The 124,176-nt window shown below is 42.0% G+C and overlaps 1 protein-coding gene and 1 non-coding gene across 2 annotated transcripts; both read right to left on the reverse strand.

Moving 5' to 3' along the window:
* Window positions 1-61,032: 61,032 nt before the first annotated feature.
* LOC112068075 (WD repeat-containing protein 43) lies at window positions 61,033-116,673 on the reverse strand. The gene is made up of 17 exons (XM_024135085.2): window positions 116,421-116,673; window positions 115,087-115,221; window positions 113,934-114,055; window positions 113,156-113,276; window positions 106,284-106,402; window positions 102,340-102,442; window positions 101,907-101,971; window positions 96,246-96,405; window positions 94,089-94,175; window positions 93,244-93,366; window positions 90,909-91,049; window positions 86,798-86,916; window positions 86,293-86,356; window positions 85,920-86,033; window positions 79,240-79,303; window positions 65,363-65,421; window positions 61,033-65,149 (listed from the first exon to the last, which is right to left on the reverse strand). The coding sequence occupies exons 1-17, from the start codon at window positions 116,625-116,627 to the stop codon at window positions 65,009-65,011; spliced, it is 1,944 nt and encodes a 647-aa protein (XP_023990853.1). The 5' UTR covers window positions 116,628-116,673; the 3' UTR covers window positions 61,033-65,008.
* On the reverse strand, window positions 91,178-91,314 carry LOC112068123 (small nucleolar RNA SNORA15). The gene has a single exon (XR_002893517.1). It is a non-coding gene; the product is annotated as a small nucleolar RNA SNORA15 (small nucleolar RNA).
* Window positions 116,674-124,176: the final 7,503 nt, after the last annotated feature.

A 124,176-nucleotide genomic window follows, 5' to 3' on the forward strand; every position in this document is an offset into this window, starting at 1 on the left:
GTTGAATACCTCTGGTCTATATGGTCAAAGCAACACATGCCTACCCTCAAATGTTTATCTAATAAGCAGGCATTCAATTATTACTAGATGATGGTATAGCACAGTGCTACAGTTGACATAACTCTCATAATTACAACTGAAGTGAAAAGAAATATCAGATTTAAAATGTTCTTTACTGAGGGAACACTGACGAATCCTCTCCATCACACTCTGTTCTGGGTAGTTCTCTCGTCTGTTCCACCCAATGCCACTTTTTAAAGTGTCTACCTCAAGCTCTCGCCTCCAGGTGTACCATTGTGTACTTTCCTAAAAAATAAACCACAGACCTTAGACCTAGGATGTATCCCAAATGGCACCCTATTGTAACGTTGTTCGTCTGAGGAAGAAGGAGTAGACCAAAGCGCAGCGTGGTACGTGATGTTTTAATATAGCCTGAACACTGAAACAAAAAAACAAAAGTGGAACAAAACGCAACAGTTCTGTCAGGCACTCACACAACAGAAAACAACTACCCACAACACACAGGTGGAAAAAGGCTACCTAAGTATGGTTCTCAATCAGAGACAACGATAGACAGCTGCCTCTGATTGAGAACCACACCCGGCCAAACACACAGAAAAGAAAACATAGAACACCAGACATAGAATGCCCACCCCAACTCACGCCCTGACCAAACCAAAATAAAGACATAAAAAGGATCTCTAAGGTCAGGGCGTGACACCTATTCCCTTTATAGTACACTACTTTTGACCAGAGCACTATGGGGCTATAGCAAACGAATACATTGGGGATGGTTCCAAATGGTAACCAACATATATCACAGCTCACAGTCAGAAAGCATCGCCCTGCCGTCCAACACCAGCCTTGCCCAGTATAGTCTCTTCTTACTACTTCTCAGGGCACTTGCCATTTGGCCGGTGTTGCCCGAAGTTCGTTCGCCAGGGGAGTTATCTCTTTCCTCTCCTCCTCCATCTGAAAGTGGAGTCGAAGGAGCATGCCAATCAACAATGGTCACGTCACGAGCCGTGGAAGCCGAAGACAGTGGCCTCCCGCAAAGCAGGCTACACTCCTAACGAGAGGCCAGGAGCGGATACAAACAGCAAATAGTTTTGCCTCCCTGGAATCTGATCTCTCTACACCTACACCTTTGTCGCTGGGGGTACCTGTGGCTACGGTCGCTGTACCTACTTCTGGACCTTAGAGAGCCTTTTTATGTCTCTATTTGGTTTGGTCAGGGTGTGATTTGGGGTGGGCATTCTATGTTTTGTTTTCTATGTTTCTTTATTTCTATGTTTTGGCCGGGTATGGTTCTCAATCAGGGACAGCTGTCTATCGTTGTCTCTGATTGGGAACCATACTTAGGTAGCCCTTTTTCCCTCCTTTCAGTGTGGGTAGTTAACTTTGTTTGTGGCACTAATGCCCTGTAAGCTTAACGGTTGATTCTTTCGTTTGTTGTTTTGTTGGCGACATTTCTAAAATAAAAGGAAAATGTACGCTCACCACGCTGCACCTTGGTCTTCTTCCAGCATCGGCCGTGACATCTTTGCTGCCCTTGAGTCTTCGCCTCACTGTGCGTGCAGATGCACTGACACCTGCCTGCTGCCATTCCTGAGCATGCTCTGTACTGGTGGTGCCCCGATACCGCAGCTGAATCAACTTTAGGAGATGGTCCTTGCTGGACTTTCTTGGGCGCCCTGAAGCCCTGAAGCCTTCTTCACAACAATTGAACCGCTCTCCTTGAAGTTCTTGATGATCCGATAAATGGATGATTTAGGTGCAATCTTACTGGCAGCAATATCCTTGCCTGTGAAGCCCTTTTTGTGCAAAGCAATGATGACGGCACATGTTTCCTTGCAGGTAACCATGTTTGACAGAGGAGAACAATGATTCCAAGCACCACCATCCTTTTGAAGCTTCCAGTCTGTTATTCAAACTCAATCAGCATGACAGAGTGATCTCCAGCCTTGTACTTGTCAACACTCACACCTGTGTCAACGAGAGAATCACTGACATGATGTCAGCTGGTCCTTTTGTGGCAGGGCTGAAATGCAGTGGAAATGTTTTTTGGGGGATTCAGTTCATTTGCATGGCAAAAAGGGACTTTGCAATGAATTGCAATTCATCTGATCAGTCTTCATAACATTCTGGAGTATATGCAAATTGCCATCATACAAACTGAGGCAGCAGACTTTGTGAAAATTAATATTTGTGTCATTCTCAAAACTTTTGGCCACGACTGTAGTGTCATTTTGTTAGATAAAATCCTTCTTTATACCCCCAAAAGTCTGTTTAGTTGGCGCCATCGATTTGAGTAATCCACTCGTTCAACATGCAGAGAAAGGAATCCAAAAAGCTACTGCTAAACTTTGTTAAAACAAGTCAAAATATTTAATCCTCAGATACCCTGAAATGTAATTAAACTATAATATTTCATACGGAAAGAAGTATGTTCAATAGGAAAACGATATTAGCAGGTGCGTGTCCTGTTCGTCGCACGCGCATACACGAATTTCTAAGTCTGTGTCCCTGTAGAAAACTAAAACTAATTTCTTCCTCGTTTTGGAAGAAACAAGCCTGAAACCTTGAACAAAGACTACTGACACCCATTGGAAGCCATAGGAATTGCATACTGGGAGCTAGATTACATTTTTTCCCTATACTGAGAGCATGGGCTCTCAAAAAAAAAGATTTCTGGTTGTTTTCTCCTACCATATCTATTGTGTTATAGTCTCCTACATTATTTTTACATTTCTACAAACTTCAGTGTTTTCTTTCCAATGGTACCAATTACATGCATATCCTGACTTCAGGGCCTGAACAACAGGCAGTTTACTTTGGGCATGTCAGTCAGGCAGAAATTTAGAAAAATAGACCCTAGCCGTATGAGTGTCAGCCATTGTTGCCATTAATGCTAGTTAGACCACCAGAGGGCATCTTTGAGAAGCTAAGTTATTGAAATTATATGGATCTGTAGGCCTAAGAGTCCTGTTTACTGGAGCTGTTTTAGCATAACTTACTTACTGGCATACAGGCCTACCTCAATATACAGTATATCATTCATTCATGATTTCATTTGTGCAAGTAATCACACAGCATACTATCATGTCCGCTCCCGCTCTTCCCCCCCTGGCGCTCGAGGGCGCCAGGCTGCCCTGCATCACGCACTCCTGCCATCATCAATTACGCACACCTGCCTTCCCTCGTCACACGCATTAGCAATATTGGATTCACCTGGACTCACTCATCACCTGTTTATTACCTCCCCAATATTTGTCAGTTCCCCTGCTCTGTTTCCTGCTGATGCATTAATTGTTTGTCTGTATTACTCGTTTGCTGATGCTGTTCCTGTCTCGTTCCATGTCCGTTCCTTATTAAATGTTTGACTCCCCGTACGTGTTTTGTCTCTCCAGCGTCAATTCATGTGACACATCCATGTCTTCAAATACTGTCATGGAAAATCAGTACTGAAAGAGACTTTGTCATATCTTCAAACAATCATTGTTATTTAATATCGATTAATTATTGCAATAATGAAACAGTCAACTGTTGGGCTGAGAGCCTAACTGAAAATGAAAAAACAGATATTATATAAGACCTAAAAATGCTTAGTCAGACTGGTTCCAACTCCCATAAGCCACCTTGGTTATCTACACAGGATGGTGTTTACCCCCAACCCGGCTTAGTTTCCAAGATGCCAGGAAGATGACACAATGAGGCATTGTTCTAAACTCTACCAGGCTATCTCTATCTTGGTGACACCCACCACATCTTATCTATGGAATGCCAGCTGTAGGTTTCAAAGCTTCAAAAGACTCCTCTCAGTTAACTTTGAAAGGGCGAGAGAGTCCTAAGAACCTTACTCTATTTCATAAAACAAACTTTTGGTGCATAAACATAACAATATTGTAATTATGCTACCACAATGCATACATTCAAGCCTTGAATATTTAAACAATGAATAAACCTCAACATGCCATCTAAAGCGATTGAATTCAGGAATTAATTTGACTGTTTTTAATATAAGGAAAATATGGCGCTGTACAACATTGACCGGTCGGGAGTAGGCCTAGGTGACTGCAAGTGAAGAGCAAAATAATCCTAACATTTCCACACCCTAATTGTAGGCTAACAAATACACAAAAGGAGATTAATCGAAAATAAAAATCTCATTGATTTATCAAGACCAGTCCCCATGCTTGTCTCAGAGCAGCACAAAAAGGTGCTGAAATAGTTGACCACACACGGGTAGGCTATTGTTTCAAATCCTATTATAACAATTGGATGACTTTGGGAGTTTCATTAAGCAACAATTTGTTGCTTTCATTAGCCTACTTTATTCCAAACTTTCTGTCATTCAGTGATATTTATTCCTCTAGTAATTCGCTATGGATCCATCCAGATGTGGTTAGAAAACAATGCATGTGGTGGGCTATGCAAAAGAGATGGCAGAAGTGACATGCCTCCCAAACACCCATGAATACATTTAAAGTCCCTAAACTCGGCGGCTTCTTTTGTATTCTTAAAAGAACTCCAGCACAGAGAAGAGAAAGGAGCCTTAAAAATTCAACAATGAATAAAGCGCAAAATGTCAGCTAAAACGATTGAATTCACGAATGCATTTGACTGTTTTTAATATTGGCCATCAACCAAAAACACAGCATCTACCGTGGTAGAAACATGTTATTGAATTTGATTTTGTTTTATACTATTTCAAAATGCATATGTTTATTAGACTACTGTGCAGTGAAAAGACAATGCTCCCCCTACCCTCCTTTCCTATTGTCCTGCTAATAGCCCATCATGGGTGGATGGCTTCTTTTGTATTTTAATGTATTGAATTAATGTATTAATTACAGTCATTTACCATTCTCGGAGTGGAAACGTTCACAGTCTACTACACTTGTGAAAACACGTTTTCAAAATGCCTCCAGCTGTCTATCACTACTGTAAACCGAGAACCGTATTCTAAAAATAAAAACAGAGCATTTACAGTGGTACAAATATATTATTGAATTGGATTTTTTACAACGGTTTTAAATGTATATGTTTATTATTGCGCAGTCTGACATAACCAACAGGACAATGATAAGAGGCAACAGAAGCTGGAACAGTATAGGGCTGAGTGACTTACTCATTCCTGGCTTTCGTTCAAAATAAGTTATATTATTTAAACGGAGTCTGGGGCTCTCTAATGTGTGGATAGGCCACTGGGAGTAAACAGATACCGGACTGCACTCTGGTCAAAAAGTGATGGCAGACACAGAAGCCCAGTCTAGGAGTTTAATGATGATCCAGAGTATACAGTTGAAGTCGGAAGTTTACATAAACTTAGGTTGGAATCATTAAAACTCGTTTTTCAACCACTCCACAAATTTCTAGTTAATTAACAAACTATAGTTTGGGCAAGTCGGTTAGGACATCTACTTTGTGCATGACACAAGTAATTTTTCCAAAACTTGTTTACAGACAGATTATTTCACTTATAATTCACTGTATCACAATTCCAGTGGGTCAGAAGTTTACATACACCAGTTGACTGTGCCTTTAAACAGCTTGGAAAATTCCAGAAAATGATGTCATGCCTTTAGAAGTGTCACGTTCCTGACCTATTTCTGTTAGTTTGTTGTATGTGTTAGTTGGTCAGGACGTGAGTTTGGGTGGGCATTCTATGTTGTCTGTTTCTATGTTGGTTTAAGGGTTGCCTGGTATGGCTCTCAATTAGAGGCAGGTGTTTGGCGTTCCTCTAATTGAGAGTCTATTTAGGTAGGTTGTTTCACAGTGTTCGTTGTGGGTGGTTGTCTCCTGTGTCTGTATGTATGTTCGTTGCCACACGGGACTGTAGCGTTTGTTTGTAGTCGTGTACCTGTTCGTGAGTTCTGCGTTTTATGTAAGTTCGCATGTCCAGGTTTGTCTACTCCGTTTTGTTGTTTTGTGAGTTTATAGTCAAGTTCGTGTTTTCGTCTTTTCTGTAAATAAATATGTCATCACAACCCGCTGCGCCTTGGTTCAATCACTACTCCTCCTCTTCGGTTGAAGAGGAGGAGGACTACCGTTACAAGAAGCTTCTGATAGGCTAATTGACATAATTTGAGTCAATTGGAGGTGTACCTGTGGATGTTTCAAGGCCTACCTTCAAACTCAGTTCCTCTTTGCTTGACATCATGGGAAAATCAAAAGATATCAGCCAAGACCTCAGAAAAATAATTGTAGACCTCCACATGTCTGGTTCATGCTTGGGAGCAAATTCCAATGCCTGAAGGTACCACGTTCATCTGCACAAACAATAGTACGCAAGTATAAACGCCATGGGACCACACAGCCGCAATACCGCTCAGGAATAAGACGCATTCTGTCTCCTAGAGATGAACATACTTTGGTGCGAAGAGTGCAAATCAATTCCAGAACAACAGCAAAGGACCTTGTGAAGATGCTAGAGGAAACAGGTACAAAAGTAGTATCTATATCCACAGTAAATGAGTCCTATATCGACATACCTGAAAGGCCGCTCAGCAAGGAAGAGACACTGCTCCAAAACAGCTATAAAAAAGCCAGACTACGGTTTGCAACTGCACATGGGGACAAAGATCGTACTTTTTGGAGAAATGTCCTCTGGTCTGATGAAACAAAAAATAGATATGTTTGGCCATAATGACCATCGTTATGTTGGAGGAAAAGGGGGATGCTTGCAAGCCGAAGAACACCATCCCAACCGTGAAGCACGGGGTGCAGCATCATGTTGGGGGTGCTTTGCGGCAGGATGGACTGGTGCACTTCACAAATAGATGGCATCATGAGCAAGGAAAATTATGTGGATATATTGAAGCAACATCTCAAGACATCAGTCAGGAAGTTAAAGCTTGGTCGCAAATGGGTCATCCAAATGGACAATGACCCCAAGCATACTTCCAAAGTTGTGGCAAAATGGCTTAAGGACAACAAAGTCAAGGTATTGGAGTGGCCATAACAAAGCCCTGACATCAATCCTATAGAACATTTGTGGGCAGAACTAAAGAAGTGTGTGCGAGCAAGGAGGCCTACAAACCTGACTCAGTTACACCAGCTCTGTCAGGAGGAATGGGACAAAATTCACCCAACTTATTGTGGGAAGCTTGTGGAAGGCTATCCGAAACATTTGACCCAAGTTAAACAATTTAAAGGCAATGCTACCAAATACTAATTGAGTGTATGTAAACTTCTGAACCATTGGGAATGTGATGAAAGAAATAAAAGCTGAAATAAATCATTCTCTCTAGTATTATTCTGACATTTCACATTCTTAAAATAAAGTGGTTATCCTAACTGACCTAAGACAGGGAATTTGTATTGGGATTAAATGTCAGGAATTGTGAAACTGAGTTTAAATGTATTTGGCTAAGGTGTATGTAAACCTCCGACTTCAACTGCACATGTGGTCTGTGTACAGAGGGAAACAGGATAAAAGGAATAGAAGAATAGAATAAAAGAAATGACTATAATGTAAATCCAATAGACAATATTACATTAAACAATAATGTCAACAATCTCTATACCCAATTGACAATAAGAGAAAAATAACACACCATAATTCCTCTCAAGAGAATCACAGTTACACCAACTGGTAGGCTAATCACACAATTGTACAAAATGGTAAGAGAACTGGTGTAGAAAGTTACCTCTCTACATACACATTTATTTTATTTACATATAACAATAGCAACAGTAATATTATAAAAGTTAAATAAGTATTTGTTCTGACTTACATTTGGTCAAAAACACACACACATTTCCCTGTAAATGAAAACGGTCTGATCTCCACTAAAGCCAACCTAACTAAGAAATACATTTCATTGGTTGCCATGGTGAATAATCCAATAATAATTGGTGGGACACATAAAAGAATACATCAAAGAGTTTACTGGAATCTCTAAATTAAAATACTGGCAGATCAATAAAATGTCCTTGTAGAGCTAATACAATTTAAGGGGATTCTAAATCAATATCTAAGGGGCTTTTATACAATTATAATGCAGGGTTAATAATAAATTAATATATTTGTTGGGGTTGATGCATTTTTTGGTTCGGGCAAATCTGGTTTTAGAGTACTTAAGCATTGAATACATTGCAAGTTTGCCCATTTTGGCCTTTAGGCTACACTTTACAATGGGATTCAACTCTGACTGACCAGTAGTCAGTAGTCTAAATTGTGGCACAAATTTGGGGATTTTCCACACCTAGCCGAGCTATTAGAGTATCCTTTTGTGAATATATTTTTTTCTCGTAATGCCTCCAGCTGTCCATCACTACTGTCTACATCTACAGTGATACAATTATATTATTGAATTTGATTTTTTTTTAAATACAAATGCACATAATTTTCAATGTTATACTAACAAGTGGTTGCCATGGTGAATCATCCAATAATAATTGGTATGACACGGCTCTCGGAACTCATTAAGAGGTGGCGTCTAAATGAAAATACTAGCAGATCAATAACATGTCCCTGTAGATCTAATTAAATTTAGAGGATTGGAGGATTCTAAATTAATATCTGAGCGTCTTTTATACAATTATAATGCAAGGTTAATAATAAATGAATATATTTGTAGGGGGTTGATGCATCGTTAGCTGCATGCGTGACATAACTCCACCAGTCCTATTTATGATATAATTTACAAAGATGATACTTTTTGTATAATTTTTTTGTTTTAATTTTTTTTAAAGAAAGCTTTAACTACAATATTTGTTGCATTATTTGTTCTGTCTTTTCTGGTGGATTAAACTGACATTGCAACCAACTTTCTATGGCTTGTTTAAAAAATAATGATATTTTGGAGATTATTTCATTTTCAAACAACCGAAAGTGTCACGCCTGCTCCCGCTCTCCTTCTCTGGCGCTCAAGGGCACCAGGCTGCCCTTCCTTACGCACACCTGTCACCATCATTATGCGCATTAGCGCTCACTGGACTCACCTGGACTCCTTCACTTTGTTGATTGCATTCCCTATTTCTGTCTGCTACCCCGTTTGTTCCCGGTGTCAGCATTAATGTCGTTATGTGTCCAGACACTGTCCTGTCCTGTTTCATGTCTGTTGTTTCATTAAATGTTCACTCCCTGTAGCTGCTTCTCGTCTCCAGCGTTGATCCTTACAGAATGCTGACACCACTAAAAGAAGCATCAGGGAGTTTTTGTTTTTGGTTGGTGACGTCGGATCCGGGTGCCATCGCTGAGGGAACCGGGGGTGCCTCAAATAGCTTGTCGGGTTTCCATGCCTTAGCTGGCTCGAGAGGTCTTCTTGCCTCAGTGTGCTCGGCAGGCGCCCACCCCATGTCATGCTTCAGCCGGCCCGTCAGGCTCCCATGCCACAGCCGGTTCGTCAGGCTTTCACGCCTCAGCCGGCTCGCCAGGCTCCCACGCCTCTGCGCTTGTCCAGCGCCCATGCCTCGTCAGGCTCGCCCAGGTGGGACGCCGGGTGCGCCCCTAGAGGGGGGGTACTGTCATGCCTGCTCCCGCTCTCCCTCTCTGGCGATCGAAGGCGCCAGGCTGCCCTTCATTACGCACACCTGTCACCATAATTACACGCATTAGCGCTCACTGGACTCACCTACACTCGTTCACTTTGTTGATTGCCTTCCCTATTTCTGTCTGCTCCCCCGTTTGTTCCCGGTGTCAGCATTAATGTCATTATGTGTTCATGTCCAAGCGCTGTCCTGTCCTGTTTCATGTCCGTTGTTTCATTAAATGTTCACTCCCTGTACCTGCTTCTCATCTCCAGCGTTGATCCTTACAGAAAGTGAGTGGTTGTAATCTGAATAATGGTGAAAAGGCCATTCTTGAACATGGGGTGAGACATTCTTACCAATTTGCTAGAGAACCAGTTCGGATTTAAGTATAACTTTTGTATGACTGACGCCTTTAGTGAGAGGTCTAATGCTTTAATATTTAATCATTTCTGCACCCCAAATTCAAATTCATTATATAAATAGGCCCTTTTAATTTGGTCTGCCTTGCCATTCCAAATAAAATGTAAGATTTTTTGCTCATATAATTTAAACAGGTCGCTAGGTGTAGGCAAAACCATAAGCAAATAGGTCAACTGGGATCTGACTAAAGAGTTAATCAGGGTGATTTTTCCACAAATAGACCTGTATTTTCCTTTCCATGGTAGCAAGATCTTAGATTACTTGATGCTTTTTTCATTGGCAAGATTAGCAAATTTAGGCATGACATGCCAGCAACAAACGCTGACACCACACATTCACGTAAATTATGAAAGACAAGCATTGTAATTATGAATTCCATAAAGTGAGTGTCGAAGAGGTGAAAAAAGTATTGTTGTCTATCAACAATGACAAGCCACAGGGGTCTGACAACTTGGATGGAAAATTACTGAGGATAATAGCAAACGATATTGCCACTCCTATTTGCCACAGTGTGTGCCCTCAGGCCTGGAGGGAAGCAATAGTAATTCCGCTACCCAAGAATAGTAAAACCCCCTTTACTGGCTCAAATAGCCGACCAATCAGCCTGTTACCAACCCTTAGTAAACTTTTGGAAAAAACTGTGTTTGACCAGATACAATGCTATTTTGCTGTAAACAATTTGACAACACACTTTCAGCACGCTTATAGGAAAGGACATTCAACAAGCACAGCACTTACACAAATGACTGATGATAGGTTGAGAGAAATTGATGATAAAAAGGTTGTGGGGGCTGTTTTGTTAGACTTCAATGCAGCTTTTGACATTATTCGTCATAGTCTGCAGCTGGAAAAACTTGTCTTATGGCTTTACACCCCCTGCTATATAGTGGATAAAGAGTTACCTGTCTAACAGAACACAGAGGGTGTTCTTTAGTGGAAGCTTCTCCAACATAATCCAGGTAGAATCAGGAATTCCCCAGGGCAACTGTCTAGGCCCTTTACTTTTTTCAATCTTTACTAATGACTTGCCACTGGCTTTGAAGCGGATGACTCAACACTACACACGTCAGCTACTATAGCGAGTGAAATCACTGTAACACTTAACAAAGAGCTGCAGTTAGTTTCAGAATGAGTGGCAAGGAATAAATTAAATAATTAATCCTAAATAATTCAAAAGCTAAAAGCATTGTATTTCGAACAAATCATTCACTAAATCCTAAACCTCAACTAAATCTTGTAATGGATAATGTGGAAATTGAGCAATTTGGTCTTGGTCAAAACATATTGATACAACAGTAGCTAAAATGGGGAGAAGTCTGTCCATAATAAAGCGCTGCTCTGCCTTCTTAACACTATCAACAAGGCAGGTCCATCAGGCCCTAGTTTTGTCGCAACCTGGACTACTGTTCAGTCGTGTGGTCATGTGCCACAAAGGGGGACCTCGGAAAACTACAATTTGCTCAGAACAGGGCAGCCCGGTTGGCCCTTAAATGTACACGGAGAGCTAACATTCCTCCTTCCCTTGGGCTATCTTGGAGCAATCCAATCTCATCTGATGTCCGGGAGGGCTCTCACCCGGTCAACCAGGTATGCGCCCAGGTGGGACGCCAGATGACACCCCTAGAGAGGGGGGGGGGGTACTGTCACACCCTGATCTGTTTCACCTGTCTTTGTGATTGCCTCCACCCCTCCAGGTGTCACTCATCTTCCCCATTAACCCCTGTGTGTTTGTCTGTTGCCAGTTTGTCTTGTTTGTCAAGTCAATCAGCATTTTTGTGTCAGTGCCTGCTTTTCCCCAGTCTCTCTTTTCTTGTTCTCCTGGTTTTTGACCCTTGCCTGTCCTGACCCTGTGCCTGCCCGCCTGACCACTCTGCCTGCCCTTGACCCTGAGCCTGCCTGCCTTCCTGTACCTTTGCCCCACCTCTGGATTACCGACCTCTGCCTGACCTGACCCTGAGCCTGCCTGTCGTCCTGTACCTTTGCACCTGTTGCTGTAATAAACATTATTACTTTGACACGGTCTGCATCTGGGTCTTACCTTGATACCTGATACACTCTGTGTGCCCCTGATTTAGCCCACTTCATTAAAAGGTTATTAAGGGGGTAAAATTATCTGTTTAAGTCATAAGGGCCCATCTTAGAGAACCATTATCCTTTCAAAGACGGTGTGAGGCTTTTTTGATTGACTGACAGAGATAAACCGGACATCCCCTGGACATACCCGGATGCCCCAAATAACTGTTTCAAACAGGTTTAAAACAGTTGTTTCAAAGAAACTAGGGGCACGCACCCCTTATATCCATATAGTGCCCTAGTGTGTAAGGGACCCCCCCCCCCCAAACAACTGTTTCCAAACAGTTGTTTAGGGGTACCCTTATGTACATATAGTGAAATACTGTGTAAGGTTTGTCAACATTTATTGACCATTCATATGGATTTGCTGAGAAGTCTTTTTCAAAGGTTGAAGGTTAGACAGCTTTATTACAGTACATCCTCGACGCCCCGGCCGGACACAACTGTTTTCAGACAGTTGTTTCAAATACTCTCCACACACGTGCACGCACACACACACACACACACACACACACACACACACTCACACACATCCCCACCCGGACCCAATCGCTCTTGTGTAGAGAGAGAGAGAGACAAACAGATCGGGGAGACATACAGAGAGAGACAGAGATTTCATTAAAAGGTAAATACAATTTTAAACCACTTTATTTTATTCTCAATCTTTAGTACAGCCATTTAAACATATTACTATTATTAAAAGTTAACTATACAATATGAAACTATAAACTTAATGATTATATATATTTTTTTACTAAACATTTATATAAATTATCCATATTATTAAACAATACTACACATTTCTACATAATACATGTTTATATGTAATAATTTTGGTGTAGGAAAGACTGTTTTTTAAATGTATTTTAAATGTATCTCTCTGAATGTAACCCTGTCTCACACACACACACATGCACAGAGAGACAGAGTAAGATATATTTCATTCAATGAGGGTAAATACATATTAAAACCTGTATTTTCCTCAAAACTGTTTAGTACATAAATGCATATACAGTGGGGAGAACAAGTATTTGATACACTGCCGATTTTGCAGGTTTTCCTACTTACAAAGCATGTAGAGGTCTGTAATTTTTATCATAGGTACACTTCAACTGTGAGAGACGGAATCTAAAACAAAAATCCAGAAAATCACATTGTATGATTTTTAAGTAATTCCTTTGCATTTTATTGCATGACATAAGTATTTGATACATCAGAAAAGCAGAACTTAATATTTGGTAGGCATGGAAGACCTTTGTTTGCAATTAGGCAGAGATCATACGTTTCCTGTAGTTCTTGACCAGGTTTGCACACACTGCAGCAGGGATTTTGGCCCACTCCTCCATACAGACCTTCTCCAGATCCTTCAGGTTTCGGGGCTGTCGCTGGGCAATACGGAATTTCAGCTCCCTCCAAAGATTTTCTATTGGATTCAAGTCTGGAGGACTGGCTAGACCACTCCAGGACCTTGAGATGCTTTCTTACGGAGCCACTCCTTAGTTCCCCTGGCTGTGTGTTTCGGGTCGTTGTCATGCTGGAAGACCCAGCCACGACCCATCTTCAATGCTCTTACTGAGGAAGGAGGTTGTTGGCCAAGATCTCGCGATACATGGCCCCATCCATCCTCCCCTCAATACGGTGCAGTCGTCCTGTCCCTTTGCAGAAAAGCAGCCCCAAAGAATGATGTTTCCACCTCATGCTTCACGTTTGGGATGGGTTTTTGGGGTTGTACTCATCCTTCTTCTTCCTCCAAACACAGCGAGTGGAGTTTAGACCAAAAGTTATATTTTTTTCTCATCAGACCACATGACCTTTCCCATTCCTCCTCTGGATCATCCAGATGGTCTTGGCAACTTCAGACGGGCCTGGACATGCGCTGGCTTGAGCAGGGGGACCTTGCGTGCGCTGCAGGATTTTAATCCATGACGGCGTAGTGTGTTACTAATGGTTTTCTTTGAGACTGTGGTCCCAGCTCTCTTCAGGTCATTGACCAGGTCCTGCCGTGTAGTTCTGGCTGATCCCTCACCTTCCTCATGATCATTGATGCCCCACGAGGTGATATCTTGCATGGAGCCCCAGACCGAGGGTGATTGACCGTCATCTTGAACTTCTCCATTTTCTAATAATTGCGCCAACAGTTGTTGCCTTCTCACAAAGCTGCTTGCCTATTGTCCCGTAGCCCATCCCACCTGCTGTGCAGGTCTACAATTTTATCCCTGATGTCTTACACAGCTCTCTGGTCTTGGCCATTGTGGAGAGGTTGGAGTCTGTTTGATTGAGCGTGTGGACAGGTGTCTTTATACAGGTACGAGTTCAAACAGGTGCAGTTAATACAGGTAATGAGTGGAGAACAGGAGGGCTTCTTAAAGAAAAACTAACAGGTCTGTGAGAGCCGGAATTCTTACTGGGTTGGTAGGTGATCAAATACTTATGTCATGCAATAAAATGCAAATTAATTACTTAAAAATCATACAATGTGATTTTCTGGATTTTTGTTTTAGATTCCGTCTCTCACAGTTGAAGTGTACCTATGATAAAAAATTACAGACCTCTACATGCTTTGTAAGTAGGAAACCTGCAAAATCGGCAGTGTATCAAACTAGCTTGTTCTCCCCACTGTATATTACAATTATTATTTTGTTGTAGGAAAGATTCTAAATGCATTTTGTTCATAGAGAGAAGGCTTTGGGGCCTGGCTCTCTCTGAATGTAACCTGACACTATGTGTCACACACACTCACACACACACACACACACACACACACAACGTTTGAGGGAGAGAGAGGAAGAGAGATTTCATTCATTGAAGGTAAATACAATTTTATTTTAAAATATTTAGTACATAAATGCATACATATTACAATTATCAAACAATACTACACTTTACTACACAATACATGTTTATATACATAATTATTTTTTAATTCCTTTCTTCCAAATCCCCATCTTCAAGCTGTGAGCGCCACAGACAATGTCTCTTCCACGTTGGATCTTCAGGGCCTTCCAGGTTTTGTATGTTTTCTTTTCCATGATAGATCAACCTTCTTGCTGTTAAGCCCAAGTTATGTCTTGAGGACAGAAGGGCCCATCTTCGTAAATGCTCACGATGGTGGAAGAACTGCTGTACTTGTTTCATCATATCAAGCACTTTCAAATAATCTCCCCACCTGAAGCTAAAGACAAGCACAAAATAGTTGACCTCTGTGCATGCTTTGGAAGATGCATACTAACTAACAGATTTGGTGGCATTTGAGCTATTGAATTCATAACGACCTAAAATTGTCTCTTTTGAGTCTGTACTACATGCGACTGAAGAGATTCTTATGGCTTTCAAATCATCTCGCCCGCAGACTTCCTCTTCCAATGCGTACCCAGGCTGGGATGTTCCACCCAGGGCCTGTTCAATCTGACATAGAGCAAGTCTTATCTTAAGCCATTCTCTCATGCGAAACGCAGGAGAAAATTGCTTAAGATGGTTTGTTATTATGTCCCAGACATGAAGTACACAATACACCTAAAATTGGTCTAGGAGCCATGTTTTCTGTAGTTTATCTGTGTTAGACTCGGCACAGGACAAGTCTAACACTTACTTATACTCAGGCAGACCTACCCCGAAAATTACTTTTTCATTATACAAGTGGTCACAAAATACACAGCAGCTCCATAAGTTCACTACAAAAATTCCCAACTGTTTCACATTTTTCAAACATATTTTCTTTCAGTTCAACAAGGTCACCACACATCAATCATCAGGCCATTACTTTTTATTGCAAACATTTGCTTTACTTCGAAGAAACAGCTGCACTATCTGCACTATCATGTTACATAAGCACACCCTAAATATCATGAGGACATCCGTACAGGATGTCCTTAAAAGGACATAAACACAGGACACAGAAATAGATCATCAATCACTTTTTGACACATACCATCTACTATATTCTCTCTTGTAATGGTATAAAACATACCTGCATAGTGAGGTCCAAATGTATTTTATATGATATAATGACTATGAGGTTAAAGTGCAGACTTAATTTGAGGGTATTTTTTGTACATAGTCCCACCATCTTACAGAACCAAAAGTCTGGACAAATTCACTTACATTATACAGCATGTGTATTGAAGTGGTCAAAAGTTTTGTATTCGGTCCCATATTCCCAGCATGCAGTAACTACATTAAGCTTGTTACTATACAAACTTGTTGGATGCAAATGGTTTTGGTTGTGTTTCAGATGAATTTGTCCCCAATAGAAAATGAATGGTAAATAATGTATTATGTCATTTTGGAGTCACTTTTTTTGTAAATAAGAACATAATATGTTTCTAAACACTACATGAATGTGGATGCTACCATGATTAAGGATAATCATGAATGAATCGTGAATAATGAATAATGATGAGTGAGACAGTTAGAGGCACAAAGATCATGGACATCAGACTGGGAAGATTGGAAGGGTTATGAAAATGTTTTTCCTGGAATCTAATTGAAAATATCCAATGATCTTGAACTCTCCACTCGAGATGTACAGTATGTCTGACAGAACACATCTCATGTTCGTCATTCACCAATTACATCTAGTATCCAAGGTAACAGCAACCTTGGATACTACAACCTTTAGTAATAGTAATTATCCGTAAGGCACTCAGAAACGGAAAACAGTAGAGGTTGTGCAGAGGCTGTGTACAGAAGCACAAGTTCAGAGCTTGCCTATACTGTAGAAACAAAACTCAACCCTCTGCCGCTCTACCAGATAACAACTCCTGTTTACTGTGGTATTGCCGCCTGCTACCGACCCCCCTCAGCTCCCAGCTGTGCCCTGGACACCATCTGTGAATTGATCGCTCCCCATCTAGCTTCAGAGTTTGTTCTGTTAGGTGACCTAAACTGGGATATGCTTAACACCCCGGCAGTCCTACAATCCAAGCTTGATGCCCTCAATCTCACACAAATCATCAAGGAACCCACCAGGTACAACCCTAAATCCGTAAACATGGGCACCCTAATAGACATTATCCTGACCAACCTGCCCTCCAAATACACCTCTGCTGTCTTCAATCAAGAATCTCAGCGATCACTGCCTCATTGCCTGTATCCGCCACGGGTCTGCGGTCAAACGACACCCCTCATCACTGTCAAACACTCCCTAAAACACTTCTGCGAGCAGGCCTTTCTAATCGACCTGGCCCGCGGTACCGCTGGAAAGGATATTTACCTCATCCCGTTCAGTTTGAGGATGCCTGGTCATTCTTTTAAATGTTACTTCCTCACCATATTAGACAAGATGCTCCGTTCAAAAAATGCAGAACCAAGAACAGATATAGCCCTTGGTTTCACTCCAGACCTGACTGCCTGCCCTCGACCAGCACAAAAACCATCCTGTGGCGAACTGCAATAGGCATCGAAGAGCCCCCGCGATATGCAACTGTTCAGGGAAAGTCAGGAACCAATACACGCAGAGTCAGTCAGGAAAGCAAAGGCCAGCTTTTTCAAGCAGAAATTCCGCATCTGTAGCTCTTAACTCCAAAAAGTTCTGGGATACTGTAAAGTCCATGGAGAACAAGAGCACCTGCTCCAGCTGCCCACTGCACTGAGGCTAGTAACACGGTCACACCGAAAATCCGTGATTAATCGAAGACTTCAACAAGCATTTCTCAATGGCTGGCCATGCCTTCTCCTGGCGACTCCAACCTTGGCCAACAGGCCCCGCCCCCCCCCGCTGCTACTTCGCCCAAGCCTCCAGCTTCTCCTTACCCAAATCCAGATGTTCTGAAAGAGCTGGAAAACCTGGACCCATACAAATCAGCTGGGCTTGACAATCTGGACCCCTATTTCTGAAACCTGTCCCGCCGCCATTGTCGCACCCCCTATTACCAGCCTGTTCACCTCTCCTTCGTATCATCTGAGATCCCCAAGGATTGGAAAGCTGCCGCGTCATTCCCCTCTTCAAAGGGGGAGACACCCTGGACCCAAACTGTTACAGAGCCTATATCCATCCTGCCTACTGCCTATCTAAGGTCTTCGAAGCCAAGTCAACAAACAGATCACTGACCATCTCGAATCCCACCGTACCTTCTCCGCTGTGCAATCCGGTTTCCGAGCCAGTCACGGATGCACCTCAGCCACGCTCAATACTAACGACATCATAACCGCCCATCGATAAAGACATTCTGTGCAGCCGTCTTCATCGACCTGGCCCAAGGCTGTTCGACTCTGTCAATCACTCCATATTCTTATTCGGCAGACTCAGTAGCCTCGGTTTTCTAATGACTGCCTTGCCTGGTCACCAACTACTTTGCAGACAGAGTTCAGTGGTTCAAATCGGAGGGCATGTTGTCCGTCTCTGGCGTCCTCTATGCGGCGGTACCACGGGTTCAATTCTCGGGCCGATCTTTTTCTCTGTATACATCAATGATGTTGCTCTTGCTGCGGGCGATTCCCTGATCCACCTCTACGCAGACGACACCATATCTATTATACTTCCGCGCCCTTCCTTCACTGTGCTATCTAACCTCCAAACAGCTTCAATGCCATACAACACTCCTTCCGTGGCTCCAACTGCTCTTAAACGCTAGTAAAACCAAATGCATGCTTTTCAACCGTTCGCTGCCTGCACCCGCACGCCCGGACTAGCATCACCACCCTGGACGGTTCCGACTAGAATATGTGACATCTATAAGTACCTAGGGTCTGGCTAGACTTGCAAACTCTCTTCCAGACTCATATGTCAAACATCTCAATCCAAAATCAAATCAAGAATCGGGTTTCTATTCCGCAACAAAGCCTCCTTCACTCACCCGCCGCCAAACTTACCCTAGTAAAACTGACTATCCTACCGATCCTCGACTTCGGCGATGTCATCTACAAAATAGCTTCCAACACTCTACTCAGCAAACTGGATGCAGTTTATCACAGTGCCATTCGTTTTGTTACTAAAGCACCTTATACGACCCACGCACGTGCGACCTGTGATGCCCTAGTCGGCTGGCCCTTCGCTTACATGTGTCGTCGTCAGGACCCACTGGCTCAGGTATCATCTACAAGGCTATGCTAGGTAAAGTGCCGCCTTATCTCAGTTCACTGGTCCACGATGGCTACACCCACCCGCAGCACGCGCTCCAGCAGTGTGTATCTCACTGATCATCCCTAAAGCTATAAAGCTCATATTGGACGCCTTTCTTCTTCAGTTTCTCTTGCTGCCTGCGACTGGAGACGAATTGAAAAAATTCTGTTGAAGTTGGAGACTTTTATCTCCCTCAACAACTTTAAAATCTGCTATCCCGAGCAGCTACCCGATCGCTGACATGCTGTACATAGTCCATCTGTGTAAACTACCCCCAATTTACCATACCTCACCCCCCATTACTTGCTTATTTATTTATTTTACTTTTTGCTTCTTTGCACACCAGTACCAATATCTCTTCTTGCACATTTATCATCTTGATGATTTATTCACTCCGAGATGGTATAATCGTGCCTAATTTGAATTATATCGATTTATTGCCTACCTCATGCCTTTTGCACACATTGTATATAGATTCTCTTTTTTTCTACCATGTTATTGACTTGTTTATTGTTTACTCCATGTGTAACTCTGTGTTGTCTGTTCACACTGCTATGCTTTATCTTGGCCAGGTCGCAGTTGCAAATGAGAACTTGTTCTCAACTAGCCTACCTGGTTAAATAAAGGTGAAATAAAATAAAAAATAAATAAATAAAATGGCTTTAAAGGGACACTTCACCCTAATTTAAAAGAATTATGTATTGGGTTTCCAAAGCAGGCAAACAAAACCAAAGCATGGATTGCTGTCTCTCACTTTCCACAGACTGCTTACAGGATATGGACATTTAATATCAACTTTTGTATTTTGGGTGAACTATCCCTATATTACTACTGAGTTAAAGTGTTAATATGCAAATACATGTGTTTCTGTGTGTCACTATGGGTAGAGCTATGGTCTAGATGGGTGTATGTTCCAGGAAGCTATTAAAATGTGTATTGACGGTTGATGAGAGATGAATGAGTGTTAATGGAGAAACCGAGCGACGGGGGTCAGGAAGGTAATCACATGGATATATCGCTCTGTTGTACAGAGAGGGGCAGTCTTATAAGTGAGATGGGGAATCCAGTATCTGTTCCAGAGGCGTTCGTGTCGGTTGAGAAGCTCTTCTCTGGCTTTCATTTTCAGCAACTGGTCTAAGAGCGCGTGCGTGCGCGCGCGTGTGTGTGTCAATTATGGAGAATTCTCCTAGACAGAGGCAACGTATCTTGTTCAGTAGCTTTCCTAACCTTGTAGAGCCGATAGGGCTCTGGTCAAAAGTAGTGCACTATGTAGGGAATGGGATACCATTTGGAATGCAGACCTAGAAAATCTGATTTTCTAGAACTATTAGCCAAGAATACAGAACTAATTGTATTGCCATTGGAAAGTGCTGGTCGTACAACACTGCTGTAAGTGCCTACTAACCATCAACATGAATGAGCTATGCTATGCAGTTTTTCCTTTTAGTGAACGAGGGGCAATTCCTAACTGGAAGCTATGCTGTGTAAGCTACTGCACTTAAACTGAGGTGCTTTCATCCAACATCCAGCTGTCAATCATAGATAAGCTTTATGAAAGTTGCTCAGTTTACCCACAAACAACATTTCATTCAGTAGCTGGCTATATGTGTAGCAGTTATACAGAATCTAGAAAGACCAACAGGGGTACTAATCTGGGTCTCATGGGCACCACATGACTGCGTTATCTCAGGGAGCTAACGCAAGTCTTCAGGTCTCAGGCAATGTTGCTCATCGTTGTGAGCATGGTTCACCGAACCACCTCCGTTACAACTGTAATTAAACAGCCATTGTTGAAACAGGCATCATCCCTTTCATTTTAAACACTTTCCTATGCAAAACATTGTCTGGCAAACAATTATTACTTGAAGCTAATGTAACTAGTGTATGACTCTACAGCGCCACTTAGTTTCAGTTTATTTAGAGCTGCATGGCCATCTTCTTCTCAAAACAGTTGGAAAGTGATTTCCGGGCAATATCCTCACCAATTTGAAGAACTTAATTCGGGTCTCTGAAGTGTCTCATTCGGCATTTATTTTTCTTCCATCTCCCTCTTATAGATAGAGCATCTGAGATCTGAATGTGAAACTCAAAGTTAATTGAAAATTAATTGCTACGTTATATTCATTAGCCCTCATTATTTCCCTGTCATTTATGTGCAACATGTTAGTGTGTACCCCTTTTTCTCCCCAAATTTCTTGGTATCCAATTGGTAGTTACAGTCTTGTCTCATCGCTGCAACTCCCGTACGGACTCGGTAGAGGCGAATGTCGACAGCCGTGCATCCTCCGAAACAAAACCAAACCAAGCCGTACTGCTTCTTGACACAATGCCCACTTAACGCGGAAGCCAGCTGCACCAATGTGTCAGAGGAAACACCGTACACCTAGCGACCGTGTCAGCTTGCACCGCACCCGGGCGGCAGAGGAGTCACTAGTGCGCGATGGGACAAGGACATCCCTGCCAGCCAAACCCTCCCCTAACCCAGACGATGCTGGGACAATTGTGCGCGGCCGGCAGCGAGAGAGCCTGGACTCAAACCCAGAATCTATAGTGGCACAGCTAGCACAACGATGCATTGCCTTAGACCACAGCGCCACTCTGGAGGCCCTGTGTGTGTCATCCTGCAGCACAGCATTTTGGGGGATGTTGAGGTCAGGTCCAATGTTGACTATGCACCCAAGAGGGAAAGAAGTTGGGCCATCCTAGAAATGTTTTAGAGTCATATAATACAAACTTTTGCAGACGCTTTTATCCAAAGCGAGGGAACAGGGAATTGAACCCACTATCATGGCGTTGCAATGCTTTACCAAGATGCATGACATAGGGCTCTAAATGCTTTGTGAAGCCTCAATTAAAGCGGTGCTTATGCCACCCTTTATAAAGCACAGGATTATGTCATATTTGAGCTAAAAAGTGGTCCTATGGACAGAAACTCCAATCTCCGCTGTGGAGCTTTACAGCTCCTTCAGGCTTATCTTTGGTCTCTTTGTTGCTTCTCTGATTAATGCCCTCCTTGCCTGGTCCGTGAGTTTTGGTGGGCGGCCCTCTCTTGGCAGGTTTGTTGTGGTGCCATATTCTTTCAAATTTTTAATAATGGATTTAACGGTGCTCCGTGGGATGTTCAAATTTCTGATATTTTTTTATAACCCAACCGTGATCTGTACTTCTCCACAACTTTGGCCCTGACCTGTTTGTAGAGCTCCTTGGTCTTCATGGTGCCGCTTGCTTGGTGGTTCCCCTTGCTTAGTGGTGTTGCAGACTCTGGGGCCTTTCAGAACAGGGGTGTATATATACTGAGATCATGTGACACTTAGATTGCACACAGGTGGACTTTATTTAACTAATAATGTGAAGGTAATTGGTTGCACCAGATTTAATTTAGGGACTTCATAGCAAAGGGGGTGATTACATATGCACGCACCACTTATCTGTTATTTTTATTTGTTTGAAACAAGTTATTCTTTTCATTTCACTTCACCAATTTGGACTATTTTGTGTGTGTCCATTACATGAAATCCAAATAAAAATCTATTTAAATGACAGGTTGTAATGCAACAAAATAGGAAAAACGCCAAGAGGGATGAATACTTTTGCAAGGCACTGTATCTCAGATAGATGGGAGTGAGGCCTAAGAGGGTTTTATAAATAAGCATCAACCGGTGGGTCTTGCGACGGGTATACAGAGATGACCAGTTTACAGAGGAGTATAGAGTTGTAACGGCTTTCTTCTTGGGATGAAGGAGAGGACCAAAATGCAGCGCAGTAAGTGTTCAACATGTTTAATTTAACGAACTGTGAACACTTACAACAATACAAAACAACAAACGTGAAAACCGAGACAGTCCTATCTGGTGCAGAACACAAACACAGAGACAGGAAACAACCACCCACAATCCCCAACACAAAACAAGCCACCTATATATGATTCTCAATCAGGGACAACGATTGACAGCTGCCTCTGATTGAGAACCATATTAGGCTGAACACAGAAACAGACAAACAAGACACACAACATAGAATGCCCACCCCAACTCACGCCCTGACCATACTAAACAAATACAAAAACAAGGGAAAACAGGTCAGGAACGTGACAAGAGTGCAGTGATTTGTCCTATAAGGAGCATTGGTCGCAAATCTGATGGCCGAATGGTAAGGAACACCTAACCGCTCGAGAGCACTCTTACCTGCCGATCTATCAATTATGTCTCCATAATCTGGCATGGGTAGGATGGTCATCTGAATCAGGGTTAGTTTAGCATCTGGGGTGAAAGAGGAGTGATTACGATAGAGGAAACCAAGTCTAGATTTAACTTTAGCCTGCCGCTTTGATATGTACTCAGAAAAGGACAGTGTACCATCTAGCCACACTCCCAAGTACTTGCATGAGGTGACTACCTCAAGCTCTAAACCCTCAGAGGTAGTAATAACACCTGTGGGAGAAGGGGCATTCTTCTTATCAAACCACATAACCTTTGTTTTGGAGGTGTTCAGAACGAGGTTAAGTAGAGAAAGCTTGTTGGACGCTAAGAAAGCTTTGTTGTAGAGCATTTAACAGAAAATCCGGGGAGGGGCCAGGTGAGTATAAAACTATCATCTGCATATAAATGGATGAGAGAGCTTCCTACTGCCTGAGCTATGTTGTTGATGTAAATTGAGAAGAGCGTGGGGCCTAGAATTGAGCCTAGGGGTACACCCTGTACCCCATGACAGGCAGTGGCTGAGACAGCAGATTTTCTGACTTTATACACTGCACTCTTTGAAAGAGGTAGTTAGCAAACCGGGCAAAAGACCCCTCAGAGACACCAACACTCCTTAGCCGGCCCACAAGAATGGAATGGTCTACTGTATCAAAAGCTTTGGCCAAGTCAATAAAAATAGCAGCACAACATTGCTTTGAATCAAGGGCAATGGTGACATCATTGAGGACCTTTAAGGTTGCAGTGACACATCCGTAACCTGAGCGGAAACCAGATTGCAAACCAGAGAGAATACTATAGACATAAAGAAAGCCAGTCAGTTGATTATTGACAAGTTTTTCCAACACTTGATAAGCAGGGCAAAATAGAAATAGGCCTATAACAGTTAGGATCAGCTTGATCTCCCCCTTTAACCTCTCTGTTATCAGTGGGACGGTAGCGTCCCACCTCGACAACAGCCAGTGAAATTGCAGGGCGCCAAATTCAAAACACAATACAAGAATTATACACCATTTTAAAGATAAACTTCTTGTTAATCAAACCACAGTGTCCGATTTCAAAAAGGCTTTACGGCGAAAGCACACCATGCGATTATGTTAGGTCAGCGCCTAGTCACAGAAAACCATACAGCCATTTTCCAGCCAAGGAGAGGGCTCACAAAAGTCAGAAATAGCGATTCAATTAATCACTAACCTTTGATGATCTTCATCAGATTGCACTCACAGGACTTCATGTTAAACAATAAATGTTTATTTTGTTCGATAAAGTCCCTCTTTATGTCCAAAAACCTCAGTTGAAATTGGCGCGTTATGTTCAGTAATCATTGTCTCAAACAAACATCCGGTGAAATTTCAGAGAGCCACATCAAATTACAAACATTGATTAAAGATACAAGTGTTATACATAGGATTAAAGGTAAACGTCTTGTTAATCCGTTTTGATGGTGCGTTTAGTTCAGTAATCCAAAGGCACAAAGCGCGCTCTCAACATCCAGACGAAAAGTCAAAAAAGTACAATAAAAGTTCGTAGAAACATGTCAAACGATGTTTAAAATCAACCCTCAGGTTGTTTTTGTCATAAATAATAAATCATATTTCAACAAAAGCTTTGTCAATAGAAAAGGAGAAACAAGAAAGGCACGCTTTTCATCCAAAATTCCGATTATGTTAGGTATGAGCCAAGTCACAGAAAAAGACAGCCATTTTTCCAGCTAAATAGAGCAGTAACAAAAAGCAGAAATAGAGATAAATAAAATTAATCACTAACCTTTGATAATCTTCATGACACTATGAGATGACACTCATAGGACTTCATGTTACACAATACATGTATGTTTTGTTCGGTAAAGTTCATATTTATATCCAAAAATCTGAGTTTAGGCAAGACGCTACTGTATCACTTGGCCAAAAGCCTGAGAAAATGCAGAGCGCCAAATTAAAATTAATTACTATAAAATCTAACTTTCATTAAATCACACATGAAAGATACCAAATTAAAGCTACACTGGTTGTGAATCCAGCCAACATGTCAGATTTCAAATAGGCTTTTCAGCGAAAGCATACGATGCTATTATCTGAGCATAGCACCATAGTAAACAAAAGAGCGAAAACATTTCAACCCTGCAGGCGCGACACAAAACGCAGAAATAAAAATATAATTAATGCCTTACCTTTGACGAGCTTCTGTTGGTGGCACTCCAATATGTCCCATAAACATCACAAATGGTCCTTTTGTTCGATTAATTCCGTCGATATATATCCAAAATGTCCATTTATTTGGCGCGTTTCATCCAGAAAAACACCGGTTCCAACTTGCTCAAACGTGACGACAAAATATCTCAAAGGTTACCTGTAAACTTTGCCAAAAAATGTCAAACTACTTATGTAATACAACTTTAGGTATTTTTTACGTTAATAATCGATACAATTGAAGACGGGATGATATGTGTTCAATACAGGATTAAGCATGCCTTCTGTTTGATTGAAGCGCATGTCCAGGACACCTGGAGTGCCTCGACTTCAAGATGGCCGTATTTCTTCATTACACAAAGGAATAACCTCAACCTATTTCTCACAACTGTTGACATCTAGTGGAAGCTGTAGGAACTGCAAGCAATTCGCTTAGAAATCTGGTTTCCCAATGAAAGCTCGTTGAAAAGACAGTGACCTCAAAAAAAAAAATCTGAATGGTTTGTCCTCGGGGTTTCGCCTGCTAAATAAGTTCTGTTATACTCACAGACATGATTCAAGCTTCAGAGTGTTTTCTATCCAAATCTACTAATAATATGCATATCTTATCTCCTGGGGATGAGTAACTGGCAGTTGAATTTGGGTATGCTTTTCATCCAAACGTGAAAATGCTGCCCCCTACCCTAGAGAAGTTAACCTCTAACGAGCCTCTACCCCGGGTCCGGGAGCACCCCCCATCCCCCCACACACTGATTAGCATAGCTAGCATAGCTTCACAAGTAGATAGTAGCATCTAAATATCATTAAATCACAAGTCCAAGACACCAGTATGAAAGATACAGATCTTGTGAATAAAGCCACCATTTCAGATTTTTAAAATGTTTTACAGGGGAAGACAAAATATGTAAAATCTATTAGCTAAACACGTTTAGCAAAATACCCACTATTCTAACTCCATCAGTTTCTTACTCCTTCAGGTGCTATCACCAATTCGGCTCAACTAAGATATTGATATCCACTAACCAAGAAAAAACCTCTTCAGATGACAGCTGATAACATATTCATGGTATAGGATAGTTTTTGTTAAAAAAGTGCATATTTCAGGTAGAAATCACAGTTTACAATTGCACCCACCATCACAAATGCGACCTAGGTGAATTACTAGATAGAAGCAACGTGTAATGACCAATTTACTCATCATTAAAACATTTCATAAAAATAGAGCTAACCATAGCAATGGAAAGACCCAGTCTTGTGATTTCAAGACCATATTTCAGATTTTCTAAGCGTTTCAGCGAAAACACATAAATCGATAAGTTAGCATACCACATGTGCAAACGTTACCAGAGCATCGATTTCCAGCCAAAGAGCGCTATAATACGTTAATCACCGCCAAAAATATATTTAATTTTTTCACTAACCTTCTCAGAATTCTTCCGATGACACTCCTGTAACATCATTTTACAATACTACAATATACAGTTTGTTCGAAAAGGTGCATATTTAGCCATACAAAACCGTGGTTACACATAAAAATACTAGGAAATCAAGCCTCAATATGTTCTGACGTCATCTATCGAGTGATCTAGTTTAATTGAAAGCTACATCATATACTTGACTTAAAAAATACAGGGTTGACAGCAATCGAAAGACAATTAGTTCTTAATGCAAACCGCTGAATTTACATTTTTTTAAAATTATCCTTACTTTTCAATACAGGGTTCCGCCAAGTGAACTATAACCAAACAAATGGCGAAATATGCGTTTAAAATATTTCGACAGAAACACGATTATCATATTAAATATTGCTTACTTGTGAGCTGTTCTTCCATCAGATTCTTGGGCAATGTATCCTGTTCTATGTTATAAACGTCTTTTGGTCGATAAGATGTCCTCTGTCCTTCGAAATATCCACTAACGATCGAACGGGACCCCAAAACGTGTCCAAACTTTAGATGTGCACAACAAAGAAATCCTTCAAAATCGCACTAAACGTATAAACTTGCTTATAAAAACGGTTCAAATTAAACTACATTATGATTGTTTTAACATACTATAACGACTGAGAAAACATGACCGGAGAAATATTGCTGGTATAGAAACGATTTGAACGAGGCAAGTCCGTGATGGCCTTCACGCTTCAGGCGCACACGAGAAAGGGCGGTCCCTAAACATTTTGTGGTTTACTATATGGCCTGTGAATGTTCCATCAGACATTTCATTCAAACACCGTATGATGACGTACCGACCCCGCGGAAGACGTAGGCAGTGTCGGTTTCTTCATAGCATTCACTGTCGCCTTAAAAAAACCCCAGATCAGGGGTAAAATTTCTGAAATCTGAACCTGTCATGAAAGTGCTGTATGGAAATTGTTCTGTACCACTCAGAGCAAAATTCCAACTTCTATAGTGAAATCTAGAGGTGTTTTCTATCAATTAAACAATAATATGCATATTGTACGATCAAGAATTTAGCACGAGGCAGTTTAATTTGGAGACACAAATATGCTAATGCGGAACAGCACCCCCTATAGTTGCAAGAAGTTAAAGAAGAAAGGGTCTAAACCATCTTCCCCAGATGTTTTTTGGGGGTCAAGATTCAGGAGCTCCTTTAGCACCTCGGACTCAGTGACTGCCTGCAGGGAAAAACTTTGTGGCGGGGCAGGGGAAAAAGAGGGGGAAGCATCGGGGATAGATAGTCGCATTAGAAGGCCCACAAGATGAGGAAATGTTGGACGGGCAAGGAGGCATGGCTGAGTCAAATAGGAATCCTGACTTAATGAAGTGGTGATTAACTTCTTGTGAATCCAACCACGGTGTCAGATTTAAAAAATGCTTTACGGCGAAAGCATACCTTACGATTATTTGAGAACATAGCCCAGCAGACAAATCATTACAAACAGTAACCAGCCAAGTAGAAGAGTTACACAAGTCAGAAATAGAGATAAAATTAATCCCTTACATTTGATGATCTTCATATGGTTGCACTCAGCAGACATTAATTTACTCAATAAATGTTCCTTTTGTTCGATAAAGTCTCTTTATATCCAAAAACCTCCGTTTTGTTTGCGCGTTTTCTTCAGTAATCCACAGGCTCAAACGCAGTCAAAACAGGCAGACAAAAAATCCAAATTGTATCCGTAAAGTTCATACAAACATGTCAAACGATGTTTATATTCAATCCTCAGGTTGTTTTAAGCCTAAATAATCGATAATATTTCAACCGGACAATAACGTCGTCAATATAAAAGGTAAACAAGAAAGGCACTTTCTCGGTCGCGCGCATGAAAAAGCTCTGTGACACTTTAGGGTCCACTCATTCAGACTGCTTTTACGTCCTCATTTTTCAGAATACAAGCCTGAAACAATTTCTAAAGACTGTTGACATCTAGTGGAAGGAATAGGAACTGCAATTTGAGTCCTAAGTCAATGGATACTGTAATGGCATTGAATAGAAAACTACAAAACCACAAAAAAAACGACTTCCCAAATTGATTTTTCTTAGGTTTTCACCTGCCAAATCAGTTCTGTTATACTCACAGACACTATTTTAACAATTTTGGAAACTTTAGAGTGTTTTCTATCCAAATCTACCAGTTATATGCATATCATATCTTCTGGGCCCGAGAAGCAGGCAGTTTAATTTGGGCATGCTTTTCATCCAAAATTCCGAATGCTGCCCCCTACCCGAGAGAAGTTAAGCATGTCCCAGTGTAGGTCACCTAGCAGGGCAAATTCAGACTTAGTCTAAGGGGCCAGGAGAGAGCTTAGGGCAAATCAAATTGTTTGGGGAGAGACTTGGTGGAGACAACCGAGCACTGAAGATGATCCTTGGTAAAGATTGCCACTCCACCGCCTTTGGAAGATCTTTCTTGACGAAAAAGGTTACCATCAGTACTCAAAACACTCTTCCTTAACCATGTCTCAATAATGACCAACACATCTGGATTGGAGCTGTGAACCCATACTTTCAATTGTTCCCTTTTAGGTAATAAACTTCTAGTGTTAATGTGCAGAAAATCCAGGCTTTTACGAGAGCAGAAATCAGTGAAGCAGATATCAGAGCACAAGTCAGAATTGGAGCTAGCAACAGTAGATGGGCCAGGGTGTACATGCACATTTCCAGATATCATCAACAGTAATACAATCAAGGCACGGCACAGTACAGGGAGAGCTCTGCAGTGTTGATTTATGACATCTGAATGTGCATCAGATGGCAACAAGATCATATTATACAGCAATTTCATCAGGTAACATGAATACAAAGCCGGCGAGAAGTGGTTATAAAGGGATGGGAGGCCTCAAGTTAGTGTAACCAATAGAAAGTCAGAGTCCCGAGTGTGGGAACAAACATAGTCTGTCCCACGGTTGGGTAAAGAAAGTTTGTAGTCAACAAAGCATGCAGGAGTCATGAGGCAAATAGCAAAATGCACAAGAAAAAATATATATATTTAACCACTCGGGGCTAGCCATTGTAAGATCAGAGTCACCCGCCCCAACAGTGCCTGTGTGCTGGAGGTGAGCAAAAGAGCTCGGAGAGGAGGGGGGTGGGGGCGGGTGTACCTGTACCAGACGGGGGGGGGGGTGTACCTGTATGAGATGGGTGGAATCCAAGCCGCAGTGCAGCAGGCAACGGGAGTAGAAGGTGAGAGAAGGTTTGATTTCTGGAGGCAGATTTCTTAGTAGAAAAATGACAGTGGATGGTCTCTGAACACAGGAGGGGGCTTCAGGCCTCTGATTTGGGTGGGGTAGCCTGCCCATTGTTGGGCTCAAAGGCTTCGACACCTCTCCCTTCACACATCAGTGCTAATTGAAGTTGTATCACTTTGTCCTAGCAAGCTTGGTAACCTTAGCATTCAGTCCTTATAATGTAAAATATATCCTTGTAATGTTTTTATTCTTCCTGTCTTTGAAAGTAAAAATAGCTTTAGACTAAGCATTACTCACTCAGTTCCAGGTTGGATGTAGTTTTCAGGTTTTCTGTTTGTTTTGCCAGAGCATTTGCTATAATGTTTGGGACAAATAAACAATCCTTGAGGTTATTCGAGCCAACACGTCGCACCAAAGAACCCACAATCGATCACGTTGTATAGCTCCTATTTTATGACAACCTAACCCCTCTTACGGCCTTGACATCTCATTTCCTATCTAACACAAATAGCCCCTCGCTCAGACCACACTATTCTCGCACACACAGCCTAACAGCAGATTCTATCAATCCCTATATTACATTTTCACCGTGGGCTGCAATGCTTCATACTTATCACCACCATACAGACATACGCTCGAACGCTGGAACCGAGAGACCGGCACATACAGTCAGCATGTACAAGCGAAATAACCAAACAGGAAACCGCTTCCCACGCTCCACGAGATGAGGCGGCGTTACAAAGCTCCCCCTATGCACCTCCATTTTGAAAATCTGACCAAAATGTCTATCTTCCTGCTTACAAGCAAAAATTAAAGCAGGAAGCACCAGGACTCGGTCTCACTAAAAAAAGTGGTCAGATGATGCAATGCATGACAAACTACAGACTCGTACTTTGCGTAGCACAGACTGAACATGTTTGGGATTCTTCCGATGGCATTGAGGAGTACACCACATCAGTCACTGGCTTTAATCAATAAGTGCATAGAGGACGTGCGTCTCCACAGTGCAACTGTGTAGGTAACTGTGGCAGACCAGGGGGTTGGGTCAAAACATTTACACAGATCAGACACGGACAGAGTAGGATTAGCTCAGTTTCAAAGGTGTTTATTAAAATAATAGTCCAAAAGAAAAGAATAGGTCTCCCTGTTGTATCCTCTGGGGATCAAAACTGAACTCCTTCCTGTTACCTCTGGTACCGTCCCCAACTATACTGGAGTCCTTTCCTCCCCCAGTCTCTCTCCTGTGTGCTGCCCTTCTGGCAGCTTTATGGGACTTGTACAGCTGGTGAGCAAACAGCCCTTGATTACTCACCAATCCCCAATCAGCCCCAATTAGTCCTGGCCTGAGATTCCTTCGGGACCTGGCACGTCCAGCAGATGGAGCAATCGCCTCATGAGGTATACTCCGTCTGTCACCAGGCCTCGACGAGTCTCCCTCTGGTAGCTGACCTGCTGTACGCCACAGTACATACCCCAACCAGAAGCCATGGATTACAGGCAACATTCGCACTGAGCTAAAGGGTAGAGCCGCCGCTTTCAAGGTGTGGGACTCTAACCCGGAAGCTTATAAGAAATCCTGCTATGCCCTCCGACGAACCATCAAACAGGCAAAGCGCCAATACAGGGCTAAGATAGAATCATACTACACCGGCTCTAACGCTTGTCTTATGTGGCAGGGCCTGCAAACTATTACAGACTACAAAGGGAAGCACAGCCGCGAGCTGCCCAGTGACACAAGCCTACCAGAAGAGCAAAATCACTTCTATGCTCGCTTTGAGGCAAGCAACACTGGCATGCATGAGAGCATCAGCTGTTCCTGACGACTGTGTGATCACGTTCTCCATAGCCGACGTGAGTAAGACCTTTAAACAGGTCAACATTCACAAGGCCGCGGGGCCAGACAGATTACCAGGACGTGTGCTCCGGGCATGTGCTGACACACTGGCAAGTGTCGTCACTGACATTTTCAACATGTCCCTGATTAAGTCTGTGATTCCAACATGTTACAAACAGACCACCATAGTCCCTGTGCCCAAGAACACTAAGGCAACCTGCCTAAATGACTACAACCCTGTAGCACTCACGTCCGTAGCCATGAAGTGCTTTGAAAGGCTGGTAATGGCTCACATCCCAGAAACTCTAGACCCACTCCAATTTGCATACCGCCCAAACAGATCCACAGATGAAGCAATCTCTGTTGCACTCCACACTGCCCTTTCCCACCTGGACAAAAGGAACACCTACGTGAGAATGCTATTCATTGACTACAGCTCAGCGTTCAACACCATAGTACCCTCAAAGCTCATCACTAAGCTAAGGATCCTGGGACTTATCACCTCTCTCTGCAACTGGATCCTGGACTTCCTTACGGGCCACCCTCAGGTGGTGAGGGTAGGTAGGAAAACATCCGCCACGCTGATCCTCAACATTGGAGCCCCTCAGGGGTACATGCTCAGTCCCCTCCTGTACTCCCTGTTCACCCACGACTGCGTGGCCAGGCACGACTCCAACACCATCATTAAGTTTGCAGACGACACAACAGTGGTAGGCCTGATCACCGACAACGACGAGACAGCTTATAGGGAGGAGGTCGGACACCTGGCCGGGTGGTGCCAGAATAACAACCTATCCCTCAACGTAATCAAGACAAAGGAGATGATTGTGAACTACAGGAAAAGGAGGACCGAGCACGCCCCCATTCTCATCGACGGGGCTGTAGTGGAGCAGGTTGAGAGCTTCAAGTTCCTTGGTGTTCACATCACCAACAAACTAGAATGGTCCAAACACACCAAGACAGTCGTGAAGAGGGCATGACAAGCCTATTCCCCCTCAGGAAACTAAAAAGATTTGGCATGGGTCCTCAGATCCTCAAAAGGTTCTACAGCTGCAACATTGAGAGCATCCTGACTGGTTGCATCACTGCCTGGTAAGGCAACTGCTCGGTCTCCGACCACAAGGCAATACAATGGGTAGTGAGTACGGCCCAGTACATCACTGGGGCTAAGCTGCCTGCCATTCAAGACCTCTACACCAGGCGGTGTCAGAGGAAGGCCCTAAAAATTGCCAAAGACCCCAGCCATTGTCTGTTCTCTCTACTACTGCATGGCAAGCGGTACCGGAATGCCAAGTCTAGGACCAAAAGGCTTCTCAACAGCTTTTACCCCCCAAGTCATAAGACTCCTGAACAGGTATCAAATAGCCCCCCCCCCCCCCCCTTACGTTGCTGCTACTCTCTGTTCATATATATGCATAGTCACTTTAACCATACCTAGATGTACATACTACTCAATTAGCCCGACTAACCGTGCCTGTATATAGCCTCGCTACTGTTATTTTTTCACTGTCTTTTTACTGTTGTTTTTATTTCTTTACTTATCTATTGTTCACCTAATACCTATTTTTTACTTAAACATTGCACTACTGGTTAGGGCCTGTGAGTAAGCATTTCACTGTTGTATTCGGCGCACGTGACAAATAAACTTTTATTTGATTTGAAATCCCTAAATTAGAACGTAATTTATTTATTTAAATGTACTGATTTCCTTCTATGCACTGTATTTTTGTTCAATATAGGTAGGGCTGTGTTCTCCCATGGCTGTAGGCTTTAGTTATGTTCATTAACACTATAAATTAGAGTGAATTAGGTTTGTGTGGGTGTTTTTTGTGGGTGTTTTTTGTGATTGATGTTTATATCATATGATGTAATGTCAGGTGGAACCTGATCTGCGATTCTTGATTTATGACCACAGATGTCAAATCTGGGATTAGGGACTGATTTCTATAGAAGGGGATTTGTAATACAAGAAGATTATGTTACACATATTAACATATTTAACCCCTACAATATTAATAGATAAAATGTGTAAGATCATTGAAGATCTCTTGCACATATAAACAACAAAGCAAACTTGAGAAAAACGTTACCGAAGTTCTGTCAACACATTGACTGTAGTACTTGTGCTGCTAAAACACTTGACCACTGCTACTCCAACTTCGGGGATGCCTACAAGGCCCTCCCCCACCCTCCCTTAGGCAAATCTGATCATGACTCCATTTTGCTCCACCCTTCCTAGAGGCAGAAACTCAAACAGGAAGTACCCGTGCTAAGGACTATTCAATGCTGGCCTGACCAATCGGAATCCACGCTTCAAGATTGTTTTGATCACGCGGACTGGGATAAGTTCCGGGTAGCCACTGAGAACAACATAGATGAATACACTGATACGGTGACTGAGTTTATCAGGAAGTGTATAGGAGATGTTGTACCCACTATGACTTTTAAAAACTACCCTAACTAGAAACCGTGGACAGATGGCAGCTTTCGCGCAAAACTGAAAGCATGAACCATTGCATTTAACCATTGTAAGGCGACTGGGAATATGGCCGAATAGATAAAAACAGTGTAGTTATTCCCTCTAAGGCAATCAAACGGGCAAAACGTCAGTATAGAGACAAAGTGTAGTTGCAATTCAACGGCTCAGACACGAGACATATGTGGCAGGGTCAACAGACAATCACGGACTACAAAGGGATAACTAGCCACGTCACGGACACCGACGTCTTGCTTCAAGGAGAAGCTAAACACCTTCTTCGCCCGCTTTGAGGATAACACAGTGCAGCTGACACGGCCCGCTACCAAGGACTGAGTGCTCTCCTTCTCCGTGGCCGACGTGAGTAAGAGATTTAAGCGTGTTAACCCTCGCAACGCTGCCGGCCCAGACGACATCCCTAGACGCGTCTTCAGAGCATGCGCAGACCAGCTTGCTGAAGTGTTTACGGGCATATTTAATCTCTCCCTATCCTAGTCTGCTGTCCCCATATGCTTGAAGATGTCCACCATTGTTCCTGGACCCAAGAAAGCAAGGGTAACTGATCTAAATGACTATCGCCCCGTAGAACTCACTTCTGTCATCCTGAAGTGCTTTGAGAGACTAGTCAAGGATCATGTCACCTCTACCTTACCTGACACCGTAGACCCACTTCAATTTGCTTACCGCCGGTTGGAACCAAAATTCACAAAGTTGGACTCATTAGACCAAAGGACAGATTTCCACTAGTCTAATGTCCATTGCTCATGTTTCTTGGCCCAAGCAAGTCTCTTCTTCTTATTGGTGACATTTAGTAGTGGTTTCTTTGCAGCAATTCGACCATGAAGGCCTGATTCACGCAGTCTCCTCTGAACAGTTGATGTTGAGATGTGCCTGTTACTTGAACTCTGGGCTGCAATCTAAGGTGCAGTTAACTCTAATGAACTTATCCTCTGCAGCAGAGGTAACTCTGGGTCTTCCTTTCCTGTGACAGTCCTCATGAGAGCCAGTTTCATCATAGCGCTTGATGGTTTTTGCAACTGCACTTGAAGAAACTTTCAAAGTTCTCGACATTTTCCCTATTGACGGATCTTCATGTCTTAACGTTAAGATAGACTGTTATTTATCTTTGTTTATTTGACCTGTTCTTGCCATACTATGGACTAGGAGCAACAATGGCTCAGCCGCGAAGTGGTAGGCCACACAAGCTCACAGACCAGGACCGCTGAGTGCTGAAGCGCGTGGCATGTAAAAATTGTCTGTCCTCGGTTGCAACACTGACTACCGAGTTCCAAACGGAACAAAAACTGTTTGTTGGTAGCTCCATGAAATGGGTTTCCATGGACGAGCAGGTGCACACGAACCTAAGCTCACCATGCACAATGCCAAGCGTGGAGTGGTGTAAAGCTCGCCGCCATTGGACTCTGGAGCAGTGGAAACACGTTCTCTGGAGTAATGAATCACGCTTCACCATCTGGCAGAACGACGGATGAATCTGGTTTTGGCAGAGGTCAGGAAAACTCTACCTGCCCCAGTGCATAGTGCCAACTGTATTTTTATTTTTATTTATTTCACCTTTATTTAACTTCTCTAGGGTAGGGGGCAGCATTGGGAATTTTGGATGAAAGCGTGCCCAAATTAAACTGCCTGCTACTCAGCCATAAAAGCTAGAATATGCATATAATTAGTATATTTGGATAGAAAACACTGAAGATTCTAACTCTGTTTGAATGATGTCTGTGAGTATAACAAAACTCATATGGCAGTCAAAAACCTGAGATAAAATCCAACCAGGAAGTGGGAAATCTGAGGTTTGGAGTTTTTCAACTCTTTGCCTATCGAATACACAGTGTCTATGGGGTCATATTGCACTTCGTAAGGCTTCCACTAGATGTCAACAGTCTTTAGAACCTTGTTTGATGCTTCTACTGTGAGGTCGGGGCGAATGAGAAGGTTTTGAGTCAGAGGTCTGCCAGAGAGCCACGAGCTGACCATGCGCGTTCACGTGATAGTTAGCTTGCGTTCCATTGCATTTCTGAAGACAAAGGAATTCTCCGGTTAGAACATTATTGAAGATTTATGTTAAAAACATCCTAAAGATTGATTCTATACATCGTTTGACATGTTTCTACGGACTGTAATGGAACTTTTTGACTTTTCGTCTGCACCTAGTTATCGCGTCTCATGAATTTTGATTACTGGGCTAAACGCGCTAACAAAAAGGAGGTATTTGGACATAAATGATGGACATTATCGAACAAAACAAACATTTATTGTGGACCTGGGATTCCTGGGAGTGCATTCTGATGAAGATCATCAAAGGTAAGTGAATATTTATAATGCTATTTCTGACTTCTGTTGACTACACAACATCTGTTTGGGTTGTTTGGGCTCTGAGCGCTGTACTCAGATTATTGCATGGTGTGCTTTTTCCGTAAAGTTTAAAAAAAATCTGACACAGCGGTTGCATTAAGGAGAAGTGGATTTAAAATTCCATGCATAACAGTTGTACTTTTAGCAATGTTTATTATGAGTATTTCTGTAAATTGATGTGGCTCTCTGCAAAATCACCGGATGTTTTGGAACTACTGAACATAATGCGCCAATGTAAACTCAGATTTTTGGATATAAATATAACTTTACCGAACAAAACATACATGTATTGTGTAACATGAAGTCCTATGAGTGTCATCTGATGAAGATCCTCAAAGGTTAGTGATTCATTTCATCTCTATTTTTGCTTTTTATGACTCCTCTCTTTGGCTGGAAAAATGGCTGTGTTTTTCTGTGACTTGGCTCTGACCTAACATAATCGTTTGGTGTGCTTTCGTCGTAAAGCCTTTTTGAAATCGGACACTGTGGCTGGATTTACAACAAGTGTATCTTTAAAATGGTGTAAAATACTTGTATGTTTGAGGAATTTTAATTATGGTATATCTGTTGTTTTGAATTTGGCGCCCTGCAGTTTCACGAGGTGGGACGCTACCGTCCCACATACCCTAGTGAGGTTAACCAGGTAAGCCAGTTGAGAACAAGTTCTCATTTACAACTGGGACCTGGCCAAGATAAAGTAAAGCAGTGCAACAAAAACAACACAGAGTTACACATGGAAAAAACAAACATACAGTCAATAACACAATAGAATAAAATCTATGTAGAGTGTGTGCAAATGTAGAAGAGTATGGAGGTAAGGCAATAAATAGGCCATAGAGGCTAAAAGATTCAAATTTAGCATTAACACTGGAGTGATAGATGTGCAGATGATGATGTGCAAGTAGAGATACTGGGGTGCAAAAGAGCAAGAAGATAAATAACAATATGGGGATGAGGTAGTTAGGTGTGCTATTTACAGATTGGCTGTGTACAGTTACAGTGATCAGTAAGCTGCTCTGGCAGCTGATGCTTAAAGTTAGTGAGGGAGATATAAGACTCCAGCTTCAGTGATTTTTGCAATTCAGTCATTGGCAGCAGAGAACTGGAAGAAAAGGCGGCCAAATGAAGTTTTGGCTTAGGGTATGACCAGTGAAATATACCTGCTGGAGCGCGTGCTACGGGTAGGTGTTGCTATGGTGACCAGTGAGCTGAGATAAGGCGGGGCTTTACCTAGCAAAGACTTATAGATGACCTGGAGCCAGTGGGTTTGGCTACGAATCTGTAGCGAGGGCCAGCCAACGAGAGCATATAGGTCACTGGGTAGTATATGGGGCTTTGGTGACAAAACGGAGGGCAGTGTGATAGACTACATCCAGTTTGCTGAGTGGAGTGTTGGAGACTATTTTGTGAATTACATCGCCGAAGTCAAGGATCGGTAGGATAGTCAGTTTTACAAGGGTATGTTTGGCAGCATGAGTGAAGGAGGCTTTGTTGCGAAATAGGAAGCCAATTCTAGATTTAATTTTGGATTGGAGATGCTTAATGTGAGTCTGGAAGGAGAGTTTAGGGTCTAACCAGACACCTAGGTATTTGTATTTGTCCACATATTCTAAGTCAGAACCGTCCTGAGTAGTGATGCTAGTCGGGCGTGCGGGTGCGGGCAGCAATCGGTTGAAGAGCATGCATTTAGTTTTACTAGCATTTAAAAGTAGTTGGAGGCCATGGAAGAAACGTTGTATGGCATTGAAGCTCATTTGGAGGTTTGTTAACACAGTGTCCAAAGAAGGGCAAGATGTATACAGAAGGGTGTCGTCTGCGCAGAGGTGGATCAGAACAGGGAGAGGAGCCACCTTCGGTGGAAGTCGTGTCACAAACAAGCTAAGCGTCAGTAAAGAGACAAAGTAGAGTTGCAATTCAAAGGCTCAGAAATGAGAGGTATGTGGCAGGGTCTACAGTCAATCACGGACTACAAAAAGAAACCAGTCCCGTCGCGGACCAGGATGTCTTGCTCCCAGACAAACTAAACAACTTATTTGCTCGCTTTGAGGACAATACAGTGCCACCAACCCAGCCCACTACCAAAACCTGCGGGATCCACTTCACTGCATGAGTACATACGTGAGTAAAACATTTAAACGTGTTAACCCTCGCAAGGCTGCTGGCCCAGACGGCATCCCTAGCCGCGTCCTCAGAGCATGCGCAGACCATCTTCCTGAGCGGGAAGATGGCTATGTGGTCCCATGGTGTTTATACTTGCGTACTATTGTTTGTACAGATGAACGTGGTACCTTCAAGCGTTTGGAAATTGCTCCCAGGGATGAACCAGACATGTGGAGGTCTACAATTCTTTCTCTGAGGTCTTGGTTGATTTCTTTTGATTTTCCCATGATGTCAAGCAAAGAGGCACTGAGTTTGAAGGTAGACCTTGAAATACATCCACAGGTACACCTCCTATTGACTCAAATTATGTTAAATAGCCTATCAGAAGCTTCTAAAGCCATGACATCATTTTATGTGATTTTCCAAGCTGTTTAAAGTCACAGTCAACTTAGTGTATGTAAACTTCTGACCCACTGGAATTGTGATACATTGAATTATCAGTGAAATAATCTGTCTGTAAACAATTGTTGGAAAATTACTTGTGTCATGCAAACAGTAGATTTTTACAGTAAATTTGTGGAGTGGTTGAAAAACGAGTTTTAATGACTCCAACCTAAGTGTATGTAAACTTCCGACATCAACTGTACATTTTACCTTTTTGAGGTTACATCATCAATCAATATCCACTTTAACATGTCACCCCCTTTTTCCCATTAACAAAGGGGTATAGAGAGGGCCTTTCTTGTCTTAACACAACAGCGAAACAACAATGTTTATACAGATTTAACAATTGCAAAGGCTTCTGGGGGTCTACCGTGTCCTGTGAGTGAAAAGACCATACAAAAAAAGTACAGCAATCTCCCCTATACTAATTACTCACAAACTGTCCCCTCCACTTCTGTTGAGTTGAGTGGTGTACTAACTTGCTTGTTAACTTGGAATTATGTTGGAGTAAGACCTGTCAATTACTGGCATGACTGAGTTCTTCACTTACTGCTATGTAACTGTCACGACTTCCACCGAAGGTGGCTCCTCTCCCTGTTCGGGCGGTGCTCGGCGGTCGTCGTCGCCGGCCTACTAGCTGCCACCGATCCATTTTTCCTTTTCATTTGTGTCTGTCTGTTGTTGTTATCAACTGTGTCTGATTAGTTAATTTCGGTGGGTTTATTAACCTCCGCTGCCTGCTAGTCTTTGTGCGGGATTATTTTGCTGTGTTAGCTCTGTTAGGGGTGCGTGTTTGCGCCACAGGGTTTTTTCCCTCACAGTTGTTGTACTGTGTTAGGAGTAGAGGTTTCTCCTCCGTGTGTTTCGTGATTTTCCCCGCCTGTTGTTGGTGGGTTGGGACTTATAATAAACGACTGTGCAAACTGGAATTCCTTGCTCTCCTGCTCCTGACTCCTGCACCTACCTCTTCTTAGGAGGCACCTAACAGTAACAGATTGCACATGTGATGGTGTACAGTATATATTTTAACATCAGAAACATTCCATCACCAATTTAAATTGTTGAAAGCTGTGAAAAGATTATCAGAGCGGACCTTGTACTAACAGCTGTCTGGGTTCAGGTCGTGGCGGACAAAATCGTTTCTTCGCTTTTCTGACAGTTCTTGAGTCTTATCTCCTTGGTATTTCATGATTGCGGGTAATCTGTAAACCACATTTGTTCCGTTGTCTTTCCTGCCTTGTTAGAGAAGCCAAATACTGCACAGAAAATGACCATGGTGATGGATCAACTAGTTTTAGGCACTGTTATCATGCAGTTTGGGGTAGCCACTCAGCTATTGTTGTCGGAAGAATTACTGTGGCGTTCTTCCAACATGGCTGCCAGAAGGCATCGTACATCAACTGGCAACCCTCTAAAGCAGGGATGGGCAACTGCCGGCCCACTTTTGAAGGCCCTCATGGCAAAATGAGTAGAACTGCATTAAATTATTTATAAAATTTATAATCTTAGGGCCTCCCGGGTGGCGCAGTGGTCTAGGGCACTGCATCGCAGCGCTAGCTGTGCCACCAGAGACTCTGGGTTCGCGCCCAGGCTCTGTCGCAGCCGGCCGCGACCGGGAGGTCCGTGGGGCGACGCACAATTGGCCTAGCGTCGTCCGGGTTAGGGAGGGTTTGGCCGGTAGGGATATCCTTGTCTCATCGTGCACCAGTGACTCCTGTGGCGGGCCAGGCACAGTGCGCGCAAACCAAGGTAGCCAGGTGCACGGTGTTTCCTCCGACACATTGGTGCGGCTGGCTTCCGGGTTGGAGGCGCGCTGTGTTAAGAAGCAGTGCGGCTTTCGTTTCGGAGGACGCATGGCTTTCGACCTTCGTTTCTCCCGAGCCCATACGGGAGTTGTAGCGATGAGACAAGATAGTAATTACTAACAATTGGATACCACGAAATTGGGGAGAAAAGGGGGTAAAATGTTAAAAAAAAAAAAAAAAATGCTAAATCTTCTGTACACCCCATGGCAAAATGTCTAGAATTGCACAAAATGTAAATCTAAAACGTAAAAATGTTTTCTCCACTGTCAAGAGGAGGGCCACTAAAATGTTTTGCTCACATGATCAGTTCAGATTTTTGGTGGCCCCATCAAAGTTGCCAATCCCTGCTCTATAGTGTTCAGAAGCATTGTACCATCTAAACCGCTGTGAAATATTGTATTTTCAGCTATTTGAAGCTGATGTACAAAACCGAAAGTAAACTGTAACCTTAACTTAAGAACGTGAAGCCTAGAAATATCGCACTTAGAACAGATCTACCGCTTCTTAGACTTGCTTTCAATGACAAGGATCTATAACTCACATTTCTATGTCAATTTGGTCGGGTCGTCCAAAAAGTGACATATTGCAGCTTTAAAGGGCAATTCCGCCACTCCAGCGCCAAACCAATGTGAAAACAGCGCGTTTCTATGAACTGTGGTTAAAAAGATAAGAAAGGTCCTAGAAAAAAAGTGATTTTCAAAACCTGCTGATGATGATGTCATGGAGTATAACTTTTTATCTTTATATGTTTTACGACAAAATGTAGAAACGCGCCATTTTCACATATGTAGACACTGGTATTGTGCTGGAGATAATGAAATTGAGGTTGAAAAGTTTCCTTTAAGAGCTGAGATGGGAAGCCAAATTGGTTAAATTATGACAGATAATTTGCCAGAATCAGTCGATGTCACTGGCTGCAGTGGGAGGCCTGCAGAACCACTTAGATAAAGCATTCAGAAGCTCCCCTTCAGCTCCCTGCTGGTCATCAGAAAACGTGGACATTCCCATGCGCTAGTCTCCAATGGAGTGTGCTACAATGTGACAGTGTAGTGCTAAGCTATACCCAGCGGGAAAAACTGGTTGAATTGGTGCAGTTTTGCCCGCTGGGTAGTCTGCAAGCAGTAGCATCAATACCCCTCTTTAGAACTCAAATACTGTGGCCTGGGGTGGTCTAGCGGTGCCAGCATGGGTTTAAATCCCATTTCTCTTTCAGCAAAAATCCTTTCTGATTTGGGGAAGTGACAATGAGACAAGAGATTCATTGAATATCACACAATTAAAAATTAGGTGTCAAATGTAAACATGCACAACGGCGAGAATATGATTATTGAGTTGGTGCCGTCTGGCACCGGTGAGGATGATGTTTTGCGACTGAGGGCCAGTCGAACAGGCATAAACACCCACCTTGGAACTTGGAGAGGAGAGTCAAACAATTTGAATGAGGGGACAGGAGGAGAAGGAGGAGGGGAAGCATGGGTGAGCGGCTTGATGATAAAACGTTCTATTTATTGGAGGGAACAGGCATTAATCACTCCCGGCCAGGGCCCAGGGGCCAATAACGCGAGAAGGCAATCCAGCGCCAAGGCACTCCAGCTCTGAATAGGAGGTGTGCGTGTTTGGTGTGGATGGGATTAAAAGCAATGATTACCATGCCGGGATTCTTATCAGCTAATTTAGAGGAGTGACACGCAAGCGTCGAGTGACTTCCTGCTCATAGATGCATTCAAGCCTGTAGCTCACGGTGGAAGTAGACAATATCACACAAGGGGAATTAGAGTGGAGATGAGAGGGTGTCAATGTCACTTCCTGTGCCATGTCCCCCATTCGTGGACCACGGTTTCCCATCTCCCATCTCTGGCTGGCTAATTACCACATTCTTCTGTTATGTTATCATCTGCAAAGGTTAAAGGCGGTATTTGAAATTTGGCCCTCCGGTTAGGATTGCCCTCAAAGTCCAGAAGTGATGCTGTGTTACGCTGGCCTAGAGACAAATCCCTAAGTAGCTGTGTAGGAAGTACAGTAAAATGTGACACTTTTTTAAATAAAAGCCCAAACAATTTTATTAATGCCCTGGGAGGGGGATTTGTCAACTTCCTGAGGCGATCAAGCTGTCTCTTCATGAATAAGGAGAGAAACAGAGTGGCTTTGCCAACACAAACATTTCTCTCCACTCCAAATCAAAAGGTGTCATCTGGCCCTAGAGCTTGATATCAGCAGTTTTAGAGGTATCACGCCGTCCCTCAGACACCCTAGATCAAGACACAGCTTTTCCTACTGAAAGGTATGCCTCGGAACGAAGGCGAGAGGGAAAGCAGTGGGAGGAGATATTTGCTATCTTAGCACAGCAGACCCTTTGATGTGAACCACAAGGTGTCTGTCTGCTTACTGAAGACTGTGATGACGTTCCTTCTCTTCCTGTTGTTGTTGTTTTGTTCCGTGTTGCACAGGCTCACTGTGGCAAGCCATCAATGTAATAAGTACTCGGATTCTTGGGGGAATGATGCGTCTTGCCATAGAGATCTGGCATTTACAAAATTACACTGATTGGCCCAAGGAGGGAGCTATAGTAATTAACCCGAGACACCCTAGACAATTCCATCCTGGCCCCAAATTGTGTTTCCTTCAGCTTGAGTGACATAGAGACAGCAACCCGGTTCCCCCGAAGCAAAATATGACTCGGCTAGAGCATAAAGAAGACTCCCGAATCGATGAGTTAACACTGTGTGTTCTCTCGTTCTCACCCCCAACCTCAGCAATTATGTCAGGAACAGAGGGAGGAGGTGGGTGCCGGGATCTTAACTAACTCCTCTGGGGGTAACCTTAAATCGCAGCAGTTAATCCTGTCAAGGTAAGCACATTTTAAAATTAATTTCAGTCCATTTAAAGAAATTTCACAATCTCTTCACGGGTTTCTGTTAAAGATACCTAACAAGAGCACCTTTGGAAATGTTTCATGTGATGATGGTGGAGATAGCTAGGGAATACTTTAGTACTTCGGTAAAATTAGCTGCACAAAAAGCAGTGCAACCGTAAAGTGAAGTGTTCTCCAGCTCCACCATTAGTCACTGAAGGTAGGCCTTGAGGCTTATCTAGAGTGGCTATCAACTCCTCTTTTTCTCTCCACTCACATGTTTTGTGCAGACCTCTGTTGGACGATAACATTTTCTCCACTTGAACACTCCGTTCTATTCTCAGTTTTTCATCTAACGCAATAATACAAGTCAAGAAACAATTGGTTCTCTTGTTGCCTCGTGAAACTGCACTGTTGTACTGTGTAGTGAATTTAACCAGAACTTTTCCTGTCAATAAGAGGAAGCATCACAAAAGTGACTTCGAAAACAGTCTAAGCAGTCTAATGTCAAGATGAGTCTCAAACCCACACTATCGGTGGTGTAGATCCAGCCTTCAGAAAGTATTCATACCCCTTGACTTATTCCACATTTTGTTGTTACAGACTGAATTCAAAATTTTCAGCGACTACAGCTGTGAGTCTTTCTGAGTAAGTCTCTAAGACACCTGGATTGTGCAACATTTGTCTTCTTGGTAAGCGACTCCAGTGTAGATTTGGCTTTGTGTTTTAGGTTATTGTCCTGCTGAAAGGTGAATTTGTCTCCCAGTGTCTGGTGGAACGCAGACTGAACCAAGTTTTCCTCTGTGATTTAGCCTGTTCTTAGTTCCACTACATTTTTTTTTATCCTGAAATACTCCCCAGTCCTTAACGATTAAAAGCATACCCACAACATGATGCAACCACCACTATGCTTGAAAATATAGAGAGTGGTACTCAGTAATGTTTTGTATTGGATTTGCCGCAAACATAACACTTTATATTGAGGACAAAAAGTGAATTGCTTTGCCAAATTGTTTGCAGTATTACTTTAGTGCCTTGTTGTCAAACAGGATGAATGTTATGGAATATTTGAATTCTGTACAGGCTTCCTTCTTTTCACTCTTTCAAATAGGTTAGTATTGTGGAGTAACTACAATGTTGTTGAGCCATCCTTAGTTTTCTCCTCTGACAGCCATTAAGCTCATTGTTTTAAAGTCACCCACCATTGGCCTCATGAAAGAAATCCCTGAGCAGTTTTCTTCCTCTCAGGCAACTGAGTTAGGAAGGACGCCTTGTCTTTGTAGTGACTGGGTGTATTGATACACCATCCAAAGTGTAATTAATAACTTCACCATGTTCAAAGGGATATTCAATGTCTGCTTTTTTTGTTTTTGCCATCAGGCAATGGAAAACCTCCTTGGTCTTTGTGGTTGAATCTATGTTTGAAATTCACTGCTCGACTGAGCGACTTTACAGACAATTGTATGTGGGGGATATAGAGATGAGGTAGTCATTCAAAAATCCATACGACTTAAGTAACTTGTTAAGCACATTTTTACTCCTGAACTTATTTAGGCATGCTATACTAAAGGGGTTGAATACTTATTGACTCAAGACATTTCAGCTTTCAATTTTCTATTCATTTAACACAAATTAGAAAAACATAATTCAGGCTGTAACACAACAAAAAGTTGAATAAGTCAAGGTGTGAATACTTTCTCAAGGCCTCATTATACAGTATATATACAAAAGTATGTGGACACCCCTTCAAATTAATGGATTTGGCTATTTCAACCACACATGTTGCTAATAGGTGTATGAAATCGAGCAAACCGCCATGCAATCTCCATAGACAAACATTGGCAGTAGAATGGCCTTACTGAAGAGCTCAGTGACTTTCAACGTGGCACCGCCATAGGATGCCACCTTTCCAACAAGTCAATTCGTAAAATGTCTGCCCTACTAGAGCTGCCCCGGTCAACTGTAAGTGCTGTTATTGTGAAGTAGAAAGACTAGGAGCAACAACGGCTCAGCCACAAAGTGGTAGGCCACACAAGCTCACAGAACGGGACCGCCGAGTGCTGAAGCGCGTAGCACGTAGAAATCGTCTGTCCTTGGTTGCAACACTCACTACTGAGTTCCAAACTGGCTCTAGAAGCAACGTCAGCACAATAACTGTTTGTTGCGAGCTTCATGAAATGGGTTTCCATGACCGAGCAGCGACACACAAGCCTAAGATCACCATGCGCAATGCCAAGCGTCGGCTGGAGTGGTGTAAAGCTTGCCACCATTGAACTCTGGAGCAGTGGAAACGTGTTCTCTGGAGTGATGAATCCCGATTCACCATCTGGCATTCGACAGACGAATCTGGGTTCGGCGGATTCCAGGAGAACACTACCTGCCCCAATGCATAGTGCCAACTGTAAAGTTGATGGAGGAGGAATAATTGACTGGGGCTGTTTTTCATGGTTCGGGCTAGGCCCCTTCGTTCCAGTGTACGCTACAGCATACATTGACATTCTAGACGATTATGTGCTTCCAATTTTGTGGCAACAGTTTGGGGAAGGCCCTTTCCTGTTTCAGCATGACAATGCCCCCGTGCACAAAGCGAAGTCCATACAGAAATTGTTTGTCAAAATCGGTGTGGAAGAACTTGACTGGCCTGCACAGAGCTCTGACCTCAACCCCATCGAACACCTTTGGGATGAATTGCAATGCCGGTTGCGAGCCAGGCCTAATCGCCCAACATCATTGCCCAATGTCACTAATGCTTGTGTGGCAGAATGGAAGCAAGTCCCCGCAGCAATGTTCCAACATCTAGGGGATAGCCTTCCCAGAAGAGTGGAAGCTGTTATAGCAGCAAAGGGGGCACCAACTCCATATTAATGCCCATGATTTTGGAATGAGATGTTTAACGAGCAGGTGTCCATATTTTTATTTTATTTCACCTTTATTTAGCCAGGTAGACCAGTTGAGAACAAGTTCTCATTTACAACTGCGATCTGGCCAAGATGAAGCAAAGCAATGCGACAGAAACAACAACACAGAGTTACACATAAACAGACGTACAGTCAAAAACACAATAGAAAAATCTATGTACATTGTGTGCAAATGTGGAAGAGTAGGGAGGTAAGGCAATAAATAGGCCATAGAGGCGAAATATACTTTTGTAATATATACTTTTGTTCATAGTGTATTTCGGACACGTCTATTTAATGTAAAGTGTTTACGAGGGTCGTTTAGATTTGATTCTCAAGTGTTGACAGCAGTATGGCCAACCACCGACCAGAGAGGCACTCTCTGCACCACCAATAGATTGCCCGTCGATCTAATTTGGTCCTGTAATATGCACCTGCAATTATCCCTAAATGACGCTCTGCAATTTAGCATGTACCGTTTTTCCCCCCTCTGTTATCCTCCACAGGCATCAGCAGTAAGACACCTTCTCTCCTCAGAAGTTATTTGCTGGAACTAATGAGCGCAGTTCGATTTACAGGCTCAAAATGGACAGAAACAAAGACCTTTCTTCTGAAACTCGAGAGAGCAAAAAAAGCGGCTTGGCGTTTAGTTTTTAAATGGCTTTGATGAATGACTCCTGTCCCCAGTGGCTTGCACTGTCATTAGCTTGACACCAGATAGAAGTGAAGTCTTAAGAAAATGGAAAATGTATTTACATCCTTTTTCATCAATGAGCAAATGGTTAATTCCCTGTAATCCTGCGTGCAGGGTCGATTACAAAAAATGCAACCTGGCGTGGTTAGGGCCGCAGGCATGTAGAAAGACACTTCCGACGTGTCTTGTGAGTCCTGTGGGTGTCCTAGAGAAAAACCACCGACATGTTCTAGATAGTCTCACCTTTGAACAGAGGGTCGTATTAGTGTGTAGCCCAAACTGTTCGGATGCTACAGACGGTTTTGTGAGAAGACCTCTGTCACCTTTCACCGCAGATGCGGAAGTGTTACATAGGCGGAACCGGTGGATTGAGACTCATCCAATGCAGAAAACCATATCTCTAGCTTAAACTGACAGACACATTTTGATGGGGATTTTTGTATTATGCTAATTTGTTTTCTGCGGGTGCGCGAACCTACCTTATTAATGTGATTCAGCTAATAGAGTTAAACACTGTTCCCAGTATTCCACTTTATTGGGTCTGAGTTTATCGTTCCCAACTCAAGACCAATTACAACTGGGTCGTATCAATTTGGGCAAACCGTAGCAAAAAGATTTGCCACGCAAAACGAAAACGAGCATTTCTTATTGGATATGTTCAGGTAGTCCCTCCTTGTTTCAGTCAGTTTTCATTAATTTGATGCCTAATGAATACGACCCTGCTGTCTGCAAAACTAGATGGTATAGCTCTATTTTCATGTTTGCATTAGATTGCTATAACAATAGCTCCAGGATTTACATTAGTTACAACTTGACCTTTATCTTATATGCAATTATTCCTTTGGGGAAAATCCAAATAGTCTACCTTAAATCCCTTATTAAGTATTACTATAGATTTGTGCAAGTTTCAAAGGGATCCTTCTATTCATTTTAAGAATGAAACAACATTGACACCCAGTGGTCACTGTCAAAAACAATCAGGCAATAAGTAACATCTCTGTACTGTAAACTACTTATTGTATTTTCCCTTGGCCTCTTCGAAACTTGTGTAATGCAAATGGGTATGAATCCCAGGTCCTACCAATCCTACTCTGTCTCTCCTTGATCTCAAAGGTGTCTGTAGAAAAAAACATTATAATATGGAAGGAGAATGTGTGTCTACTCAACTCCTGCTGTATCCTACCAGATAAATGGGAGATGGGGATGCCCTTCTATATCTGCTGCTGCTGCCATCGCTGAGGTTGTCATTAAAAGGAGGCTAGAGCCTCAATTACGCTGAAGTACACATCGTAAAGTCCACCAGTTGAGGGAGTGGGGAATTAAATCACAGAGCAATGGGCAACACACCCCTGCTGGGAAAGACATCCATACTAACGTCTTCAAATATCAACTCTAACACCCCGAAGAATAAGCGGGGAACAATCATTTTATGGACATTTTTGGGTTTAAAATAAAATAAAACAGATTTTCAAAAATCCCATCACCTCACATGGAGGAGCATTTTTGTGGAACTTTGCTTAGCAACTAAAGTTTCCTGTGTGCCAGAAGAGTGCGTTAGCCTGCTAAGCCAAAGTCTAGACATTACCTTTGGGATTCAATGTAATTGTTCAGTAGTCTGGATAACACCAAACTCAGTCTTCCTGACTTCATAGTCTGGGAAGGCTGCTTTATGTTGTCGGCACGATGTGTCGATAACGAAGGGGGCTGTGCTTTTTTAGTGATTGGTTCTCCGGTGTCTTTTTCACTCAAACACCCACATAGACAACTACACACAGCCACTGATCGCCGCCCCCTTCCGAAACAACTGTTGGATTTTCAAATCCAAACAATGTGAGGTCTCAACCCCCAGGAAAGGAAGAAAAAAAGGTTTACGAGAAACAATCAAAGTTCAGCCCATTTCTGTGTGAATACTGCATTTACAATGGACTCCTGTTCAGACCAGTGTGTCACAGCTCTCTCGCTGTGTACCATGTGAGCTGTATCAGCCAGGCTAATTGTTCAGGTCTCAGGCTTGCAATGTTACTCATCACACAAGCATGGTCACCGAACCACCTTGTTACACTAAATCCCCCTCTGACCTCTTCTCTTCTCGCAGAAAGCCATCCAGGTCACGGCAGCAATGTGACTAACCTCTATTACACAACGGTTGTGGCAGATCAGTACTGATATTTTGCCCAATAATTGGTAAAATATTGGATCTGATAGGTCAACAGACCAATTAGTGGCAAAAAAATCTGAATTTGGCTGCCTGTGCAAAGCCTAATAACTTTGCCTGGTAATCGGTTTCACAGCAATCTGAGCATGGAATGAGAATTATAGAATATGTTGATGTAAACAACCATTTGATCTCAATCAGTTTCATACCGTGTTGTTTCAAAGTAGCCTACATTGTTGTTTTGAATGATGTACAATGATCAAATTTTAGAGCAGCTGGAGATAAACTGTAGCATAGCCTACCTGAGTATTTTGCCTAGTGGCATGGCTGTTTTGGCCACATGAGAAAAATATAGTGGTGTTGTCTTACCGTAACGTCATACTATGCTATTATATTCGGTTCTGTTATGTAGAATAGACAGTGGAAAACACAATACCCATTTTGTATTAAAACTACTCTGGTCATGGTGTTGATACTTTTGGAGTTAAAATGTAAGCATCCAACTCTCGGAGAGTTCCTTAAATGTAACTCCAATTGCCATTCTATTATCAACGTCATTTTTAATAAACTCCCCTTTTTTAATCAACTCCCTTGCCATTTTACACTTTTCTGTGTTGTTTTAAATTGACAATCATCTACAGCAGAGTACATTTCTCTTTAAATGTACTTCTTTTGAGATATAATGTGTTACATTATGGTGGTTTGCAATGTGCAATATCCAATCTCGTTTGAAAGCGAACTTGCAGGAAGATATCCAGCTCTCTTGCATCACGCACAACTTGCATTTAGAGTGCCTATCAGAGTAGGAAGCAAACGCAGTGCATGAAGACTACCGACACCATGTGAACTGGAACAACTATCTCACTATTAAGTCCAACAACTTACAGATTTGGATTCGTTTATAAGATCTATGTGTTTTATCTTTGTCTATCATAAGATCAAAAACAATCAATGTACATGCGAAAACACAGATATTGAAACAAACCATTTGAAAAATCTACCTGCAACAGAACATGCTGGGAAATATGATAAGGCCCCTCCCACATCTGTGGATAACTCAACATGCTGGGAAATATGATAACTCCATAGATTTAACTCCCTGTCTCTGGTTACTCTTAACTTATGGCTGCAATCCCGTTAACGGGATCGATATGACAACAGCCAGTGAAAGTGCAGGGCGCCAAATTCAAACAACAGAAATCTCATAATTAAAATTCCTCAAACATACATGTATCTCATACGATTTTAAAGGTAATCTTGTTGTTAATCCCACCAAAGTGTCCGATTTCAAATAGGCTTTTCAGCGAAAGCACCAGAAACGATTATGTTAGGTCACCACCAACTCAAGAAAAATTCTGCAATCTTTCCAGCCAAAGAGAGGAGTCACAAAAAGCACAAATAGAGATAAAATGAATCACTAACCTTTGATGACACTCATAGGACTTCATGTTACACAATACATATGTTTTGTTCGATAAAGTTAATATTTATATCCAAAAACCTCCATTTACATTGGCGCCATGTTCAGAAATGCCTCCAAAATATCCGGAGAAATTGCAGAGAGCCACGTCAAATAACAGAAATACTCATCATAAACTTTGATGAAAGATACATGTTTTACATAGAATTAAAGATACACTTGTTCTTAATGCAACCGCTGTGTCAGATTTCAAAAAGCTTTACGGCAAAACACAATATTAAATAATCTGAAAACAGCCTTCAGCCACAAATGCAAGCCATACAGTTACCCGCCCAAATTGTGCAGTCAACAAAACTCATAAAAAGCATTATAAATCTTCACTTACCTTTGCTGATCTTCGTCGGAATGCACTCCCAGGACTCCCACTTCCACAATAAATGTTTGTTTTTTTCGGTAATGTCCATCATTTATGTCCAAATAGCTATTTTTGTCGTGTGTTTGGTATACAAATCCAACATCAGGGAAGCGCGTTCACTAAAACCTGACGAAATGTCCAAAAGTTCTGTAACAGTCCGTAGAAACATGTCAAACGATGTATTGAATCAATGTTTAGAATGTTTTTAACATAAATCTTGAATAACGTTCCAACCGGAGAATTACATTGACTCAGATGAGCGATGGAACGGAGCTCCCTCTCATGTGAACGCGCATGGTCAAAGAATGGTCACCTCATGGCAGACCTGACTAATTCTCCTCTCATCCGGCCCCCCTTCACAGAAGAGTCATTAGACAAAGTTCTACTGACTGTTGACATCTAGTAGAAGCCGTAGGAAGTGAAAACTCATCCATATCTCGCTGTGATTTCAATGGGAGCTTGGTTGAAAATCTACCAGCCTCAGAATTTCCACTTCCTGTTTGGATTTTTTCTCAGGTTTTTGCCTGCCATATGAGTTCTGTTATACTCACTGACATAATTCTAAAATTTTTGAAACTTCAGAGTGGTTTCTATCCAATACTAATAATAATATGCATTTATTAGCAACTATGACTGATGAGCAGGCCATTTACTCTGGGCACCTCTGTGCACTTTTCATCCAAGCTACTCAATACTGCCCCTGCAGCCATAAGAAGTTAATGGAGTTAAAAGTAACTCCAGGGAGCCTATCACTCTCTTGAGGGTTAAGATAACTCCCAGTAGTCAATGTAACCCTATCCTTGATTTACTGTGTACTGTCATCATTATGTGATCTCGCAGATATTGATTCAGCTTGATCTAACTTTGATCTAACTTTGCCTGAGTCAAATCTAATTGTATTCGTCGCATGCTTTGTGAACAACAGGTGTGAACTAACAGGGAAATATTTTCAAGCCATACATGGTTTATGTTCCTGTTGTAAACAGTGGAGTAATGGAACCGTATATTATGGGTTATGATAGGGTAAAACAGTTGCACTATGCTCTGGAGACATTTATTATATAGGTCCTTCCTGGATGGCAGGAAGCTTGGCCCCAGTGATGTACTGGGCCATACGCACTACCCTCTGTAGCGAACTACCCTCTGTAGAGCCTTACGGTCAGATGCCAAGCAGTTGACATACCAGGCGGTATACCAGGCGGTGCCTAGAAGGCCAGCATCCCGGAGTCACCTCTTCACTGTTGACGTTGAGACTGGTGTTTTGTGGGTACTATTTAATGAAGCTGCCAGTTGAGGACTTGTGAGGCGTCTGTTTCTCAAACTAGTACATTCTAATGTACTTGTCCTCTTGCTCAGTTGTGCACCGGGGCATCCCACTCCTCTTTCTATTCTGGTTAGAGCCAGTTTGCTCTGTTCTGTGAAGGGAGTTCGATTACAGGCTCATTTCTTTTATTTATGTGAATCACATTTTCATTTGGCGTACCCCAGTTTGGGAATACCTGCTCCAGACAAAGCGAGTGCAACAATATCCGTAGGCTAGTTATTGGTTTCATAACAATACCTTGGAGGATCACATCTCCTCCAATGTGTTTTGAGAAGGTGAGGAAAGGGGACGTGAGGAATCAAGGAAATACAATCTAGATTCAACCTTGGACTCTAGAAAGTGAATGACTCAAATTTCCAGGCGCTAATACACCCAATACCACCGTCCTGCCCTCGGGCCCAGCATTTAAATGGAGCTCCAGCAGTGCTAATGATATGTAAAAATGTAAACCATGGGCTCTCATTTTGCTTGTCACACCACCGCCATTATAACCATAACCTCATCAATTTAGCCCCATCAGGATTTGAGGAAAAGGGATATTCAGCTCTTTAGTTAATATGCATGATATTTCTCTGAGTCGTGTCCTTCCTCTCTGTGTCTCAAGGTGAAGGATAAGGAGGGGTGGGGGTGGGGGGGGGGGAGTGAGTGTGCAATCACAGTGAAACTATATCATTTTAGTGTCACGCCACCAGATGGTCCATTTCAAAATGTCAAGTGGCGCTGCATGGAAAATATCAGTTATACAGGCCAATTTATCCGGCATGATTACTTTCAAAGCTTCACAGGTGTTATTTTATTTATTGTGGGGAAAAAGATAGCAAACTTTCTGGAAATGTGCTGTTACATCAGGGTAAAATTTCTAAGATTTTGCTGAGTTACAGTTCATAAAAGGAAATCAGTCAATTGAAATAAATGCATTAAGCCCTAATCTATGGATTTCACATGACTGGGCAGGGGCGCAGCCATCGGTGGGCCTGGGAGGGCATAAGTCCACCCACTTGGGAGCCAGGCCGACCCACTGGGGAGCTAGGCCCAGCCAATCAGAATTAGTTTTTTACTCCACAAAGGGGCTTTACTAGAGACCGAAATACTCCTCCGCACCCCCACTCCCCCCTCTAACGATCCCGCAGGTGAAGAAGCCGTATGTGGAGGTCCTGGGCTGACGTGGTTACACGTGGTCTGCGGTTGTGAGGCCGGTTGGACGTACTGCCAAATACTCTAAAACAATATTGGAGCCGGCTTATGGTAGAGAAATTAACATTAAATTGTCTGGCAAAAGCTCTGGTGGACATCCCTGCAGATTGCATGCTCCCTCATAACTTGAGACATCTATGGTATTGTGTTGAGACAAAATGGCATATTTTAGAGTCAGCACAAGGTGCACCTGTGTAATGATCATGCTGTTTAATCAGCTTCTTGATATGCCACACCTGTCAGGTGGATGGATTATCTTGAGAAAGGATAAAATGCTCACTAACAGGGATGTAAACAACTTTGTGAACAAAATTTGAGAGAAATAAGCTTTTTTTTGCGTATGGAACATTGAGATCTTTTATTTCAGCTGATGAAAAACAGGACCAGCACTTTACATGTTGCATTTATATTTTTGTTCAGCACTGGAGGTGTTCTGAGTAACCTGGATTGTGCAACACTTGCCCATTATTCTTTAAAAGAAATGTCAAGCTCTATCAAATTGGGTGTTGATCATTGCTAGACAACCATTTTCAGGTCTTGCCAAGTCAAAACTGGCCACTCGGGAACATTCACTGTCTTCTTAGTAAGCAACGCCAGTGTAGATTTGGCCTTGTGTTTTAGGTTATTGTTCTGCTGAAAGGTGAATTCATCTCCCAGTGTCTGATGGAAAGCAAACTGAAGAAGATTTTCCTCTAAGATTTTGCCTGTGCTTAGCTCCATTCAGTTTCCTTTTTATCCTGAAAAACTCCCCAGTCCTTAACGATTCCAAGCATACCCATAACTTAATGCAGCCTCCACCATGCTTGAAAATATGGAAAGTGGTACTCAGTAATGTGTTGTATTTTCCCCAGAAAGTAAATTTGCTTTGCCACATTTTTTGCAGTATTACTTTAGTGCCTTGTTAGGATGCATGTTTTATATATTTTTTAAATTCTGTACAGGCTTGTTCTTCTCACTCAGTCAATTAGGTTAGTATTGTGGAGTAAGTACACCGTTGTTAATCCATCCTCAGTTTTCTCCTATCACAGCCATTAAACTCTGTTTAAAGTAACGATTGGCTTCATGGTGAAATTCCTGAGTGGTTTCCTTCCTCTCCGGCAACTGAGTTAGGAAGGACGCCTGTATCTTTGCAGTGACAACGTGTATTGATACACCATCCAAAGTGTAAATAATAACTTCATCATGCTAAAAAGGATATTCAATATCTGATTTTTTATTTTACCATCTACCAATAGGTATCCTTTGCGAGGCATTGGAAAACCTCCCTGGTCTTTGTGGTTGAATCTGTGTTAGAAATTCACTGCTCGACTGAGGGTACAGAGATGGAGTCATTAAAAAATCATGTTGAACATTATTATTGTACAAAATTCAACTTATTTGTTCAGCAAAAGTTTACTGCTTCATTTATTTAGGCTTGCAATAACAAAGGAGTTGAATACTTAGACTCAAGACATTTCAGCTTTTCATTTGTAATGAATTTGTAAAATACTTAATCCACTTTGACATTATGGGGTATTGTGTGTAGGCCACTAACACAAAATCTAAATTTAATCCATTTTAAATTGAGGCTGTAACACAAAATTAGGAAAAACTTAAGTGGTGTGAAAGCACTGTATTTAAACAATTGTTAGTATTGCATTAAAGCACTAACAAATACATAGCATTAAGATTTGGTCCTGATTATAAAAAAAGATATGCCCATTTTTTATAATGGCAGTGTGACTGTAACCGCATGGCCTCGTCCTATTGCAAACTATCCAAATGAGTCAATGGAAACTGATGTAACAGGGTTGACGTTAAACTGCATCAAGTCTTATTGGCCACAGCTGGTAATTGATTGACGTTAGTTCATCTTGAGTAGAGCTGCCTGATTTAAAAGCATTTGCAGAAACCAATATTAAAACTGATCATATTCTTATGTTGAGAATATTTGTAACTTCGTAACAGAGGTACATGAAAATAAATGGTCACAGATGCTCAGTGTCCATTAAATAAAATCATTTTTGCATATTAAAATACATACTAATAAGCTTTTTTTGGGGTGATATTTCCACGTGTTTAAGTTGGATACTTTTTAAAAAACTGTCGGTAACGGAAATGGAGGTACAACACACCCAATTCTAAAACCCAATTTACATTAAATCCATGAACAAATATTTTCTGCATATTAAACCTTTTAAAGTAATGTCCAACTATTAACTTAAAAGGACAATGTTTCTAATGTACATACTGGAGATGACATTTGTGCTATAGAACAAAGGGGAAATCTTGCTACAGCCATTATTGATGTACAAAGTAACACTGTTCAAACCAGCATATCTTTTTATAGGATCCAGTTACACACAATGAAGTGTAGTCTACTCCAGAAACTACTAAAAGCACCTTCTCATTGTATGTACAGTACCAGTCAAAAGTTTGGACACACCGACTCATTGAAGGGTTTCTTTAGGAGTTTTTTCTACAAACTCAGCAAAAAAAACATCCTCTCACTGTCAACTGCATTTATTTTCAGCAAACTGAACATGTGTAAATATTTGTATTAACATGCTGGACAGCGGACAATGATCCATAAAAAAAAATCACAAATGGTCTTTACCGTTTCGGTAAAAAACTGTGGGATGGGGTTGAAGAAATGTAACCACTGACCATCAATATCATCAAAATTATAGCGTTAACCATGTTGAGGCTATAGGGCATTCTAATTTGTGACAATTTCACAGTGTTATTCCAACCTGTGTGGAAATATATAAAATAAAGGAAAATCACATTTGACTGCACTGGGCCTTTAAAAGGGACAATCAGAAATAGATAAAATAGGCTGCATTGGACCTTTAATGGGTAAATGAATAGACTATGCATTATACATGACTTCAAGTTAATCACTCAGGGGATTGAGTTTGGTCACTTAAAAAAAAAAAATCTAGCTCATATATATATATATACACTGCTCAAAAAAATAAAGGGAACACTTAAACAACACAATGTAACTCCAAGTCAATCACACTTCTGTGAAATCAAACTGTCCACTTAGGAAGCAACACTGATTGACAATAAATTTCACATGCTGTTGTGCAAATGGAATAGACAACAGGTGGAAATTATAGGCAATTAGCAGACACCCCCAATAAAGGAGTGGTTCTGCAGGTGGTGACCACAGACCACTTCTCAGTTCCTATGCTTCCTGGCTGATGTTTTGGTCACTTTTGAATGCTGGCGGTGCTTTCACTCTAGTGGTAGCATGAGACGGAGTCTACAACCCACACAAGTGGCTCAGGTATGCAAGCTAATCCAGGATGGCACATCAATGCGAGCTGTGGCAAGAAGGTTTGCTGTGTCTGTCAGCGTAGTGTCCAGAGCATGGAGGCAATACCAGGAGACAGGCCAGTACATCAGGAGCCGTGGAGGAGGCCGTAGGAGGGCAACAACCCAGCAGCAGGACCGCTACCTCCGCCTTTGTGCAAGGAGGATCAGGAGGAGCACTGCCAGAGCCATGCAAAATGACCTCCAGCACGCCACAAATGTGCATGTGTCTGCTCAAACGGTCAGAAACAGACTCCATGAGGGTGGTATGAGGGCCCGACGTCCACAGGTGGGGGTTGTGCTTACAGCCCAACACCGTGCAGGACGTTTGGCATTTGCCAGAGAACACCAAGATTGGCAAATTCGCCACTGGCGCCCTGTGCATCTTCACAGATGAAAGCAGTTCACACTGAGCACATGTGACAGACGTGACAGAGTCTGGAGACGCCGTGGAGAACGTTCTGCTGCCTGCAACATCCTCCAGCATGACCGGTTTGGCGGTGGGTCAATCATGGTGTGGGGTGGCATTTCTTTGGGGGGCCGCACAGCCCTCCATGTGCTCACCAGAGATAGCCTGACTGCTATCAGGTACCGAGATGAGATCCTCAGACCCCTTGTGAGACCATATGCTGGTGCGGTTGGCCCTGGGTTCCTCCTAATGCAAGACAATGCTAGACCTCATGTGGCTGGAGTGTGTCAGCAKTTCCTGCAAGAGGAAGGCATTGATGCTATGGACTGGCCCGCCCGTTCCCCAGACCTGAATCCAATTGAGCACATCTGGGACATCATGTCTCGCTCCATCCACCAAHGCCACGTTGCACCACAGACTGTCCAGGAGTTGGCGGATGCTTTAGTTAAGGTCTGGGATGAGATCCCTCAGGAGACCATCCGCCACCTCATCAGGAGCATGCCCAGGCGTAGTAGGGAGGGAATATAGGCACGTGGAGGCCACACACACTACTGAGCCTCATTTTGACTTGTTTAACCTTTTCTCAATATAGGGGGTGCTGTTTCAACGTTACCATTTATCGTTCCCAAATTAAACTGCCTCGTACTCAATTCTTGCTCGTACAATATGCATATTATTATTACTATTGGATAGAAAACAATCTCTAGTTTCTAAAACCGTTTGAATTATTTCTCTGAGTGAAACAGAACTCGTTTGGCAGCGAAATTCCTGACGGGTACTGCAAAATCTGAAAATGTTGACCCTGTTCTAGGATCAGTTTAAAACTCTGTATGTATCCTATGGGTCGACATGAACTGCACGCGCCTTCCCCTGGATGTCAGTAACCAATGAGAATTGGAATGGAGTTTTTAGGCAGATCTCAGACCTTATAAAAGGCCATGGCATGGGGGGTGCAGTCTTTTCATTGTTCGTCATTGCGCAAATCAGGACCTCAGCATGGCGTTCGGAAAAGCTCAAGTTATCGGCCTTAGATATATCCGTCTGTGATTTAATTCGATATAGGTGTTAGAAACATCATAACGAAGTTATTTTAAACCGAGTTATATCAGTTTATGCGAGTATATTGCGATTTTCGGGAAATTTCCTTAGTATTGCGTTTTGAAGATTTGGGCATGTCTGCGCCACATAGCTAACGTTAGCTGCTATTTCCAAAGTTGAAGAGGACGTTTTACAACCGAGCAACGATTCTTTTGGACAAAGGACAACTTGCCCAAGATTCTGATGGAAGCTCGTCCAAAAGTAAGAGCTATTTATGATGTTAATTCGTATTTATGTGGAAAAATGTAAAAGGATTTGTCCGCCATTAATTTCGGCACTGTTCTGGCTGTAACGTATGTCTAGTAACGTTAATTTTAAAAATTAACACAGCGGTTGCATTAATAACTAATGCATCTTTCATTTCTGTTCCAACCTGTATTTTTTTGTCAAGTTTACGATTATTTATCGATTAGATTAGGTGCCTCTCCAAGATGGCGCCGGCCAGAATGCCTGAAATGTTGCTACTGATCACATTGTATAACCACGATTTGTGCTGCTAAATATGCACATTTTCGAAACAAAACCTATATGCATGTGTAATATGATGTTACAGGACTGTCATCTGATGAAGTTTATCAAGGTTAGTCAAATTATATATCTTTTGCTGGATTGTTACGATCGCTAACCTTTGCTGCTGGTAAATGCGGTTGTGTTTCTGGCTATTGTGGTAAGCTAATATAATGCTATATTGTGTTTTCGCTGTAAAACACTTAAAAAATCTGACATTGGCTGGATTCACAAGATGTTGGGCTTTCATTTGCTGTACGCTGTGTATTTTTCAGAAATGATTTATATGATAATTAGGTATTTGACGTTGGTCTCTGTAATTATTCTGGCTGCATCGACGCTATTTCAGATTGCAGCTGCAATGTAGAACTGTGATTTATACCTGAAATATGCACATTTTTCTAACAAAACATATGCTATACAATAAATATGTTATCAGACTGTCATCTGATGAAGTTATTTCTTGGTTAGTGACTATTTATATCTTTATTTGGTCGAAATTGTGATAGCTACCTATGCAGGGGGAAAAAATGGTGGGAAAAAAAAGTTGTCTTTTGCTATCGTGGTTAGCTAATAGATATACATATTGTGTCTTCCCTGTAAAACATTTTAAAAATCAGAAATGATGGCTGGATTCACAAGATGTGTATCTTTCATCTGGTGTCTTGGACTTGTGATATTTAGATGCTAGTATTTACTTGTGACGCTATGCTAGGCTATGCTAGTCAGCTTTTTTACTGTGGGGGGTGCTCCCGGATCCAGGATTGGGACCAATTAGAAGTTAAAGGACATTACATCAAAGTTGGATCAGCCTGTAGTGTGGTTTTCCACTTCAATTTTGAGTGCGACTCCAAATCCAGACCTCCATGGGTTGATACATTTGATTTCCATTGATAATTTTTGTGTGATTTTCTTGTCAGCACATTCAACTATGTAAATAAAAAGTATTTAATACGAATATTTCATTCATTCAGATCTAGGATGTGTTATTTTAGTGTTCCCTTTATTTTTTTGAGCAGTGTATATATACATATATATATAAAAAAATCTTATATTAGGCCTAGTTCACTTCATTTCACGTTACAAAAGGAATTTGGGTTACCACCACATATATGAACGACACACTCGTTAGCAGTTGAAGCACATTCGGATTTGCACTCTCCGCCTCCAGGTTTGCTCAGCTAAAATGGGAAGGTGTTCAGTGGACTAAGACCTGACAGGAATACATCAGGGTGCTCTTTAGAAAGCATCAATCTTCAGGTTTCTAGATGGTATAATATAGCGCCGTGGGAGCTGAATCCCCACTTGAGACTCCCAGGTCTAATAGCCAACGTGCTTTTTGTAGCTAGGTTTCCAATTTCTATGAAAATATTCAAAAAATCTGCATAAAGAAAATCTGCACTTTTTACCACCAAACTGACTTGATGCAGATAAAAATCAGTGTGTGATGTAGTGCACACAAGTTTTCCATGTACTGAAAACAAATCTGAAGTTCAATGTGTTTCCAACGAATCTTCAACTCCAATTGGTCAAAAACTTGCATTAAATAGCAAATGTGCCTACTCTGGTCTTGGCATGTACACTCTAGCAAACAGCTCGCAGATACAGTGCGGCTAGTCTACATGAGATTGATAAATAAAACAGTAGTCAAGCAGCAATCATGACAACAGAATAAGACCCTCAATATTTATTGGAAAGGAGCATCAAGATCAGATCAGTGCACACTTTCACCACTCTGTGAAATTCATGATAACTTATTTCATCTGTAGCCTAATAAACAGCATGGATTCCCAAGTCATAGTGGGAGGACCACACACCACGTAATAACGTGACTCCAAGTTTACGTCGATATGGTTATCAATATTTGCACATAGGCATTTCCACCAACACTTCTCGCATAATTACATTTTACTAACACAAAAAGATCCAACCAAGTCAGACAAATGATCTGTCAGCATTTATAAAATTGTACAAAAACACATTACATTACAGCTGTCATGATTTCGTTTTTTTATATTTTTTATATACGGTATGGTTTTACTTGCATGGAAACATGGCTGACAGTAATGCCCTGCAGGCTCCATCTTGAATCTTTTGTTTAGTTCTATTTTCTGTGCCTTTCATCAGATTATCCTACATTGTAGCGTGTGAAGAGATTTAAACTTTCCCGCCTTTTAGTAGATTCAACAGTTGTCGCTTTCCACCTTCTGTCCTAATGGAGTATTATTAAATCTTGCTTTAGTCGTCTACAGAGCAGATAACCTAATGTTAGTCCTTATACCCATGTGCAACCCTGCTCATCTCAGCCCCAAATAGTACCCCCGTCAGGTTGTTTCTATTGTACTACTAACCCTTGGTTGCATTTTTTTTTGAATAGCCAACCTGTAAATAGGAGGTACCACGTGCATACATTTATATCAATTCAACTTTTAGTCTGCCCACAAAGTGCTAAACTACGTCAAGGAACATTCAGTCAGTTGTATTCTCCTCTCAAGAAAAAGTAAAGTAGCAAACAGCTAAGTACAAGGAGAGTGATTTTCAATCAAATTTGTTGACCGATGTATAAATGAACAAAGTGAACTGCAACCATTTTGAAAACCCATTAATTCACCGAAATCGAGCAAAGTTCATTATTTTCTCTGGTCGCCCCCTCAAGCTATGATTTTAGGCAGTGGAATGATCTCCATGCCCTGAAAAACTCATTGCACAAAAGGAGTGAAGGACAAACAGAAGAGGGTTGGGAGAAAGAAAAAATACAAAACAAAAAAACAGGGTTGTTGGAGACTTTACAGAATAATTTAATTCAAGGATTCTAGTGGGTAGCTGGGGAAGCCTACAAACACTGCAGCTTTCATACAGATTTACATTGCAAGGGGACATTATCTATTAGTCATGGTTGCATCCAAAATGGCACTGTATATAGTTCACTAATTTTGACCAGAGCACTACGGGCCAGAGCAAGTAGTGAGCTACAGTTGAAGTCAGAAGTTCACATACACCTTGGCCAAATACATTTCAACTCAAGTTTCACAATTCCTGACATTTAATCTTCCTACATTTAATCCTAAAAATTCCTTGTCCTAGGTCAGTTAGGATCGCCACTTTATTTTAAGAATGTGAAATGTCAGAATAATAGTAGAGAATGATTGGTTTCAGCTTTAATTTCTTTCTTTCATCACATTCCCAGTGGGTCAGAAGTTTACATACACTCAATTAGTATTTGGTAGCTTCCCACAAAAAGTTGGGTGAATTTTGGCCCATTCTTCCTGACAGAGCTGGTGTAACTGAGACAGGTTTGTAGGCCTCCTTGCTCGTGACCAAGCTTTAACTTCCTGACTGATGTCTTGAGATGTTGCTTCAATATATCCACAATTTCCTCCCTCATGATGCCATCTATTTTGTGAAGAGCAGTCGTCCCTCCAGCATCTAAGCACCCCCACAACATGATGCTGCCACCCCTGTGCTTCACGGTTGGGATGGTTTTCCCTTTCCCCCCTCTTTTTTCTCCAAAGATAACGATGGTCATTATGGCCAAACATTTATCAAACCAGAGGACATTTCTCCAAAAAGTACAATCTTTGTCCCCATGTGCAGTTGCAAACCGTAGTCTGGCTTTTTTAATGGCGGTTTTGGAGCAGTGGCTTCTTCCTTGCTGAGCAGCCTTTCAGGTTATGTCGAAATAGGAATAATTTTACTGTTGATATAGATACTTTTGTACCCGTTTCCTCCAGCATCTTCACAAGGTCCTTTGCTGTTGTTCTGGGATTGATTTGCACTCCGCGCACCAAAGTACGTTAACCTCTTGGAGACAGAACGCATCGCCTTCCTGAGCGGTATGACGGCTGCGTGGTCCCAGGGTGTTTATACTTGCGTACTATTGTTTATACAGATGAAGGTGGTACCTTCAGGCATTTAGAAATTACTCCCACGGTTGAACCAGACTTCTTTTGAGGTCTTGGCTGATTTCTTTTGATTTTCCCATGATGTCAAGCAAAGAGGCACTGAGTTTGACGGTAGGCCTTGAAATACAGCCACCTGCAATTGACTCAAATTATGTCAATTAGCCAATCAGGGGCTTCTAAAGCCATACATTTATGGAATGTTCCAAGCTGTTTATAGGCACAGTCAACTTAGTGTATGTAAACTTCTGACCCACTCGGATTAATTGACTGTAACAATTCATCTGTAAACAATTGTTGGAAAAATTACTTGTGTCATGCACAAAGTAGATGTCCTAACAGACTTGCCAAAACTATAGTTTGTTAACTTCACTAGGGTAGAGAACAGCATTCGAAATTTTGGATGAAAAGCATGCCCAAATTAAACTGCCTGCTAGATTTGGAAAGAAAACACTCTGGAGTTTCTTAAACTGTTTGAATGATGTCTGAGTATAACAGAACTCATATTGCAGGCAAAAAAAAATCAGAGAAAAAAAATTCAACCAGGAAGTGGGAATTCTGAGGTTTGTAGTTAAGTCATTGCCTATCGAATATACAGTGTCTATGGGGTCATATTGCACTTCCTAAGGCTTCCACTAGATGACAACAGTCTTTAGAACCTTGTTTGATGCTTCTACTGTGAAGGATGGGGGATTGGGAGCTGAATGAGTCAGAGGTCTGCCAGAGAAGCATGAGCTGATCACGCATGCTCACGTGAGTTAACTTGCGTTCCATTGCATTTCTACAGGCAAAGAAATTCTCCGGTTGGAACATTTAAGATTTATGATAAAAACATCCTAAAGATTGATTCTATACTTCGTTTGACATGTTTCTACGAACTGTAAAATGACTTTGTCTGAACTTTCATTTGGATTGTGTACTAAACGTGCAAACAAAGAGGTATTTGGACATAAATGGACTTTATCGAACAAATCAAACATTTATTGTGGAACTGGGATTCCTGGGAATGCATTCTGTTGAAGTAAATATTTATGTTATTTCTGGCTTCTGTTGACTCCACAACATGGCGGATATCTGTATGGCTTGTTTTCTAAGCGATGCACTCAGATTATTGTATGGTGTGCTTTTTCCGTAAAGTTTTTTTAAAATCTGACAGCGGTTGCATTAAGGAGAAGTGGATTTAAAATTCCATGCATAACAGTTGTATCTTTTAGCAATGTTTATGAGTATTTCTGTACATTGATGTGGCTCTCTGCAAAACTAGCGGCCCACATACCCTAGTAAGGTTAACAAGAAATTTGTGGAGTGGTTGAAAAACAAGTTTTAATGACTCCAACCTTAGTGTATGTAAACTTCCGACATCAACTGTATGTAGGGAATATGGAGCTATTTGGATGCATCCCATGTCAGGCATCAAGGCCACCATTTCTCTGGAACAAGCAGGGCAGGGGTCACATTTGATTCACACTCAGAACCACAGACAAAGTGGAGAAAGCAGGAGCTTGGGACAGCAGCATGGGGCTTGAATCGCCAGAAAATATTTTATATGAGGCTTTCAGCTTGGTTGTGGGGATATAACGTTCCTGCCTTTGTGGCTGTCCCGGGAAAAGACATGGCCACGTTCACAGCATGTCACACGCACCCACTGCCTGCCCATTTTTTTTGTTAAACCATTTTTGTTCTGATACAATATAAACGAGCATGAAAATAAAATGAAAGTACATAAATATTGGGTCCATTTTTGTGTGTTCATTTTGAGATCGTTTCCTTTTGAAGAGCATCGCTCTCGTTTCCCGGTTCCATGTCGGAATCACCGTTAGCTTTGGATTCCGTCCTCATGCCTTCCTCCGTCTCTTCTTCTCTATCCTCTATGCCATCCTCCTCCCAGTTCTGCACAGACAAAATTCCCAGGTCAACCCCACAACTCAGTAAAAGACTGCAGTTCACAAGTCAAACTAACAATAAACGTAATGATCTGTGAGAATGTGTTTGTTCAAGAGCAAAAGCGTGCTTTACAACTCCGTCGTATAAACTTGATTTGGAATTTCACAACCCATCTGCATTCCTTCCCACCCACAGCCCCTTTGTCTCAGTACCACTTACATCAGAATCTTCGCCTGGAAGGCCTTCATCGCCTGAAGCCTTGTCTTCATCAGAGGACGCTGTAGAGCGGAGGGACAAGACAAAAAACAGTCGGTCACAAAGCCACAGTCGAGACACTTTACAGAACCACTTGACAGCTTTATTACATCAGCGAGACATGAGTCATACCACAGAAAAAGGGGATAGATGGCCAGAGATGGAACAGACCGAAGAGAAGTGAGGGGACAAAACTGTATAAAAGCCCCTTGACGTGCACCAATTTCTCTTAAATGCTGTTGGGTGAAACGTCCATATTCACATTTTGAATTAGTCAACATTCAGGGCCTGTACGCTTTGACAACACACTTGAGCTAAAACTCAGTGGCTGTGACGGGGGATCTTGACTGGCTGCTTGATGTGATTCATCCCTAAAGCAACTACACAGGTCCGCTAGAGCACATTTACACAGGTAAGTCACTAGGGATGTTAATGCAAAATTGGGATGTTAACATTTACAAAAAAATCACTACCCAATTATTATTATTTTTTAAGTCAAAATCAAAGTGCTGGTCCCTACCATTAACAGGTCCTGATTATAAAAAAGGGGTACAAAAATAATAACTACCAGTGTTTTCCATTAGCGACGGCTCCGTCTGTTAATTTCTTTGGGACAGGGGGGCAGTATTCAGTAGCTTGGATAAAAAGGTGCCCATAGTAAACTGCCTGCTACTCTATCCTAAAAGCTATAATTAGTAGATTTGGATAGAAAACACTGAAGTTTTTAAAACTGTTTGGATGATGTCTGTGAGTATAACAGATCTCATATGGCAGGCAAAAACCTGAGAAAATCCAACCAGGAAGTGGGAAATCTGAGGTTTGTAGTGTTTCAACTCTTTGCCTATCCAAGATAGGAAGTGCAACATGATCCCATTTTCACTAAGGCTTCCACAAGATGGCAACAGTCTTTAGAACCTCGTTTGATGCTTCTACTATAAAGGAGGGGGGAATGAGAGGGGATTGAGTCAGAGGTCTGGCAGAGTGCCACGAGTTGGTCACGCGCATTCACATGAGGTAGCTTGCGTTCCATCGCATTTCTGAAGACAAAGGAATTCTCCGGTTGGAACATTATTGAAGATTTATGATAAATACATCCTAAAGATTGATTCTATACTTAGTTTGACATGGTTCTACGAACTGTAATATGACTGTCTGAACTTTCGCCTGGACCTGCCAGCGCGTCATCAGTTTGAATTGTGTACTAAACAAGCGAACAAAAGGAGGTGTTTGGACATAAATGGACGTTATCGAACAAATCAAACATTTGTGGAACTGGGATTCCTGGGAGTGCATTCTGATGAAGATCATCAAAGGTAAGTGAATATTTATAATGCTATTTCTGACTTTGTTGACTCCACAACATGGCGGATATCTCTTTGGCTTGTTTGGGCTCTGAGCGCTGTACTCAGATTATTGCATGGTGTGCTTTTTCGGTAAAGCTTTTTTGAAATCTGACAGCGGTTGCATTAAGGAAAAGTTCATCTAAAGTTCCATACATAACACATGCATTTATAATGAGTATTTCTGTAAATTGAGGTGGCTCTGCAAAATCACAAAACATTACTGAACGTAACGCGCCAATGTAAACAGATTTTTGAATATAAATATGAACTTTATCGAACAAACCATACATGTATTGTGGAAGATCAAGTCCTATGAGTGTCATCTGATGAAGATCAAAGGTTAGTGATTCATTTTATCTCCATTTCTGCTTTTTGTGACTCCTCTTTGGCTGGAAAAATTGCTGTTTTTTTTCTTCCAGTTTTGTACTGACCTAACAATCGTTTGGTGTGCTTTCGTCGTAAAGCCTTTTTGAAATCTGGCACGTTAGCTGGATTCACAACAAGTGTAGCTTTAATTTGGTGTATTGCATGTGTGATATGAAAGATTTTTTTTTTTTGTAATTTGAATTTGGCGCTCTGCATTTTAGCGTCCCACATTCCAGAGAGGTTAAGCACATTTTCAGCCGGCTACGGAAAAGTGATGCATTTCCGTAATACCCTTGACTACTTTGCTTTCAAATGTCAGCATATCGACAAAACATAGGACCAAAAACAGAGAACCTGGCCTACAAGAGCGATTTATCACCACCTCCTGAGTTGGAGGACCAGGGGACTAGCACTTTACCCGGGGGTGCGGCTTTGCCTGGTGGCGCTGAAATTAACATTCGAGGGCATCAAGCTACTACGCTCAGAGATAGTTGAAATGAAAACAAGGGTAGTTGCTACAATTGAGACTCGAATACATAAGGTTTCTGATACTTTAAAAGCAGATTTAAATATCCTACGAGACGGTCACAGCTATCACGTCACTCAAAACAGTTGCACACCATGACGATTGCAGCACTGGAGGCTGACGTGAAACACCTGGCTGCGGATCTGAAAAAAAGGTACAGGAGAGCTGAGCTGTGTGAGGTTAGAGGGATTTTCGCCGCAATAACCTGAGACGGGTATCGGTCCCAGAGTCGGCAGAAATGCCTTGCACCACCGATTGTCACTGGTCTTCTGAGGGATGTTCATGCCATGTACGAGAAACCTCTGCTTGATCGTGCCCACCGGTCACTGCCTCCAAAACCCCGGGACGGTGAGAGGCCTCCTGACATTCGAGTGCACTTTTTTCATTAGAAGATGGAGAATCTCGGACGAGGGAGCTTCCTCCCCACTTTAAAGGGCGGGACTGTGGGTTTAACACCGCACTCTCAAAATGAGAAGAAAACATGTTCTATTTAGGCTTGTACCTCATTTGGGGAGGTATTGTCTGAGGTGAAGGGAGGGAGGTTGAAATGTTCAGTTCTAATGCCATTGTTTTTTGATTTTTTCGATACCTTTTCCAAATACATTACTCTGAGACAAGTTATCCTGGGGTTTTTGGGTATTCATTGCTTTTCCACTAATGACAAGATTGTATAATGGGAGTGCTCAGGGTGGCTGGAATAATACCATCAAGTACATTCCGTGAAACATCAAAGGGGCTAACAACCCTGTGAAACGTAAGCGGGTGAAGACACATTTAAAAGGTTTGAAGGCGAATGTAGCATTTCTACAAGAGACTCACTTGAGGACTGGTGAGCACTTTCAGATTTGCAGGGACTGGGTTGGTAAACTGTTCAACTTACATAGTAAATCAAAAGGTGCTGCCATTTTGGTTGATGAATCTAACTCCTTTGTATCTTCTGAGGTAATTGCTGATCCTAAGGAACGATACATCATAGTAATTGGTTAACTATTTCCTATCCCCCGATTTGGCAAGTTTGAAACAATCCTTTACTTTTTGGAAGTGTTGATGTCATAAATATATAACTTTGGCAACACATTCATTTTAATGTTAAGCCATTTTCCCCCCAAAATCTTTTTTAAAATTCACTTGATCAAACGTTCATTTATTTTATTTGGGATGGCATGGTACCACATCAGTAGAAAACATTTACAGAAGTCTAAGGCATTGGGTGGTTTAGCGCTAGCACATTTTCAGATAAGTCGTGGCCAAAAGTTGAGAATGACACAAATATTCATTTTCACAGTCTGCTGCCTCAGTTTGTATGACGGCAATTTGCATATCCTCCAGAATGTTATGAAGAGTGATCAGATGAATTGCAAAGTCCCTCTTTGCCATGCAAATGAACTGAATCCCCAAAAAACATTTCCACTGCATTTTGGACCAGCTGACATGTCAGTGATTCTCTCGTTAACACAGGTGTGAGTGTTGACGARGACAAGGCTGGAGATCACTCTGTCATGCTGATTGAGTTCGAATAACAGACTGGAAGCTTCAAAAKGAGGGTGGTGCTTGGAATCATTGTTATTCTTCTGTCAATCATGGTTACCTGCAAGGAAACACGTGTCGTCATCATTGCTTTGCACAAAAAGGGCTTCACAGGCAAGGATATTGCCTGTAAGATTGCACCTAAATCAACCATTTTGCGGATTATCAAGAACAGCGGTTCAAATGATGTGAAGGCTTCAGGGCGCCCAAGAAAGTCCAGCAATCGCCAGGACGTCTCCTAAAGTTGATTCAGCTGCGGGATCGGGGCACCACCAGCGCAGAGCTTGCTCAGGAATGGCAGCAGGCAGGTGTGAGTGCATCTGCACGCACAGTGAGGCAAAGACTTTGAGGATGGCCTGGTGTCAAGGGTAGCAAAGAAGCCACTTCTCTCCAGGATAAACATCAGGGACAGACTGATTCTGCAAAAGGTACAGGGATTGGACTGCTGAGGACTGGGGTAAAGACATTTTCTCTGATGAATCCCCTTTTCGATTTTTGGGGCATCCGGAAAAGAGCTTGTCCGGAGAAGACAAGGTGAGCGCTACCATCAGTCCTATGTCACAGTAAAGCATCCTGAGACCATTCATGTGTGGGGTTGCTTCTCAGTCAAGGGGGTGGGCTCACTCACAATTTTGCCTAAGAACACAGCCATGAATAAAGAATGGTGCCAACACATCCTCCGAGAGCAACGTCTCCCAACCATCCAGGAACAGTTGACACTAACAATGCCTTTTCCAGCATGATGGAGCACCTTGCCATAAGGCAAAAGTGATAACTAAGTGGCTCGGGGAACAAAACATCGATATTTTGGGTCCATGGCCAGGAAACTCCCCAGACCTTAATCCCATTGAGAACTTGGTCAATCCTCAAGAGGTTTGACCAAGTTCAAGCATTGATTATGCAAGAATGGACTGCCATCAGTCAGGATGTGGCCGAGAAGTTAATTGACAGCATGCCAGGGCGGATTGCAGAGGTCTTTAAAAAGAAGGGTCAACACTGCAAATATTGACTCTTTGTATCAACTTCATGTAATTGTCAATAAAAGCCTTTGACACTTATGAAATGCATGTAATTCTACTTCCAGTATTCCATAGTAACATCTGACAAAAATATCCAAAGACACTGAAGCAGCAAACTTTATGGAAATTAATATTTGTGCCATTCAAAAACTTTGGCCACGACTGTACTATTGGGCTGCAAATTTCAGAGCCTTTTGTACTGGCTACAGACTGACCCTACTCACCCAAGACCACTCTGTGTCCAGACAGAATCACGTCAACCTGCTGCACTTCGTTGTGCTCCTTTCTGCCAGTGTCCCTAGGCAAAAAGTGTCAACCCAATTGCAAAGCAGTCTCTTAAAATTTGGAATCAATTAGAACATTTTATTCCCTCCGTCTTAAAAAAAAAAAAAAAAAAAAAAATGGGGCTTTTGGCATCTGGCACTCACTCGGCCTCTAACTAGCTCAATTATTCTTTCCTACATTCGCCTCTTTTGCTCATCTACAGGAAAAGTTCAACCTCCCTCAATCCCACTGCTTCCGGAATTTGTTAGATTTAACATGAATGACTTGCAGAACTCTTTGTTGCCTTTAAAGTCGCGATCGGAAATTGATTTGAGGAACTTGGGGACGACACATAGGAATCTGTGTGCACAGAGTGCATTCTTCCTCTTATAGCACTAGACTGCCTCAATTCAAGGTAGTTCACAATCCACTGGTCCCAGGCCGCAGAGTGAAGGAGAAGCAGCCAACAAGTGCTTGCATATGTGGGAACTCCTTCAAGACTGTTGGAAAAGCATTCTAGGTGAAGATGGGTGAGAGAATGCCAAGAGTGTGTGAGGTGGGGGGTGTCCTCATTCTCACCAGCTATAATTTTGGGCAGGTCCATGGTAAGAAATTGGATCTATCCAGGTGCAAAAAAACTGTCTTACCCTAGAGCTGAGTAAATGACATCACTGCTCCCGAATGTACGACGTCAGGACATGGACATTGATTCTATCCTAGTCCATGTGGGTTTTAATGACATTAAGGGCAGCTCTGAACAGTTGAAACTGGACTTTAGTGTCTCGCAGAGTCAATCGGCTATTTAAAAGACCGATCATATCTGGCGCTGACCCCTCTGAATAGTGGCATTGATCGCTTTAGAGGGATTCTCTCTTCACAACTGGTTACGTGATTATTGCAGCGCAATGGGTGAAACTTTTGTTGACAATATTAATGCCTTTTGGAAACACCTTTTACACAGATGGGATTCACCCAAATAATTTGGGTTCCTGGATCCTTTCACAGCATTATAAGGCTGCATTGAGACAATGACTTATCAATGATCCAAGCCCAGCTCAGGTAATCCCTACCATTGCAACGCAGAGTTGTCATAATGCTTTGGCAATTGTACATTACACCAGGGGCATTGGTAGACAATGTAAGTAACCAAATGTATGTCCCCTTACCTGTACTGAATGCCTCTGCTGATCCTATAGCTATTGTATGCAGTAATCATGTGCCTATGATCCAGATGTATACTGAGCAGCTCACCCTGCACTAACAAATAACATATCTACTTCTGCTAAGCTTCCCAGCAAAGCAATTTAAAATAAGCAAGCCAGAAGAAAAGCGCTCAAAACAGTGTACATTAAAACATATGTAGCTTAACTTTTGGGATAGGGGGCAGCATTTTCACATCCAGGTGAAAAGCGTGTCCAAAGTAAACTGCCTGCTACTCAGGCTCAGAAGCTAAGATATGCATATTATTAGTAGATTTGGATAGAAAACACTGAAGTTTCTAAAACTGTTTGAATCATGTCTCAGATTTTTTAGTTTGAGGTCTCTTTTCAATGGGTTTTTATTGGGAATCCAGATTTCTAAGGGACTTTCTTGCAGTTCCTATTGCTTCCACTGGATGTCAACAGTCTTTAGAAATTGGTTGAGGTTTTTCCTTTGAGAAATGAGGTAGCCATTTTCAGAATGAGGCTCCAGTGAAGTGTACTGTTTGTTAGAGGCGCGTGACCAGAAAGCATGCTACACATTGTTTTCCTCCGGTATTGAACACAGTTATTAATCCAGTCTTAAATTTGATTGATTATTTACATTAAAAATACCTAAAGTTGTATTAGGAAATTAGTTTGAAATGTTTGGACAAAGCGTACAGGTAACTTATGAGAAATGTTGTAGTCACGTTGCGCGTGTTGGAACCGGTGTTTTCTGGACCAAACGTGCCAAATAAATGGACATTTTTGGTAGATATCGACAGAATTAATCGAACAAAAGGACCATTTGTGATGTTTATGGGACATATTGGAGTGCCAACAGAAGATGCTCGTCAAAGGTAAGGTTATCTTTATTTCTGCGTTTTGTGTCGCACCTGGAGGGTTGAAATACGATTGTGTGTGTTTGCTGGGGTGCTGTCCTCAGATAATAGCATCGTTTGCTTTCGCCGTAAAGCCTTTTTGAAATCTGACACTGTGGCTGGATTCACAACAAGTGTAGCTTTAAATTTGGTGTATTGCATGAGTGATTTCATGAAAGTTTAATTTTTATGGTACCGTAATTTATTTGAATTTGGCGCTCTGCATTGTCACTGGATGTTGGCCAGCTGGGACGCTAGCATCCCACATATCCCAGAGAGGTTAAGAAACAAGGTTCATGAAATCAATAATTTGCTAGTAACAGATGACATTCATATTATGACTTCATATCTCTGAAAATCACTTAGCTAATACCTTTGATGCAGTGGTTGCAAAACAAGGTTATAACATTTATAGAAAATATAGAAATGCCAATGGAGGAGGTTGTGGTACTGTTTATATTCAGAACCACATTCCTGCAAAGATTAGAGAGGATCTCATGTTAAATACTGTTGATATAATATGGCTACAGGTTCATCTGCCTCACCTAAAACCCATTCTGGTGGGAAGCTGCTATAGACACCAAGTGCTAACAGTCAGTATCTGGATAACGTGTGAAATGCTTGATAATGTATGTGATATCAACAGAGGTATATTTTCTGTCTGATTTTAAATGTTGACTAGCTTCCATCAAGCTGCCCACTCAAGAAAAAGCTTCAAACTGTAACCAGTGCTTGCAACCTGGTTCAGGTTATCAGACAACCTACCAGGGTAATTACAAACAGCACAGGAATGAAATCATCAACATGCATTGATCACATCTTTGTTAATACTGCAGAAATGTGCTTGAAAGCAGTATCTAGATCAATGGGATGTAGTGATCATAATATATGGAAAACCAAAGTTCCAAAGGATGGGCCTAATAGTGTATAAGAGGTCCTACAAGAAGTGTTGTAGTAATTCCTATGTTGATGTAGAGAATATTTGTTGGTCCGTGGTGTGTAATGAGGAACAAACACACTGCACTTGACACATTTCTGAAATTGCTTATTTCCAGTTACTGATAAGCATGCACCCATTAAGAAAATGACTATAAAAACAGAAATCCCTGTGGATTGATGAGGAACAGAAAAATGATATGTTGAGAGGGATGAGGCAAAAGGAATGGCAAATAAGTCTGGCTGCAAAAGGAATTGGCAAACACTTAATGCAAATTGATAAATCATGTGACTAAATGGAGAAGACGAAACTACACTATGAAACAAAGATAAATGACAAAGAATGATAGTAAAAAGCTTTGGAGCACCTTAAATTAAATTCCGGGGAAAAAGGCAAACTCGGCTCCATCATTCGTTGAATCAGATGGCTCATTCATCACAAAACCGGCTGATAATGCTAATTACTGAAATTATTTTTTCATTTGCAAGATTAGCTAACTTCGGCATGACATGCCAGCAACAAACGCTGACACAACACATCCAAGTAAATCTGACCAAATAATTAAAGACAATTATTCCTCCATCAACAATGACAAGCCACCGGGGTCTGACAACTTGGATGGAAAATTACTGAGGATACTAGCAGATGATATTGCCACTCCTATTTGCCATATTTTCAATTTAAGCATACTCTAAGTGTGCCCCCCAGGCTTGGAGGGAAGCAAAAGTAATTTCGCTACTTGAGAATAGTAAAGCCCCCTTTACTGGCTCAAATAGCCAACAAATCAGCATGTTACCAAACTCAATGCTACTTTACAGTAAACCAATTGACAAACTTTCAGCATGCTTATAGGAAAAGACATTCAACAAGCACAGCACTTACACAAATGACAGAGAAATTGATGATAAAAAGATTGTGGGGGCTGCTTTGTTTGCTTTGAGTAAAGCCAGTGTCTATGTATGCAGATGACTCAAGACTATACACGTCAGCTACTACAGCGACTGCAACAAAGAGCTGCAGTTAGTTTCAGAGCAGGTGGCAAGGAATAAGTTAGTCCTGAATATTTCTTAAATTAAAACGTATTGGATTTGGGACAAATCCTTCACTAAACATTGTAATAAATCGTGGAAATTGAGCAGGTTGAGGCGACTAAACTGCTTGGCGTAACCCTGTATTGTAAACTGTCAAGGTCAAAACATATTTATACAAAAGTAGCTAAGATGGGGAGAAGTCCCGCTGCTCTACCTTCTGTTGAGGATAGGGGGTGCTGTTTTCACTTTTGGGGAAAATAGTTCAAAATTTTAACGGCCTCGTACTCAATTCTTGCTCGTACAATATGCATATTATTATTACTATTGGATAGAAAACACTCTCTAGTTTCTAAAACCGTTTGAATTTTGTCTGTGGGTCAAACACAACTCATTTGGCAGCACACTTTGTGACCAGGAAGTGGAAAGTCTGAAATCGATGCTGTGTTCAAGGCGCTGCCTATAAATGGGCATGATACGTATGACTATACGTGCACGTCATACTTCCTCTTGACATCCAGGGGAAGGTGTGAGAGGAAAAAGGAGTTGATTATCTCTGTCTGACATTGAATGAGCCCTCTTGGAACAACGTGTCCCCCATTTTCTGTTGTCTGCAAGGCGCGTGGGGGGACCTGCTATTGCCTACTGGAAACCTGTCGTTATGGGCGAATATGAGCTCCGGCTTTGAATTTATTTGATACATGTTACAATATCATCCTAAAGTATGTTTTTTCAATATAGTTTCATTAGATTATTGAAATTTATTCGGGACGTTAGGCGTGTTGCGTTGTTTGACTTTGTTGACGTTGGAGAGCTTAGCGCCGCATGGCCAGTGTGCTTGCTAATTCAAGAGGGAAAAAGAACGTTCTGAATCCAAACAAAGACGGTTCTGGACAAAGGACCCATTGTACAACATTCTGATAGAAGATCAGCAAAAGTAGGAACCATTTTGTGATGCTATTTCATATATTTATACTTTTGTATAAATATGTTTTGACCTTGAAAGCTGCCGCGGTCATCCCCCTCTTCAAAGGGGGAGACACCCTGGACCCAAACTGTTACAGACCTATATCCATCCTGCCCTGCCTATCTAAGGTCTTCGAAAGCCAAGTCAACAAACAGATCACTGACCATCTCGAATCCCACCGTACCTTCTCCGCTGTGCAATCCGGTTTCCGAGCCGGTCACGGGTGCACCTCAGCCACGCTCAAGGTACTAAACGATATCATAACCGCCATCGATAAAAGACATTACTGTGCAGCCGTCTTCATCGACCTGGCCAAGGCTTTCGACTCTCCCTCAACAACTTTAAAAATCTGCTATCCGAGCAGCTAACCGATCGCTGCAGCTGTACATAGTCCATCTGTAAACTACCCACCCAATTTACCTACCTCACCCCCCATACTGCTTTTATTTATTTACTTTTCTGCTCTTTTGCACACCAGTATCTCTTCTTGCACATGATCTGATGATTTATCACTCCAGTGTTAATCTGCTAAATTGTAATTATTCGATTTATTGCCTACCTCATGCCTTTTGCACACATTGTATATAGATTCTCTTTTTTTTCTACCATGTTATTGACTTGTTTATTGTTTACTCCATGTGTAACTCTGTGTTGTCTGTTCACACTGCTATGCTTTATCTTGGCCAGGTCGCAGTTGCAAATGAGAACTTGTTCTCAACTAGCCTACCTGGTTAAATAAAGGTGAAATAAAATAAAAAAATTAAAAAAATCTGTCGAACTGTGTAATAGTAGCTTTGCGCTCAGGTTTTGGTTATTCCCTTACCATAACTAAGTCTTATGTCGTAATGAAGATATTTTTAGAATTCTAACACTGCGATTGCATTAAGAACTAATGGATCTATCGTTTCCTATACAACATGTATTTTTTTGTAATGTTTATGAATAGCTATTTGGTCAGAATAGGTGAGAGTCTAATAGAAATATCTGCACATTCTGGGAAAAAGATGCTACGTTAACACGTTATGCTACGTTGTATAACCACGGATTTCAGCTCTAAATATGCACATTTTCGAACAAAACATAAGTGTATGTATAACCTGATGTTACAGGACTGTCATCTGAGGAAGGTTTATGAAGGTTAGTGAAATTTAATATCTTTTGCTGGTTTATTCTCTAACGCTAACGTGCCTATTGCTATCGCTAACGTGCCTTGATGAATGAATGTGGTTGTGTGGTAGGCTATTGTAGTAAGCTAATATAATGCTATATTGTGTTTTCGCTGTAAAACACTTAGAAAATCTGAAATATTGGCTGTATTCACAAGATCTTTGTCTTTAATTTGCTATACACCATGTATTTTTCAGAAATGTTTTATGATGAGTATTTCGGTATGTCACGTTGGTGTCTGTAATTATTCTGGCTGCTTTCGGTGCAATTTCTGATTGTAGCCGCAATGTAAACTATGATTTATACCTGAAATATGCACATTTTTCGAACAAAACATAGATTTATTGTATAACATGTTATAAGACTGTCATCTGATTAAGTTGTTTCTTGGTTTCTTTGGTTTGTTCTAGGTTAGTTTGGTTGATTTTGATTTTGCTACCTGTGCTGTGAAAAATGTGTGCTTTTTTCTATTTGTTGGTGAGCTAACAAATATATATTGTGTTTTCCCTGTAAAACATTTTTTTAAATCGGACATGTTGGCTGGATTCACAAGATGTATCTTTCATTAGCTGTATTGGACTTGTTAATGTGTGAAAGTTAAATATTTCTAAAAAAATATTTTTTGAATTTCGCGCTCTGCCTTTTCAGTGGAATGTGGGAGGAGTTCCGCTAGCGGAACGGGGGGGCGAGACAGGTTAACAGCACTATCAACAAGGCTGGTCCTACAAGCCCTAGTTTTGCACATCTAGACTACTGTTCAGTCGTGTGGTCAGATGCCACAAAAAGGGATGTAGGAAAATTGCAATTGGCTCAGAACAGGGCAGCACGGCTAGACCTTGGATGTACACAGAGAGCTAATATTAATAATATGCATGTCATTCTCTCTTGGCTCAAAGTGGAGGAGAGATTGACTTCATCACTACATGTTTTATGAGAGGTATTGATATGTTGAATGCCCCAAGCTGTCTGAACTACTGGCACACAGCTCAGCCACCCATGCATACCCCACAAGACGTCTCCCCTCACAGTCCAAGTCCAGAACAGATAATATCTACTCTTTTTTTTTTTTACTGATAAAATACACCTTATGGAACAGCGGGACTGAAGCAACAAACAGACAGACACAATAACATACGCACTATACACAGATGTTTTACTGTAGATGAAGGCATTAAGGCACACTGTGTTAAATCTGTGAATGTATTGTAATATTTTTTTTTAAATTGTATAAACTGCCTTAACTTATCTCGACCCCAGGAAGAGTAGCTGCTGCCTTGGTAGGAACTAAATGGGGATCCATTATACAAATAAACAAGGTTTTCACGCATGTTTCACGCTTGTTCGAAGGAAGAACACTATTGGCTCTGGAGCAGCATGTGTAGGCTACACGCTGTGTCTGCGTGGCGTCCAGAGTCACTAGGGCAACGGGCCTGTCGTCTGCTCTGAGTAAATTGTCCCAGGAAAGGGGGGGGGGGGGRGWGCAAGGATGTCCCCTCACCTTATTAATTCAGCCACTAGCAAGTCAAACTGCGGGTCGAGTTAAAGCGGAATTCTGCGTTTCCCACAGGATTTCCCCCCCTGCTCGGCATCAGTAATTTTGTGCTTCAGTGTCACTCCACTCGGATGAGAGTTCACGAACGGGCATTCTGTGCTCTGACTGATGTGTAGCTACTTCAGTGTAGCCAGCCTACTTTTCAACGGTAAAACGCAAGATTAATTTGAAGCAAAACATTAGGAACTGCATATAATACAGTTTAATGATAAACATGAAATATGATGGCCATGCATTGTTTTTGTAAAAAAAACATGCTTTTCATTGTAAGCTCATTTACTTGTGGCTGCCAACCAAATAGCATTGCACTTCTGTTGTCATTTGAAAATGAAGCCATTTTCTGCCGAATGTGTTGAAAAACTAGTTGCATGTCCCAGATCACCATATTGAAGAAAAAAGAAAAAGACTTGACATTCAATATAAAACTCATCCCATGCCGAAGAGCTGGACTCAGCTGCTCCCCCATTGTGCTATTTACAAACACCTGACTGGCTCAACTGTTCTGGGGAACCACGGTAAGCTTCATAATGTAAAATAATGTGGTAGGGGAAATGAACGCCATCTGCTTTAGCGCCTAACGTTCCGCTCAAGTTGACTGCAGGTATTTACTTAAGTTGCTACAAACATTAAAATGTATTGAAAAACAGTCAGCAATAGTTCCAAAATGTATTGAAAAATTGTCCCCTGGCTATTTCCAAATATACAGAACACCACCCAAGCATAAAATACTGCTAATTAGCCTCCAAACATTAAAACATTGTTATTTTGGCCATATTCCCCAGCCCTAATAGGAAATAACTACCGTCCCTAATTATTTAATCAAAATCCAATTTCTTATGCAGTTTTATACAGTGCCGTAATGAGTGTAAGTGTGTACGATCGATGTTCGCTGGCCGCCCAGCAAAAGCGGTAGTCAGGATTTGCATACCCTGAACGGCATGCCAAATCATAACACCCCCCAATTGCTCTCCTGCTTATCCGTTTTTCAAATCATTGTTAACCAAGCAAAATATATAAAAAGAGGATACAGAGAGTGATAAAGGTATAAAGGGGAAAAAAGGAAAGTGAACAGTGAGCCCTTACCGTCCTCGTAGACAAGCTTGGCCTTATGGTCCACGTCTGTGACACCACTGTCACCTGTCACCACCTGGCGAGAGAGAAAAATGCTTTAGGGGGCAGTAGTTGCCACAGGTGGGTTAAAAGCTGAATGGGCAGTTTCATTTGTCCAATGAAGGCATTGTCATGTTAGAAATAGACTTGGTTTGGAACCTCTAACCCTGGCAGTTGACAGGTCATTTCACAGGAACACTTGCAATGGCTGCCTGGTATTGTGATGCAATCTTTTTGAAGACAATATAGAAAGTTCATTCAAATGTTGTTAAGTTGTATAAAAACACAGCATATTTTAAACACATACAGTGCATTCGGAAAGTTATCAGACCACTTGACTATCCACATTGTTAGATTACAACCTTATTTTACAATTAAAAAGTTTATTCCCCTCAATGTACACACAATAGCCCATAATGACAACTGGGTTAATTTTTTTTGCCAATTTCACATTTACGTAAGTATTCAGACCCTTCACTCGGTACTTTGTTTAAGCACCTTCGGCAGCAAGTGTAGACTCACATCTTCTTGGGTACAAGCTTGGCACACCTGTTTCTCCCATTCTCTGCAGATCCACTCAAAATCTGTCAGGTTGGATGGGGAGCATAGCTGCACAGCTATTTTCAGGTCTCCAGAGAGATGTTCATCCGGGCTCAAGGACATTGGCATTTGTCCCGAAGCCAATCCTGCATTGTCTTAACTGTGTGCTTAGGGTCGTTGTCCTGTTTTAAGGTGAACCTTCGTCCCAGTCTGAGGTCCTGAGCAGGTTTTCATCAAAAGAACCCTCTGTACTTTACTCCGTTAATCTAGTCTCCCAGTCCCTGCCGCTGAAAAAGCGTCACTGTAGGGATAGTGCCATGACACTTGGCATGCAGACCAATGAGTTAAATTCTGGTTTCATCAGACCAGAGAATCTTGTTTCTCATGCTCAGAGTCCTTTAGGTGCCTTTTAGCAAACTCCAAGTGGGCGGTCATGTGCTTTACTTCTGGGCACTCCACCATAATGGCCTGATTGGTGGAGCGCTGCAGAGATGGTTGTCTTCTGGAAGGTTCTCCCATCCCCACATAGGAGCTCTGTCAGCATGACCATCAGGTTCTTCGTCACCTCCCTGACCAAAGCCCTCCTCCCGATTGCTCAGTTTGGCCGGGCGACCAGCTCTAGGAAGAGTCTTGGTGGTTCCAAACTTCTTCCATTTAAGAATGATGTAGGCCACTGTTCTTGGGGACCTTCAATGCTGCAGAAGTGTTTTGGTACCCTTTCCCAGATCTGTGCCTCGACAAAATCCAGTCTCAGTTCTATGAACAGTTGCTTCGATCTCATGGCTTAGTTTTTGCTCTGACATGCACGGTTTATATTTTTATACATTTGCAAAGATTTCTCAACCTGTTTTCACTTTGTTTCCTAAATCTACACACAACACCCCATAATGACAAATGTTAACAATTTTAGAATAAGGCTATAACGCAACTAAAATGTGGAAAAAGTGAAGGGGTATGAATACTTTCCGAATGCTTTGTACTTCCTGCTCTTATGGGTACACTCGCAATGGCCACCAGCCTACACATTATGCCATCATTTGCTTGAATAGGGACACCCGTTCTATTCATTCTATGGCAGCACATGCAGTCAGGTGCTGCAGTGTCTGTCCAATAAACTAGAAATATCATTAAATATACTCTAAAAAGATGAGAACCCGGGTTTGGTAGGGACAAAGGGCCCATCAAACACAGGAAAGGCTCTCATTTCACTGTTCCTGTACTATCAATGACCGGGCTACCAAAAAGGCCACTTTCGACACAGGGTAGAAGTGACCTCACTGTCTTTTCCATCTTAACTTCTTCAGGTTAGGGGGCAGCATTTTCACTTTTGGATAAATAGCATGCCAAAATTCAACTGCCTGCTACTCATCCCCAGAATATAAGATATGCATATTATTAGTAGAGTTGGATAGAAAACTCTGACGTTTCTAAAACTGTTTGAATCATGTCTGAGAATAACAGAATTTATGTAGCAGGCAAAACCCAGAGGTAAAACCATCCAGATTTTTTTTTTTTTTTTGATGTCACCGTCTTTTCAATACGTTTTCTTAGAGACACCAGATTTCTAAGGGACTTGCAGTTCCTACCGCTTCCACTGGATGTCACCAGTCCTTGGAAATCGGTTGAGGCTATTCCTTTGTGTATTGAAGTAGGGCTATCGTAAATGAGGGTCACATTAAGTAAATTGTTTGAGGCACGTTGCGAAAAAAGTTCCGTTTATTTTCTTTTTGGATTAACACAGATCATCCCATCTTCAAATTGATCGATTATTAACGTTTAAAAATACCTAACGTTGTATTACAAAAGTAGTTTGAAATGTTTTGGTAAAGTTTACATGTAACTTTTGATATATTTTGTAGTGACGTTGCGAAAGCTGTGTTTTTCTGGATGAAACGGTCCAAATAAATTGACATTTTGGATATATATATATATTGATGGAATTAATCGAACAAAAAGACCATTTGTGATGTTTATGGGACATATTGGCGTGCCAACAAAATATTTTCGTCAAAGGTAAGGAATGATTTATATTTTATTTCTGCGTTTTGTGTCGTGCTTGCAGTGTTGAAATATGCTACTATTTGTTGACTGTTGTGCTATCATCAGATAATAGCATCTTTTGCTTTCGCCGAAAAGCCTTTTTGAAATCTGACATGTTGGCTGGATTCACAACGAGTGTAGCTTTAATTTGGTATCTTACTTTAATTTAATGAAAGTTTGATTTTTATATCATTTTAATATGGCGCGCTGTATTTTCCCTGGCCATTGGCCAACGTGGGACGCAAGCGTCCACCTGCCCCAGAGAGGTTAAAACCTCGTAAGACGTTTCCCGAACCTCTCCAAGTACCCTAGCCAGTTCCACTTATTTGAGCTATTGTAGCGCTAACATTGTATTCAACTAGACAACATATCATTAAATCCTTGACTTGTAAACTAGAGCCGTTGGAAAACTCGTACTAAAAATGAGTACCTAGAGTATGCTTACTGGTATGGATATAGTTAGTATGCCAAAGGTTCACGGACGTCGTACGAAAACAAGCAGTGGACACTACAGCCGTGCTTTTGGAGCCGATAATACAATTCTCCAGAAAATAGGCATGGCTTTAAAAAAATAATAATAAATCTATTCATTGGAGGAAAATATGCAGCTGAAGTCCGACAGTGAAAACAAATTCATTGCTTTAATGACGAATGTTAAGAAAATGTTGAGCAATGTAATAAAGTAATGACTTCTCAATTAAGTTACATGTTATGTTGGCTGACAAATTGTTAGCTACGCTAGTCTTACGAACCACATAGCCCATCATTACAGCAACTGCATGTAAACTCGGACAAAAAAAAGTCCCTATTTCAGGACCTTGTCTTTCAAAGATAATTCGTAAAAATCCAAATAACTTCACAGATCTTCATTGTAAAGGGTTTAAACACTGTTTCCCATGCTTGTTCAATGAACCATAAACAATTAATGAACATGCACCTGTGGAACAGTCGTTAAGACACTAACAGCTTACAGACGGTAGGCAATTAAGGTCACAGTTATGAACACTTAGGACACTAAAGAGGCCTTTCCACTGACTCTGAAAACACCAAAAGAAAGATGCCCAGGGTCCCTGCTCATCTGCATGAATGTTCCTTAGGCATGCTGCAAGGAGGCATGAGGACTGCAGATGTGGCCAGGGCAATAAATTGCAATGTCCGTACTGTGAGGTGCCTAAGACAGCGCTACAGGGAGACAGGTCGGACAGCTGATCATCCTCGCAGTGGCAAACCACGTGTAACAGCTGCACATAATCGGTACGTCCGAACATCACACCTGCGAGAGGTACAGGATGGCAACAACTGCCCGAGTTACACCAGGAGCGCACAATCCCTCCATCAGTGCTCAGACTGTCCGCAATAGGCTGAGAGAGGCTGGACTGAGGGCTTGTAGGCCTGTTGTAAGACAGGTCCTCACCGGCAACAATGTCGCACAAGCCCACCATCGCTGGACCAGACAGGACTGGCAAAAAGTGCTCTTCACTGACGAGTCACGGTTTTGTCTCACCGGGGGTTATGGTTGGATTCGCGTTTATCGTCGAAGGAATGAGTGTTACACCATGGCCTGTACTCTGGAGCGGGATCGATTTGGAGGTGGAGGGTCTGTCATGGTCTGAGCTTGTGGTCATTGCAGGCGATCTCAACGCTGTGCGTTACAGGGAAGACATCCTCCGCCCTCACGTGGTACCCTTCTTGCAGGCTCATCCTGGCATGACAATGCCACCATCCATACTGCTCGTTCTGTGCGTGATTTCCTGCAAGACAGGAAGGTCAGTGTTCTTCCACGGCCAGCGAAGAACCCTGATCTCAATCCCAATAAGCACGTCTGGGACCTGTTGGATCAGAGGTTGAGGGCTAGGGCCATTCCCCCCAGAAATGTCTGGGAACTTGCAGGTGCCTTGGTGGAAGACTGGGGTAACATCTCACAGCAAGAACTGGCAAATCTGGTGCAGTCCATGAGGAGATGCACTGCAGTACTTAATGCAGCTGGTGGCCACACCAGATACTGACTGTTGCTTTTGAACCCCCCTTTGTTCAGGGACACATTATTCCATTTCTGTTAGTCACATGCCTGTGGAACTTGTTCAGTTTGTGTCTCAGTTGTTGAATCTTCTTATGTTCATACAAATATTTACACATGTTAAGTTTGCTGAAAATAAATGCAGTTAACAGTGAGGATGTTTCTTTTTTTTGCTGAGTTTATGTACGGGTATGTTAGCTACCGGTATGTTACTTGGCTACTAATACAGCGAACTTGCCAGTATAGCATACTTAATAACACCCCAATGTTGTTGACTTGATTATGCATGTTATTCTTTGCTTAGCTAAGTGGTATTGTCATTGTGCGTTCTCAATGGACTTTGTTAATTCTTAAAATTGTCTAGCTAGCTATTTGTTAGCTATGCTAACAAGCTAGCAAGAAGTCAAAGAAAAAGCATGAACTTCCGGGAGACAGGCAATGCGCCAGAACACTCAACTTAAAAAACACTGTTCGTTTACAGTATACTAAAATGCACTAATAGTATGTAGTACAGTTGAAGTCAGAAGTTCACATACACGAAGTTGACTGCCTTTAAACAGCTTGGGAAATCCCAGAAAATGTCATGGCTTTATAAGCTTCTGATTGACTCAAATGACGTCAATTAGCCTATTGGAGGTGTCCCTTCAAACTCAGTGCCTCTTTACTTGACATCATGGGAAAATCAAAAGAAAATCAGTCAAGACCTTCATTTTTTGGGGGGACCTCCACAAGTATGGTTCATCCTTGTGAGCATTTTCCAAACGCCTGAAGGTACCACGTTGTTCTGTACAAACAATAGTACGCAAGTATAAACACCATGGGACCACGCAGCCGTCATACTGCTCAGGAAGGAGACGCGTTCTGTCTCCTAGAGATGAAAAATGCAAATCAATCCCAGAACAGCAAAAGACCTTGTGAAGATACTGGAGGAAACGGGTACAAAAAGTATCTATATCCACAGTAAAACGAGTCCTATATAGACATAACCTGAAAGGCTGTTCAGCAAGGAAGAAGCCACTACTCCAAAACCGCCATAAAAAAGCCAGACTATGGTTTGCAACTGCACATGGGGACAAAGATCATACTTTTTGGAGAAATGTCCTCTGGTCTGATGAAACAAAAATAGAACTGTTTGGCCATAATGACCATCGTAATGTTTGGAGGAAAAAGGGGGAAGCTTGCAAGCCGAAGAACACCATCCCAACCGTGAAGCACGGCGGTGGCAGCATCATGTTGTGGGGGTGCTTTGCTGCAGGAGGAACTGGCGCACTTCACAAAATAGATGGCATCATGAAGGAAAATGATGTGGATATATTGAAGCAACATCAAGACATCAGTCAGGAAGTTAAAGCTTGGTCGCAAATGGGTCATCCAAATGGACAATGACCCCAAGCATACTTCCAAAGTTGTGGCAAAATGGCTTAAGGACAACAAAGTCAAGGTATTGGAGTGGCCATAACAAAGCCCTGACATCAATCCTATAGAACATTTGTGGGCAGAACTGAAGAAGTGTGTGCGAGCAAGGAGGCCTACAAACCTGACTCAGTTACACCAGCTCTGTCAGGAGGAATGGGCCAAAAGTCACCCAATTTATTTTGGGAAGCTTGTGGAAGACTACCCGAAACGTTTGACCCAAGTTAAGCAATTTAAAGGGAATGCTACCAAATACTATTTGAGTGTATGTATGTAAACTTCTGACCCACTTCAGAAGTAAACTTCTGATGAAATAAATAAAAGCTGAAACAAATCATTCTCTAGTATTATTCTGACATTTCACATTCTTAAAATAAAGTGGTGATCCTAACTGACCTAAGGGAGTTTTTACTAGGATTTTATGTCAGGAATTGTGAAAAACTGAGTTTAAATGTATTTGGCTACGGTGCATGTAAAATTCCGACTTCAACTGTATATACTCATTAAGTATGTAATATACACTATGTTAGTATGGGTATTCAAACACAGCTTAGGTTTTTCTCTGGACCTACCTTCCCGTGTGGAGTTTTTGGGAGTAGCACTTGCATTAACTGCAGTAAAAACAACTAGTGCCAAGACGTACCTGTGTCATGAGCAGGTAGAGCTTGCTGTGCAGCTTGGTCAGTTTGTAGAACATTTTGACTCTGCTCTCAATCATGTGGTACAACACTCCCAGCTGAGACACCAAGTCTGGCAACTGGTACGGGGATAGAACAAAAGCATAGATCAGTATTAAAGAAAACAATCACTCCTCGTTTTGAGGAAGTATAAACACTGGCCCTGGGTCAATAATCTGACTGTATAAGTGTGTACAACTGTATAAACTGTTGAACAAAAACAAAACTTAACTCCAGAAGTTTGTGAGCTGAACAGTATTTCCGTTATACATGCCCCAGAACAAACCATGTTTTGGGTTTGAAGTTAGTAGCTAGCTGAAGACACAAGGGTAGACTCACCGAGGACAGGTAGGAGGTGTGCTGCATGAGAACAGCCCTGAGCCATCGCACCATCAGCACTGCCCTGTAGTACAATGGGGAAAGGAGAAACTAGTTGAGTGGGGGTGCAGTTAGGTTCCCTTCAGGCAACAATATCAGGGTGAAGGGTTTAGGAATGATGCATTCTGGATTTAACTAAAAACAACGCAAAATGAATATAGATGCTTTGGTATTGGTATTACAGACAAAATCCTGTTTTGCAGGCAGCCTAGCGGTTAAGAGCATTGCAAAAAGTTCACTGGTTCGAATCCTTGAGCGGACTTGGTTAAAAATCTACCAACGTGCCCTTGAGCAAAGCACTTAACCCTAATTGCTCCTGTAAATTGCTCTTGATAAGAATGTCTGCTAAATGACTCAAGGTAAATATAGATTTAGCGGCATAATTTAGTTGGTCTTTGTCTTGCGTCAACGGAAATGTGAACATAATCAATACCTGATCATATACAATTCGGGGATGTTCACTTACGTGTATGGATGCCCTTGTATTCTCTTGGTGATCTCCTCCACCAATGGCAAGACGGCAGGGATGGGTAACCGGGAAACGGTTTTCTTTATTAAGTTATCCTTCCGGGTCTGAAACACATTCTGTGGGGCAGAGGAGAGACCAACGTCAATGAACAGACTTCAGAGAAACCAAAAGTTGAAAGTGCTATCAAGTTTGGCAACTGTAAAGGTATGTCACAGACAAAAAGCGGAAGGGTCAGGGATCTTACTGACCAATAAACTCTATACCAATTTCCCTTTATTCTATAAGCTAGAAATAAAGCGGAAGATCAAGACTGGATGGCTGAAACGTCACGGAAATGATGCGATGGGGGCGGTAGACATGCTTTATGATTCTGAACGTGAGATACCAATTAGTGATGTGACAAATTTAAAAGGTTTAATGTACCATTGTCGTTTAAACTTTTTATAATATTTACATTCACAATTCAGATGTGGTCCTGCGTATGACCACTAGGGGGCAATGCAGCTGGATCTAGAACAGTCCTGGCAACCTACCAGTTGCCACTCACCTTACTGCTGTACCCCACCCACTCAGCAACGATGGAGTATTTTATTTTAAGTTCTCTTGTGTGCCTCTCCTTGAAGGTCTCAGTAAATAGGACTTCATGTCCCACTTCTCAATGTGATGGATCATTGCAGTGATGCATGTCGGCATATTCATCAACGTCCAACAATGTGTTATCGCCACATATGGTTTGAGCTCGTGCTTTGTACTTGCAGAGCCATCATTGTACAATTACTCCATCAGGGCCGCCACTTTTTCTCTACATGGCATTTGTAGTCAGGCTCTAGATATACCATTAGGGTATTGAAGCGGACATCCTCAACCATTGACAATGGCTGTATATCAACTGCACCATTAAGCCACAACTTTAGAAAAGTACGCCAAGGGGTCATTGTCCATTTGGAAGACCCATTTGCCACCAAGCTTTAACTTCCTGACTGATGTAGAGATGTTCCTTCAATATATCCACATAATGTCCTCCCTCATGATACCATCTATTTTGTGAAGTGCACCAGTCCCTCCTACAGCAAAGCAACCCGACAGCATGATGCTGCCACCCCTGTGCTTCACGGTTGGGATGGTGTTCTTTAGCTTGCAAGCCTCCCCCCTTTTCCTAAAAACATGACGATGGTCATTATGTCCAAACATTTCTATTTTTGTTTCATCACGCCAGAGAACATTTCCCCAAAAAGTACACTCTTTGTCCCCATGTGCAGTTGCAAACCGTAGTCTGGCTTTATGGCGGTTTTGGACCAGTGGCTTCTTCCTTGCTGAGCAGCCTTTCAGATTATGTCGATATAGGACTCGTTTTACTGTGGATATAGATACTTTTGTACCCGTTTCCTCCAGCATCTCACAAGGTACTTTGCTGTTCTGGGATTGATTTGCATCTCTAGGAGACAGAAGGCATCTCCTTCCTGAGCGGTATGACGGCTGCGTGGTCCCATGGTGTTTATACTTGCATACCTTTGTTTGTACAGATGAACGTGGTACCTTCAGGCGTTTGGAAATTGCTCCCAAGGATGAACCAGACTTGTCTAGTTTTGGCTGATTTTTTTTGATTTTCGATGATGTCAAGCAAAGAGGAACTGAGTTTGAAGATAAGCCTTGAAATACATCCACAGGTACACCTCCAATTGACTCAAATGATGTCAATTAGCCTTTCAGAAGCTTCTAAAGCCATGACAATTTTCTGGAATTTTCCAAGCTGTTTAAAGGCACAGTCAACTTCGTGTATGTAAACTTCTGACCCACTGGAATTGTGATACAGTGAATTATAAGTGAAATAATCTGCACATAAACAATTGTTGGAAAAATGACTTGTGTCATGCACAAAGTAGATGTCTTAACTGACTTAAAACTATAGCTTGTTAACAAGAAATTTGTGGAGTGGTTGAAAAACGAGTTAATGACTCCAACCTAAGTGTATGTAAACTTCAACTGTATTGGTGAAAATTGTGCCTTTTTATAAGGATGGGGACCTGTTGGTGCAGCGTTTCCCAAACACCTACTCAGCTGATTCAAATTCATTATCCAGCGTTGATCATTTGAATCCGCTGTGTAGTGCTAGAGCAAAACCCCCCAAAAATTGTACACCTTGGGGTCCCCAGGACAGTTTGGGGAACGCCATGTTAGTTGTCATAACTGCACTGCAGGGGGAGAAAATGAGCCCAACAATAAAACATCTCAACCTCATTAGCAACAATGACAAGAAGCTGCCATGTGTGGAATCGTAGGTGGCTCATTTCAGCAAGTTCTTGTTACCATGTAATGTTGACTGACTTCATGCTAAAATGGCAAAAATCCACTAGCTAGCTAACCAACAACTAAAGTATTTCAAAAGACAGGTGCTCATTGTGCAAATGTATTTGCGTTCAATACGCATTGAGACTAAACATAGTGAATATGGAAAGCATTCAGACACCTTCACTTTTTCCACATATTCTAAAATGTATTAAAGTGTTCCTCAATCTACACACAATACCACAAAGCGAATATTTATAAAAACCACAGAAATAACTTAAATATTCAGACCCTTCGCTATGAGACCCAAAATTGAGCTCAGGTGCATCCTGTTTTCATTGATCACTCTTCAGATGTTTCTACAACTTGGGAGTCAACCTGTGATAAATTCAATTGATTGGACATGATTTGTAAAGGCACACACCCGTCTACATAATGTCCCACAGTTGACAGCGCATGTCAGAGCAAAAACCAAGCCATGAGGTCGAAGGAGTTCTCCATAGAGCTGAGACAGGATTGTGTCGAGCCACAGATCTGGGGAAGGGTACCAAAAAATGGCAGCATTTTAGGTCCCCAAGAAGTGGCCTCCATCGTTCTTAAACAGAAGAAGTTTGGAACCGCCAAGACTCTTCCTAGAGCTGGCAGCCCAGCCAAACTGAGCAATCGGGGAAGGGCCTTGGTCAGAGAGAAGACCAAGAACCTAATGGTCACTGACAGAGCTTCGGAGTTCCTCTGTGGAGATGGGAGAAACTTCCAGAAGGACAACCATCTCTGCATTACTCCACCAATCAGGCCCTTATGGTAGAGTGCCCAGACGGAAGCCCTTTTTCAGTAGAAGGCAAATGACAGCCCGCTCGGAGTTTGCCGAAAGGTACCTCTGACCATGAGAAACAAGATTGATTTTGTCAGACCATACAATCAAACACTTTTTGCCTGAATGCCAAGCGTCACACCTGGAGGCAATCAGGCACCACTTATCACCTGGCCAATACCATCCCTACTTTGAAGCATGTTGGTGGCAGCATCATGCTATGGGGATGTTTTTCAGCAGCAGGGACTGGGAGACTAGTCAGGATCGAGGCAAAGGAGCAAAATACAAAGAGATCCTTGATGAAAACCTGCTCCAGAGCGCTCAAACCTCAGAATGGGGCGAAGGTTCGCCTTCCAACAGGACAACGACCAAAACAAAGCAGAAGTGGCCTCGGGACAAGTCTCCGAATGTCCTTGAGTGGCTCAGCCAGAGGCCGGACTTGAACATAGCTGTGCTTCGACACTCTCCATTCAACCTGACAGAGCTTGAGAGAATCTGCAGAGAAGAATGGGAGAAACTCCCCAAATACAGATGTGCCAAGCTTGTAGCGTCATACCCAAGTAGACTCGAGGCTGTAATTGTTACCAAAGGTGCGTCAACAAAGTCCTGAGTAAAGGGTGTGAAAACTTACATAAACATGGTATTTCAGTTTCTACATTTGCAAAAATGTCTAAACCTATTTTTGCTTTGTCATTATGGTGTATATTAATGAGGGGAAAAAAACTATTATTTAAATCAATTTTAGAATAAGGCTGTAACGTAACAAAATGAGGACAAAGTTAAGGGGTCTGAACACTTTCCGAATGCACTGTAGTTTACATGTTGTCAATCTGTTTCGTTAGTTTTGTTGCATGATCACATGAGCCTTTGGATATTACGAACCCCCAAATCAGGGAAATAAATATTTCATACATTTTTCTGAACACTACAGGGATCTTGTGGTGTGTTGCTAGTGCCTTATCTTGGCATATCGGAGCCCATATATATTCACAAATAAAAGGGTCCGCTCACATTGAGGATGTTGGCGTCCTTGCTCTCCAGACCCTGCACCAGGAGCACCGCGAAGTTGTCCGTCTGCAGAGAGGGGGTTTCCCTGACTCCGCCCTTCTCAAGTGACAAGTCGATCTCTCCCAGTCGCTCCTCTATGGACATCTGGGGAGGAAAAAGTTGGAGTAGCAGTGGATGGGTTAACAGTGAAGTAAATGAGGCAACGCACTAGCAGTTTGCTGCTAACAGATACTACTTGAGAAGGGTTATATAGTATTTTATTTGCTGTGCTACAATGTGTTCACTCCTCCGTTGACTGGCTAGGCCACAGGATAGCACTTGCCCTTAGTAAGAGATGAGTGAAACGATACTTTTGCATGGTGTCTGACTGTATTTACTACTGACAGAGTAACACAGAATTCGTCCATGCCTAATGGCAGCAACAGGTCCTCTGTAAGCTCAGTTAGTAGAGCATACTGCTTGCAACCAATGTTCCCTCTAAACAGTGTGCGAGCACGCAGCTCCCCTGGGACTGCCACAGAATAAATATCAGCCCGCACAGAGAAGCACGAGATGTGAGTTTCACCCCTCAGCTAACACACGCAACATTTCCCTTGACTGTGGGAATTATGATCGAGGCAACAAGCCACTTTGCAACATACCTAAACAAAAACAAACTACGCAAGGAATGTGGTTGAAGGCAGAACGCACCGGAGTAGGATTCTATTGTATTGACATACAGGACTCAGTCGTACTCTACACAGACCAGTGCGGCAAAGCCAAACCAGGGCTGCAAACAGACCATTGCCATTCACTTTGAACTGGACTGTGTTCACAGAATGAGCAGTCATGAGTAGATGGGCTTCTTTTGAGATCAGTGAGAGCTGCACGTGTGCGCATTTGTTCATAACCTTTGCTAGTTAGTGAGTTATTAGCCCAGTTATAGATGCTATAGTCAGAAATGATGAGTGATTGCTTACTACAAGAGCACAAAAGCCATATTTGAAAAGAGTCAGGTAAAGAACTTTGTCTAAGGGGAAGTGTTGTATTTTGAATAAGCTAAGTAGCCAATAGGCAGAGGATAGAACAATTTGTCTGATTCTCAGTAATAATGTTGAGGGAATAATGCATTTAATTTCTTGCAAACACATTTTCAGTCTAGTTGCCTGAAGGACAATTGGATAAACAGGTTAATGTAGCTTTATTTTATTTTTTTAATCTTATGAATGTAGGCCTACATTGAACACCACACATTGGCTGCTACTGTAGACTCAATAATATAACATTTTAACATGGAAATAGCTGTTCTGGGATGCATTTTCTACCATGGTTTTGGATCAAATTTTAACAAAAGCCTACTTGACTGAAACTAACTTAAAGCGGCTACAGCCTCAGTGTCCATAGTAAATGTGCAATGGAAGTTACAGAAATTTCACAACGTTCGAGTTCGTGCACAGCAGAAGTGAAATTTGCCCAGTGACCATTTTTTTTTTTTGAGGGAACATTGCTTGCAATGCCAGGATAGTGGGTTTGATACCTAGGAACACTTATTCATAAGTTGTATGCACACATTTCTAAGTTTTGGTTAAGAGCCTGCAAATTATATATTTAAACATTTTGCTGAGTGAAACGACGTCAGATCATCGCTTAAAATCTCATCTCTCGTGGACAGATGCACCTAATATAACTTATCGTAGTGTCTGTCAGACTCAGGGATGCGACAACTAACGATAAACTTTGTTCTGGAGCGCAGAATGTCACTGATCACAAACTACGATTTCGCAGGTGTTTTTCAAATTTCAGAAAGGGAAATTTGGCAGATCGACAAGAGTGGAACTAGTGCTCTCCTTAAGCAGCATACTTTGCCTATACCTGCTGTTTATAGTATTTTAGTTTGTATTGACATTTTTTTTTTAAATGTATGCGAGTTACTCACAATTCAGCACGTTGATGGCATTTGTACAATGTTCAGTAAAAAATAAACAATTATCTCCTTATTCTACCATCTTCTCTAACAGGTCTGCCCCCAGAACTAATTTGAGCATCTGGGGCAGCAGGTTGCCGAGTGGTTAGAGCGTTGGGCCAGTAACCGAAAGGTTGCTAGATCGAATCCCCGGGCTGACAAGGTAAAAGTCTGTCGTTCTGCACTTTAACAAGGCAGTTAACCCACTGTTCCTAGGCTGTCATTGTAAATAAGAATTTGTTCTTAACTGACTTACCTAGTTAAATAAAGGGTCAAATAAAATCTGACAACTAAACAAAATTCATGTGCTGGGTTTCCAAGACAAATCTTAAAAATAAAGGTTTTTATTGCAAATCGCCAACAGAGTTGAGGGGTAGGTTGACAAGGTCAACATACCTCTTTGGTGCCTGTGCCCTTTTTCCTCTTCTCGGATCCCAAACCTGCTTTGACCGGCGCTTGGTGACCGGGAAGACCAGGGACAAGAGCTTTGCTCTTGGCGTTCACGACTGGGGTTTTCACCTGAAAGACAAGAGCATGTATACTGAACAAAAATACACAGCTCAACACTCAAATTAAGATTTTACTGACTTACAATTAATTTAGGGAAATCAGTCAATTTGAAATAAATGTATTAGAGCACTAATCTATGGACTTCACATGACTGGGAATATTTGTCAAATACCTGATAAAAATAGCTAGGTTGTGGATTAGAAAAATCAGCCAGTATCTATTGTGATAATTTCTCACGGAAGCCCTGTGCATTCAAATTGCAATTGGTAAAATGCAATTGTGTTCGTTGTCTGTAGCTTATGCCTTGCCCATTCCATAACCCCACCACCACAATGGGAAACTCAGCAAACTGCTCGCCCACACGACGCCATACACGTGATCTGGTTGTGAAGCTGGTTCGACGTACTGTCAAATTCTCTAATAAGATGTTGGAGGCGGCTTATGGTAGAGAAATTAACAATAAATTCTGTGGAAAGAGGTCTGGTGGATATTCCTGCAGTCAGCATGCCAGTTGCACGCTCCCTTAACTTCAGACTTCTGTGGCATTGTGAATAAACTGCACATTTTAAAGAGGCCTATTGTCCCAAGCACAAGATGCACTTGTGTAATGATCATGCAGTTTAGCTGGATTATCATGAAACAAACACTTCACATGTTGCGTTGATACCAGAAACGAGCCCATGCCATTTAGAACAGAGTAAAAGGCCAAAATGGCATCCGCAGGGCATTACCTTGGAAACAGTGGTTTCCATGGCGAGGGTGAGAGTGGTGTGGACATCGCGGGTTAGGCAGACGTGTCTCTCCGCTGTGTTCACATCCTATATGGGGGACAAGGGAAGGGACAAAATGTCAGTAACTGTATAATCATGTGTTTTTTTTTTATTTATATATACAGTGCATTCGGCAGGTATTCAGACACCTACTTTTTCCACAGTTAAATTATAGCCTTATTCTAAAAGGGATTATAGTTTTTTTTCTCAATCTACACAATACCCCATAATGACAGTGAACAGGTTTGGATTATTTTTAAATGTTAAGGAAATATCACATTTACATTAGTATTCAGACCCTTTACTTAGTACTTTGAAGCACTTTTGGCTACGATTACAGCCTCGAGTCCTCTTGGGTATGCTGCTACAAGCTTGGCACATCTGTATTTGGGGAGTTTCTCCCATTGTCTGCAGATCCTCAAGCTCTGTCAAGTTGGATGGGGAGCGCTGCGGCACAGCTATTTTCAGGTCTCTCCCGAGATGTTCGATCGGGTTCAAGTCCTGGCACTGGCTGGGCCACTCAATTACATTCAGAGACTTGTCCCGAAGCCTCCTGCGTTGGTTTGACTGTGTGCTTAGAGTCGTTGTCCGGTTGGAATGTGAACCTTCACCCCAGCCAGAGGTCCTGAGCACACTGGAGCAAGTTCTCAAGGATCTCTACGTCCTTTTCTCCGTTCATGGTTTCCTCGATTCAGACAAGTCTCCCAGTATCTGCCACTGAAAAACATCCCCACAGCATGCTGCCACTGAAAAACATCCCCACAGCATGCTGCCACCACGCTTCACCGTAGGGATGATGCTAGATTTCCTCCAGATGTGACGCTTGGCATTCAGGACAAACAAAGAGTTTAATCTTGGTTTCATCAGACCAGAGAATGTTTCTCATGGTCCGACTGTCTTTAGATACCCTTTGGCAAACTCCAAGTGGGCTGTCATGTTCCTTTTGCTGAGGAGTGGCTTTCATCTGGGCACTCTACCATAAAGGCCTGATTGGTAGAGTGCTGCAGAGATGGTTGTCCTTCTGGAAGGTTCTCCCATCTCCACAGAGGAACTCTAGAGCTCTGTCAGTGACCATCAGGTTCTTTGTGACCTGACCGAGGCCCTTCTCCCCCGATTGCTCAGTTTGGCTGGGCGGCCAGTTCCCGGAAGGGTCTTGGTGGTTCCAATCTTCTTCCATTTAAGAATGGAGGCCACTGTGTTCTTGGGGACCTTCAATGCTGCAGAAATGTTTTGGTACCCTTCCAAATCTGTGCCTCGACACAATTCTGTCTTGGAGCTCTATGGACGATTCCTTCGACATGGCTTGGTGTTTGCTCTAAAATGCACTGTCAACTGTGGGACCTTATATAGACAGGTGTGTGCCTTTCCAAATCATGTCCAATCAATTACATTTACCACAGGTGGACTCCAATCAAGTTGTGGAAACATCTCAAGGATGATCAATGGAATCAGGATGCATCAGAGCACAATCTCGAGTCTCATAGCAGAGGGTTTGAATACTTATGTAAATAAGGTATCTTTTTTTTGTATTTAAAATGTGCGTAGAATTATTTTTTTTAAATACCCATTTTAGAATAAGGCTGAAATGTAACAAAATGTAGAAAGTTTCAATGTGTCTGAATACTTTCCGAATGCACTGAACAAATAAAATGTAGAATTTTATTTTCTGTGCTATAAATCATTTCTTGACTGGGTGAGGCGCAGGACAGCATGTGCCCTTACCAAGAGAGCATGGTGTCTGATTAGCTGACAGATTAACACAGGTAACATGTTTGCTGAATATTCCGTCATAGTGGTCGCGAATCATCGATGTCCATATTTTCTTTAGCATTCTATTTTTTTCTAAATGTTCACATTTTCTAACAGGGTAGAAAGTATAGTGCTCTGCTGAAACCAACGCAAAAACCAAAGTGAGACCTGTACATTGACAAACCCCGGCACATGACATTCAAGTCAGGAATATTGCTCGCCTATTATCAGCCTAGACTTAAAGGATTGAGCCTTTATGAATTTTTTATTAGCTACCCGCACTACAACCTTGAGCTGTAAACTTCCACTTGACAGGTTACAGTTGCGTGTTGGAGTAGACACTATTTAATTGAACTGTGCACCACTCACCAATCTCTCTATGATGGGCTGCAGGTAGCTGCCATAGGCAAGCAGGAGGCTGAGTGTGTCCGCAGTGAGGGCCGCGGCCAAGAGGGGAACGGGCACGGGGTTGTCCTCAAGCCCAGACATCTGGACTGTACAGGAGGGGGACAGCGGCTTCTTACAAGGCCTACAGAAAAGTAAAGGTGGAGAAGGGCATTTCAAATAAACAGGGTCTTTTAAGTAGGGCACTCCGTAACAAACCCGTGGGCAACAGAAAAACATGGTTTCTTATTGGACCGGTTCAGATAAGCCCCTCCCCTTTCATGCCTACCGAACACAACCTAGGTTATCGGAAGTGTACCCGTGTTTTCCCACTAGCCAGCTTTACAGTCGATTACAGAAATCGTTTTCAACCGGGTACCTTTTCCACATAAATTAAGTCTGTCGAGCCCTCTCCAGCTAGAATGAACATGCATATTCTAGAGATCTATCGAGAGGAAAGGCGCATGTCAGTCACGAAGTGTGGGCTAACATGGAAACACTGTTGGTTTGACAGTCTACCGTCTAAACCACCTCTCGGTAAGAGTGTGCGCTGTTGCATTTTAATTTCTTTACACTGGTCCTCCCAAGTGGCAAACCAGGTTCTAAGGCTCATAGCTCTCTGGCGATTCTTTGGCCAGCCATTGTTTCGGAGGACACCCGGCTCTTGACCGTCGCCTCTCCCGTGTCCATATGAGGGTTGCAGCAATGGGACATGACTAACAATTGGATATCAGGAAATAACATTGAAACAATCTTTACCCTGGAGAGAGCATTGAGTTGCACGTCCATTTATACCGTTAATGAATTTACACGTCAGATGTCAAAATCCACTCAGCCTATTGTTTCCTGGCACATTAATGTATTTTCTATCGTGTGCAGGGTCCGACATTAACGACGGCCTACGGAAAGTAAAATCACAGGTCTGGAACGTGTCTCAAATGATATACTTTTGAAACAAATGAACGCAACTGTAAAGAATAATGACTTGCATAGCTAAATTACACTACACAGCTTTTTAATATAATGAACAAAATATGCACAATTTCAGAAGATTTTACTGAGTTATATGGACTAAGGAAATCAGTCAATTAAAATACATTCATTAGGCCCTAATGGATTTCACATGACTGGGAATACAGATATCTGATGGTCACAGATAGGGCTGTTACGGTGACCGTATTACAACCGGCAGTCACAATTCATGACCGCAGTCAAAATCCACATGACCGTTTAGTAAGTTCTTGCTGCTGATGGTCATTAGTAGCATACCGAACTTACAAACTTCCTCATACGCAGGACTCGATTGTTCGTCTAAACACTGACATCAATCCAAAAAAAAATAAAAAATCAAACACTTCATGAGAGCTGCGCAACTTTCCTATAGACTATGCAATTGCGTGAGGAAACAGAGTGATGGCCTCTAGAAAGCTGAAGGGATCTTTTAATATACAGTTGTGGCCAAAAGTTGAGTGATAAATATTAATTTTCATAGTATGCTGCCTGATTTTGTATGATGGCAATTTCCATATACTCCAGAATGTTATGAAGAGTGATCAGATGAATTACAATTAATTGCAAAGTTCCTCTTTGCCATGCAAATGAACTGAATCCCCAAAAAACATTCACCGCATTTCAGCCCTGCCACAAAAGGACTAGGTGACATGTCAGTGATTCGCTCGTTAACACAGGTGTGAGTGTTGACAAGTACAAGGCTGGAGATCACTCTGTCATGCTGATTGAGTTTGAATAACAGACTGGAAGCTTCAAAATGAGGGTGGTGCTTGGAATCATTGTTCTTCTTCTGTCAATCATGGTTAACTGCAAGGAAACACGTGTCGTCATCATTGCTTTGCACAAAAAGGGTTTCACAGGCAAGGATATTGCCTGAAAGATTGCACCTAAATCAACAATTTTGCAGATCATCAACAACTTCAAGGAGAGCAGTTCAAACGATGTGAAGGCTTCAGGGCGCCCAAGAAAGTCCAGCAATCGCCAGAACCTTGTCCTAAAGTTGATACAGCTGCGGGATCAGGGCACCACCAGCGCAGAGCTTGCTCAGGAATGGCAGCAGGCAGGTGTGAGTGCATCTGCACGCACAGTGAGGCAGACACTGAGAGGATGGCCTGGTGTCAAGAAGGGTAGCAAAGAAGCCACTTCTCTCCTGGATAAACATCAGGGACAGACTGATATTCTGCAAAAGGTACAGGGATTGGACTGCTGAGGACTGGGGTAAAGACATTTCCTCTGATGAATCCCCTTTCCGATTGTTTGGGGCATCCGGGAAAAAAGCTTGTCCAGAGAAGACAAGGTGAGCGCTACCATCAGTCCTGTGTCATGCCAACAGTAAAGCATCCTGAGACCATTCATGTGTGGGGTTGCTTCTCCGCCAAGGGAATTGGCTCACTCACAATTTTGCCTTCGAACACAGCCATGAATAAAGAATGGTCCCAACATATCCTCGGAGAGCAACTTCTCCCAACCGTCCAGGAACAGTTTGGTGATGAACAATGCCTTTTCCAGCATGATAGTTATCACTTTTGCCTTATGGCAAGGTGCGCCAAGTGGCTCGGGGAACAAAGCATCAATATTTTGGGTCCATGGCCAGGAAACTCCCCAGACCTTAATCCCATTGAGAATTTGTGGTCAATCCTCAAGAGACGAGTGGACAAACAAAATCCCACAAATTCTGACAAATTCCAAGCATTGATCATGTAAGAATGGGCTGCCATCAGTCAGGATGTGGCCGAGAAGTTAATTGACAGCATGCCAGGGAGGACTGCAGAGGTCTTGAAAAAGAACGGTCAACACTGCAAATATTGACTCTTTGCATCAACTTCATGTAATTGTCAATAAAAGCCTTTGACACTTATGAAACGCTTGTAATTATACTTCACAACATCTATAGTAACATCTGACAAATGTCTAAAGACACTGAAGCAGCAAATTAATATTTGTGTCCTTCTCAAAACCTTTGGCCACGACTGTAGACCCTGCCACATACGTCTCGTGTCTGAGCCGTTGAACTGCAACTCCACTTCTCCGTACAAACTTTTTGACTGTTGGATTGCCTTACGGCGGGAATAGCTACACTGTACAGGAGTTGCAGCGACGAGACAAGACTAACTACCAATTGGATAACACGAAATTGGGGAGAAAAAAAAGCTACATATTTATTATACTACAATAAGTGTCTCCCTCAATCTACACACAATACCTCAGAATGAGAAAGAGAAAACAGGTTGACATTTTTGCTAATTTTTTACAAATTACAAAAATATATACTTATGTATCAGCCCCTTTGCTATGAGATTCAAAATTGAGCTAAGGTCCATCCCGTTTCCATTGATCATCCATGAGATGTTTCTGCAAATTGACCTGTGGTAAATCCAATTGATTGAACATGATTTGGAAAGGCACACACCACACCCGTCTACATAAGGTCCCACAGTTGACAGTGCAAGTCAGAGCAAAAACTAAGCCATGAGGTCGAAGGAATCGTCCGTAGAGCTCCGAGACAGGATTGTGTTGTGCCACAGATCTGGGGAAGGGTACCAAAACAGTCCTTCAGCATTGAAGGTATCCAAGAGTCGCCATTATTAAAATGAAAATACTTCGGAACCACCAAGACTTCTGAGAGCTGGCCACTCGGCCAAACTGAGCAATCATGGGAGAAGGGCCTTGGTGAGGGAGGCGACCAAAAACCCAATGGTCACATTGACAGCGTTCCTCTGGAGGTGGGAGAACATTCCAGAATGACAACCAGCTCTGCAGAACTCCACCAATCAGGCCTTTATGGTAGTGGCCATACAGAAGCTACTCTTCAGTAAAGTATTTATGTTAAAAACATCCTAAAGATTGATTCTATACATCGTTTGACATGTTTCTACGGACTGTTAACGGAACTTTTTGGACTTTGTCCGTACTTTCCGCTGGACTTGCACGCGCGTCGTGAGTTTAGATTGTGTACTGAACGCGCGAACAACAAGGAGGAATTTGGACATAAATGAACATTATCGAGCAAAAACAAACATTTATTGTGGAACTGGGATTCGTGGGAGTGCATTCTGATGAAGATCAAAGGTAAGTGAATATTTAGAATGCTATATCTGACTTATGTCGACTCCAACATTGCGGATATCTCGTCGGGTTGATTTGTCGTCTGAGCGCCGTACTCAGATTGCATGGTTTGCTTTTTCCGCAAAGTTTTTTTGAAATCTGACACAGCGGTTGCATTAAGGAGAAGTGGATCTAAAATTCAATGTGTAACACTTGTATTTTCCTCAACATTTATGATGACTATTTCTGTAAATTGACGTGGCTCTGCAAAATCACCAGATGTTTTGGAACTACTGAATGTAACGCGCCAATGTAAACTGAGGTTTTTGGATATAAATATGACCTTTACCGAACAAAACATACATGTATTGGGGAACATGAAGTCCTATGAGTGTCATCTGATGAAGATCATCAAAGGTTAACGATTCATTTGATCTATATTTCTGCTTTTTGTGACTCCTCTCTTTGGCTGGAAAAATGGCTGTTTTTCTGTGAATAGGCACTCACCTAACAATCGTTTGGTTTGCTTTCGTCGTAAAGCCTTTATGAAATCGGACACTGTGGCTGGATTTACAACAAGTTCATCTTTAAAATGGTGTAAAATACATGTATGTTTGAGGAATTTTAATTATGGGATTTCCGTTTTGAATTTGGCGCCCTGCAGTTTCACTGCCTGTTGACGAGGTGAGACGCGGGCCGTTACCGTCATAACATGAGCACACGCTTGTCTGATTTAAAAAAAATCTCGGTGTGCGATGTCTTCCCAGCAGCAAACACTTGCAAACTCAAACATTGAAAAACAACCTAGCATGTGAACAGAACAATGTAACTGGCCAGGAAACAAGATCATGTCACGAAAAGCCTTCGTCAATTCAACCAACTTCACCATGTGAGATTTGGACATTTGCTCTGTAACCACCCGCCAACATGGCTGGCGAAATATACATTCTTAGCCACCAATGACTAAATCTACCCACATTTGTAGGGTGTTAATTTCCAACCCTGGTTGCTAGTTGAAAATACCAATCTAACAATAGAATGTACCAGAGGCCAACAAAATAAAGCTTGTTCGGATAACATTTGGGGAATCTGGCTGGCTACTTTTTCTATTTGGCTGGCTACTCCATGTGTTTGTGGAAAACACTGGTTTACCATGTAATAATGTGTACCAGCACTATAATTAGAGTAAATAAAATATCAGTTGTCAGTGCTATATAACAATCTAACTACTACACTTACTATGCCGTCTAACTACCATGTAACAGTTTTCTGGCCAATTGATGCCAAATGATTTTCTTCACCCTACTATGAACATCACTTCATTCCTGAAATTGGCAATTGTCATACTACTATACGTCTGTGCCCATAGCAGGAACCAGCCTTGCCCTTATTGAACATTCTCTTTCCCTGCCAGATACTGTATAAGACTGCCATTTAAGTACTCCGCCTTGCCCAGTGACATGGGAAAGGTGTGTTGGTATTGACTGCTAAGTGGCTGTAAATTAATGAGGATATGATCCTTGTTGTGCTAGAGGAATAAGAAGAGTCCACCTTGCAGTGACAGGAAGGGAGAAGGTTTTAGAGACTAACCCGTTCAGAAAGTGCTCAAAGAGATGAAGCTGCCCATCCTTACACACAACCGCCAGCCTCACCGCCTAGAAGGAGAAGGAGAAACAGCATTAGGCATGTGTCAGAGGTCCAGTCCCAAATCAGCCACAAGGGTGCAAGGCAAACCACAACCTTGCCTTAGACCCCAAATGCACACCCAGTTTCTAAGGAATATCTTGAACCAAGGTAGGCAATTATCAGTGAATAAAGATCGGTCAACAAACCCTTTATTATTTTAGAGGACACGCTCCATCCCCTCAGATCTCAATCTCACGGCCATTAGCTCAGGGCAGTGTGGTAAGAAGGGAGTAGACGAAGATTGAGAGAGCAGGGTGGAGAGTGAGCGAGAGATGAAGATAACCTTCCACAGCCAGTGCTCCTGGGTCCTTCACTGGGGGACGTTTGGTTAACTCACCTCTTCCTTGCTGTTGGAAGTGAAGAGGTCAATGTGCTTGGGGTCATCCGTCAGGGTGAAGGACACCACCGAGTTCTTGTCATTGCCGTCCTCCTGGACTTGCCTGAGGGGTGGATAGACAGACATGAAGATGAAGCGCACACACCAGACCAAAGACGAGCCACTTGGCTTTGCTTTGTTCATTTGTAAACTTAACTTCTTCGGGGTAGGGGGCAGCATTTTCACTTTTGGATAAATAGCATGCCAAAATTCAACTGCCTGCTACTCATCCCCAGAATATAAGATATGCATATTATTAGTAGATTTGGATAGAAAACACTCTGAAGTTTAAAACTGTTTGAATCATGTCTGAGTATAACAGAACTTATTTGGCAGGCGAAACCCCGAGGACAAACTATTCAGATTTTTTCTTTTTAGGTCAATGTCTTTTCTTAGAGACACCAGATTTCTAAGGGTTATGTTTGCAGTTCCTACCGCTTCCACTGGATGTCACCAGTCTTTGGAAATTGGTTGAGGTTTTTCCTTTGTGTAATGAAGAAGTACGGTCATCTTAAATGAGGGTCACTTGAAATAAATTGAGGGACATTACCAGAAAAGTTCTTTTTGTATTGAACACAGATCATCCCGTCTTCAATTTGATCGATTATTAACGTTTAAAAATACCTAACGTTGTATTACAAAAGTAGTTTGAAATGTTTTGGCAAAGTTAAGAGGTAATTTGAAATATTTCTAGTGACGTTGCGCAAATTGGAAGCTGTTTTTTTCTGAATCAAACGTGCCAAATAAATGGACAATTTGGATATATATGGACGGAATTACTCGAACAAACAGACCATTTGTGATGTTTATGGGACATATTGGAGTGCCAACAAAAGAATCTCGTCAAAAGCATGATTTATATTTTATTTCTGCGTTATTTGTCGTGCCTGCAGGGTTGAAATATGCTACACTTTGTTTACTGTTGTGCTATCATCAGATAATAGCATCTTATGCTTTTGTCGAAACCCCTTTTTGAAATCTGACATGTTGGCTGGATTCACAACGAGTGTAGCTTTAATTTGGTATCTTACATGTGTGATTTAATGAAAGTTTGATTTTATATAATTTTTTGAATTTGGAGCTCTACATTTTCCCTGGCTATTGGCCAAGTGGGACGCTACCGTCAGAGAGGTTAAATTGTTTTTTTGACCCTCAATCTACACAAAATAATCCATAATGACAAAGTGAATACCAGTTTAAGGTCAAAATAAATAACAGAAATACCTTATCTACATAAGTATTCACACCCTTTGCTATGAGACTTGATGTTTTATTTATTCCCCCCCCCCCCCCCCCGTTATTTTATCAGGTAAGTTGACTGAGAACACATTCTCATTTACATCAACAACCTGGGGAATAGTTACAGGGGAGAGGGGGATGAAAGAGCCAATTGTAAACTGGGGATTATTAGGTGACCGTGATGGTTTGAGGGCCAGATTGGGAATTTAGCCAGGACACCGGGGTTAACACCCCTACATTGGGATACTTTAGACCAGAGTTAAGAGTGCCTCCTACTGGCCCTCCAACACCACTTCCAGCAGCATCTGGTCTCCCATCCAGGGACTGACCAGAACCAACCCTGCTTAGCTTCAGAAGCAAGCCAGCAGTGGTATGCAGGGTGGTATGCTGTGGCTAACTTCTTCCATATTGAGCTCATCCTTTCCATTGATCATCCTTGAGATGTTTCAACAACTTCATTACAGTCCACATGTGGTAAATTCAATTGGACAGGATTGTGTCAAGACACAGATCTAGGGAAGGGTACCAAAACATTTCTGCAGCATCAAAGGTCCCCAAGAACACATTGGCCTCAATCATTCTTCAAATGGAAGAAGTTTGACTCTTCCTAGAGGTAGGCCGCCCAGCCAAACTGAGCACCCGATGGTCACCAACAAAGCACCAGAATTCCTCCGAGGAAATGGGAGAACCTTGCAGAAGGACAACCATTTCTGCAGCACTCCGCCAATCAGGCCTTTAAGGTAGTGGCCAGACGCAAGCCTCTGCTCAGTCAAAGGCACATGACCGCCCGCCTGGAGTTTGCCGAAAGGCGCCTAAAGGACTCTGACCATGAGAAACAAGATTCTCTGGTCTGATGAAACCAAGATTGAGCTCTTCGCCCTGAAAGCCAAGCGTCACGAAACCTGTCACCATCCCTACAATGAAGCACGGTATGTTGTAGGGATGTTTTGAACAAAGATGAACAGAGTCAAGTAAAGAGAGATCCTTGATGAAAACTTGCTCCATAGTGCTCAGGACCACGGACTGGGGGGGGTCAAGGTTCACCTTCAAACAGGACAACAACCCTAAGCACACAGCCAGGACAACGCAGGAGTGGCTTCGGGACAAGTCTCTGAATGTCCTTGAGTGGCCCAGCCAGAGACCAGACACAAACCCGATCAACCATCTCTGGAGACCTGAAAACAGCTGCACAGCGACGCTCCCCATCCAACCTGAAAGAGCTTTCAAGGATCTGCAGAGAATGGGAGAAACTCCCCAAATACAGGCGCGCCAAGCTTGTAGCGGCATACCCAAGCGGACTCGAGGCTGTAATCGCTGCCAAAAGTGCTTCAACAAAGTACTGAGTAAAGTGTCTGAAAACTTGTGAAAACTGAAAACTTGTGATGTTATATTAAAAAAATTATAATAGGAAACATTTCTAAAAACCTATCTTGCTTTGTCATTATGAGTTAAGTGTGTAGATTGATGAGGGCGGGGGAACTATTTAATTGTTTTTAGAATAAGGCTGGTAACAAAGGTAACAAAATGTGGGAAAAGTCTAAGGGTCTGAATACTTTCGAATGCACTGTATAGGCTACTAGATTCACCGTAAATGACGTGCACGGCTCAGTTCCGCTAGTGCTTCATCTCAATGATACTCAAAGCTGACTAACAGTACTCGTTTTAAAAACTGTCCTCCCAACAATTATACTGAACAAAAATATAAATACCACACTTAGCAAAAGTGTTGTGAGTTACAGTACAATCAGTCAATTGAAGTAAATTCATTAGGCCCCAATCCACAGATTTCACATGACAGGGCAGGGGTGCAGTTATGGGTGGAAAGGGACGCAAGAGTGAGAGCCAGCAGCGCAACAGGGACAATTGTCATTGCAGGAAGCAGGTAAACACATTAATGCAGACAAAAAAATTGCTTTAAAAGCCAACAATCTGCAGGAACATTGTGAAGCCTAAACACTGACATAAGCCAAATTGCTTCCGAAATAGGGCAATGTCTTTGTAGGTCATTTTCACTTCATCAACCCAGCTGTAGTTAGTGTTGTCTATCGAACTGTATAGGCCACCTTGTTCTCTCCTCTGGCAACGGCCTGACTCACTGGCACACACACTTGACGTAAACAGAGGCGCACACGTCAATAGCTCTAACATCTTGAAAGTATTATTTGACGTTACATTTTGTCGATTTTTTTTGCCGCAGAAGCAACAATTAAGATGAGGCACAATATAATGGAAGCACTAATCATCTCCGCCGCATGTTTAAAGACCTTTGGAAAAGAAATAAAGTCCTCTAAATCAGAGATTAACAGACTTTTAAGGACCTGCAGATTTACACATTGGGAGCACTTTGATACAGATAGTTTTTTCTAAGTCCCTTACAAAGCATGCCTGTAACCCAATGCACTGCTTTTCAAATCTTTTGGGACAAATGTGAGCATATTCAAAAAATAGCGATTAATCTCGATTAAATACAGAAAGTATTTATTCGAAAGTCAAACAATTATTTGTGACTAATTATTTGTATTCTTTATAGAATGAGGCTGTCGAGACAAATGACAGGTTTCTTTTACAAAGGAGCTCCTTCAAACAAGTCACTTCAAATCACATGCAACACAATACAACCCGTGTATAATAGATCTGAGAGAAGCATTATGGCGGTCCGTTCTCACCACACGCTGATGAGTCTGTCGTGGGCCGCCCCGGACAGGAAGTAAAGGCCATTGCTGTCCGGGGGACGCGTGGTGGCGAAGCGCAGGTTCGTCACAGCTGTGGAGTGACCTGTGAACTTCTGATGAAAACAAGTGGGAGTTAGACATCAAGTTAACTTCTTAGCGCTAGGTCAGATTTTTTTTATTTCTTAAAATATTGTTCCCAAGGTAAACGGACATTTTCTCTGGCCCAGATCGTAGAATATGCATATAATTTACAGATTAGGATAGAAAACATTCCAAAGTTTCCAAAACTGTCGAAATACTGTCTGTGGGTATAACAAAACGTATTCTGCAGACGAAAACCTGAGAAAATATAACACGGAAGCCATTTTTTTTATTTTTTTCCTGGGCCGTCTTTCTTCCATTTAAAGGGGTATCAACCAGATTCCTTTTCCAATGGCTTCCTCAGGCTGTGACCAGACTTAAGACATAATTTTTCAAAATAAAAGCCTGAAACTAATGCGGTTTTTCAAAAGTAGTCAGGTGTCCTCCAAATAGTTCCTGCACTCTAGGAGCTGTCCATTTTCCTTTTGTCTCTTAACCTTTCTGATCCACCCATCCCGGTATAATTGTCATCAGCAACGATGAATAGCATAGCGCCACAGTCAAATAAAATTACAAAAAAAATATTCATATTCATGAAATCACAAGTGCAATATTGCAAAACACAGCTTAGCCTTTTGTTAATCCACCTGTCTCGGATTTTGAAATTATGGTTTACAGCGAAAGCAATACAAGCGTTTGATTAAGTTATCGATCACTCGACAAAACATTAAGTACACTTAGCATCAGGTAACTTGGTCACGAAAATCAGAAAAGCAATCAAATTCATTGTTTACCTTTGATGATCTTTGGATGTTTTCACTCACGAGACTCCCAGTTAGACAACAAATGTTCCTTTTGTTCCATAAAGATTATTTTTATATCCAAACACCTCCGTTCGTTTGGCGTGTTATCCTCAGAAATCCACAGGAAAAGCGGTCACGACAACGCAGACGGAAATTCCAAATAATATCCATAATGTCCACAGAAACATGTCAAATGTTTTTATAATCAATCCTCAGGTTGTTTTTCAAATATATATTCGATAATATATCAACCGGGAGTGTTGGTTTTTCAATAGGACTGGGAGAAACAATGGCTGCCTTTCTCTGTTGCGCAGAACTCAGAGCCCCCACCTATCCACTTACGCAATGTGATCGTTCTCACTAATTTCTCAAAATAAAAGCCTGAAACTATGTCTAAAGACTGTTGACACCTTAGGGAAGCCATAGAAAAAGGAATCTGGTTGATATCCCTTTAAATGAATGATAGGCATGCATAAGAACAGAGGTTTCAAAAAAAGAGGCACTTTTTTGGGACAGTTTTGGAAAGTGTTTCTATCCTAATCTGACTATTATATGCATATTCTAGTTTCGGGGGCTGAGAAATAGGCAGCTTCAAATGGGTAATTTTTTTTATCCAAAAACGATAATACTTAAGTTAATGAATAGGTTAAGGTCCGGTTGAAATATAATCGATTATGTTTGTTAAAAACAACCTGAGGGTTGATTATAAAAAACATTTGACATGTTTCTACGACCATTACGGATACTTTTTGGAATTTGTCGAATGGAACAAGGCTTTGGTTTTCTGAACATAACGCGCAACCCAAATGGCGTTTCTTTGTGATAAAAGTAATATTTATCGAACAAAAAGAACATTTGTTGTGTTACGGAGTCTCGTGAGTGCAAACACCCGAAGATTATCTAAGCGATTAATGTTATTGCTTTTCTGACTTTCGTGACCATGCTAATTTGGGGCTAGCCGTTATAGCATTGATTGCTACACTCACAAAAGCTTGGATTTCTTTCGCCGTAAAGTATATTTTCAAAATCTGACACGATAGGTGGATTAACAACAAGCTACGCTGTGTTTTGGTATATTTCACTTGTGATTGCATGATTATAAATATTTTTTGCATTTGGCGCCCTGCAATTCTAGCGGTTGTTTAGGAAAATGATCCCGTAAAAGGGATCCGTAGCACAGAGAAGGGGGAGGTTTGAATAATTTCCTCCTCTGAGGTAATCACTGATCTGGATCGTGTTCATTAGGACACAACAGAAAATGATCTGCAACAAAGAGGCTTTCTTATTGGCCAAGTACTACCTCTGCGTTTCTGTTTTGTTACCTACTGAACGCGACCCAAATCTGACACTGCTGGAACAGTACTAGAGTGGTAACACTCCCACATAGAAAGATATTCTGCTTGATGGGCCTATAGCATGAACCAGCCTTTTTCCTCCCTGAATAGAGATGAATATGGACTTCTTCCCTCTGCCCGTGTCAGATATAAGTGCCATAAGAGGACACAGTCTTAACCAGTGACTGGGGGAGAGGGGGGGCTGTGCCAGACAATTTGTCGACCAATCGGTAGGTTGAAATTTGAAAACATTTATTTTTCCATATATAGACAACCTGTTTTAATAAAATCATTAATATGTAGACTACTGAGGTTGTATGATGCGTTAAGCACTGCAATTAAAAATGACAAATTACTCAAGGAGCCAGAGACCAATATAACTTAACCAGAAGAGGAAAAAACCTGTTCCCGACCCGAACCTCCTCCCGCTGCTGGTCTTAGCACACTGTCATTACGCTCCTGAAGTTGCAGGTAATTGGCTATTGCACTTCCTAAGGCTTCCACTAGATGTTAACAGTCTTTAGAACCTTGTTTCAGGCTTCTACTGTGAAGGAGAGAATAAGAGCTGATTGAGTAAGAGGTCTGGCAGAATGCCATGAGCTCAGTCAGGTGTGCGCCCGAGAGAGGTAGCTGCTTTCCTTTTCCTTTCTAAAGTCAAAGGAATTCTCTGGTTGAAACAGTGAAGATTTATGTTAAAAACATCCTAAAGACTGATTCTATACATCGTTTGACATGTTTCTACAAACTGTAATGGAATATATATATATATTTTTTTTTTACTTTGTCTAGCCTGCACCTTGTGAATTTGGATTTGTGAACTAAACTAACAAAAAGGAGGTATATCAACAAATGGACGTTATCGAACAAAACAAACATTTATTGTGGAACTGGGATTCTTGGGAGTGCATTCTGATGAAGATCAAAGGTAAGTGAATATTTATAAATGTTATTTCTGACTTCTGTTGACTCCACAACATGGCGTATATCTGTATGGCTTGTTTTGGTGCCTGAACGCTCTACTCAGATTATAGCATGGTGTGCTTTTTCCATAAAGTATTTTTGAAATCTGACACAGCGGTTGCATTAAGGAGAAGTTTATCTAAAGTTCCATGTATAATACTTGTATCTTTTATCAATGTTTATTATGAGTATTTCTGTAAATTGATGTGGCTCTCTGCAAAATCACCGGATGTTTCGGAGGCAAAACATTACTGAACATAACGCGCCAATGTAAACTGATATTTTTGGATATAAATATGAACTTTATCCAACAAAACATACATGTATTGTGTAACATGAAGTCCTATGAGTGTCATCTGAAGGTTAGTGATTAATTTTATCTCTTTCTGCTTTTTGTGACTCCTCTTTGGCTGAAAAAATGGCTGTTTTTCTGTGACTTGGCACTGACCTAACATAATCGCATGGTATGCTTTCGTCGTAAAGCCTTTTTGAAATCGGACAATGTGGTGGGATTAACAAGTTTCCTTAAAATGGTGTATAATACTTCTATGTTTGAGGAATTTTAATTATGAGATTTCTGTTTGAATTTGGCGCCCTGCACTTTCACTGGCTGTTGTCAAGTCGATCCCGTTAACGGGATTTCAGCCATAAGAAGTTAATCAATTCTAAATTAAAATGATACTTTTATATATTTGTAACTATTGCCATTTAGTAAAAATAGCCCACATAAAGGGCAACAAATAACATTGCAGTCTGCAGGTAAAAAAAATATCCAGACAAAAATAAATAACCTACAAATCACATTGCCTACACATGGCCTGTCTGCAGGGACCTTGAAACATTGTTTTTGCACAAGGGATAAGTAATCAGGTAAGCCTATTTTGACATTTCCACCGGATCAGAGTGAATTTTTTCCCCCCTTTCAAGCGGAGTGATTATCAAAAGGGAGTGTGTCACAGCATCATCGACTGAGCTTGTTGTCATTGCAGGCAATCTCAACGCTGTGCGTTACAGGGAAGACATCCTCCTCCCTCATGTGGTACCCTTCCTGCAGGCTCATCCTGACATGACAATGCCACCAGCCATACTGCTCATTCTGTGTGTGATTTCCTGCAAGACAGGAAGGTCAGTGTTCTGCCATGGAAGCGAAGAGCCCAAATCTCAATCTCATTGAGCACGCCTGGGACCTGTTGGATCGGAGTGTGAGGGCTAGGGCCATTGCCCCCAGAAATGTCCTGGAACTTGCAGGTGCCATGGAAGACTAGGGTAACATCTCACAGTAAGAACTGGCAAATCTGGTGCAGTCATACTGCAGTACTTAAAGCAGCTGGTGGCCACACCAGATAGTGACTTACTTTTGATTTTGAACCACCCATTTGTTCAGGGACACATGGAACTTGTTCAGTTGTTGAATCTTATGTTCATACAAATATTTACACGTTTGCTGAAAACAGTTGACAGTGAGGATGTTTTTTTTTTGCCGAGTTCATACACACACACAACCTTATTTACACAACCATACAGACCCTTTTCTCTGAAACTCAAAATTGAGCTCAGGTGCATCCTGTTTCCATTGATCATCCTTGAGATGTTTCTACAACTTGATCGGAGTCCACCGGTGGTAAATTGAATTGATTGGACATGATTTTGAAAGGCACACAACTGTCTATATAAGGTCTCACAGTTGACGGTGCATGTCAGAGCAAAAACCAAGCCATGAGGTTTAAGGAATCGTCCGTACATCTCCGAGACAGGATTGTGTCAAAACAGATCTGGGCAAGGGCACCATTAATTTATTCTTCAGCATTGAAGGTCCCCAAGAACAGTGGCCTCCATTCTTACACCGAAGAAGTTTGGAACCACCAAGACTTTTCCAAGAGCTGGCCGCCCAGGCAAACTGCGCAATCGGGGGAGAAGGGCCTCGGTCAGAAAGGTGACCAAGAACCCGATGGTCCAGAGTTCCTTTGTGGAGATGGGAGAACCTTCCAGAAGGACAACCATCTCTGCAGCACTCTACCAATCAGGCCTTTATGGTAGAGTGCCCAGATGAAAGCCACTCCTCAGCAAAAGGAACATGACAGCCCACTTGGAGTTTGCCAAAGGGTATCTAAAGACAGTCGGACCATGAGAAACATTCTCTGGTCTGATGAAACCAAGATTAAACTCTTTGTTTGTCCTGAATGCCAAGCGTCACATCTGGAGGAAATCTAGCATCATCCCTACGGTGACGCGTGGTGGCAGCATGCTGTGGGGATGTTTTTCAGTGGCAGATACTGGGAGACTAGTCAGGATCGAGAGAAAGATGAACGGAGCAAAGTACAGAAATCCTTGATGAAAACCTGCTAAGTAGCACTCAGGACTTCAGACAGGGGGCGAAGGTCCACCTTCCAACAACCCTAAGCACACAGGATAGACAAAGCAGGAGGCTTCAGGACTTGTCAATGAATGTCCTTGAGTGGCCTTGCCAGAGCCTGGACTTGAACCCGATCGAACATCTCTGGAGACCTGAAAATAGCTGTGCAGCGACACTCCCCATCCAACCTGACAGAGCTTGAGTGGATCTGCAGAAGAGAATGGAAGAAACTCCCAAATACAGGTGTGCCAAGATTGTAGTCATACCCAAGCAGACTAGAGGCTGTAACCACTGCCAAAGTACTGAGTAACGGGTCTGAAAACATTTGTACATTTGAATATTTTTTTTATACAGTGATCCCTCGCCACTTCGCGGTTCACTTATCGCGGATTCGCTATTTCGCGGATTTTCATAATGCATTTTTTTTTTTGGTGCATTGTGCTCTGCATTCTRATTCGCTAAAAACTCACTCCCGCTTCTTGTATCAAAACATGCTACGAATTGTGCTATCATTTTGTCGTCTCGTGCAGTTATGTGTACGTACATAAAACAGCTTGGCAAATTTACATTAAGTTGGCCAAATTATCTTGTAATTTCGAACATCTCCTAAACCCATAATGTCGACGAAACGGCCTGGACCGACAAAAGCACCTGCGGATGGGCCCAAACGGCGGAAGATGCTACCTATCTCAGATAAAGTTAAACTTCTGGACATGCTAAGGGAAGGTAAAAGCTATGCAGCCGTTGCTCGCCATTACGGAATCAATGAATCTTCCGTTCRTTACATAAAGAAGGAGGAAAAAAACATAAGGAYGACAGCAGCAGTCAATTTTTAATACGAATGCAAAAAGGGTTGTAACTGTCCGCAACAAGACCATGGTACGGATGGAGACGGCATTAGCTCGGCCTACACGTGAGTCACTGTATTTGTTTACATGTAATAGTTGCTAATTGTAAAAAAAAAAAAAAAAAAGGTTTTCTATTTCGCGGATTTCACTTATCGCGGGTCATTTTCGGAACGTAACCCCCGCGATAAACGAGGGATTACTGTATATCTTTTTTTTTTTTTACATTTGCAAAAATGCCTAAGCCCGTTTTTCCTTTGTCATTATGCGGTATTGTATGTAGACTGACGGGGAAAAAACAATTATCCATTTTTGAAGGACGTAACAAAATGTGAATCAAATCTAGGTGTTTGAATACTGTCCAAATGCGCTGTAAATTAACTAAAAGGTGAGGATAGGACCCTTGGTGTGTCAGTTCCCCTGGATAGTAGCATGATGAATTCATGTGAATGTAGGCCATGTCACTGCTGGACAGGTCCCACTAACTTACCCGGTACACCTCCTTGGTCTTGAGGTCCCACATCTTGATGGTCTGTCCCGCTGAGAGCAGCAGTTTGCCATCAGGACTCACACACAGACTGGTCACTGACGCACGGTCCGCCTTCCACTTACTGTTGAGAAAAGTGACAATTAATGAGTCTTCCATAAAATAAGACATTCCTACCACCATATTGTTTATTGAAGAGAGTGGGGGAGAGAAAATATAGGATTGGAGTGTCAATGGGCAGTGGGACAGGTTTTAACCAACACGTGTATACATGTGTGCTGGGGGGCGGCGGCAATTACAGCTACACCACCCAACACAAAGGTTAACTAAATTCTAAATCACCAAGTGCATTGATACAGATGCACAATGTAACTATTTTTCCTGATGCTTTGATTCCTCTGGGACATTTGCCTTTGTAAGCAGTCTGTTACCCACTGTTCTATACCCTACACCAAGTTCCACCTGACCTAACCAGGTCAAATAGCCTTTGAGTGGCTAGACCATCGTTTTTCTATTTCTCCTGGATATCGAAATTTACACAAATTAGAATTACCAGGTTGACACACCATAACAAATTTCAAATGCACTTTGATTGTGAATGTAGTCGCGCATTAACTAACTGATACCTACAGCAAGAGAAACCTGTGGTGGAGGACAGACCTTTAAACTCCTAAAAAGGTGTTGCTGCTAAGCCATAGACTATCGCAGAGAAATACCTTCTGAATTTAGACCACTGTTTAAGTGACTGATTTCTACAAACACGGAAAGGGAAGGTACCCACCAGCGGGTCTTGCTTGTCTGCAGGTCCCACTCTACGATGTATGAGTCGTCTGAGCCGCTGTAGAGCAGGCCGTCCTCGGGGTGCCACTCAACACAGTTCACTCCGCCATTGTGACCTCCATCCTGGGAAGAGCAGAGGTCAAATATGAGCTTTAACGTGAGAGAACATTTCACTCCAAGGAAATTATTCATACGGTTCAGTTTGGATAAAAACATAGTATCAGACATGTCAATAATAATTATATATTACCTGAGATGCAAGGTTGATGACAAAAAAGTAATTGTGAAATTACAAAAACAATCCCAATACTGGAACTGAACGCATCATACAGGGATGATTTCTATTTTCAAAGTTAAGGGCTGACAAGCAAAACAATTTGGGACCGTGTCAACAATGGACAAATACTAAGAGTTTTTGCTTGGAATTTTCCTTAAAGTCGTTCTCAGCTCGATTATCTTGGGCCAAGTTAACCTCCCCATTCATGTAAGAAGGTTATGACCATCATGCTTTTAGGGAAAAGGATGATTTTGTACATGTATTAAACTGCAAGTGTGACCAATTCCAGTCCCCATGCTTTGTAGATGCGGGGTCCTCCCCGGGATAATTGATATGTTGAAGGACTGAGAAGCTAAGTTCCGGTGACTTAGACATTCTACTCATGTTTTAACAAATAAAAGGATGCGGACACCATCTAAAATATAACTTCGACCTCCAAAAATGGGCCCAATAACTAACTATTCAAATGTTTAGCTTATTTTAAACATATTGGAAAAAGCATGGGCTATTTCAGGGGTATTCAACTCTTAACCTACAAGGTCAGGAGCCTGTTGGTTCTGTCCTACCGAATAATTAATTGCACAGAGCTGACGTCCCAGGTCTAAATCAGTCCCTGATTTTAAGGGAACAATTAAATTGTTGCCGATCTACACTGATCTAAAAAATAACCTCAAATGCATTTCATGGAAATCCATCGCAGTGACAGAACTTTAACCCGTGACTTGTCACTGCAGTCTATAATACATATTTTTTAAAGTACCATGTCTAACCACAAAGTCAACCATTTAGTTGCATTGGGCAAGCAACATTCATCTGAATATGATTTTTTGTACTTCACAAATTGTCAACGAAAGTTGTGCTACATCCCAGTCCTTACCAGTGTGCAGTGCAGTGCCCCCTTCACTGCGCTGTAAATGATAATGCTGCCCGCCACCGTTCCCAGAGCCAACAGATCCGCCAACTCCTCCACATGCCCTGCCTCTGATTTCCTCTTCTTCCTCCGAGGTCCCTCCTGAAGTAAAAGAATACAGTTTTAGTTTTTTTTATCAACTTTGACACAGGACTTCAGTTTTCCTCTTCTGTTTTGAAGGCCTCATCTATGGGTGGTCTGAATTTCCATAGTGTTGCAGTTTAAACCTGCCATTGACAAGAATCTGAAATAATGAGACTAGACTACAACATCAAAAGCATCTGCTAAATCACAAAAGTATATTGTTATCAAAGACTTACGGTCACAAATCACACAATGTCACATGTGGACAATAGGCTAGCATCTAGGTACACTTTTAGATTTAAAAACGTATCCTACCTAGAACTACAATGGGTTATTTGGTTCTTTCTGGTTCCAGAAACACTTCACCAAATAACTAGTTGGGTTTAAAGGTTCAATAACGAACCAAAAAGGGTTTTCCTACAGGTTGTTCTTAGAGTTTGTGACAATTTAAGACTAGGAACATTGGCCGTGGAATGCTGATTTGGGGGTACAATGCACTTTGTCATACTTAGTTAGGTAAATTGTCGGTGAGTAAGTCACAACGTTAGTTGGCTAGGAAAATGTCAATCAAATGTATTTATAGAGCCATTTACAAGTGGAGGAGTCAAACTAATTTAGTAAAACTCAATGCTATTAAAATAATTAAGTTATTCGTATATTGTTCTGTGTTACGGTTAACTTGTGCAAAGTAAACCATTGAGGTAGTAAAAATAAGGATTTGGAAATGTGAATCTGCGTCATTTACGATGAATAGCTAACTAGAGGAGCTAACCTAGCTAGGTACAGTTACCCTTTACGGTTCGCTAAGGAGATAGCTAGCTACTTTTAACGTGTTCGTATTTGAAATAAACTCATTATTACTGGTTGTCACCAAACGCATTCGTTTTACTGAAAAGTCCCTTTTTGGTAAGAATCATGACACCTTCAAAAAGAGATTTGTGGCAAATTTTTGGGGCGACCACCATGTGCGAAAAACATGTGCGTCCTGCAGGACAGTTGCTGTAACTAACTTTAGCTCGTTGCTAACGAAGCTAACTTGGTAATTACTTTGCTACGCAGTCCGCATAACATAATGGTAAACGACTAAAGATGATACTTCACCACAAGTATACATCGAATATAGTAAATATTTTCATACAGACATTTGATTTAGTTATTAGAAAGTTATTTCCTTGCAGGCTCACCCGGGCCTATGGCTATGCCTCCCCCACACATACCTTGGAGATTCGGCATGGTCCCCAAACTATGCAGGTACAAGTGGCACTCAAATGGGCTGAAGGCACGTATTCTTGATGAAGTATTTTACTATCTGTGTTCCATATACGGAGTCTGCCATCTTGGGCAAATGAAGCTAGGTATTGGCGTGATTTTGGCGAGAAAACGCAGGGTAGACACAACGAAGAATTGTATCCATCGTTCGCCATTATTGAAGCAATGCGTGCATCTGCGTTATTTGCCAAGAACCACGTGTTATCATCGACCGAGCAGGCGCGTTGGCGCATCAGTTTCATTGGTTACTGTGAGATAATTGGGGCGTGGTTAAAATTATAGAAATATAATGAATACAACGGCATTGGAACCACTAACCATGGCAATTTCACTGGTAAACTCATGGGTACGTTCTCAATGGCTGCCTGGTAATGTAGAATGTTAATTCAATTGATGCTAACTGACGTGGCTCATGCAATGGAATGTATTTTTTGTAACGGCAATTGAGTTAATTCAACAAATCAAATTACAGGTTGATGGGTATACTTCCTGCTTTTAGTTCTATGATTTTACTTCCTGCGTTGCTTCTATGGGTACACTCGCAAATAGTCGCAAGTCCACCCACGTCTTCCCTTTTCCCAACGCAGTTAAGCCAAAATCACGCTTGTTGTACAACGCTTTGAGCGCTCACCAAGTCCGGAAGTGAAATACCACGTAGCGCGAAATGTCAGTCAATGAATAAAATTTGCCCTTATATTTCAAAATATAATAACATAATGTCGTGGACAGAGCTAGCCATTAACGTCCCTTAACGATTAAAGACAGATTCAATGGCTGTTGCATAGCGTATTCGACTGAATGATTAGCTAATAAATATTTGACAAATTATGAAGAATAAGCACATGTTTTTACCTGATAAGACTACTAATGATAACGTTACCAGCTCGGTATTTTAAGTTAAGTAGCCTATGTTAACTGACCTTCAATTGAGGGAATTCAGCAGAGTTCTGAAACATTTATAAAACTTATTTTAACTCTGAAAATAAATCCAATGGCAAATGTTACCAAACATGATAATAATAGACCTGCATTCCGGTCGGCAGCTAATTGTTAAATTACACTTTCCATCCTTACCTTGGAAGGCCACTGTCTCTGCGCTGATGCCTGTGAGTGAGCCAACGCTAGCTAACCAATGGGAGTGTAGTATAACCGCACTCTGAATAGCTTAACTGCGTTGGGGGGGAAAAGACAGTCCACCGATTATGCCATTATTGACTTGGGACATACTTTTTATTATATTTCTTTGGTTAGAATCTAAATTATGAAAAATAGGCTGAGATGTGTTCAATGCGGAAGAATAGTGTTCAAAGTCAACTTTTAATTGTACTTTTTTATTTTTTTATTAACAACAAATCAATACAGGAAGTACATGTGGGAACACAAGTACAGTTGAAGTCGGAAGTTTACATACACCTTAACCAAATAAATTTTAACTCAGTTTCACAATTTGACATTTTATCCTAGTAAAAATTGTCTTAGTTCAGTTAGGATCACCACTTTATTGTAAGAATGTGAAGTCTCAGAATAGAGAATTATTTCAGCTTTTATTTCTTTCATCACATTCCCAGTGGGTTAGAAGTTTACATACACTCAATTAGTATTTGGTAGCATTGCCTTTAAATTGTTTAACTTGGGTCAAACGTTTCAGATAGCCTTCCACAAGCTTCCCACAATAAGTTTGGTGAATTTTGGCCCATTCCTCCTGAGCGGTTTGATGGCTGCATGGTCCCAGGGTGTTTATACTTGCATACTATTGTTTGTACAGATGAATGTGGTACCTTCAGGCTTTTGGAAATTGCTTGACTTGACTGATATATTTTGATTTTCCCATGATGTCAAGCAAATAGGCACTGAGTTTGAAGGTAGGCCTTGAAATACATCTACAGGTACACCTCCAATTGACTCAAATGATGTCAATTAGCCTATCAGAAGCTTCTAAAGCCATGACATCATTTTCTGTAATTTTCCAAGCTGTTTAAAGGCACTTAGTGTATGTAAACTTCTGGCCCATAGGAATTGTGATACAGTGAATTATTAGTTAAATGTCTGTAAACAATTGCTGGAAAAATTACTTGCGTCATGTGTAACGGATGTGAAATGGCTAGCTAGTTAGCGGGTACGCGCTAGTAGCATTTCAATCAGTTACGTCACTTGCTCTGAGACTTAAGTAGTGTTGCTCCTTGCTCTGCAAGGGCCGTGACCTTTGTGGAGCGATGGGTAACGACGCTTCGAGGGTGACAGTTGTCGATGTGTGCAGAGGGTCCCTGGTTCGCGCACGTGTCGGGGCGAGGGGACGGTTTAAAGTCATACTGTTACACATGCACAAAGTAGATGTCCTAACCTACTTGGCAAAACTATAGTTTAACAAGAAATTTGTGGAGTGGTTGAAAAACGAGTTAGACTCCAACCTACGTGTATGTAAACTTCCGACTTCAACTGTATATGTTTGAGATGGCTGTCAGAAGCGCATCAGTATCTCACATAACTAAAATAAGATTAACTTTGATCTCTCCCCCTCTCTGCTCTGATAGACATGAGCCTGAACTCATCTCTCAAGCATTGCACTGAATAATTTATGTAGACTCTATGCTTTAGGCCACCAACATATTTGATCAACTTCCAAATATTGTTTTGCAAAAGAGCGAGAGTATCAGGAATCAAGGTAAGACCCAGATACAGACCGTGTCGAAGTAACAATGTTTATTACAGCAACAGTGGCAAAGGAACAGGACAGAAGGCAGGCTCAGGTCAGACAGAGGTCAGTAATCCAGAGGTGGGGCAAGGGTCAAAAACCAGAAGGACGAGAAAATAGAGACTGGGGAAAAGCAGGCGCTGACACAAACACTGGTTGGCTTGACAAACAAGGTGAACTGGCAACAGACAGAACACAGGTGTAAATACACAGGGGATAATGGGGAAGATGGGTGACACCTGGAGGGGGGTGGAAACAATCAAAGACAGGTGAAACAGATCAGGGTGTGAGAAGGAAGACAATGGATGGAGTGCATAGGCCATCACCAGTGAGTGAGAATCATTGGGTGAGTCATTGAAACTGGAAAGCATTTTTAGGACTATAATTTCCTCATGTAGCACACAATATGTCTCCACACACCTCGGCTATTGATGGATTCAAGACAAGGTCGTTTTTACTGATCTTAGATTCTCAATTTGTCAGTTTCAAAGAAGCCTGCCATTTTGATCATTGGGTGGTATGAACAAAAATTAATCCAAAGTCTCCAGTCATGTTAAATCACGTAGAATTGCATAAAATGTGTTAATAAAAGGCCAACATCTTCCCGGACATTATGCTACAAAAAAATGTACGCCCTGTGCAACTTCTGTCAGTGCCTCGCCTCTACTGCTCTATGCCACAACGCAAATGCGATGATATGAATTCAATACTTGAATATAAATATAAAACATTCCGGTACCTCAGAACTCCAGGTCACCCCTCTCTTGTGGTCACTGTTTGTTCCGGCATCTCACGATGCCCGGTGAAGCAACTGCCACCCAGTGGGATGCACCTTGATACAACTCCATTGCACTGATCATTTACACCGGCTTGAAGTTGTGTTAGCTAATTGGCATGTCATGGCGCAGCCCAGCCTCACATTCAATTTGCTGCATGGCGAAGTCCATAATCCAGGTGGTGAGCAATAATACAAGTTATTTCTCCCTCACCCATCGAAATAAACATCACTTTGAATGTGTTATACAAGAGACAAAATTCACAAATTATACAGCACAACAGCAGAGTCATGTCTTAAGTGTAAAACTAACAATGACTCAATAATCCATGCTTTCTGGGAACACTATAAAGTCAAAAGGTTATGGGAGAAGCTAGGGCTATGGCAGTCATAACATTTTGTCAGCTGGTGATTGTCAAGCAATTAACTGCCGGTCTCACGGTAACTTGCAATTAATTAACATAAACAGGTTTAGCATCTCCTGGCTTCCCTGCATAGCTAACAAGTCACTGATGCAGACCTTTGGAACATCTAAAAAATTTTAAACGTCTAATAAATCCATTTAATATAGCCTACACCATCACAATAAATCCATTATTTATTTTAGACAGGTCTAAAGAAACATGGTATGAAGAAAATGTAGTCTATTTCACTGGAATAGCTTACTCTGAGTTGTCCTTATGTTCGTCCCTGATCTGGCTGTGGGCTACACTAGTTCATTTAGAAGACAAGATTTGCTGAGAATTCCGTAGCATTCCCGACTGGTGCAGCGGTCTAAGGAACTGCATCTTAATGTTAGAAACGTCACTACAGACACCCTGGTTCGATCCTGGGCTGTATCACAACCGGCCGTGATTGGGAGTCCCATAGGGCGGCGCACAATATGTCCAGAGTCATCTGCGTTACGGTTTGGCTTGCGGTAGGCCGTCATTGTAAATAAGAATTTGTTCTTAACCGACTTGCCTAGTTAAATAACGGTTAAATATAAAAAATAAAATAAAAATATTTATAGTATGAAGAACACAATTAAACATAGCTAAATGAAATAGAAAGGATATTTTCTCAATGATTTGAGGGAGTGCGCACATGCGGCTATTCTGTGTTGAGCGGTTAACAAATAAACAGGTCGTTCTATATGCTTAATTTAGTTATTTATGCAACTCTAATTGTGATACAAACATTGGGCAATATGTTTAGATATTTTACACATTCTAAGGCTGTATGATGAAACTCTTAATGATGATTTAAAAAAAAATTGCAATGGTGGCAAGCGGAGCGTTTCAACGTAGTCCTATGACTCCTTTCTATTCGAAAACTCCTTGTTGCCGCATCAAAAGTGTATTTTATCCCGAAGTCTTCCTCCACGAAGTGCTGGGTGCTAGCTCGAGCTTCCAGCAGCAGACTATGATTGATAATGTCAAAAGCCTCACTGAAGTCTAATAAAACAGCACCCACAACCTTTTTATCAACAATTTCTCTCAGCCAATCATTTGTGTAAGTGCTGTGCTTGTTGAATGTCCTTCCCTATGAGCGTGCTGAAAGTGTGTTGTCAATTTGTTTACTGTAAAATAGCATTGTATCTGGTCAAACACAATTTTTTTACAAAAGTTTACTAAGGGTTGGTAACTGATTGGTTGGTTATTTGGCTTTACTACTGTATTCTTAGGCAGCGGAATTACTTTTGCTACTCCCCAGGCCCGGGGGCACAAAATTAGCAAATATTTCTTAAAACATGATTTCACTTTGTCATTGAGGTATTTGTGTAGATTGATGAGAAAAAATCAATTTAATCCATTTCGAATTCAGGCTGTAACACAACAAAATGTGGAATAATTGAAGGGGTATGAATACTTTCCGAAGGCACTGTAAATTCCTTTCTCTTGTTTATTATGGCTATATTCCCACTGATATTCCTTTATGTTATTTATATTTTACGTGTGTATTTATGTCTTTATTATAATATTTAATTTGTAGATCGCATTTCCTACACTCAATGCACAGGTAAAGCTTGTTGGGGCTTGCTCCTGTGCGCAAATCAATTCACAAGGCGAGACCGAGATGCAGACACAGGAGGCAGATGGTTGGAGTCTAACAATGTTTATTAATCCAAAAGGGTAGGCAAGAGAATGGTCATGGACAGGTAAAAAGTTCAAAACCAGATCAGAGTCCAGGAGGTACAGAGTGATAGACAGGCTAGTGGTCAAGGCAGGCAGAATGGTCAGGCAGGTGGGTACAGAGTCCAGAAACAGGCAAGGGTCAAAACCGGGAGATCTAGAAAAAGGAGAATAGCAAAAAGGAGTACGGGAAAAACACGCTGGTTGACTTGACTAAACATACAAGACGAACTGGCACAGAGATACAGGAAACACAGGGATAAATACACTGGGGAAAATAAGCGACACCTGGAGGGGGTGGAGACAAATCACAGGAACAGGTGAAACAGATCAGGGCATGACATTCACGGCTGTAGTTTGAGCTTATTTATTGCCTTTTATTTATGAAAAGAAGCTGATACTGGCCTTTATTATTTCTGATTCATTTATGATATTGTAGCTTAATTAATATGATTTATATTACAGTGTTTATAATCCTAGAAAAACGAAAATACTTTTGACAGTAGCCTATGTATTGCCTACCTAAAACATCCTTTTATAACCTTGAAGTCCTTCAAAATAGAAACTACATATCATAATGTTAGAAAGTAGATATAGGCTACTGTGTGTGGGGCAGGCTAAATAATTACAACGGAATAGGCCTAATTATAAGAATAGTGATAAGGGAAACGAAATAGAGAGAAGGCCGACAACATTTTAAAAATCTACTCAATTACGCGCAACACTCGCCGAGAGAGAGAGAGAGAGACCTGTTTCTCCTTGTTAGCCAAATAGCTAATTTTGGCCTGAGCAAACAGAAATTCAACTAAACACATTTTTCTTTCTCCTTACGAATACCTGTATCCCATTATAACATCCAACAGCAAAACCACCCCCAACCTGTCACACAGACATTCCAACAGAGACATTAAAGGCATTAACCTGGTGCACACAAGAAAACACATGAATCACAGTTTCTTTTATTTGACAGAAAGGACACCCCTGCCCAATTCCCGGATCAACCGTGCCAACCAGCTGTTAGTGGCCAGGGCCCATGAACCCTCCACTGGAGGCCCCTGACCTCTTGGTACTGGGGGTTTGTAGAGCGCCCTCATCTAAAACCCACCATACTCTCTGCCCCACATACTGCCACTGATGTGCCTTCACTCCTGTTAGGCTTCTAATGTTCCTAACCTTAACGCAGAGGTTGTAGAGGGCTTTACCTCCACCCCCTCAAACTCCCCCAGGTCGGATGTGTAAAATCTAACAAGTCCTCCAGACCCCTTGCCAGTCTCCAGTCTCTGCCGTCACCTGCAGTGGCGGAACATTGGTGGCCCCTCTCCCTTTGGCCTCTCAAACACCCCCCTTACCGCTCAGACAGTGCCTCCGGACCTCCTCCAGGAATCTCTCCACAGCTAAGAGACGTTATTCCTGTGTTGCGCCAAGACCTCCGGGTTTTCCACCCCTCCTCTCCCAGCAGTCTCAGGTCCACTAGCCTTGTAAACCCCTGCCATCAGTTGCTCTGCAGGGTGGCGACTGAACCGATCTCAAGGGATGGCTGTTTGGAAAATAGGCTCCTCCCACACCCACTGCCCAGGCTCCACACCCCCTTCTCGTTGGGCCTTAGCAGCTGCCAGGCCCTCAGCACCGAGAGTAAAACTCTGAGAGACCTGCTGTACTCAGCCTCTCCAGCTTCAAAGGCGCTGCCGGTCCAACCCTAATCCCCAGCTCTCCTCAGCAGGCGCATGCTGGTTCCCTCCAGCCAACATCAGTATGGTACAGCAGTCTGCACCGCCTTTAGCCGGAAAGCAGCCATCCTGCTCTCCAGTTCCACCAGGCCCTGTCCTCCTTCGTGGACGGTCATGTACAACACTGCTGCCTTCAGCCAGTGATGCCCGACCAAAAAGTCCACCACGCTTGCGTTGCAGGTCTGCAAGCAGACGGCAGGGGGGTTGAGGACAGCCAGTTTAGCCACAAGGAAGATGCCACCAGGTTGTAATTATCAGCACCCTCCTCTATATGACACTTGGGAAGAGAGCCACCTCCACCTGGCCAGTCTTGACACCACTGCCTGTGACAGCCCTCCCAGTTCTTCCTGACCCACCTCTCCGAGCCCAGGTACACCCCAAGGCGACTTGATTTGA

The sequence above is a fragment of the Salvelinus sp. IW2-2015 genome, unplaced genomic scaffold, assembly GCF_002910315.2.
Source record: "Salvelinus sp. IW2-2015 unplaced genomic scaffold, ASM291031v2 Un_scaffold83, whole genome shotgun sequence".
NCBI classification, from domain to species: Eukaryota; Metazoa; Chordata; class Actinopteri; order Salmoniformes; family Salmonidae; genus Salvelinus; species Salvelinus sp. IW2-2015.

Excerpts from the sequence above, each read along its gene's own strand:
- LOC112068075 (XM_024135085.2), bottom strand. The coding sequence starts at position 116,627 with ATGGCGAACGATGGATACAATTCTTCGTTGTGTCTACCCTGCGTTTTC. Across the intron at positions 106,403-113,155 it reads AGACCAAGGAGGTGTACCGG|AAGTTCACAGGTCACTCCAC; the intron begins GTAAGTTAGTGG and ends TGTTTTCATCAG. Across the intron at positions 91,050-93,243 it reads AGGGCACAGGCACCAAAGAG|ATGTCCATAGAGGAGCGACT; the intron begins GTATGTTGACCT and ends TTTCCTCCCCAG.